Source organism: Sceloporus occidentalis, unplaced genomic scaffold (assembly GCF_023333645.1).
Source record: "Sceloporus occidentalis isolate IW3139 unplaced genomic scaffold, rSceOcc1.0.p SCAF_36, whole genome shotgun sequence".
Lineage (NCBI taxonomy): Eukaryota > Metazoa > Chordata > Lepidosauria > Squamata > Phrynosomatidae > Sceloporus > Sceloporus occidentalis.
In genome coordinates, this window is record NW_028317016.1 from 5,451,907 (window position 1) to 5,596,085 (window position 144,179).

Sequence of the window (144,179 nt, forward strand, 5' to 3'; positions counted from 1 at the left end):
TCTCCAGGCCTAAACCGTATTGAGCATCTGTGGGGTATCCTAAAACGGAAGGTGGGGGAGCACAAGGTCTGTAACATCCACCAGCTCCGTGATGTCATCATGGAGGAGTGGAGGAGGACTCCAGTTGCAACCTGTGAAGCTCTGGTGAACTCCATGCCCAAGAGGGTTAAGGCAGTGCTGGAAAGTAATGGTGGCCACACAAAAGATTGACACTTTGGGCCCAATCTGGACATTTCCACTTAGGGGTGTACTCACTTTTGTTGCCAAGGTTTAGACCTGACCACTACCAGCCCATTTCCCTTTTAAATGAGGGTGTTCCCCACGATGACAGCAGGAACGGCCACTGACGTCGACAGAAATGCCCACTGATGGCAGGAACACCCACTGACAGCAGTGGACAAGGGTATGCTCCAAGTAATGTTAATAGTTATATGCAATGATACTTGATCGCTGGGTATTACAGCTGATTTCTAGGCCTCCAGGGCAGTAATTTAATCTCCAGGTAGAATGTCATTAGGATCCCTTATCAGTTCACTACTTATTGACCCTTTACAACTATTGGCAACTGCCTCCACCTGCTGCTACAATTAGCTGAGTCTTCTCCAACCTAGGTCCAATATGGGGAAGGAATGAGAAACCTCTTTTTCACCATACCTGGGAATTCTTTAATGAAGGCTTACGTCAGAGGCCCACAAAAGCTGTCCCTTCTTATGTCCATGCTTTGTGTAGCTGGGATCACTGTGGGTTTCTGTGCAGATCAGAACAGGCTGATGGCTGTAGGTGCAACTAGACCAGGAAAGGAAGCAATAAAAGGAGGTTTGTCAAGAACCTCACTTTTAGTTTTTCATTGTTAATACATATATGTGGTTTACCACTTTTCGGATCCTAACCACTCTAATCCACTCTTATCCGCACAATATGTACTTTACTAAATGGAATGTCTATGCTCACTGATGTTTCATTCGTTGGAATAGAACGGCTTTTTAGTTCCTCACCCCATCCTCATACGGCAACTAATAAGTAGGATGTCTATGTGTAGATATGTATTTTAAAGATGTTTTCCATGCAAGTGATTTATAGTAGACATTTTATTAGGGTGAAACTTATTGTTACCATTTTAGCATTTTTTTATTTCTATTTCATTTCTTTAAAAAATACCGTTAATCTATCTATGAACTGGATCAGAATTGTAACCCAACAAAAGCTATAATTGAATTCCTGGAAATTATTTAGCTTCATTTTCCTACTCATATGATAATCTGATTGTGATTAGTCACATCTGTGTATATTTATTATTATTTATAAAAATGTCCACAATACATCATTATGGTTAGTTTTTCTGGTTACAATGAGATTTTCTTTTAAAAAGTTTTTTGTGATATTATCAGATTTGAAGCATTCACTTGTCAGCAGTAATTAAGGTTTCTGTCAGGTGACATAATTTTCCACTGGAAGGTTTAGCTTATAAAACTGCTAGATGAACCTGCAACAGGATAATAACAAACTCATCCCAAAATACAGAATAAACAATTATGAGTAATTCATTGACAGTCCTTTGTTCTGCACTCTGTCTGCTTTATCTAATTACTGCTAAACCTATAAATCTTTCAGTAAACCTTGCGACAGCCTTACAAGAAATTATCAAGGAACTGGATCTTCTGACACCTAATTATCAAAAGGTAAGAAATATCAGGCCAATTTGCCTTTTTATTTAATTTAGTTGCCTAGTAGATACAGTTAGAAATAGTTGGTTTGGTAGACATGTTCTGCCTTCAAACACGCTGTAAATCTATGTGCATGCACAGAATAAATGGGCTAATATATTGAAATTGGTGCAAAACGCTCCAATCTGCACCCAACAGGTAACAGACAAAGTATAAAAAAATGCTAAATTACACAAATAGTATGCAGAAAAGATGCTTTATGAATACAATGTAGTGGATAACATGCATGAGACATGGAGTGGATAACAGGGGAGTGGATAACATGCATGAGACATGTTAATTACCTTTGTCAAGGGTGATCGGCCATGGAGCATTTTCTGGTCCTCCCTATAACTTTGGTCTAACCTGCTTCATAACTACTTTAGCAGAATGTTTGCTAGTGAATTGTCTTTTGTCTACCCCAACCACAAACATCTGTTGAAATGCGTGGTGTAATACAGTTACAATATATGCTGGACCTTCCTTTCATTGATGTTTATTCTTGAATGTAATTAAGCGTTTTTATTTTTGTGGTTGTTCAGTTAAGGAAACTAAAATGTTTGATAATTATTAGCAACTTTAATTTAGTGCAATATGTAGCGTAAGAGCTGGCAATCTCTCACATGGTCTTTTTATCATGTTTATTTCTTGGTAAAGTAATTTTGGCTTGCTATGTTCTGCTCCAGGGTCTTTCATTTAAAATCACAGTCCTCACCAATTTCCCTGTAAGTCCTTTTTCACTTACCCCTCCATTATTTCTTAGTCTCACCTTGTGCCTTTTCTGACTTCCACTATTACTAATACTTGAAAAAATGGTTCGTGATTTCTTGATTTCCTCGTAATATGGCAGGCCCAGGGTTGGTAGCAGGAGATCAGAGCATGTTTGATTCACACTGTCAGCATGAAGCTAAATTAGAAATAAACATTACTTTATGATTAAACTCAACAGCATACCCCAGGCAAACTACATCTAGTAAATGCCATCTTTTCTAAAACAAAAATACTACCCAAGATTGTAATCCTAGTGGGATATGGTTCCGTATGAAGTGAAATAAAGAGTTTCATGTTATATTTTCTGTCATGACCAATAGTTAATAGGAATTATATGATGGGAGTCTACTTAGTTTATTGGACCCCTCTGCTTCAACAAAATATCAACCAGATTATTTATCTGGATAGTGAAACATAAAACTCATTCTAGAATGAAATCTAAATATATGAAATAACATTCGATAATCAATAAGTAGTAGAAAACCATTAATAAAACATCCAACTAAATTAACCAGGGCCATTGCTATTGGAACCCAACTGTTCTTCCTATGGAAACAAATACATGATAAAAAAATTAGTATATACAGATAATAAATATGTTATTACAATTACATAAAAATATATTTAATTAGTAGGTAGGTGGGCCACTTCCAGCAATTTCTTTTACTTTGTTAAACAACAAAATGGACGGTGAAGTACACACGATATTTGTAGTAAAATACTTATTGAAAATACTTTGACTATTTGTTTTAATGTATCTAAAATAGTTTAATTATTTCTCTTACAGAACTCATCATGTGCCTTATATGTACCAGTTTTCGACAAAAAACAGGCAAGTTTACTTGTAGATATAATATTATGAAGCAAATTAATAAACATTATTACTCATAGATTTGTTACTGCTCATTTTGGATGATTGTTATCTTGATGCTAACAGTAAGAATGACTGCAAATAGGCTGTAGCATAATAAGAAGTTATAGAGAAATTAAGATTTTACATTTTTACAGGGTTTTACTGCCTTTTTTTGGTTGGTTTGTTTTCTTTTACTGCTTTTGAGGTGTATATTTGATCCTCTACTATATCTCCCTGATCAATGCTGCTATGTACAGTAAAGAAGAGTATTCATTTTACCATAAACTTGAGTTGACTTGACAAGCTGAATTAATGATCTGAAATATATTTTGTATGTCTCTGTGTGTTTGTAATGGATCAGTTCAATAGGCTAATTGAGGTCCATCCCATGGTCTCTACAGAACAAAGTGCTAACTGAAAATGTTAATTCATCAAAATGAAAGCGTTATATCTTATCTGTCACAGATAAAAAAACCCACATTATATTAATACAACACAGCACAAAAATGGTTATATTTTATGTCGGTATTTCTTATGCTTGTAATTGTTTAGCAGATTTAATCATGTATTAAAATATTTTAAATACTGCTGAACTGTTTAGACTACAGGACCAAAGCATTTTTTTTAGTTATTTGTTTTAAAAAAACATATTTATTCACAGTTTTACTGGTATTTAACCAGGGGTGGTGCCAGGATTTCTGTCACCCTAGGCAAGACCTCATTCTATCACCTCATTTGGCCCCGCCCCTTGTATACCACCCATCATACACATGACCAACCCCCATCCCCCATGCATTGATGGCACCTACATTGCAGGCATACATCACAGGTCGCACATCACAAGTTCGCGCAGCTTCCCTGGAGAGCCAGGGGTGGTTTCAGGGCCTGACCTTGGGGTTGGGGGGGCACTCACACTGAACTCAGACACCCAGACACACACATCCAGGAACTCACTAACACACATGCACACAGGCATTCACACCAACACAACTAGACACTCAGCACTTACACACATCCAGGCACAGATGCTAAGACACATGCACACAAACTAATACACACACCAAGACACCCACACAAACATACCCAGATACTCAAACAGACACAGACATACTAACATATCCTAAAAAAGACACATCCTCACACACTAACAAACCCAGACACACATACTAACATAGCCAATATGTTTACACATGAACATACCCAGATACACACGTTTACTAACATACTCAGACACACATGCTAACACTAAAGACAAATGTTCACACACTAAATTACCCATACACGAAGTTACAGACACACTCTCACTAACATTCCTAAATTGTCATGTTTACATACTAACATACTCTCACTTAACATATCCAGATACACATGCTAACATATCCATGCACACACATTAACATGCCCAGACACATACCTAGCCAGACACTAGCATACCCAGACAGAAATATGTTCACATGTTAACATACTCACACACACATACTAACATACCCAGCCACCCAATTCAGGTGTTATTCTTTGAATCTCTGGAGAAATGTTCAGGGAGTATAACAGTAATAGACCATTTGGGCTCTGCACTCCCAAATATTCTAATATAATTTTCATTTTCTTCTAATTTTTTAGATTTAGAATCTAACCCTAAACCTAACTAATTCCCCACTAACCTCCACCACACTAACTACGTAATATACTAAGTAATTACAAACTTTTCGTGACGCGGGACCAATTTTTGCCTATGATGTGCCAGAAACATCATTGGTTCTTTAGAATAGTTTTCTCCATTACGTATCTCGTATGTCATTGTTCACGAAAGGGGTTGGGTTATAATTAACATTAAATATAAGCTCCTATTGATTAAGGCTTTTAACATGTCTTTTGTGTATTTCCTAAGCTGTATTTAATATTGCTTATATGTACATTGAGGAACTATAAGTATATTTGATTTTTTCTTATAGAACTCTTCAATAGCTGAAATCTCCTGCAAGGCTGTCGAATCCATGAAAAAAGTCAACGAGAGTGAAAAGCAATTTCTACAAAAGCTTAACACATCACTCGTTTACCAGATCCCCAAACAAGTAAGTATTGTACTTGGACTGTCAAAAGCAGACTAGAACATTCAGCTAATAGATCGATAGCTTAGTCTTTTGTAACAGATTTCTGCAGTAAAATAAAATGAAGTTTGATTAAATTGTCGGGATTGACAGAAACTTTGGCTGTATTAACAAACGTTTCTTGTATTTAACAGATGAAATGCAGCGTGGATAAGGACGAAGAAGAGGATCTCTGTTCTGCCCTCAGGGGCCTGCTTTCGTTTTTCAGAAATCAAATGAGAAAAATCAGAATTAAACATTAAAAAAATGATACCCAAAAAACTCTTCAGTCCATCAAATCTCCCCATAAATCACTGCTAGCAGTGACATATTTATATATATGGTGCTGAATTAGGCCTGACCAAGAGGAAATCCCTCCCCACTTAATTTTAACTTGAAAGCTCATCACATCAGTCATTTGGAGGGAGCATCCTTTTGCTGTATACTGGTTGCACTTTCCTTTCTTTCACACCATGGAAGTGTAAACTCCATGCACCCAAATCATTGAAATCTGTACTGGAGGAGATCAAATCTCTTCCCCGAACAAGCACCTTGTACACAGTCTGCTACCCATTAGATTGTGTCACCCCAGGTCTAGATTGTTAGATGGTCATAAGGCATTAAATTTCACTTGGCCCTTAGGTCTGTTTAAGCCTTGTCTCTATGCTATGCGTTCCATTTCAATTATCTGCCACTCCGTACCATGCGGACCATGTATCCAAATTAGAAGACACCAATTTTTATCTATCACTTATGGTACATCTTTAAGTTTGAATGTGTTATTAGTGGGTATGTTTTATATGAAATATCTCTGTATTTATATAATTACAGCAAAGCAGTAGATATTACAAAAGTACATTACATATTTTCACCAACAGTATCAAGATGCAGTAATATATTAATATTTAATTTTTTCAATGGCATTTCATATTAATAGATATATAGCAAGAAAAAAAGTAAATTGTCTAGAACTATTTTCATTTGGAGTAAACACTGTTTTATTTTTGTTAAAAGGTGCTTTCATTTTGTTTAATTTGTCTTTCAGGGGACATTTGGGCCTTTTCACCATGCCATTCAGAACTTCATCATTCCTACACATAGATATATTATATACATAAAATTCTTTCTTAAGGATAGTAAACCTACTCTGCTAAATTTACCACTTTTGTAATGAAATGCAGCATCAGAAACATCATTCTCGGTGTTGCTGAATGCCCGGACCCTTCTCAAAATTACTTATTTTATTGTGTAAATTGTTGTCTCATTTAAAGTTTTTGTCCAGAAAAACTACCACGTCAAGCTAAAGTTTATGTGTAGTTTTATGGCATTTAACCTTCAGAGTAAAAAATAAGTGACTGATATGCTAAAGTTTGTGTCGATAACATGTTAGAGAGCTTGATTAACGCTTTGTGTAAATGAAACAGCACTTATATATAAAAAAATTCCACATATATTTGGCATTTGCAGTTATAAATACATTTTTATGTATTTATGTATATACACAATGATTATTGTGATTTTTTTGGTATTTATATTTGAGCCACTGTACATTCATAAGACAAAATAATTTAAAAATGTCAAATAATTGTGTTTTGTGAATTAACAAGAATAAAAACATATTAGCATTGGGTATGTTTAGATCATTTGATTTTGAGTTCACTTCTGTAAACATCTACACACATTTAATATGACATATGTGTCCACAGCCAGTGGCAAAATATATACAAGCAAACTCTGCACTAAAAAATGTTAAACACATTTATTTAAACATACATGCCCAGCAAGATCCCAATGTTTGCAATCTAGGTCTTCATCATGGTGCCGGCACGAGAATGTCTAATCAGAACAGAAATACCTTGTGAAATGTTGAAAAGCCAGCGCATCTTCAGTATGAATGCTGCAAAATGAGTGATTGTGTGATCAGGTGTGTGCCATAAGATGGAGAAACAGATGGACATCTTATAGTATTCGAATAATAAATTATAATAATAAATATATCACCAAGGTGGTCTCTTTGCCAGGCAGACTAAAACTCCCGTTCCTTGCAAGCCAAGTGGCTCACAGGGGTTGTCTGAGTCTGAGACAATTGCTCTGAGCAACTTGGACTTGGCGGAATGGGAATCCCCCTGGCAAAGGGCATGGCAAGGTACACCTCAGAGCAACTTGGGCTGGGGAGACTAATGGCTTCAGCGTAAGGAGTCTAAGGTCCGTAAGAGCGACTATTGGTCTCCACCAGGGGGCTCATCTAGCATCAACCAATGAAGAGCGGCTGCCCTTTATTAGTTGATGCCAGAGGAAGCCCCTGCTGGCGACCAATAGAGTCGCTCTTATGGACCTTTAAAATCCTAGCCGCAAAGCTACTGCGTACTGTAACTACATTAGCCCCGTATTAACCACTACAAAAAAAACGGCAAAAAAAAAAAAAAAGCGTACACGAATATTCGCCCAAAAAGAACACGGGAACAGGCCGATATATATAGAATAGGATGTTTTTTTTCACAAAGATGAACACGAAGACTTGGCCAGTGCCCAAGTCTAGTTTTTACTGATTTTTTCATAACAACATTTTACATTTTCAGGCCACCTGGACTATGTTTTCAAGGATTCCATTTCTACATAATTTTCTAAGGATTCTTAAAAAAATATTACCCTGGATCAATTACCTTCCTAAAGGCTACCACTGTAATATACATGTACTTTCTGGAAGTATATTCTGCCACGTGAGTAAGTTTTTGAACTTTTAGTGATCTTTATTAAGATGCCATCTTCTCTGAGATCAGCAAAGAGTAGGAGGTTCAATACTTTTCCTTTATGTATCTTCCATTGTCATTTGTCGTAATAGGGAGTTTTTTAAACAAATTCTTCTTTGCCTAAAATACCATAATTAAACATTTTATATTTCTAGGAATTAATCTTTTAATCTCTCATAACTCTTCCTGTAGTAGTTTCAGGTTGCAATAATTTTCCGTTTTTGTAGATTTTAGTTGCATTCTTACATGAGTAACAGCAGCATAAAAAATCCCATAGAAATCAAAGGACTAGAATGGAACCACATGATAATCCAGCATATGTAAAGTAATGGTGAAACTGGCACATTTGTGTTGGAGATCAGTTCAAGGTTAATACAACAAGCCTGGTTGTGGTTGTACACAAGAATCACAGATTGGTTTAAAGTCAATACACAAATTCTGGATTAATGTACAAGAGTCAGGTCATTGATTAAGACCTGTGCTAGAATTCTAACAGGCAAGTTAAAAGTAAACCTGCATAACATTAAGGACTCATATTGAGACGAAAATACATTTATAAATTACGGCCGAACTTGCAGAGAGGCTGCAAGCATGGGCGTAGGAATCCCTAAAAATCTGGGGGGGGGGGACACTATCTACCCTCTCCCTACCCCCCTTCTCACTAGCTCCCCTCTCCCTATCACCCCTTTCTCACTAGCTACCCTCTCCCTACCGCCCCATTCACACTAGCTACACTCTCACCAGCTACCCTCTCCCTACCCCCCCTTCTCACTAGCTACCCTCTCCCTACCCCCCTTCTCACTAGCTACCCTCTCCCTACCCCCCTTCTCACTAGCTACCCTCTCCCTACCCCCCCTTCTCACTGTCTACCCCAGGGGTGTCCAAGTTTTTTCTGCAGCGGGCCGCACTCATTTTTCACTGTGAGAAAATATGGCCTTTAATAAAATATGCAGATTAAAATAAAGTAAATGACACAAAACCTTTACTTTTCCTCTCACTGATTTCTGGGCCAGAAAGTTTTGTGACTACAAATTCAGGACTCAGGATAATTAAAAATGAAATAGTTTATTATTTATTCTAGAGATGCACCAAAATGAAAATTCTGGACCAAAACATTCACGGTTCACTTAGCCAAAACCGAAAATGACCCCCCCACCTTTAAAAATAATAATAAAAACTCACATTTTTTATAAAAGTAGGTAACACACCACAATTGGACAAAAAAAAATTAGCAATATGACTTGGCATGATAGGAGTGTGATTGCTAACACTCCTATCATACCCAGGCAGCCAGTACATGCTGGTACAGGGTGGCTGTAAGTGATGTGCAGACTCCATATTGCTGGCAGAATCAATACACAAGGGGGGCAGCTAGCTAGGTTTCAGGATGTACTGGCTGACTTGGCATGATAGGAGTGTGATTGTTAACAGCAATCACAGTCCCATCATGCCTAGGTTCCAGCACTTACACACCCAACCAGTAAATGCTGGAACCTAGGCATGATGGGACTGTGATTGCTGTTAGCAATCACACTCCTATCATGCCAAGTCAGCCAGTACATGCTGGTACAGGGTGGCTGTAAGTGATGTGCAGACCCCATACTGCTGGCAGCATCAATACACAAGGGGGGCAGCTAGCTAGGTTTCCGCATGTACTGGCTGACTTGGCATGATAGGATTGTGATTGCTAACAGCACTTACACATCCATGCTATCACACACACTCATTCATTCATATACTCATTCATTCACAGATTAATTCCCTCAATCACGCATACTGATTCAAACACCCTCCCCACCCCCTTACCTGCACTGCAGCTCCTCGATGCCGCTCACAGAATTCAGCAGGGGCGTGGCCTCCCTCTGCGTTCTCTGGTACTGCACAGAGGAAGCAGGATGTGATGTGATGTCACGTGAACTCTGCTGGGTTCCGCATCCTCTGTGCAGTACAGAAGACCCTCCCACAGGTGTTGTAGCAGGGCTCGAGGTGCGGACTGCATAAGATCGGTTCCTCCGCTCCCGGGTCTGTGAGCTGCTGCTGGGGAGACTGACCAGCTGCGCCATCTCCCGGGTCCTCACTCAGCCGCTGGGGAAGAATGCCGCCTGCACCCCCTCCGTGGTGCTCCTTCTGCTGCTGGGGAGATGGGCCGGCTGCCGCATCTCCCGGGATATCTGCCAGCCGCTGGGGAGGAGGGACAATACCCTCAGCTCCAATCATTGGGATCAGCCGCTGGGGAGCGAGGACCGGTTCCTCCGCTCCCGGGTCTGTGAGCTGCCGCTGGGGAGACTGACCAGCTGCGCCATCTCCCGGGTTCTCACTCAGCCGCTGGGGAGGGATGCCACCTGCACCCCCTCCCTGGTGCTCCTTCTGCCGCTGGGAAGATGGGCCGGCTGCCGCATCTCCCTGGATATCTGTCAGCCGCTGGGGAGGAACGCCAGTTGCCCTTCCTCCCATGATTGGTGACGGCTGTTGGGGAAATCCAGATGATGGGGATGTAGGCGGGGCAGGGCAGAGGTCAGCAACTTTCTGCCCAGTTGCCAGCGCTTCCGCTGGTGTGGGGAACAGTGCTGGGCAGCGGACAGCGTCACTCTGCCCTGTCGCCAGCTCTTCCGATGGTGGGTCCCTGCTAGCAGGTGGGGACCCTTCGCTGTGGGACAGGTAGACACCAGCAGCATTCTGCCCTATTGCCGGTGCTTCAGCCTGAGCGAGGATTGCTGATGCAGGACAGATGTCAGCGATGCTCTCTACAGGTGCCAGCGCTTCTGCTGGTTGGTCCTCGTTAGCCGGCCGGGACACCGTGCTGGGGGATGAGCAGAGGCCAAAAGCACTCTGCCCTGTGGCCGGCTCTTCTGCCGGTCTGGCATTTTGCGGTGCTGGGCAGAGTGTTGCTCTGCCCTGGTGGGTCCCTGCTAGCAGGCGGGGACCCTTCACCGTGGGGCAGGCAGAGGCCAGCGGCACTCTGCCCCGCTGCCAGCATTTCAGCCGGAGTAGGAGGGGCGCATGGTGCTGGGCAGAGAACAGCGTCCCTCTGCCCTGTTGTCAGTGCTTCAGCTGGAACTGCACGATCTGTCGACTCCCGTGTCATGGAAAGGCCGCCTTCCAGCAGCCCTAAGTATTCCATCTCCAGGCACCATTCCCTGTAGACTAGCCCTTCTAAGTCAGCTGCCAGGGTCAGTTCTTGGGAAAGCAGCAGCATTTCCTCGCGGTCCTTGTACAGGTCCCAGAACCTATAGCTCTCCGAACTACCAAAGTCGTCTTCTGCTTCAAAAGCTTCCCAATCTAAGCCAGGGACATAGAGGTCCTCACCTTCCGGAGAATAGTGATTTCCGGACCCCCACTCCTGCTGGGCTGCAGCCCAATATAATGCTCGGTATAGGTCCCCGAGCTCGAGCTCCTTCGCCACCAACTTCTCCAGTGTGGCTACTTCCTCCTCGGTGGGCTGCCATCTCATCCGGCGACGCCGCAGCTTAAACAGCTCCCCGAAGCGTTGTTCTGGGGTAGGCAGGTTCTCGCTTCTGCAGTTGTACCAGTTTTCCATGGCATCTTCCCACAGCTCTAGCCGAATCAGGGCTCTCCATTCCAGCCGTACTTCCTCTGGAATCGGCCCTCCCTGTATCGTCAGGGCGACCTTAACTCGAGTCTCAAAGTCCCATAACGGAGCTTCCCACTTATACTCATGTCACGAACCGAGGACACAGGTTGATAAGGAGCCCAGGTGCAGGGGATACGAGGGGCTCTGTCTGTACCCCACGATGATTTATGGTCTGGGGTTGTTACAGACAGGCGCAGGAATAAACCACAGACAACAGATCTGGATCAAGAGTTGTATCGAATGAGGTGGTACAACAATATACATAAAGAGTCACGCGACTTGGCAGGAAGCCCACTTGCGGGGCACACGGCAGATAAGCCCACTTGCGGGGCACACGGCAGATAAGCCCACTTGCGGGGCACACGGCAGATAAGCCCACTTGCGGGGCACACGGCAGATAAGCCCACTTGCGGGGCACACGGCAGATAAGCCCACTTGCGGGGCACACGGCAGATAAGCCCACTTGCGGGGCACACGACTTGAAGCCCTCTTCCGGGGCACACGGCAGGTTGCCCACTTGCAGGGCACACGGCAGGTTGCCCACTTGCAGGGCACTCAACCAGGGTAGTCCGCTAGTGGGCAGTCATCCTGGGAGTCGCGATGCAGGGCACTCCTCTTGGGAGTCCACTTAGTGGGGCGCAGGCCGCAACTCAGGAACACGGCAGGTAATGGAACAAGGCAGGTACTGGAACAAGGCAGGTACTGGAACAAGGCACATGGCAGATAAGCCCACTTGCGGGGCACACGGCTTGTAGCCCTCTTCCAGGGCACACGGCAGGTTGCCCACTTGCAGGGCACACGGCAGGTTGCCCACTTGCAGGGCACTCAACCAGGGTAGTCCGCTAGTGGGCAGTCATCCTGGGAGTCGCGATGCAGGGCACTCCTATTGGGAGTCCACTTAGTGGGGCGCAGGCCGCAACTCAGGAACACGGCAGGTACTGGAACAAGGCAGGTACTGGAACAAGGCAGGTACTGGAACAAGGCAGGTACTGGAACAAGGCACATGGCAGATAAGCCCACTTGCGGGGCACACGGCTTGTAGCCCTCTTCCAGGGCACACGGCAGGTTGCCCACTTGCAGGGCACACGGCAGGTTGCCCACTTGCAGGGCACTCAACCAGGGTAGTCCGCTAGTGGGCAGTCATCCTGGGAGTCGCGATGCAGGGCACTCCTATTGGGAGTCCACTTAGTGGGGCGCAGGCCGCAACTCAGGAACACGGCAGGTACTGGAACAAGGCAGGTACTGGAACAAGGCAGGTACTGGAACAAGGCAGGTACTGGAACAAGGCAGGTACTGGAACAAGGCAGGTACTGGAACAAGGCAGGTACTGACACAAGGCAGGTACTGACAGGTTCTGAAACAAGGCAGGTACAGGAACAAGGCAGGTACAGGAACAAGGCAGGTACAGGAACAAGGCAGGTACAGGAACAAGGCAGGTACAGGAACAAGGCAGGTACAGGAACAAGGCAGGTACAGGAACAAGGCAGGTACAGGAACAAGGCAGGTACAGGAACAAGGCAGGTACAGGAACAAGGCAGGAACCAAACAGGTAGTCCTCCAACTTCAATGTCAAGGCCCAGACTGCAGGGCTGGGCAGGTTTATCAAGGCTGACTTGATCAGGTAAGCCACTGCAGCTGGACCTGATAATCAGTCTGAGATGTCCTGATTGGCTAGGGCGGCCACTAGTGGCAGGAAACGTGAAATGAAAATGGAAAGTTTGAACAAGTCCAGCTAGCGCATGGTGAAACGTGACAACTCATCAGCTCCTCGTGACGCATTCCTCTGTAGATCCAGGTCCACCTTGAACTGCCGATCCATTTCCATTACCGTCCTACAGACTGTTTCTGCAGATGGAGTGGCTCCGTAGAATGCCATCCTCCTCTGTAATCTGTTGCGGAACTTCTTCGTTGCCTGTTCCCGACACCGGCTCAGTTCTTCTGCCATAGCTGCCGCCGATGTGGCTGTACCTCCGTGGTCAGCAAGCCTGTTAGTCCCAGTAGTGGTTGGGCTGTCTCTGTACTGAGGAAGCTTCCCACCGCTGCCACCAATGTGACGGGACCGACCTGTACCCCGACTGGGTACGCCCGCCGAACGTTGCTTCCTTCACCCCATGGCCACCGCGGCACCAGAGACTAACCCCTTCACTGTCTGTGGCTAGCCGAAACTGAGCTACACAGGGTGGCTATCGTCCTGAAAAGGACAATACGCGATCATAGCAGAGAACACAGCTCTTCAGGAACCTCGGCCGTACTGTAGTATACCGAAGTATAGCAATACAGCACCCTACCGCCCTAATAAGGGCAGCACCGAGGCTTACCTCAATAACAAGACAGGACTCGTAGTGAGGTAAAACAGGAACTCTCTTTATTTGGGAACACAGGGGCATTTAAACAGTACAAGGGATTGAGTTACGTCCAATAGACACACAAGGGAATTGCGTCCAATAGACACAAGGGAATTGCGTCCAATAGACACAAGGGAATTACATCCTGCCCTCCTTTGCATATGACTGAGCATTAGCCCTCAGCCCAGTAGGGGGTCTCTACTGTAGTCTGTGTAAGGAGGGAGGGGAAGGACATGTGGCACCTGGACAGGGTAGCAAACAAGGGGAACAAAAGCACACACCATAATCACAACATATACTGGGAAATGCAGGTATCACAAACAATAATTATTACAGACGGTACCGATTAACCCGGGGCCGTCACAATGTGTAGTTAGTGTTGGTTCAAAAAGTTCTCATTTTTTTTCTACACACTTTTTATGCATCATTTTATTTACATTTTTTATTATTTCTTCTTAACCTTTTGCCTGTATCATTGATTTATTTAGATCCAAAAATAGGTATTTAGAAAAAAATACACAAAGTAACGTATGAGATGTTCAGACAAAAATGAACTTAATAGCTTGTCCCACAGGACAATGCCCACCTGGGAATGATAAGGTCCATGCTAAACTGCAAGTTGGCCACCTCTAATATAGAATAATGTAAACATTTTCAAAGAAATATATATTTGTTCTATGCTATTCTACATTTGGCCACATTAGGAAACATCGCATATTCAACCAGCAGTATTTTACAGTCAACAGGCAACAATATTTCTAACGTTACTACCTTTCATTCTGCCAAATCTCCATGGAGGTAGTAGAAGTATTATTAAACCCTCATCTACAGATACCACACAAGCCAGAAGGCTTGTTTTCCCCTCAGAAATCTCATGGTGCTGCCACAAACACAAGGTATTCTGGGTAGGCGCATGCAAATAAGGTTAACAATGATCACCTTTTGCCTCTATATCCACTTTATACATGGATCCCTTGAAAGTGCTTGATTATAAGACTGTCCACTGTCCATGAGTGGTGGTCTGGACCTTCTGGCTTGTCTGGTGTCTGTAGATGAGTGTTTAATAATACTTCTACTACCCCCTTAATTTTAAGTGGAAGGGTTTTCCATTACCTTTACCCACCATAATGTTTGTTATTGGTAAATCTCCATGGACAAATCACATTACTCCCATCTATAGAGGAAACCGATTTTTGCCACCTTGTTTGGTTTAAAATGGACTAGCAAAAAAATTGATTAAAAATAATGCTTTAATGCTATTTTACCTATGTATTTGATGGTGGTTCACGCAGTTGATTGTAGATGTCCAACTTATGTTTTTTATTTGTTTTGTTTTGTGTATGCTTTTTAGTTCATTAGCTGTGATATTAGGCTAAAATACTGACCCCCAAATTGAAAGTTGTCCTGTTGTAGCCATTATACCATGAGATTACAAAGCTGAAAGAATCAGATCATGCCAGAAAGTGGTTAAACTGTGAAGTAAAGTATACTATTAATGTCTTTATACATTAATTTACTAACCCCATGTCTATTTTATATTGAATTATTTTAAACTAGCTGTGTTTCCAGAACCACTTGATATGAACTAAAATTTGTATAACACAAAAACAACCTTTACATATATATTTGAATTGAAACCCTACATGTTATCATCATGTTACAACTGTTTTACAAATATATGTGGGTAGTAACATATATATATTATATTAATATATACATTTAAAAAGGTTCAGTCAGGAATTAGAATCTAATCCTAATGATGTGGATGAACAGCTGCAATAAAATTGAATATAAAACAATTGTATTTACATAACGTTCAGTTAGCTAGAGTATGTTAGAAAAAAAGATCAAGTAAAAAAAAAAACAATGGAAAAAAGCGCATTTTAAAAAAGTATTGGTAGTAGCAATTTTCATTAGTAAAGTTACCCTTTTATTACTGAAATTAATTGTCTTTCAGATCCCCAAGAATATTAAACACATATTATATATATATATATATATATATATATATATATATATAATATGTGTTTAATATTTTTGGGGATCTGAAAGACAATTAATTACAGTAATCAAAGGGTACTTTACTAATAATTATAAAAGTATAGATGTATGTATACATTTTATACATATATGCTATACAATTTTTTTCTTTACACTAAGATTGTGTTTATCTTTGGTAATCTAATCAGATATGGAAATCTAAACAATCAGCAGAAAGTAACGATGGTGTCATTTTGCATCATTTTTCCAATGAGCTGAGATTGTCACTATAAATGATGCCAAAATGATGCCAATATAACTATTCTATGCACATCCCTGCTGTATAGCATCTTTCACTACGGGAAGAACCATGTGCCGTTCACTTAAGATGCTCTGCATTGTACTTAGCCTGATCCAGCTCATTGGTGCATATCCCCTACAAGAAAACAGAAAAACACAAATCTTTGAAGTTATAACGACCTGCATGTCGGCAGTGGAGAAAATTCGGAAGGTAAGAATATTAAGTACTAAATTCTGGAATTTTTTTTTTTTTGCCCACTTTATCACCAGTTTTTATTCAGCATTTCTAAATTGTAGTATATGGGAAAGCTAGTATTTCATTTGTGGATTTTGTTTCTGGTAATATAATATACTAGTAACTACTGTTAATAATTAATGGTAGTTCTGAAACTAATAAGCAACATTTTATTGTATATGTAAATTTGTATTGGTGTATGTAAATTTGTATTACTGTATGTAAATGTGGCATCTATTAGAAGCATTATGGGAATTCCATATTAGTTATTCAAGGTATGCAAACTTTTTGTCACTTCAGGACGTATATACCGTATACAGAGCAAATGCTCTGAAAAATACCCCTCGTCTTCTAATCGGAGTCGTCTTATAATCAGACCTCAAATAGAGGTCTGACTATGAGACTAAGATCCAGATCCCCTGCACCGCTGCAGGGGACCTGGATCCTTCTGTCTCCCCCCCATTTAACACCGCACCCCACACACACTTACCGGTGCTTCCAATTTCCTGCTGTATTGCTGGGGCAGCGGGTTGACGTCTACGCGATCCGCGTAGACAACTTACGCTGCAGCCGGAAGGAGGTGTGGCTAGCAGCGGGGGTTGTCTGCGTCCATCGTCCAGACCTTCCCCGACTGTCAGAGATCAGAGTTCCCCGCACCGGTGCCGGTGCCGCACCTCCTTCCAGCTGCAGCGAATCGCGTAGACGTCAACCCGCTGCCCCGGCAATACAACAGGAAATTGGAAGCACCGGTAAGTGTGTGTGTGGGGGGGTTAAATGGGGGCATAGGGCATTTCTGGAGGCAGAGTGCTCTGTGAAATGCCTTTTAACCCCCTTAACGCCACTCTGCCTCCTGAAATGCCTTATACCTCCCTATATGCCACTCTGCCCCATAATATGCCTTTTAACCCCCTAAATGCCAGAGTGGCATATAGGGGTATAAGGCATTTCTGGAGGCAGAGTGGCACATAGGGAGTTAAAAGGCATATCATGGGCAACAGTGCCATATTGGAGTGGCAAGCCTGGGGGCTGATGTGCGTAACTGGGGGGCAGGTTGGAAAATACAAGGAAATAAAAACAAAAAATTTTTTTTCTCAATCATAGCTTTTATTAAAAAATGTAATAGTTTACATGAATTAACATTTACTGGTAAAACTTTTTTCCTATAGGGTCGTCTTATATTCAGGCTTTTTCTTTTTTTCCTAAATTAATATTCAGATTTTGGGGGGTCGTCTTATAATCAAATCTAATAATATGGTAATTTAATGATATCAACTGTAATTTCATATTAGAAACCCCAATATTTATATCACGAATGATGGAGGAAAATATTTAGCTTGTCTACTTTGTTAAACTAGTAAATTAATTGAAATAGTTTATATTTTTCAATTGACCTCAACTTTTATATGCTATGTATTTCATATTTTTATTTACCAGAGTTTACATATAAATCGGTGTTTCTTTATGTAAATTATAATATATTAATCAATGATTAAATGTCAGATTTCATTTTTCCTAGACGTGTCGGCAGCGTCTAATGCAAAACTTTATCACATACCAAACTATAACACATTCCATATTTGTGGTACTTATATTGCTGCAGAAAAATATTCCCCAAGCTCTTCTTCGAACATCTCCAAAGTACAAGGAATAATAAATATGCAAACGCCCCAGTCCTCTAGGACAAACTACATCTACTGGTGACCTTTGTCTTACTTCATCCTGTCTAATATAGACATATATGATGATGGGTTATAATATTGGAAAACTGTAATAATAAATGCTTCATATTTTGAAGGGGGTAATTTTACATAGTGTATAATAAGAGGTAGCATCGAAACAGCTGTCTCAGCTCCTACAACTTAACACTGAGCACATCATTAATACACCTGTGTTCAGGCAGTAGTGATCTACAAGGAATGTATCATATTTCCACTGAGCAAGAACAAGTTTGAATACAAAAGTAACTTGTAAACAAATTTTGTCTTACAGAGCTCATGTGCCAAATCATATGTACCAGTTGTCAGCAAATCAGAAAAGGTAAGTGTTTACATGTGGCAAGCGTTTATCATGTATTACTTATACAGATGTACAATGCTATACAATTAGTAAGCCATTCTTATGTTGCTGCTGCTGGTATATTTCCCTAATTGTATTTTTAGTCAAAGTGTGAGAACATGTTTACACACTTAAATAATTATTGACATAAGTGTTGTTGTCCCTATTCTTTCCTGGCTCTTAAAGTCAAGATGCAGGGGGAAAAAAGCACAAGCGATAGTTAGTTTGAATTAATTTAGTTATGCTAAAAGCTGTTATGTCGCAGTTGACCTTTTGTGTTTGTTTACAGATTTCTGAGTTCTCATGTAAATTGGCACACTCTTTGAAAACCCTTCAAAATACATCCCAAGATGAAAGTGAAAAAAAGGTATGATCCATTATGTATTTACTGCATGTACTAAACAAGGCAAAAAATAAAATGCTGTTTATCAAGAGAATAACTACGTCAACTGGACATGTAAAGTGAAAATAGTTCACTCTACTGCACAATAATATTCAGAGCATAAAATAGACATAACTTTTATATCCATGCATACTAGCATTAACACAGGTGCATACACATCATATACATAAATACATACTAAGACACTTACTGACCTTTTCATTCATATACAGGTACATTCCATATACAAACATACCTCACCAATGGTAATATGCACATTCTTTTGCCATTCATACACACTCTGACATTGAAATTCACATACACAGACTCAAGTATACTCACATAGCCACACTGACCCTGATACACAAATGTATGTGGCACCTTCTGGCCGAGGTGGCAGTTAAAGCCAAGTGGCCCCATCGGCACCTTCCTCCCCCCCACCTCAGTAACTCACATATGCACTGGCACACATATTAACACACACTCACGCTTACACTCATATACTCACTCTCACATTAAAACACACTCTAACACACAGTTACCTACTTATGCTAATACACACTCCCTCTCACACACAAACACTCGCTCATCTTGCCCAAGTGGAAAGCCAGCCGGTTGGTCTATTTTCACAGCAGACCAGAATATATTTGTAATATGACATAAAGCCATCAGAATTGGCTATATAGCATAGGCATCCCATATTATGAACACAGAAAGGATCCAGAATGCTGCATAAAATCCCTGTTAATATAGACACTCTCTATTTTACAGATTACTTTACAAAACGCCTCCTTAAAACCCCTGAAAGAAGAATGTACAATGTTTCTGGATGATCTGGACAAGCTTTACAATTCCCTAATTCACCTCTCTGGACCTGTAAGTGATTTTACCATCAAAAAGGAGACTAAACTATGTACCAGAGAATATGAAATCACAATTCCCGCAAAATATTGTCCAAAGGAGTTTGTGATACCTTTTTTGATGTGAGATGACAGTTTTTACTATTTGAACAGATAAAAAACCTCTTTCTTAGTAAATGTGTCTATCTGGGTTATAAAATGGACTATCTTATCTATTTCTAATATACACCTAATGAAGTTAAAATAGTTTTTATCAATAATCAATACTAGGGGGTTATTGTTGGAAAGGTCAACTAATAGATTTTTTTAATTATTACATATGGAGCATCAGAAACTCTGAAGCAGTCCATTCCAAGTCAAAGCAAAATATGTTTTTTTTGTCTCTGAACTCCTCAGCCTGTATATTGGTTTTATCCTGTCCATTATTTTACTAGTCTTGAAATGGTTTTCCATTTATTATCATTCAAATTATTTAGTATAGATTCATTAATTTGAGTCTGTCTTAGTTAAACCACAGTGCATTTTAAAGAATGCACATTTAAACATGCATTCGCTTTCTAGGGGTATTAGAAAATGAGAATGCGAAACATACTCCAACGTGCACTTAGAAGAGAAAAATGGAGATTAGATTTCCTTTCTAATTTGCATTTGCTTGGTATGCTAGTTTGCCTACACATATAAAAACCTGTGAATTAAATCTATTTTATTTTGCTTATTTGTAGGCCAAATGCGAAGTGGACTATGCAAATGAGGAATACCTGGGAATGACCTTAAACAGTTCTCTTGAATTTTTCCGAAAACAGTTATTTTAGTAGCATACATACCACTAAAATGCTCTGATTGTATCTTGACATCATTATCTGCTGCTTGTATCGTGTTACGAAGATAATTGCTAAATTATTTTTTTACTGAAATGCTTTTATTTTTATTTATTTTTATTATAGTTGTTTTACTACTAAAAAATAACATTTCTTATATATTTTATTTATATATTTTTGCCTAATATATTTATTTTAAACAACTGGTTTATTTATTAATGTGTAATAATTGAAACAATAAAATCATTACAACAAACCTTATTAATTAACTTTTAAAGTGGCATATTTTGGTGGTCACTGCCAAAGGCCTGACAAAGGGCAGCGCCCTCAACCACCCATTAAGACCTACCAAGCCACGGAGAGGCTGTACGTCTCCTTCCTGCAGAATACTGGTGTATGACATCATTATTTCATGCAAAAGTGATGCTATGGAGATCTGTATACTGTAGTCCTTTAAAGTAAATAATTGAGAGAGCACTGGCCTTCCCAATTGGCCCATTCAGAGTTGTGGCTGCTGTGTCCTGGATCTCTCACACTAGACTAGCTCAGAAAATTCCACAGTGTTGTAGTTTACTATTCTTGAAACAGAAGTATAACACAAAAAAAACATTTCTGCTTCAATGATTCTCAGGGGCATGTCTGACCCGAAACACCAAGCGAGACTAATATACTGTCAACAATAGGCTGCCCTGGGAGACTCCACTGCACAGTGCAGAGATGCAGCATATAACCATGAGAGGGAGCCAGTCATGGAGATTAAAGCCAGAGAAGCACATGTGTATGCTCCAAATGCAGTTGCAGAAACTGGCAAAAGATGAAAGTCGCGATTTGTCAGACCCTCCAATACATCACTGATGCTTTGATGCCTTATAAACATAGGAACGCTCACCTATATGCAGTTACCTCTGATAGACATGTCCCTCCCTTACACTTCACCAAGAACCTTTTTCCTTTGTATGACATGGGAGTTGGAATAAAGTTGGGACACCAACAGCAGGTGCAGCATTCACTAAAGGTTAAACCTGGTTACCTGTGCTGACCCTCATAGAATAATACAGAGAGTGTTAACAAAATGGACAAAGTTGAATGCACAGTCACATACAAGAACCCTTCTAAGAGTGGCAAAAAAGGTTCTATACCAGCTTTGCTGTAGGCATCCTTTGTGTGCAACTGTCTGAGCTAATGTGGCATTGAGACGACTAACCAATAGACACAAAGACAGGGCAACTGAAAACGAATGTCAAAAGCACTAAAATTTCATCAAGATTCGTCCATTTGTTTACCACGTTTAGCTGAGGTAAAGAGGGAAGGGACTGTGTGTAGTAGGGTATATATAAATAGAAGTAGACGAAAACTCAGCTGGTGGTTTCATTGATGTTATGGCTGTGGGTTTTTTCTTAACTTTTTCACTCTGGCCAATCAGCATTTACAAGGGAAAGGGACAAGCATTAGATATTTAAGTGTGCCGACGCCATTTTAACTTGACAGTAGAAGTTACTGACTAATGAGAGAACTGTGAAGTGTGAGACAGTCAGTGACAGTTAGTTACAGTATTGAGAAGCTGAGATTGATGGTCATTGTTCATCTACAAGTCAATTTCATAGTTTAGTGTAGGTGGATTGGAGTAGTTATAATGTACTGTATATAAGTTAATTATTCATATGCAAGTAGTGCAGCAGACTTATTTTTCATTTATTTTAGACCTGTTTTTTCAGAAAGCATTTATTAACTCAGGCAAAATCTCGAGTTTTTGGACGACACAAAACAATACCTCATTAAAAATATTGGTGAAAACAATTAGGCATTTGACTGTGTTTGCACGCAGTGTGTTTTAGTTGTTTAAATACTGTTCCTAAACAGAGTAGCCCATTTACGCTTCCAAGTAAACCTCTAGTTTGAAGACAGCACAAAAAATATTATTATACTCATTGATAAATATTGGTGACAAAAGCAGGCACTTGACTGTACCAATTTTAATGTTTTTTTTCCATTTTTACCAGTAAGTACAAAACATTTGGAAATGGAGGGATTCTAGTTTTTGTTGGTTTGCTGGCAGCAGGCGTGTACAAAAAAGTAGTCAGGTGACTCCTGTTATACCAGTCCCAAGTAGGTGAAAGCCTTCTTGTTCAGAGTGAGAAGTTGAACTATCATGAGCTGCATGCAGCCGCACAACCTCGCTTTGCTAGTGCTAAAGGAGCGGTTTTAGTTACAACCATGGACTCCTAGAGGGGTCATGTGCTGGTGACTTGGTGTGATCCAGGGTGAAGATAGCTTGTAAGCTATTGTAAGGTATATCACATAAAAAACAATCAGTGCCACCACAACCGCCTACAACCCACTACCACACTACCACAAGCACTGCCAGCACTCTCTAGAGCAAAGATGGGCAGGCACTGCCAGATGATAGTAGCAGATCTATTTTTGGTTCAGAGAAAGAAGAGGGAAGGTCTAGTCTTCCAGCAGAGGTGGATGTTCTTCTGCCTTCTGCCCAAGCGGAAAAATGGTCATTGAGAAGTCTTGGACGAGTCAAGCGACATATCTTCCAGTAACTTTTCTTTTAGTTGCGTTGCTCCTTCCACTCTACAGAAGCAGCAGCGTGGCAATGCCACAGGTTCCCCTACATGCACTGGCAGCACTACCACCATCACAACCATCATGAATACTTTCATGGACAAAAGCACACTAGTACCACTGCTACCTCACCTGGTGGGAAAACGTATCTAAACGGCCGTATTAAATTTTAAAAAAAAGTATTAAAGTAGCGCCGGCCGGCGGCATCAGCACCCAGCGGCCGTTTAGATTAGATTTCGGGCGGCCTGGGGGGCAATTGCCCCCCTGCCCCCCGGCCCAGCCCGCCCCTGCATATGTGCACAATCTGGGTATTGGACAAGTCCTGTGGATGCTAGTATAAAATCCTTTGGATTTAACGTCAGTGCTGAGAAAGTCTTTTGAGTGCAACCTTGGTGCTGGGAAAATCATTTGGATGTAACTTGGGTGCTAAGCAAGTCCTTTGGATGCAATGTGGGCGCTGGGCAAGTCCTGTAGATGCAATGTGGGTGCTGGGCAAGTCCTATTTGTGTAATCTAGGTGCTGGGCAAGGCCTATGGATGCAATGTGGGTCCCAGGGCTGTGTGACCTGTGATTTATGCCTGCTATGTGGGTCAATGAATACTAATGTGCATTTTTCACTTGATCGCACTTTGGTAGTTTTCTGTTTGTTTTTTTTCTAACTTTGTTCAAGCCATACAAATTGAATTTGTTGATCTGTGATGAATCAACGTTGATATTCTTAATCTGCATTTTGATGGGCCAACCTTTTATAGTTTGTTGTAGCTGGTCCTTTTATATATTGAAACTGGCCCTTCATAATATTTAATTATTGGACACATGTTGTCAGGCTCAGTATATATATATATTGATGGGAGTTATGCTGTGCCACTCTCAGTGTCACAATGGCAGTGACAAGCTATTTGGGGACAAAATGGCACTGATTAACTGTTTGGGGAAAAGCTGGCACTGTGGGAAGTAAGTGACATGTTACAGGATGAAGTTGGGGGCCCAAAGAGGTGGAGTGGTTGTTATAGAAAATGGGTGTGTTTAGAGGGGATATGTGTGTTAAGGGGAGGGGTGAGCAATATTGCCACACCCACAAAGGGCGGTAAAAAAGATTGTACTCGGGCTCCCTTTACCAGTTTTATGTCTTATTGTTGAAGAACAAACTATCCAAGGCAGCTGGACAAATCAACAACTTCATCTCCGGCACATGGACTTGATGGAGAGGATCCTAGTGTAGCAGCAGGATCTTCACTCCATGTCCATGAGCAGAACATTAGGGTGTCCAACCTATTGGACAGAGGGGACTGGGCAGAAGGTGGCGGTCCTGAAGCCATTCAGTGATGTGACTGAAAATTTAAGCCAGAGCACTAACACTTTGGGCCAGGTCATAACTTTAATTAACTACCTTAAACAAAAAAATGCAAGACTTTCTAGAAAAAAAAATTAGGTCTTTCTGGTCAGTGGCGACTCTAGAAACAATATATAGGGGGGCACACAAGATACCACAGTCAAACTGGGGGGGCATTAATAATTTCCACTATTAAATCATACCACTGAAAAAACATATATATATATATATACATATATATACATATATATTGCCAAAAGTAATGTGCTATGGAACGATGCTTTTGTTATTGGACAATCAGTGGCGGAACTACCGGGGTCGCAGGGGTCGCGACTGCGACCGGGCCCCGGCGGCAGGGGGGCCCAAGCCAAGGGGCCGCCCGAAATCTTTTTTCCGTTTTTTTTTTTTAAAATAAGGCAGGGGCGTCCAGCATGCGGCCCGCGGGCCAAATGCGGCCCGCAAGACCTCGAGGTGCGGCCCGCGTAAGATCGGCAGCCAGGCCTTACGCGAGCCGCACCTCAAGCCCTGCTACTTACTTGTGGGAGGGTCTTCTGGACTGCACAGAGGAAGCGGAGTTCACGTGACATCCTACTTCCTCTGTGCTTTAGCAGAGAAGGCAGAGGGAGGCCGCACCCCCTGCTGAAGTCTGTGAGCGGCATCGAGGAGCTGCAGTGCAGGTAAGGGGGTGGGGAGGGTGTTTGTGATTGAGAGAATGAATCTGTGAATGAATGATTATATGAATAAATGAGTGTGTGTGTGATAGCATGGATGTGTAAGTGCTGGAACCTAGGCATGATGGGACTGTGATTGCTGTTAGCAATCACACTCCTATCATGCCAAGTCAGCCAGTACGTGCTGAAACCTGGCCAGCTGCCCCCCTTGTGTAGTGATGCTGCCAGCAGTATGGGTCTGCACTTACAGCCACCCTGTACCAGCATGTACTGGCTGACTTGGCATGATAGGAGTGTGATTGCTAACAGCAATCACAGTCCCATCATGCCTAGGTTCCAGCATTTACTGGATGGATGTGTAAGTGCTGGAACCTAGGCATGATGGGACTGTGACTACTGTTAGCAATCACACTCCTATCATGCCAAGTCAGCCAGTACATGCTGAAACCTAGCTAGCTGCCCCCCTTGTGTAGTGATGCTGCCAGCAGTATGGGGTCTGCACATCACTTACAGCCACCCTGTACCAGCATGTACTGGCTGACTTGGCATGATAGGAGTGTGATTGCTAACAGCAATCACAGCGAGCACAGTCCCATCATGCCTAGGTACCAGCATTTACTGGTTGCCTGGGTATGATAGGAGTGTGATTGCTGTTAGCAATCACACTCCTATCATGCCAAGTCATATTGCTAATTTTGTCCAATTGTGTGTTACCTACTTTTATTAAACATGTGAGTTTTTATTATTATTTTTAAAGGTGGGGTTCATTTTCGGTTTTGGCTAAGTGAACCCTGAATGTTTTGGTCCAGAATTTTCATTTTAGTTCATCCCTAGAATAAATCTAGGGAATCCTGAATTTGTAGTCGCAAAACTTTCAAGGCCCAGAAATCAGTGAGAGGAAGAGTAAAGGTTTTGTGTCATTTTACTTTATTTTAATCTGCATATTTTATTAAAGGCCATATTTTTTGTCACAGTGAAAAATGAGTGCGGCCCGCGCACGTATACAATTCTGATGAAGTGGCCCACTGCAGAAAAAACTTGGACACCCCTGGATTATGCCCTTTGTACATGCGCCCCTTTTTATATGATTCAATATGTAAATTGAATTTGTTGAATTAGTTGAAAAAAAATTGTTGGGTAAAAATCATGTTTTTTTTGGCGGGGTGAGGGGGTGAGGGGGTGGGGGGCCCTTAACAGATTCTCGCACCCGGGCCCTGAGGCGTCTAGTTACGCCCCTGTGGACAATACAATACTTGATCATTCAACATGGGAAGCCTGAAGCCACAGTTTAGTACGACTAATCCTTGAAATCCTTTAAACAACACAATACCTTAACTTTTGCACTAAATGATTTCAGGGCCTAATATTAGACCCTGCTGCCGATATATATATATATAAATATTAGATCCTGCTGCTGATATATATATATTAGCCCCTGCTGCCCATATATATAAATATTAGCTCCAGTTGCCGATATATATTAATATTAGTCCCTGCTGCCGATAGCATGTATAGATCAACACATTAACACACAAACCCAGCTTTGCATGTATAGATCAATTGAAATTCACTTGTGATCTCAGCACTGAAGGTATATATCAAATAAACAAAATCAGACATACAAATCCTGTATTTGCAGGTATACAATAATAATATATGAAACGTAGCATTGCAGGTATAGATCAAATAAATACATGGAAACAGCATTGCAGGTATTAATCAACTGAACAAGACATACAAACCCTGTATTTGCAGGTATACATAAATAATGTATGGAAACATAGCATAGCAGATATGGATCTACAGAATAACACAGAAACCCAGCTTTGTAGGTGCAGATCAATTGGAATTCACATAAAAACATGGCATTAAAGGTATATTTAAAACCCCCACATAAGATTTGCCATCTTTGTCCCATATACACCCTGCCTGTGCCATCTTGGTCCCCAAGGCTCAAACATCCTGCTAGTCCCATCTTTGCCCTTCCACAATTATACATCTATGATACACACAAACACATTAACTCATGCTCTCCCTCATTCAGACAATTCATCCACACATTAACTCATGCTCTCCCTCATTCAGACAATTCATCCACATATTAACTCATGCTCTCCCTCATTCGGACAATTCATCCATTTTAAGAAACTACGCCCCTTGGAGCTTCAAATGAGGAGTTACATGTATTTCTAGGACAAAAGTTGAGTGCACAAATAATGATGGAATATGTCGCTTTGGCTAGAAAATATGTTTTTTCTAACCATAGCGACATGTTCATTTGTGTCTTGCGCACACCAGGTTTGTACTAGAAACACATACAGCCCCTCATTTGATGCGCCAAGGGGTCTAGTTCTTGCAAATGTGTACTTTTTGTGCCATAATTTAACTTCCTACATGAGCAGTAATGCCACGTCAAGGCTTCAACCCTAATTACTGATCATACACACGCCTTTCATATCTCCATTCACTCGCAGAAGCACACTCCATACTTTCCATACATTCACTCACAGAAGCACACACCATTCTTTCCCCTTACAATCCCAAAGAAATGATGGTGAAGGGAGAAAAAAAAATTACTTTTACAGCAAAAATAAGTTTTGCAGTAAAAATGCAAGGCGCTCCAGGCTAAATGGCTGATTTTAATAATATTTGCAGTTCATCAGGATTTCAAAAATTGCCTCCCTCTACCGTTGGCTAAATTTAACCCCATGATCAAAGGGATCATGGGATTAAAAATTAGTATTGACCATTTTTAAAAAGGGAATGTGATTTTTTATAGCTATATGATCACTGTGGTAACATTGGCTACCACAGTGATCATTTAGCTAGAATACTTAAACTTTTTTTTTTTTAAGTTAAACTACTTTATGTTTAAATAATTTCATTTGGGGGTCTCTAGGCAATTTTGATCTTTTTTTATCTGCCTTTAGAGACCCCCAAATCATTTTTTTTTTACATTTTTATTTTTTTTATTTAAGATTTTTTTATTCTTTTTTTTACAAGCTATATAGCATTGGAAAGGTGAGGTAATTACCTTTCCAATGGTATATGTTGGGGGTCTGTAGCTGCTTAGATGCCAGAGATACATGCCCCCATACCTTTTTAACTGACAATTGTCAGTTGTTAATAAAGTTGTGCGGTGACGTCATCGCGTCATTACGCGAGACGTCACCGGGCGGATTGGGTGGACCCAGCGATGCCCTTCAGTTTGAGGGGCGGATCGCCGAGGTAGGTGGTGATGGAGGTCCACAGACCTCCATCAAGGTAGGGTAGTGCTAGCGACGGCATGGTGCCGTCGTTAGCACCTGACTGGGACTGCTAGCTCCAAACAGATTTTTTTTAACTCTCCACTGCTAACCACTGCATAAATATTGGACGTGGAGATTGTGGAGGTGCCATCTGGGATCCAAATCCAAACCTCAATATGAGGAGAAAACCCAAGACTCCTTGGAAGAGTAGTGTAATGGGGATCAATCAAGTTATCCCCCTCACAGCTCTCTTAATCAGCTCACCGGTAAACAAGGTTATTACATTCAGTAACGCTGGGATGCCATCCAGAATAATATCAAGCCCAACCAGCAATTGTTTCACCTTTGGCTTGATGTGGGACTCATATCTGAGACAGTACAATAATAATTGTATGCCTGGGACTCAGATGAACTGCGACACATGACATTTTACACCAAATGACAAGCACGGTGGTGGAGAGTTGATGATTTGGGCTTGTTTTTGCAGCCACAGGACCTGGGAAGCTTGCAGTCATTGAGTCGACCATGAACTCCTCTAGAGTCAAATGAGAGGCCATCTGTCTGACAGCTAAAGCTTGGCAGAAATTGGGTCATACAACAGGACAATGATATCAAGCACAACAGCAAATATACAACAGAATGGCTAAAGAAGAAAAGAATCAGGGTGTTGCAACGATGTGAGAGACTGATAGTCATACAGAAAAGTTATTGCTGCTAAAGGTGGTTCTACAAGCTATTGAATAATAAGGTCTACTTTTTAACACATGGCTTCTCCAATTTGGCTTTATTTATGTAGAATAAATCATGACACTGTAATATCCCATGTGTTGCTGTTCATTTGAGCAGATGATTGTTATTATGTCTTCATACGTAAAACCATAGAAGTCCAATTTTTACAAGACTGTATATATATATATATGTAAGTAAACAAATATAATTATATACAGTATATAGAAATGGAAATAATACATAAGCAATTGCCCATAATTTGCCACAAATATTAGGTGCATTGGTCAATGTCTTGTCCCTGGCCGATGGGGTGGATGTTAATGCACCCTAGGCTCTTTATTAGTCTAATTATCCTAATACCCTCTAGTCATTGGTTGTTTTGGATGTTGGAATTCTTATACTTTTTGCTATTCCCCTTTTATCTGTACCACATACAAGCCTATGTATTATTCTTAATAAAGAGTCTCTGTTTTCCCCTTAAGTACCAGCTTCTTTTTTGGTGGGATACATACAAAGAGTGACAGATAGCAATGGACCTTCTTCAGGATCATTCAAAGAGGGATAGTTGGTGACATTAGCTAGGGTTTAACAATTGCAATTCTTGATGCCATCACACTCAGTAGCCTACCTAAAAGGGGGCGGGAAGGCAGTCTGCCTCGGGTGCCACTCATCAGGGGGGTGCCCAGTGGCTAGACAGCCGCCTAACACAGGCCCACAGCTTACTGCTGTGGAGCTCGCACACTGTGCGAGGAAACTCTTTTGCCGCCCCAGGTTCCTGCTTCCCCTGCATGGTAAAATACTTTTCTCACACAGTGCATGAGCATCACAGCAGTAAGCACAGGCAAGCTGTTTCAGGGGCAGAGGTGGCACAGACTGGCTGCTAACGGGGCAGAGGTGGCACAGGCAGGCCATTCAAGGGGCAGAGGTCAATGTCTGGCTCAGTGTATAGTGATGGGAGTTACGCTGTACCACCATCAATATCTGGCTCAGTATATAGTTATAGGAGTTATGCTGTATCATATCTGTTCAGTAAATGTTATTTATTTAAACTTATTTAAGATAAGTTTATAAGTTAATAATTTATTTTTTCAGATTTCTATTTTTTTTCCAGTTAGCATGTAAAATAAATATAGATCTGCCCCGGGTGCCAAATGCTCTAGATACCCTGGTCATACTGCTTAAAGAAGAACTGTTTTTCTCAGCAATAGATGTTTGTTTGTCCCGTGTTTCAACATATGTCCTTCAAGAAGCTTCCTTTCACCTCTTCCTCCCAGAAACAAATGCAAAGGTATGTTTATAACTTCATAAATTACCTATGGTTTGCAAGTTACCATAAAAAGTACCTTCTCTAGCATCTGACTGATAAATTACAAATGTTTGCATTATATGAATAAGCTGGGAATTTTTTTCTAAGAACTATTTTCAGATTATAGAATAGATACACAAATGCAATATCTATGGTCTTTAAAGATCTTGTTGTAATGATGTGTTTGTTCCACCACGTGGCAGCTTTTTGATCCAACTACAGCATCTTTTTCAAGCCATCCTGTAGTCAGATCGAAATGTTGCAACTTGGTGGAATAAACATGTCCATTCACTGAGTGCTGAGTTATATATTGTTTTATATTAACATTGTTGTTTTGGATCTGGTGGAGTCCTGCTCGGGCACCAAGAATTTGAATGCTGCCTAACACGAGGATTGTTTCATATGAACTAATCAGTCTTAAGCAAAAAGAGAAGACCAGATCACAATGCCATTTTTTGAAACAAGTAATTTTGGAATCCTTTTCTGTATGTTCTGTCTGAACCTCTGATTCCTTGATTCCAGTCTTGCTTTTTGCTTCAGTTCTGTTCCCTTTATAAGGTGTGCCCCACCCATGTGTTCTGTTTGTCTCAGTCTGCAGGTACGTCTCTCTGAAATGTGTATAGATTCAATGTTCAGTTTATTAGTACTTCCGTAGGCAGGCTTTAGCGTTACGACCCACCGTCATTGGAGTACTTTGGCGTAGTGTTGGGCTAAGCATACTATGGGCATAAGATGTGACGGAATCTCCAATAGTTATCATATAGTCCTAGGCTGGTTCCTGTATTTATGTGTGTCAGTCTGTGATGTAACCCCGGTAGAGGGGTATCCTGTGATGTAACCCCGGTAGAAGGGTGTCCTGTCTTGTAACCCCGGTAGAGGGGTGTCCTGTCTTGTAACCCCGGTAGAGGGGTGTCCTGTCTTGTAACCCCGGTAGAGGGGTGTCCTGTCTTGTAACCCCGGTAGAGGGGTGTCCTGTCTTGTAACCCTGGTTGAGGGGTGTCCTGTCTTGTAACCCTGGTTGAGGGGTGTCCTGTCTTGTAACCCCGGTTGAGGGGTGTCCTGTCCTGTTCATGTCTGATTTTTACTATTCCTTGTCTTGTTCCCTGTTGTGCCCTGTATCATGTATGTTTTGTCTGGTTTGGTCTCCCTGTCCCTTGCTTATGTTTCTGCTATATACTCTCCTTAGCTTCCCTATTTCCAGCCTGCAGCATCCTGCACATGATTCCAGTGCTATGTCTCATGCCTGCTCCAGGGGGCCTCCAAGTTCTGTTCTGTCATCATCCGCTACTATGTCAGGGCGCTGGTATGTGGCTGCACAAACCCACCGGGTGATTGACTCGGCCATTGCAGAATATTCCACTTCTTTGTCCTGGGTATGTAGTATGTTTTGGGTCATTGTGCATCTGTAAAGCGGAGCGTCGGCCAATCATCTTTGCGGAATTAGGCTGAATCTGAGCAGACAATATATCTCTATACACTTCAGAATCATGAGCCGTTCCAAGCCTTCTCTATACTTTTGTTTGGTCATGATTCTGGAACAGGTTGATCTAAGTTTTATCTGTCAAAAGAATGCTGTTCCAGAACTGGATATATATATGACTAATGAAAAAAAAAACTTGCAGTCAAACTGTGATTGGATGGGACAAGGTGCTGCAGCAACTAATAAAAGTTAATGACAACAAAGCTCCGGGGCCTGACGGTATTCACCCACGAGTACTTGAAATAAGTGAACCTCTGCTTCTAATCTTCTGGGATTTTTTTCTTTCAGGAATTGTACCAGAGGATTGGAGGAAGGCAGATGTAGTTCCTATATTCAAAAACCTGTGAGTTTAACTTCTGTGGTTGGGAAAGTATTTGAAGGCTTATTAAGGGATAATATTCAGGAATTCATTGGGAAGAATAGTATTAACTAAAATCAGCATGGTTTTATGAAACATAGGTCCTGTCAAACTAATTTAATTGCATTCTACCAAGAAGTAAGTAGAAGTGTAGATCAGGGTGTGGCAGTGGATGTAATCTACTTGGATTTTGCCAAGGCGTTTGACAAGGTTCCACACAATAGGTTAGTATTCAAACTGAAAGAAATTCTTGTTCTTGGGTAGAACATTGGCTTAGAGATAGAGAACAGAGAGTTGCTTATAAATGGTAAATTTTCAAGCTGGACAAAAGTTGTAAGTGGTGTCCCTCAGGGTTCTGTTCTGGGACCAATTTTATTCAACATATTTATAAATGACCTGGCAATAGGTGTTGAAAGTCAAGTTTCTGTGTTTGCAGATGACACTAAACTAGGTAAAGTTATACAGGGCGAGCAGGATATTACTGTGCTGCAGAGGGGACTGGGCACACAAATGGCAGATTAAATTTAATGTAGATAAATGTAAAGGAATGCACCGTGGGGTAGAGAATGCACAAGCAACCTACACCCTAAATGGTAGTGAATTAGGGATAACAACAAATGAGAAAGATTTGGGAATTGATATAGACAACAAACTAGGCAACAATGTGCAATGTCAGTCAGCAGTTGCTAAGGCCAGTAAGATATTGTCGTGTATAAAAACGGGCATTAATTCGCAGGATAAAAATATAATTTTGCCTCTGTATAAATCAATGGTAAGGCCACACCTTGAATATGCTGTACAATTTTGGACACCTATTCTAAAGAAGGATATCATAGAAAGGGTGCGGAGGCGGGCTACAAAATTAATAAAAGGAATGGAGCACTTTAGTTATGAAGAAAGGTTAACAAATTTAAATCTGTTTAGTTTAGAAAAACTGCGCCTCAGAGGGGATAACATTATATAAATACATTCGGGGCCAATACAAACCATTGTGTGGAAATCTGTTCATAAACAGGACTATAAAGTGAAAGAATGAAACTTAGGAGTAGGTGAGCTGTGAATAATAAATCACTAAATCAATATAAATCAATGTCTAAAACGTGTTGTTCACACAGTGGCGTCCCTACAGGGGGGCCCCTGTTGCCCCCCTGCCGAATTTGGAATAAAGTCGCAATGCAACTTTAAATCCTGTCTTTTTTTTTATTTTATATTTTTGCAATGCGGAGGAGAGAGATGTTGCGGCCCGCGTAAGATCGGCAGCCAGGGCAACCGATCTTACTGCGGGCCGCACCTCAAGCCCTGCTACTTACCTGTGGGAGGGTGTAGCGGAACCTAGCAGAGTTCACGTGACATCACATGACTCTGCTCCAGTCCTGCTTCCTCTGTGCAGTACCAGAGAACGCAGACCCTCTACTGAACTCTGTGAGCGGCATCGAGGAGCTGCAGTACAGGTAAGGGGGTGGGGAGAGTGTTTGAATGAGTATGCGTGATTGAGGGAATTAATCTGTGAATGAATGAGTATATGAATGAATGAGTGTGTGTGTGATAGCATGGATGTGTAAGTGCTGGAACCTAGGCATGATGGGACTGTGATTGCTGTTAGCAATCACACTCCTATCATGCCAAGTCAGCCAGTACATGCTGAAACCTAGCTAGCTGACCCCCTTGTGTATTGATGCTGTGATGCTGCCAGCAGTATGGGGTCTGCACATCACTTACAGCCACCCTGTACCAGCATGTACTGGCTCACTTGGCATGATAGGAGTGTGATTGCTAACAGCAATCACAGTCCCATCATGCCTAGGTTCCAGCATTTACTGGTTGGATGTGTAAGTGCTGGAACCTAGGCATGAGGGGACTTTGATTGCTGTTAGCAATCACACTCCTATCATGCCAAGTCAGCCAGTACATGCTGAAACCTAGCTAGCTGCCCCCCTTGTGTATTGATGCTGCCAGCAGTATGGGGTCTACACATCACAGCCACCCTGTACCAGCATGTACTGGCTCACCTGGCATGATAGGAGTGTGATTGCTAACAGCAATCACAGTCCCATCATGCCTAGGTACCAGCATTTACTGGTTGCCTGGGTATGATAGGAGTGTGATTGCTGTGTGGGCAGTGTGGACGCCAGGGCTGGCTTTCGGGTGTGCAACCTGTGATCTATGCCTGTAATTTAGGGGGTTTTAAATATACCTTTTAATGATGTGTTTTTATGTGAATTCCAATTGATCTATACCTGCATTTTTTTGCGTTATTCTGTAGATCCATATCTATATATTTCCATACATTATTTATGTATATCTGCAAATACAGTGTTTGTATGTCTTATTCAGTTGATTAATACCTGCAATGCTGTTTCCATGTATTTATTTGATCTATACCTGCAATGCTACGTTTCATATACTATTGTATAGCTGCAAATACAGGATTTGTATGTCTGATTCTGTTTATTTGATATATACCTTCAGTGCTGAGATCACAAGTGAATTTCAGTTGATCTATACATGCAAAGCTTGGTTTGTGTGTTAATGTGTTGATCTATACCTGCTATCGGCAACTGGGGCTAATATTAATATATATGGGCATCAGGGGCATAAATACACAAATGGCAAAAACACTAAGGGGGGTATAAACGACAATGCAGTGTGAAAAATCCATCCTGATGTAGACGTCTGTGACGTAGATTGTGTCCTGCTGTTTGTGTGTTTTTGGTTATAAGTGTAGCAGAGCCTGTCCTTGGGTGTGTGTATAGGTGTGGGTGTGGCAGAGCCTGTCCTGGTGTTTGTTTGGGTGTTGGTGTGGCAGAGCCTGTCCTGGTGTGTGTGTTCAGTTGTCAGTGTGGCAGAGCCTGTCCTAGGGTGTGTGTTTGGGTGTCAGAGCCTCTCCTGGTGTGTATGTGTGTGTGTTTGGATGTGGCAGACCCTGTTCTGATGTGTGGGGGTGTCTGTGTGGCAGAGCCTGTCCTGGTGTGTGTGTTTGGTTGTTGGTGTGGCAGAGCCTGTCCCGGTGTGTGTCTGGGTGTTGGTGTGACAGAGCCTGTGTTGGTGTGTGTTTGGTCATCTGTTTCCTGGCACTTAACTTAAAGTAGGAATTATTTAATTTATACTTATCCAGAGATAAAATGCCCTCCTGAAGTTGTAGTGACTTCAGGGGACAAAACGTTCAAGGCCCTGAAATCATTTAGTGGAAAAGTTATTTATTGTGTTATAATATTTATTTCAAGGATTAGTCCCACTCAATTGTGGCTTCAGGCTTCCCATGTTGAATGATCAAGTATTATTTTAGCCCAATAACAAAAGTATAATTCCATAGCACATTACTTTTGGAAATTATGAATGCCCCCCCAGTTTGACTGTGGTATCTTGTGTGCCCCCCTATATATTGTTTCTAGAGTCGCCACTGTGTTCACACCCTGTGATATCGAAAATAAATAAAAAATGGATACATATACTTATATCCGAATGTGGAAGGATCTTCTGTCCGAATATTTAGAACTCGTAACATGAAACATAAAAAGACAAATATATAGTGCAACCTCTAATTACAGAATGGTAAAAAAAATTAAAAAAAATGGTGCAGTATCAAACTCACACTTTGCAGCAGCACTAATAAAGTGCTATATGCGTGAAGCGTAAAGAATAAATAAGATCAATCAAGGTCCCTGCAGAAGATGCACCTGATGAAGCTATGATAGAAGGCGAAACACGTAGTGCTACTGTTTTTTGAACCTCCGGAGATCCTGTGAGACGTCACACGAGAACCCAGAAGCAACCAGCGTGCTATAGAAGATAGACGCCAACGGACTTTCTTAGGTTTTCTACCTTCCGTCTGGGACTTCTATGCTGGCTGTATACATTGGTCCTGTAAGCCTATTTATTGTATTTACCTGATGCCGAAATTAAACCTACATATATTCTGCGGGACCTTGATTGATCTTATTTACTCTTTACGATCCACACATATAGCACTTTATTAGTGCTGCTGCAAAGTATGAGTTTGATACTGCACCATTTTTCTATCTTACCCATTCTGTAATTAGAGGTTGCACTATGTATTATTTGTCTTTTTATGTTTCATGTTACGAGTTCTAAATATTCGGACAGAAGATCCTTCCACATTCGGATATAATTATATGTATCCATTTTTTATTTATTTTTGATATCACAGGGTGTGAACAACATGTTTTAGATATTGATTTAGTGATTTATTATTCACAGCTCACCTACTCTGTTTCATTCTTTCACTTTATTGTTTTTGGGTGTGTTCAAGGGAGACCACCTTGAGTATTTGGTTTGGAGCTTATCTTGTTGTGTTAGCACTGTATTTCACTTCTTGTTATTTTTATAAACAGGACTATGCATAGGACACATGGTCACGCGTTTAGACTGGAAGAAAGAAGATTTAGTCTGTACAGACATTCAAACAGCAACTGGATGAATACTTGGAAAAACATAATATTCAGGGATATAATCTTTACGGGGAATAATTTGGTGTGCCGGTGTGGCAGAGCCTGTCCTGGTATGTGTGTGTTTGGGTGACGGTGTGGCAGAGCCTGTCCTGGTGTGTGTGTTTGTGCGTGTCGGCGTTGCAGAGTCTGTCCTGGTGTGTGTGTTTGGTGTGTCGGAGCCTGTCCTGGTGTTTGGTGTGTCAGTGTTGCAGAGCCTGTCCTGGTATGTGTGTGTTTGGGTGTCCGTGTGGCAGAGCCTGTCCTGGTGTGTGTGTTTGGTGTGCCGGTGTGGCAGAGCCTGTCCTGGTATGTGTGTGCTTGGGTGCCGGTGTGGCAGAGCCTGTCCTGGTGTGTGTGTTTGGCTGTGGCTGTGGCTGTGGTAGAGCCTGTCCTTGTGTGTGTTTGGGTGTTGGTGTGGCAGAGCCTGTCCTGGTGTGTGTGTGTTTGGGTGTTGGTGTGGCAGAGCCTGTCCTGGTGTGTATTTGGCCATCTGTTTCCTGGCACTTTACTTTCTGTAGGAATAAACATAACGATTTAATTTAGTCTTTCATCTTTATCATTTAATTCCCTTGAAATTCATAAAATCCGTCTCTCTACTTTACAGTGAGGTGTTCAATCTTTTCAATCTTATCTATCACTTTTACCACCCCCGTAGTCATCTTCGGTTTGTCCTTGTTTGTTTTCTTTGTTGGGCCTTGACCGACCAGCAGTTCAAATCTTAACCAGATGGTACAGGGTTCCCCATAAACTACCTGGGAGTCAGACAGATGCTCGAGGTGCGGGGACAAGAAAGATGACTTTATACATATTTGGTGGGGATGCCGGAAAATCCAATCATTTTGGACAAATATCGTAGAAGTTATTAGAACAGTGGACAATCCCACAGTCCCTATGGACCCACTCACTATCCTGATACATAACACGACATTTCACTGCTTATAAGCCTTCACTACCTATTCACTTGCTGAATTCCACAACACTGGAAACAAACAGAGGTGACTTCATTTGGAGAGTGGCTGGCCACGGTGGAGTCAATCCGTTCGGCTGAGAATCTGATTGCGTCCTCTCAAGCTAATGGTGCATCTAACTGATGGGCTAAGCTTAGTATTAGAATTGCATTTGAAATATACAATTTTGGTAATTGGAATCACGCTACAAGGCTAGTTGAGTTATTCTGCTTTAACCCCCTTTTTTTAATCTTCTGATGCCTTTTTTTTTTGTCTGTTATGTTGATGATTATTGCAGGTTTCTTTATTTCTTATTTTTTCTTTTGGATATACATGGACGAACCTTAATTTGTCATCCTTTTCATGTATGTTCTCAAAATCCCATATTTTGCTGAAAACGTATTGGGAATGTAACCCTACCCCACTGAAATTGTTGGATGATTTCACTGTGTATAGGCAACAACGGCAAGGACACAACCTTTTATTGTAATGTTCATTCCAAAGAGTGTGTTTGTGCTTTCCGACAATTGTAAAAATGTTGCAATAAACAAATGGCCCTACAGACACTCAAGGTATTTTTATATATTTTTTCCAGATTGGCAACATAACAGAATGCATCTAAACTCACAATTCTTACCATATTCTCATTGTATTTTAGATCTTTGTAAGTTCTCATTTCTTTAATTTATATTAGCAATTAGGATGGGAAATTAAAGGGTCCCCGATAGGTCCCTAGATGTCCATCATAAGGAGTCCTATTGTAGATAATGGTCTTTCTACATTGTAACTACACAATATGAGTATCACAATGCTTTGATTCATTTTAATGTTGAACAGTTTGGGCCATTTTAAGATCAAAATAGCCTGCCAAGCTACAAGTATGTATTATCAAAGGAACAAATCAAATAGTTATTTTAGCATTCAGTCATAACAAGAAACAATGGGGGTTTCCATCTAATGTTAGTCAACCTGAGACAGATCTGTGGATTAGGTCTGACGTTTCACTTGAAATAGTTAGCAGTTTGACCTGATAATGCAGCTTTGGATATTTTGGAAACCAATTAATAAATCACAAAATTTGTTTTGCTTGCAGACTAATACATTGAATGTAAATTTAGCCATTGTATTAAGTTATGGAGAACTTTCATTAACATTCCAACCACTGGAGTCTATAAATGTTTTCATAAATGCTACTTTTTAGTAGTGTAGTTTGGGGTAGCCGTATTAGTCCAGTGTATAAGAATGCAAAAAACCAGAATGTTGCAGAATCTTGTAATACCTTTTTTATTGGACTAACAGTATTTAAAATAATAGACGAGCTTTCGGGAGTCCTCCCTTTATCAAGTCAAAAGCATTTCTGACCAAGCAAGTGAAAAACACAGTTTAAAACTGACCAGTACATGTTCTGATACAGGGTTAAAACAGGGGTTAAAACAACATGGTAGAGAATTTGCAGACAAAAAACTAAGAGGGTCGTAAATAGTAAATAGTGGCATATACTGCACAGATAAGGCTAGAGGGGGAGCAGGGGTGAGCATGTAGGAGAGAGAGAAGAAGAGAGAGAAAAAAAAAAAAAAAAGCACAGGTTATAGGAAGTTTTGATAGTGTGCTAAGAAGCTCAAATCCACATTAAGTCCTCTGTTTTTACAATCATAAAAATGTATCATTTTGGCTCCAGTTGGGCACCACTTCACCCAAACCGGTCACTCCATACATGACCTTAAAATCAAAACACTGAGAGGTCATTTCAAAAACACCCAAGAAAGAAAGACATTTGAAGCCAAAATGATACATTTTTATGATTGTAAAAACAGAGGACTTAATGTGGATTTGAGCTTCTTAGCACACTATCAAAACTTCCTATAACCTGTGCTTTTTTTTTTTTTTTTTTTTTTTTTCTCTCTTCTTCTCTCTCTCCTACATGCTCACCCCTGCTCCCCCTCTAGCCTTATCTGTGCAGTATATGCCACTATTTACTATTTACGACCCTCTTAGTTTTTTGTCTGCAAATTCTCTACCATGTTGTTTTAACCCCTGTTTTAACCCTGTATCAGAACATGTACTGGTCAGTTTTAAACTGTGTTTTTCACTTGCTTGGTCAGAAATGCTTTTGACTTGATAAAGGGAGGACTCCCGAAAGCTCGTCTATTATTTTAAATACTGTTAGTCCAATAAAAAAGGTATTACAAGATTCTGCAACATTCTGGTTTTTTGCACTTTTTAGTAGAAAACACTACATAAGTCTTTACAGATTAAAATTAAAATGTTATACATTTTCTAAATAAGTTTCTATTTGCAAGTGTGGTTCAGGCTTCTAGGTTTAATGATCTGCATGATTATTCCTCATTAAGTAACTGTGCTAGTTGTTAAATGTTGTTAATTGGATCAGGCAGCCTTAGCACAGGTGAAACGGAGCAAACAGACAGGACATGGAAAATAATACTCAAGCAGGGAGATATACCTTGAGTACATGCTCCTTACTCCAATCCCCTGGGCAGTAATCTTTATACTGGGCTGGACAAGTTATTCTTAGTGTAATAAAACCAATTTTACACAGAAAGCACACTAGAGCAGTGATGGCGAACGCGTGGCACGAGTGCCGCTGTTGGCACGCCGAGCCATCTCTGTGGGCACGCCGTGACTACAGTCATACACTGTAGTCACGGCGTCGGCTCCCGCGGACTACATCTCCCACAGTTCTCTGGGGAGAACCCTCCCCAGAGAACACTGAAGCCACGCCCAGGGGCGGGCTGGGCCGGGGGGGCAGGGGGCCATTGCCCCCCAGGCCGCCCGAAATCTAATCTAAACGGCCGCAGGGTGCTGATGCCGCCGGCAGGCGCTACTTTAATACTTTTAAAAAAAATTTAATATGGCAAGCCGGATCGGCTATTAAATGAAAAAAAAAAAAATAGTATTAAAGCAGCGCCGGCCGGCGGCATCAGCACCCAGCGTCCGTATGCGATGGCCGCCAAGTGATGGGAGCAGTGTGAGGGGTGAAAGCTCCGCCCCCTCGCACTCACCTTTCACCCCTCACGCTGCTCCCATCCAGGGCCGGCCTTTGGGGTGTGCGACCTGTGCGACCGCACAGGGCGCCACACTCCAGGGGGCGCCGCCGCGGGGTCCGATGCCGCCGTAGGACCGGGTGCCGCTCATCAGGGGGGCACCCGGCACCCCTCCAGAGACGGACAGTAATGTCCGCCGCTGGAGGAGCAGCTTTGCAAGGGAGCGGTATCGGAGCTCTTTAACAGACCTCCGGCTCCCTTGAGTGATTTTAGGCCGGTTCAAGGATCTCCCTTGAACCTGGCTTAAAATCACTCAAGGGAGCCGGAGGTCTGTTAAAGACCTCCGATACCGCTCCCTTGTGATCCGCGCGGCAACAGCTGCTGTGCGCCGGGGTTTGTTGTCAGATCCCGGCGCACAACACTGAAGCCGCGCCCACCGCTGTCCGTGCCCTCTGACCCGGAAGAAGACAGAAGAACTGAAGAAGAGGAGCGAAGAGAAGGAAAAGGAGCTGTAAGGAGAAAAGAGGAAAGGTAGGAAAGCATTCAGTGACAGTGGATTGGTATATGTGTGGATTGGTATGTGTGTGGATTGGTATATATGTGTGGATTGGTATATATGTGTGGATTGGTAAATGTGTGAGAGTGATGGGTGTTATGCTGTACCATTTCCAATGTCTTTTTCATAATCTAATTATGCTCTAAAAGTACATCATAACTCCCATCACTCTATACTGTTCCATACAGTGGCAGAGCTGGGAGGCAGAGGCCTTGCACCCCCACCGCAGGACTCCTGAAAGATAAGTGAACTTCAAAGAGGGAAAGGGTAGATAGATAGATGGGGGTAGATAGGGAGAAGGGAGTGAGAAGGGGTAGATAGGGCAGAAGGGAGTGAGATAGGGCAATCATACTCCTATCTTGCCAAGTCTGTGAGTACATCCTGGAATCTGGGTATGCCTGGGCATGATAGGAATGTGATTTCTGTTAATCATATATATGTTATTTAATTGTTTTGTCCTATTTTGGTGTGTTACTTTAAATAAGTGTTAGATTTTTTTATGGTTGGGGGGGTCATATTTGGTTTTGGCCAGGTAAATGCTGCACTTTCGGTTTCAGTCCAGAATTCGTTTCAGTGCATCCCTACTAGTAAGCCAGACAATGAAGTGGTAGGCCTACACCACATCAATGTTTGGCGTAGTATATAGTGATTGGGGTTTTGTTACAAGTTTTTATTCCTTTCTTTTTTTGGGATGGGGGGGCGCCAGAGGAGTAGTCCGCACAGGACGCCAGAACACCTAAGGCCGGCTCTGCTCCCATCACTATGCGGCCATCAGATTGTTGGAAATCAAATCTAAATGGCCGCTGGGTGCTGATGCTGCCGGTCGGCGCTACTTTAATACTTTATTTATTTATTTTTAATATGGCAAGCCGATCCAGCATATTAAATAAATAAAAAAAAAAGGATTAAAGTAGCTCCGGCCGGTGGCATCAGCACCCAGCAGCTGTTTAGATAAGTTTTCCAGCAGTCTGATGGCCGCATAGTGATGGGAGCAGCGTGAGGGGTGAAAGAGTGCGAGGGGGCGGAGCCACTTCATTTGACTTGCCCCCCAAGCCTTAGGCTGCCAGCCCTCCCCTGGCCACACCCCCTCGTTATTCAGGTTTAATTGCAGTGTTGGCACTTTGAAAAAAATAAGTCGTTTTGGTTTGCAGTTTGGGCACTTGGGCTCAAAAAGGTTTGCCATCACTGCACTAGAGACTTAACATGTTATTAAACGTTCATTGGTTTTTAAAAAAAAAAGTAAAAAAAAGGTCATCCTTACCACTCAAAATCTCACATTTATTTCACCCATTTTTGTTTTCTGTTTCCTGATCAAGTCTTCCCCGATGTCTGCTCCACCTCCTCATATGTCCTAATGCAGGAGCGTCCAACCTGCGGCCCTCCAGCTGCTGCAGGACTACATCTCCCATAATGCTCTTTCAGCTCTCTTCTTTGTGTTAAATGAGTGTGGAAGGTGTATTCAAGCACACTTATACATAATCGGTGGTTGATACTCTTATTGAGGTGTCTCTACCCAGCTAAGAATTGTATTACAGTGCTGTGAAACAACCCCACAAAAAAAAAATTAAGGAATTTTCTATAGGTAAACACAATCGACCTGGTGTTTGCGCAAAGAAACAGAAAATACTTTACTTAGGTTAAATCAAACAAATTTTATCAAAGTTGTCATCTGGTTCTTCTATACAAATGGCATGTACTAAAGGTAGTCAGCATCTTCATAAATTTGAATATACAAAGAGAAGAGTGTACAGTAGTAATAGTAATAATATATACAGTGTAATATTGTTATAATAGAAAATAGAGGTGGAGTAATAAATTAGGTAGACTCTTGCCTTTAAAAGGAGCCACCCACTACCCCTATGTGATGGTATTTTGGTGGGATCTGGTATGTGTCTGGTATGAGAGGGGGTGCTTTATGACTGTAGAATAGTTTAAGGAGCAAAGGTCTGAGTCTTTGCCAGTTCAGACTTCATACTCACAGATGCTGCACATGGTCTGAGTCAGCCAAGTCCCAAGATATGACATCTAAGACCTGCACTTAAACCCAATGCATGGCGAGAAAGTTCTGAAGAGCTTCCATTACACCGTGTCTACAATAATTGTCACGTAAGGTCTCAGGGCAGAGTATGTATAATAAATACAGAAATGCGCACCCACCCCTCTTTGATGACAAAAAAAAAAAAAAAAAAAAAATCACTCCTTACACACTCCATTTTCTAACCATTTACCAAGCTACTTTATAGATAAAATGAGCAAATAATCCTCATCATAAAGGGACTAATACAGGAGTGTCCAACCTGCGGCCCTCCAGCTGCTGCAGGACTACATCTCCCATACTCTTCAGCCAGCCCCTTAGCTGAAAGAGCTGTAGTCCTGCAGCAGCTGGAGGGCGGCAGGTTGGACACCCCTGGACTAATATTTAGAGTTTAGTTAATCAGAGATAAATATCTATCACACAATTCAATACATCCATATCGTTCCATAAGCAGAAATAATTTATCTCTGGTAACAATCAAGGCCACGTTGTTTCCATTCCACAAAGCAATCTAAAACATCCCCAAATAGTAATGAAAAAAAAAATATTACTTTTAAAAAGTTTATTTATAAAGTACAGCACGTTCATACAATAGACAGTGATGATGCAACCCAATACAGATGAAGTGGTCAAGACTGAAGTGTAATAAATATGCAAAACAATTGAAGAAATTACTCATTTTGAATATCCTCTCATGAACTCATTAATTGAATAATACATGGTTGTAACTACTATCGACAATTTTCATTCCGGCCAGTGCTCTACATTTTGTCTGCCGTGATAAAGGGTCAATTAACAAAAAGGCATTCAATCAGCTATAAGGGATAGTGTTCGTAGTCAGAGTTAGAGATTTAACCCCTTAAGGACAATGGGTGGTCCCTAAACCCATTGAAAACAATGCATTTTGAGCCCTTACATCAACGGGGTTTGTCATTAAGGGGTTAAAAAATGAACCAATCAGTGCGGGGCATGGCTTTACCAACAGACGCATTGATAGAAATTTAGCTTCAGGTAATACATCCAAATAAGTACTTAGGGATCTTACCAGCGGCTATATGGGACTATATGGGAAGTCTACAATATGTTTATAATCATACTTACCTGGTTGTTTGCATCAAACTAGCAGCCCACGATGCTTTTATTTATGTTTTCACATTTTTAAGCAAAGACATGCAACAGGTACCAGAAAAAAATTCAAAAAAATGTTGTAATCAACAAATGACATTAAAAAAAAAAAAATCTGTACATTGGGACAGTGCATACACAAAAGTATTGTGGGGGGAAAAAATATCAAAGTATTCACATTACAATATGAAAAGCCTACCATTTAATAATGAAATTGCTAGCTCCCTTAACCTAGTAACCATCCCAGTTCTTATATTTTACATTAAAACTCACATTCTTTGTTTTCTCACAACAAAAACTGGTATCAGACTCCTAACAAGAGTAAGGTCAAACTGAAATTACAAGGGACAAAGTGCTGCTCACGTGAAGACAATTTTAGTAAAATTGTTTCTTTTGCATCTCGTCAAATATCCTAACTAGGAAAACTTGACATGCTTTAAGATCAGAATATTGAAATTGCACTCAAACACGAGGTTTAAGATAGTAAGTTAAACCTATGGGCAGGTGATTTCCTGATCAGTGGGGCAAAATGTCACTGAAGAAGAGAATCAATCACAGCTTCTGGCTTGGCAGAGCGCTTCCTGTTGAGTGGGGAGAAAAAAAGAAGATATATTATACTAAATACTGAAACGCATCTGATAAAGGCAACGCTTTGTCAAAGTGTACTAGGTAAACATTTAAATTTCGTATGATTTCCATGAAGAACAATGTTTAAAGTAATATATATATATATATATATATATATATATATATATATATATAAATTTATACATACACACACACACACAGTTAAAACAGTATTTAAGGAAAAAAGTGGTCATGACAAATATTGACAAACTTTGATTAATAAAACTTTTTTTTTTTTATACATATTAGTGAAAATGGTGTATTTTTTTAAATACTGTTCGGATTTTCAGAAATGAAAGTGGATTGTGGACTAATATATACAATGTCCATAAAATACTAAATTTTAAGATCAATGTAAAAACCAAGAATAATTATGAATGAAGCACCTTCGTCCAGTTTTGCTTTTTGATTTGCTTTTTGATGTTCTTGGTCGCTCCAGTTTCATTAGGGACTGACGTAGACTCTCCTCTGTGTAAGCCAAATATACATGAGACAAGTCTACTTCAAAGGGCTAAGGGGAAAAATAAATGAAAATTAGATTGTGTACATTTTTAGAATACCAGCAGCACATTTATTCCATGTTTGGCGTATACCATCAACGTGTTGCTCTACCTATATTCCAATATCTGACAAACCAAGCATTTTATTTCCTCAATACAACTATTAATTGGTTTTGTTTCTAGCCTCATGTGAGGAATTAAAAATGATCCGATACTTAATTTATAAAGCAATGCAGGGGCACACAAATGTGCATGTAACACACATATAGTTACATAGGCTGAAAAAAAGATATGCGTCCATCAAGTTCAGCCTTTCCCATATCTGTTAATTGCTGTTGATCCAAAATAACATAGAAGCATATACAAAAATGATAACCGATATCATTAGCAAATATTTAATTGCGCTTGTTACATATGTCTCAGTCTTTGAAACATCACTATGCTTATGCCTTGTTCCTGGATGTGAATATATTTAGTGTTAATATTTTCAAGTATTCTTACATCCTTTTCTTTCTTGTCCGGGACAGGAGTTTGCTTCCGCATGTTGTTGCCAGTATATGCCACGCATTTCTTAGGAAGAAAGATAGAAAGATCACGTTGGATTGAACTATGGATTTCGCAACTCTCACAATAACCCAATAAAAGTTAGAATATGCACTTACCAACTGCCATTCGCCTATATCTTCATTCCAATGAACATAATTTTCTATCATTTCCTTAAAATTTATGGAGAGAGAAAAAGCATTTTGTAGGAAACTTGAAGAATGAAAGACAGCATGAGTACTAAGAGGTTTTTTTGTGTTTTTTTTTTTTGTTTTTTTTTTAAATACAGACTTTAAAAAAATATATATATTACTCCACTGAGATATTTAGGGTAAGAGCAGGTTGCTATACTCATAGTAGAACGCTTCTACTCCAAGTTTCAACAGGGATATTTACCTGATACTCTTGAGGAATAAAGCTATCAATTATAATAAACTGAAGTCGTAGCTCTCGGCTAAGTTGCCTTATGTTCTCCAATAAACCTTCAATTTCCCTTTGATGCTCCTGTTGAAGATCAGCCATCTAGTAGGCAAATAAACCATAAGCAATCAACTGTAAGTTTAAAAACGCATTAGAAGTTTCATTTAATATACATTAAAAAAAATATTTGGAATGTATGGGGACTTTAAAGTAAAGAACTAGGACTGGTCCACAATGTTAGGACCACATAAAGACTGCACCTTTCTCTATGGAATGTTAACCATATGTTTTTAAAGCGTTATTGTAACGCTTTCTATCTGATGGTTATTTAAATGGGAAGGTTCCTCATATTAGTATAAAGATTCTGATGTCCCTTTTTGCTTGAAATTTCATTTTACATCAGGGACATCAGTGTCTTCTAGAGAAAGCATCAGCTATGTAGGAGGATTTTATATACATTTCATTTCTGGCAGTCGATAGATCTATGTTGCCATAGGTATGATCACACATAATAACAAAAACATAAAAAATAACCAACCTCAGACTTTGCTGCCATTAGCATTGTCCATACTTTCTTGAGCTTTTTGGTTTTACCCTGGGCTTCCTCTTGCAAGCTTGTGTACTTCTCTTCAATATCCAAACGTTCTTGCTGTACGAGAATAAAAGAAACAAGAGTAGTAGAATGGCTAACTGGCAGATTACTAGAATTACAACATACAATCTTGTTTTAATGTAAGGGATATTAGTGAGACTTTAATTTCAAACTCAAGAATCAGAGCTCCAGTTACTCCATTTGTGTTTGCAAAGGTGAAAGGAAGCATACTGGTAGAGCCTCGTGCTGTCAAGAATGAATAGAGGTGTACTGGCTTTATGTACGGTCCCATTTTGGGATTAGAGATGAGTTTTAATAGATAAACAATTTGATATAGTGCTACTAGTGATACTTTAATTAGAAATACCACTAAGAGTTAGGACAACTGACTTTGAACACAGCACATGTTCACATGCTGTGGGTACTCGACCCCACGCTAATAGTTTAGTGTGAGGTATTAAGAATCTTTCATGGCCTTGCTATCTCACATTAGTACTCACTTGAGGTCCCACAAAAAGTGGGTAGGAGAACTAGAGGGGAAGATACACCTGTGTCTCCAATGACCCTTCAGTAGACCAAAATTGCACCTTGACAAACTGGACAATACCTCTTTTTCCTCTAGCTCTTTCCGAAGCTTCTCAGCTCTTTTTCTACGTTCTTCGAGCTCCAAATTAGATTCATCCAAAAGCTTCTCTTGTTCCTCGGCTTTTGCTAGCAGGTCTACCCCTCCAACAATAACCTTCTTCTCCAATGCAGACAGTTTCTCAAGAAGTGACTGATGTTCTTGCCTGCAGAAGGAGGATACAATTTCTTAATTCCAAGCACAATTCTAGTACATTTGTTAGAATCTGAAAAGAAGAGAGTCTGGATTCTTACAAATATCCAACAGAAATATGCTGGTGCACCCTGAATATCTAAAAAAAATAATATATAGACTTATTAAAGACAAGGTATGTTAATAATTATTTCTGGAGTCATCGTGGGTCATCATCTATAACCAAATCATATTAATTTGTGCCTTTACACAAAACACTAATGTTTTGTGAGCCAACCGACACTTTCCTCGTTGTGTGTGGTCTTGTTTGTTCTATCTTTGCAGACATAGGTTATGATCTGGCAGGTGGCACAGGACAATACGAATGTGTAATCACTACACCTTTACAAGTAAGCACCAAGTATTATGAAAGACTACAGAATATCAATTCCCATTACTTACTGTGCTTTAAGTAAATCTTTCTCCCTCCGTTCCAGCTCTGCTCTTGCTTTGTTCCTTTCTTCTTCTTCCATGTCAAGTTTTGCTTCAAGTGCCCTCCTTTCCTCGTCAATCCTTGCTTGCATCTCTACCATCTTATCAGCAGACACCTTCTTTTTGCCTGTGACAAAATTTCACATGCTTATGTAGTCCTCAGAATTCAGTAAAAGTAATAACTAGAAAACATTCGCTGGTAGCGCTTTTGAAAAGAGCCAGAGACAAGTTTTGTAAAATACCTACGTAAAAGAGCAGTTCATTACAACTTGTGCAAGCAGCAACTATACTGCTTAACAAGATTACGATCCATAAACCAACAAATTCACACAAAAAAAAACAAGTTAATGAAACAGGAGTTAGTCCTAATAATCCCAAGAAATCTTTTCATTGAGATTAAGAGTTCGGCTTGTTCATGCAGTCAAGATACATAGCTATCAGACAGAGCTGGGGGAAAAGAACACAATTAGTATTAGTAGTAAATCATTTTGCCACTCCTGCTAATGTAAACATTGTTCATCTCCTGAAAGTCATGATATTATCACACCAAAGATCACCTTCCAGCTTAATTACGCCGAGATCAAACCCATAACACCAACCTGCTTGTTCTTGCATTAAGTGGGTGATGCAATAAAATCACAGGTGGGCAGCATTGGCATGAAGAGAGGAGAAAGACAACGTTATATCACTCCGCAAAAAAAACCTATGATGTCGATAATGGTATAAGGAACAAGCGGCCAAGGCTTTAGGGTTAGTGTACAATAACACAACGATGAGGTGTTAAAGGACTACATGGAAGGCAGCGTTGGAGAAGTTATGTTTAGAATTGTCAAACAGCGGACATGCCACTACATTTGGATCATATATTTTGGTGAACCAAATAATGTATGTTTTACCTCTTCCCAATACGTGCCATGTGAAACCGTGAAAGAGCAACCAAACTAAGAAGTAGTTGACTACTAATAAGTAAGCAACAACTACTCATGATCAACTATTAACAATAACTTTACAAAATATTTTAATCGGGAATGATCTTATTCCTAATTTGACCAAATGACAAAGGAAATTGTTCAAAAAAAATGGCATGCAGTGGAGAAGGAGGTAAAAAGGAAGCAGGGATTGGAGTTTGGGTCATTGACGTCTATGGAAAGAAAATGTGTAAATGATAGCACGCTCCTATTACCCATATAATATTGTTTTAAAAAATTATCAAACTAATTTGGGGGTTTAAAGAATATCACTCAATTCTCACGATCTCTCTATAAAAGCAGTGGTATTTCATGAATAATTTGCACTCAAAACAAAGGTTATTCTATGGCACGCAAACCAGAAGTTTCATAAAAGGCCATCCTAATGCAACTAAAAGTACATCGTGAAAAGTCTCAATTTCACAATCTTATCTGAATTGTTATCCAAGTCCAATAAGCCCTAAAAGCTACTTATCTGCTTCTATGTAGTAATACTGCCTTTGTAGGACACCTAAGCAAGAACGTCCCACCAGAAGCACGATGGGTGGATGGACTTCGTAACAGGTGCCCAATCAAAGCAACAAGTTTTCCATTAAGTGCACCAATGAAAAGCAGGTTCACAGAAAGGTGAAATTTTTTTTTAAAATGTAAAATGTTGGGTTTAGGCCAATGTAAGTTTACCCAGTTTAGATATACATTGTATTGATATGACTACACCATGACAAAGTAGGTCCACTTCTGGCGCACCTTTTACTTCAGGTATGGAGCTGTATGAGGAAAAAAAAGGACATTTCCCCCGTCTCATGTTCTGCATTATTGCATAGTTTCACATTGACTTTGGAGAGTTCATTTTGTGGATTGTAGTAAAAAGAGGGAATCTGAGTACAACAATGACACCAATGCCGTGGTTTGCTGTGACAGATAATCAAACACAAATCTTCAGGTATGACAATGGTTAGTCACCCACATCAGGTGTTTATTATTTGGGGTAGTCCTGTCCAATACATTTCTGTCTACTTTGGGCCTTGCTAAAGGTTCCTAAGCCACATCATGCCACATACAGAAGACATTCCTGAACAATTGTTGATGCATGGCAACCTGGAGAAAGACTGGAACGATAGAGAATGCTTGTAACAGCATCTGGCCATCATACCAAAATCTATCAAAGCGCAAAGCATAAAACCATCCAAAATTACAAAAGACCACAGACCAACATCCATGGATCTGCAGGCCTTCGTCTGTGTCTCCACCAACACAAAGAATGGGCAAACATGATTTGTGGAAAAGTAGAAGCCACTACTCCCTACAAAAAACCCAGATGTCTAGATTGCCAAAAAACATTGGATGTTCATTCAGTCGTGGGACAACTTCCCATAAACAGAGTCAAAGGTGCAACTTTTTTGTCAAAACGGGACCCCAGATTCATGATCGGAAACCTTGGACCATGAATTCTCAGGGAGAATGTTGAGTTATCTGTCCATCGTATGATGCACAACTGGGTCCTGCAGCAAGACATTGATCAAAAAACCTGCAAGCGTAACTCAAAACGGCTGAAGAAATGGCTGAAGACTGGGCCAAAATCCCTCCACAGCATTGTGGAAGCCAGACCAATAACTACAGGAATTGGGGGCATCAGAAAATACATAAGCACCAGAATTATTATTGTATTCTTACTCAGATTCCCTTTTATCTCATAGGATTTGGTTTATGTTTTCAAAACTTTGAGCGTCAAACATATGCAACAATGCAGAAAATAAAACACGAGGGCAATACTTGTTCACAAAACCGTATAGTTCAACGAATATCATAGCACACAAGAAAAAGTAAACCCAAATAAAGAAACCGCATCAAGCATTTTTGGGAGGTGCTTTGAGTATCTTTGCATGAACCAAAAAGCATTTCAAATCTTTAAACGGCAAAGCATCCAAAATGCGCTGGAATGTGAAACTAAAGAATTTCTGCAAAAAAAACAAAAACCATGCATCGGAATGTTGGAACCGCTTCGATCGCAGGTAGCAGTGCAGCAACCGAACGGGGAGCACAGGACACGGGAAGCCGTAGGAAGCTGCCACTCACTAGGCAGGTGCTTATCCACCGGTCTCTCTATTACTGTGGAGTCAGAGCTGCTGCTGCTGCTACTGCCTGGAATAAGAGACAGCCCCGGAAAACAGCATGGAAAACACACATCGTGAAGAGACAGACATGGTGACAATACTGCTGGGACTGCCCTGAACAACCATACAGTATGTTCCCGAGTGACACACAGATAATACTCAGTAAATTCAATATATCAGATATATCTATTTGTAAGATACTACACGCTGTGCATTATTGTTGTGACTGTTAATGGGAAGAGATTAAGACGACCCCGTCACATCTTTCAATAGATCAAAATTATTTTATCGGAATTACGAATTGTTTGGACTTCCTGGTTGTCAATCAGTGTAACTGTTTGGGAGTTACTTTAAAGGAGACTATTTTACCCCCGGAAAGCTGAGGTACGTCACGAGAGAGAGAGAGAGAGAGAGAGAACAGATCTGATCACATTCATGACGCTCTCTCCTTTCTCTTAAACCCACCCTGTCTGAAAACAGTCACATAACAGAGAGCCAATACTTAATGGGGAAAAATAATCAGTAAATCCTGAGCACCAAAATACTTTTCCCCACATATACATGCAAGGTGGGTGCATTTTCTCATCTGTAAACACCATTATATATTTCTAATGTAAAATATAATATTTGAGAAGAGAGAGAGAAAATCAGTGGTTTAACTGGAGGAAAAAAAGTGTTTTACTACCTTTTTCCACCCAATTTGAGGATCGAGATTCAATGAAATGTATCCAGGACCAACACTGCATCGGTACTTGTCATTACCTATGCACATATTTTGTATGTGATAAATACACAAACTGTTTAAAGAGGGTAAAGCACTTGCTTGAGCTGAACATTATTTTATTTATAGTAGTAGTGAATCAAGGATACACAGGTCAGTTCACGCTGCTACCTGGGGACAGTGTTAAGCTTACCTCGCCTCTTCTTTTTCTTTTCTCCATCCTCACCAAATTCTCCATCTTCATCATCATCTTCATCTGAACCACTTTCATCAGAGCCAGAAATCTCTTCCCCTAGATACAGATCATTGCAGAGTCAGAACCATTACGTTTCCTACATTCCCACTGCTGAATTCTATCAGGCATGCTATCCACACTGCTTACCTTCCTCGAGCTTCTTCTTGAGTTCCTCGATTTCTTTTTGAAACTGACGTAACAGAGCATCCTTGGGATCCTCGTTGATTCTAGCTTTGTTCTTTATATTTTTTGCTCTGTTTGCGTATCTTAAAGTGCTGATTGTTTCATCGTAGTTATAATCCGCCGGGCCGATATTTGCACACTGGGGAAAAAAGGAAATGACTGGATCCAAGCTCGATGTGTTAATTGTGCAATACAAGCATAGCTAAATTCTGATATTTATCTATTAAAAGAAAATCAATGGATTTTCTATAAAATACCAAGAGAAAAAGCGTGTAGATTTAAATAAATGCAGGCTTGGCAGTTCCGCATTCCTTGACAGCAACGATTCAGATCACGATACCGTTTTGCTTTTGGCTAGGGCGACTATTTATCATTTACATGTTTTATCACCAAAGGCATATTGTTTAAGTCTGAGTTAGTCCCAAACATTTAACTGATCTATCTGAAGGTGTAAGAAAGACACTGAGCTCATCTAATAGGAATAAACTGTGCATCATTTACCACGGAAAAACAACAACTGTGGGAATCTAACAGCGATCAGTAGTACGACGCCTACCATCATAGTCTTGGAGTTTCCACCCAGTGAGTCCTGAAGCAGTCTAGTGAGCTTGGAGTTCCTGTATGGCACATGAGTGCTTTTCCCATCAACCAAAGCAGATATGACATTGCCCAGTGTGGAAAGAGAGAGGTTAATTTTTGTGGCTTCTTTTAGTCTTTGTCCAGTCGCTCCAGTCTTTCCTTGTCTTTCTGATCCCTGAAAAGCATGGAGAGTTGTCAATGCCAAGAGCCTTTCCAGAAGTGAGAGATAAATCAAAGTTTGATTAAACACTTTACTTAAACTTAAAGAAGGAAGTCTTACCGCAAGGTCTACAAGATGAAGTTTCCCCATGCGGACATGGATGTTTCCATCTGCACCTTTCTCGCTGCATTCAATAGTAATTGTAAAGATTGCGTGAGATCGTGAACTGTGTTCATTCATATTTGTAGCTCCAACAGAACCTAAAAAAAACAAAACAAAAAAACAAATACTAAGCAATTACAACCTCCACGCTTCTTTAATTAGAATTCTTAACGTAAACCTATTGCTCCTGTCATCTCTTTGGTGGTGCATTACAAGAAACAAAACACTGAATATATTGCATTTTATTTAAATTAGTTAGGACCTGTAGACTGTAAGCTCTTCAGGTCAACTAGGAACATGGCATCATTGTGGCAATACAGGGCCTGACTAAGCTAAAAGGTCACACACACGGTACATTATTCTAGAACTACTCCCCCCCAATACAAATATTATGTTCCACTGAGGTCAGGTATTATTTCCTTGACCAAATAAAACATTTTGCAGAGTACATGATTCCCATGTGAATATTTTACACCAGATCAGAACCATTTAGCGCAAGCACTTACGATTTTTGTGCCCTAAAGTCATGATCCTGTCCATATCATCTGCATTGTTCACCACATAGCCAGACAAGTCCTTGATGTAAACTCCCACATCAGGCCTCTCTTTCACCTGAAAGACAGTTTGTGATGATGAACGCCAAGACATGAGGTGAAACACTGTTGGTATAATTTATATCCCAACATTGAGGATAAAGATTTTTGTATTATTTGTAAGTAGATGTGTTCGTAGGAGATGCAATTTGTTATTAAACATTATACACATACAAGATGCAAAGAATTCAAAAGTATATATACTGGGCAAAATTATTCTTGTCATTGTAGGGCTGCTACGACTTCTCCTATGCTCTGCTTCCTGTTCCTCCATACCCTCAATGCCACCTCAAGCTCCCTCCCAAGTGACGATGTCCAACTCTTGCCCCTCTGCTTCCAGCTCTCCCTTACAGTGTCTGCTGCTCTGAAAGCTAAGGAGCAGTGAATTATGATTCTATACCCCAACACTCCCGCTCCAAGGGTCAAGCAAAGGAGGCCAGCTGTAAGACGGCAGTTGAGGGTGAAAGACGGTGCCCCCATTTGACGTCTCTTAATTCAATTCTTCAAAGATTGCTCATTCAGCCATAGTGTTTATATGCAGGGGTATTATCATTCAGGTAAAAAAGCCACCTGTGACTTTAATGGTTCCAATATTCGGGAAAGAATAGGTCCCCCTATTGGACAGACAAGGAACTTGCCTAATTAAGGGAATCCACAGAAACTTGTATTACTAATTGTAAATGGTGTATAATGATTTACCCTACTCACTCGTGTAAACATGTATGTAAGACTATTCATAAAAAAGGTAATTGTCCTTTCTGTTGGAAACCCAGACCTTCATCTTTCCAACATAATGATGCAACTTCCAACAATAGGGCCTTCAGTAGCAATTTACTTTATGGTTAGTATGGAGAAGACTTGATCTTACATGACAATGACATGTCCAATTATTACATCATTCTAATTACATTAAAACGATAACTATTTAGTGACCTTAGTTCACATTTAAATGGATTCACCTCCAGTCTTTGGTTTTGATCCTTCCCAAGCAAGTCTCGAACTTCTTCATTATATATTTCCAAATAAGATACTCGGACCAAAAATCTACAAAATAAAGAGAATATTCAATGAACACAATGTTCGACATTTATCAAAGCGGACCTTTCACTTTCCTAGCTTGTATATTTTGAAGGAATATTGCCTATATATTCAAACAAAATAATAATAATTTCCTTGTTTCGTTAAAATGAACATCTGCCCCTTTCAAAGAAACAAAGATTTGAATTCACCCTTTGGGCGACTTCAAGCAAACGGTCAAAGAAAAGAAAAATGTTCAAATGCAAAACCAAAGTGCAGTAAGGCTGGTGGTGTACGGTACGCAGAAAATGAAAGCATACAAAAACTGTTAGTTAGAAGCAAGGAATTTGACAGCACATAAGAAACTCTTCCTGATGTAGAGACTCCCACATTAATCAGTCCTTGGTCTTGTCAGATTCAGGATAGCGTTATGTTTTAGTGGGGGAAATAAAGGAAATAGATTCCTGTTTATGCTTCAAAGCATAACCTTTATTGATTAGTGTACTAAAATACTAGATTACCCAAACGAGTTTGCTTAATTATACTAATCAGTAAAGGTTATGTTTTAAAGCATAGACAGGATTCGATCTTGTTTTTTTTGCAGTCCAGCTAGTTAGTGCTTGATGTGGATTTCTCTTTAGTCGGCTTTTTTTCTCTTAGTAGCTTTATTTTGTAGCCTCTGCCACTTATGACGGAAGGCTGTTCATCTTGCTAAAATAAATCGTCCTCACATTACATCTAAGCCTCCAGTTTTAGCTTATGGTCTCTAACATTTCTTCCCTTCTGTACCTGTTAAATCCCTTTAAGTTTATTAATGTTTCTATCACATATGCCCTCTCTTTACTTAAACCCCATGGCGTGCCAGACAAGTCAATAATCGTTAAGGGGATGCAGTTCTGTGACGTGCCAGGCATGTGTAAGAAAGGAGATGCCCAAAAATACATTAAAATATTTACTAACTAAAAACAAAGAAAGTGCCTACATATTTTGATCAGTCGGGAGTCTCTAGCGATCATGCCAAATTAATACACAATTGTGCAACTCATACATGGTGATCCCTTGCTTACCTTGTATCGCCCTCGGCTTTAGCAATATGTCCAAATACGTGGGCGAAAGAGTTGGGTATGATGCCTCTCAGCTCCGGAACAGCTCGAACTCCCTCCATAGTAAAGGTCTTCCCTGTTCCAGTCTGTCCATATGCAAATATGGTCCCTGAACACAGAATTAAGCGTTAACTAAGCAGTATGTCTAGTAAAGGGAATACCTACAAGACCACTAATGGTGCTCCTGTCGTCTTCGTTATCCTCAGGAACATTTTTATTCAGAAAGAAAAAAAAAACATTAGATAAAACATTTTTAAAAAAATCATCCACACTATTCATTAACAACTGTCAAAACATATAAAAAAATGAAACCTGCAAAAAAGTTGAATACTATAATATACGATTTTTTTTTTTTTAAATAAACAATTTAACTATTGCTAGACATGTTGATTCATTAAAATGTTATTTCATATGTGATATCATCTAAAGGAACCTTGCCAGTACCATGACTCATACACATACATAAAATAACAGTGCCGGAGTAAGGTCAAATAGTTCCAAATTAAGTGTTTTTATTTGTGGATATCTGTTCCTCTGTGTGTTGAGTCCTACAGAATAAAAAAAAAAAACTGTCTCCGCAAGACCGCAGACTACTGAAATACTTGCTGCACGGCGTTGGTTGCTCGGCAAATAGTGAATTCCTAGAGATTGGCTTTTGTTTAATTCTGGGTTAGTGAATATACTATTTGGGGTCTATTCATTAAAGCAAGAGTCGGCAGCAGAGTTGAGGTTCCAGCTCCTTAAATCTCCAGGAAGAGGTTGGCTGACCCTGTAATGTCTAGTTTGATTAGTGAGATTTCTTCAAAGTTCCCTGACCCCTTCTTGCTAGAAAAACAGTAAAGCCAGGGAGTTGAAACCACAACTCTCCTTTAGTGAATACATCCTATTGTGTTTCATGTAAAATGCAATGTGCATATCTGCTGATCTATCTACTGACAACAACATCCATTAGCAGGGGGGGGGTTGTAATTGAATTTTGGGGAAAGCACTAATTACTAAACAAAAAATGGCAGTGTCCTAAACAATGAACAATTTTGGGAAATGCTGCCAAATTGCTGAACAACAATGGATAAAACCCAAGGCTTATAATAAATACTCTATTCAGCAATATGCAGACCACATAGACAAAGAACATCATTGTACGGATTGTCTCAGTTCCTAAAAGGCATGGGGGATGCTGATGGCAAAATGGACAGATTTTCAGTGTCCATCCCTGACTACAGTGTAAAGTTCCTGCTGTTAATACAGTTCAATTCATCCAGCATTGACACATGACTGTTAAGACATGGCAGGCAATAACATTGTTTTTAACTCTATCCAATGCCTTATAGTTCACCTAACTGTAACCAAAACAGTGCAAGCCATGATGTGCAGCACCTCCATGGCCTGGCATCCTATTTGAGCTTTATGTGCTATAATTTTCTTTAATAATAGGCATTTACTGAAAGTTCTAGTCAATCATCTGCATGGCTAAAGCATTTTGAATCCAAGCCACAATTTGTTTGGGGGCAGTAATGACACAGACTAGCTGTGGACGTTGGGGGCCCCCGGGGCAATTTTCGCTCCAGGGCCCCGTGGTTTCTTAGGACGACGCATGCATACCATTGTAACCTTCCAGTACTGAGTCAATGATAGGTCTGGCTGTTAAGTTGTAAACATCCAGCTGTTTGCTGTCTGGTCCAAACACCGTGTCAAATGTAAAAGTCTTCGGCGGTTCATTCATGGAGTCCACTTTATGAACAGCAATGGTCCCTCTCATTTCATCCACATTTACTGCCATCTTGCTGCCCATAACTTTTTCTCGCTCGTTCAGGGGACGGCATCGTACCACAACTTTTACGTTATCGCAGGATTCCGGCTTGTCTGCTTTGTTAATCTGCGGAATAGAAGTGAACAGTAATCACAACCACTATCATTCATTACCAACATAACATTGTTTCTACCTCGATCTGCTTTTCAGAAACGTAAGGAAGAAGATATGGCTTCACCTAAAACTATAGACAGTATAACACAGAGTACTTTTGGTCTAGCAGCACTGACCTGAAAGTCCAGGGTGCTTCCAGGTCAAATGCTGTGAGTTTAGTAAGTGGGCTGATGATGATCAGATTACTCCTGACCAACTGTTAGTTTAAAAAAATCCTGGCTCCTAACTTGTTTACCTGGCGCCTAGATTCACAACAAATTTGTCAAGCCCTGATTTAAAGTAACACATTCTGCAGTGTTTTTCATGACATAGTGATTCAAGTTGGAAAAAAAAGTCAAACAAGTTCAACCTTGGGGTTGACCCAGAAGACAAAAGCCGCATGAAGTAACATCCTAAACAGGGATGACTAGGTGGCCCTGACACTCTCAGGCCAGCAGTTGACAACTGGATACGTAGGGCCACACAATGCAGCACCTAATGTGCCACTGAAGCAGCAGATCTGGTAAGTATGGGTTGCTACTGGTTATTGGCCCACCAAGCCAACTTGTCAGATGGCCACCCCGGGCCTGCTTCTAAAGGGAGCTACTTCAATATGCATTCTTTGTTGGTGGGGCTATATGGGCCCTTGAATGTCTTCTCAGATTGTAGGCCCAATGGTATAATACAAAAATAGGTTTTTAGTAAATGTATGTTGCTTATTTTGATACGATAACACCAACCATAAGATCCTGGCCCAACCTAGACGGACTAAAGACTCACAGCAACTATTGCAAAATTCAATTGATGAGGATGATTAATAATGACCTAAAAGCAATGATCAAACTTTACGTATCGCTTCTGTTCTGGTTCCCAGAACACCTCTACCTCTCTTCAGATCTAAAGGGGTCTCGCAAAAAAGAAAGCCCATTCCATAACTTCAGCCTACCCTCTTACATTAAAAACATAAATAGTCCCAAAGGGTAGTAATTACTTAAGATCTGGGTCCAAGCGTATATTTTCCATGAACTTTATTTACTATCTGAAGAAGGTGCCCATTTGTTGAAAATACATTTTCTGGCTTATGGATTTTTTTTTAAAGCTTATAAGGGAGGTAAAATGTTAGAACAAATGTTAGTAAATGTTGTCCTGTACTAATCTATGTGTGTGCGCTATTGTTCCTGTTACAACTGATGTTCAAAAATAAAAAAAAATTTGAATTGTAAAAAAAAAAATGCTAGAACCAGAGGTCACAATCTGAAACTAGAGGGTCAGAGGTGTAGATGGAATGTAAGAAGGTTATACTTTACTTAGAGGTTGGTCGATATGTGAGGGAATTTAAACATACATGCGACAAGCCTAAAGCTACCCAGAATCCATGACACGACCAAGGACTGATTAAAGTCTGCTGTCAAATGCCATGTTTCTACGTCACGCAACACACTGTATGGAATTTAGAACACACAATGAGAATCAGAGTAATGTTCTCTTATTTAAGAGACCCTCGGGGGTCTCTTCTTAAGATGAAACGAACCTGAAGAAGAGACCTCAGCGGTCTTGAAAGCTGATGTAGCTTTACTTTTTTTTGTATGAAGGCCCAATAAACTGTAACAAGTTAAACGATATTTAGCAGATCAGAGCGGAGATCGGCAGAGATTCACAGCATGACATCTATAAATCCGGTCCACCCGTGATTGTGTCACTGCCTGTATCTCTCAGGGGACATCTGCACCATACATGACACAGACATGATACAGACACACAATGACAGGAGCCATCTGGGTTAACACTTTGAGTGACAATCCTCTAGGAATCAAATACATACAGCCCTGTGCACTGATGCAGAGGAAGCATGATTACATCTATGACTGGGTACTGAGTAGGGAGGCCGCTTAGATAACTAGATGCTCTGTCACTGAATGATATAAACCACGTTCCCCACCCTAGCAACAAGGCGAAGCTCACACCATTCTGCCCTTACCGGCATCTTCGTTGCTGTCTGGTGATTAAAGCCACGTAGTAAATAAGCACCAGAACGTCCCGGGGTCAGCTGCTAAACCGAGACACCCCTCACAGCCTAGATGAGGGTAGATGAGCCTCCCGAAACCTAGGACCAACAGCACGGTTACGGCGACTGCGCATGCGTAATATCCAGCATTACAGTCAATTAGTGAGTGAGAGGAGAATTGACCAATCGCTGAAAGAGTTGATGGTCGGCTGCGGCTGCAGCTCACCAATCCCAGTCTGATATCGAGCGGCTGCTATTCACTACCCAGTAAGAGGCAACTGATTCTCGCGTTAGCCAATAGGAAATCTGAATGTACTGTTTGTGCCCAGAGGAGATGAGTTGGTTAGACACCGGGAGTGCCGCGAACTGTTGGCATGGCAACCACTAGGACGCATTGAGCTTTAGCCTGAATGAGCTGTAAAACCGTAGACATTGCATGGCCTCCAAACACAAATATAGAGTCACCTTACTCATTTAACTGCAATACTGGGCGTGTGGTAGCAAATTCTTGGAGTTATTACAACTATTGCAAAAGCTGCTTTCTTACTTGCCAGGATCCAATCAAATATCTGCACATTGCAAAATATCCATTCATAGAAATACTTTACCTCAGGTAAACGACCGCACGGTATTTAGGGAAATGTTTCCTGAGGGTGCACCACATGCACTAGGTTAAGCTCCAGGAGCAAAAAAGACAAGTAAGTGTATGGGGCCTGATGGGATACACCCCAAGTTATTAAAAGAGCTTGGTGCTAGTACTAGCTTGTACTAGTAAAACCGTTAACCGATTTATTTAACGAATCATTCTTAACGGGAGTCGTCCCAGGGGATTGGAAATTCACAAAAAGGCAGTAGGGAGAAGTCAGGCAACTAACAGGCCGGTTAGTCTTACATCTGTAGTGGGGAAATGAATGGAAACTATGTTAAAGGACAGGATTGTTGAACATCTTAAGTCACATTGGTTCCAAGATCAAAAACAACATGGGTTTACCTCATTGATTGTTTTGATTGGGTGACTAAAGTAATTGTTCAAGGTGGTGCAGTAGACATTGCGTATCTGGATTTCAGTAAGGCCTTTGACACTGTGCCACATAGAAGACTTATCAATAAACTGCAATCTCTGAGTTTAGATCCCAATGTTGTTGAATGGATTAGGAAGTGGCTGAGTGACAGAAAACAGAGGGTTGTAGTTAATGGCGTATATTCAGAGGTCTTGTTACCAGTGGGATACCTCAGGGATCTGTGCTTGGACCCATTCTCTTTCAGAAGGTCTTGATGGAAAGGTATGTCTTTTTGCTGACAACACAAAAATTTGCAACAAGGTTGATGTTCCTGGAGGGAGAAGCCACATGGCAAATGATTTAGGTAAACTGGAAAAATGGTCAGAGCTGTGGTAACTGGCATTTAGTGTGGATAAATGCAAAGTAATGCATCTGGGGGATAAAAACCCAAAGGCAGAGTACAGAATATGTGCTATTTTCCTAACCGCCTTCCCTTACGGGGCGGAGCCAGGACCGCACACTGACGTTGGCGGGCGGTCCCGCTGATGGCAGCAGGAAACACCCCCATTTAAAAGAAAAATGGGCGGGGAGCGTATCAAGACCCCGCGATCCGGAGGAAGCAGTGCTTTACCCGGCAATCTCTGTGTCAAACCCGGACAGTTCCCAGGTATGTGTATGTGCGGACGGCAGCTGGATATGAGTGGCCGCACGTTACATATCCATGTCCGGGTGGCTGCATACTGCAGCTGGAGTGGCAGATCAGGTGAGTATAGCCCACTGTAGGCCAGTGGGCCACCTGACATTTGCTTGGTGTCAGAGGCGTATATAGGGTATGGCAGCCATGGCACGTGCCATGGGCGCCATCTCAAGGGGGGCGCCGGTGAGCGGCTTTTAAATGCCGCTCACCGGCATTTTTTATTTATTTTTTGATGCGGAGGAGCCCTCTACCCCCATCCCGGTGCCGGCATTTCATGCAGAGCGCCGCAATATGCCGGCATATTGCGGCGCTCTGCATGAAATGCCGGCACCAGCGAGCGGCTTTTAAACACTGATGCGGAGGAGATAGAGGGGCGCCGAGCGGTTGCTAGGCGCCCGTCTATCTCCTCCGCATCAGTGTTTAAAAGCCGCTCGCTGGTGCCCGCTGCTTCACTGCTGGGCGCCGAAATATGACGTCATATTACGGCGCTCAGCAGTGAAGCAGCGGGCACCAGCGAGCGGTGCAGGAAGACAGCAACATCGTGCTCCCGTCGCTGGACTTCAAGGTGAGAGAGAGGGGAGAGGGGTTACAAAGTGATAAGGAAGGAAGGGAGGGGGTTAAAAAGTGATGAGGGAGGCAGGGAGGGGGTTAAAAAGTGATAAGGGAGGGAGGGGGTTAAAAAGTGATAAGGGAGGGAGGGGGTTAAAAAGTGATAAGGGAGGGAGGGAGTTAAAAAGTGATAAGGAAGGGAGGGGGTTAAAAAGTGATAAGGAAGGGAGGGGGTTAAAAAGTGATAAGGAAGGGAGGGAGGCAGGGAGGGGGTTAAAAAGTGATAAGGAAGGGAGGGGGTTAAAAAGTGATAAGGAAGGGAGGGGGTTAAAAAGTGATAAGGGAGGGAGGGAGTTAAAAAGTGATAAGGAAGGGAGGGGGTTAAAAAGTGATAAGGAAGGGAGGGGGTTAAAAAGTGATAAGGAAGGGAGGGGGTTAAAAAGTGATAAGGGAGGGAGGGGGTTAAAAAGTGATAAGGGAGGGAGGGGGTTAAAAAGTGATAAGGGAGGGAGTTAAAAAGTGATAAGGAAGGGAGGGGGTGGGTTAAAAAGTGATGAGGGAGGGAGGGGGTTAAAAAGTGATAAGGGAGGGGGGTAGATATAAGTAAAGAGTGTGCATTAATGTGTGGATGCATTGAGTGAATGAGAGAGAGCATGAGTTAATGTGTGGATGAGTTGTCTGAATGAGGGCGAGCATGAGTTAATATGTGAATGTATTGTCTGAATGAGGGAGAGCATGAGTTAATGTGTGGATGCATTGAGTGAATGAGGGAGAGCATGAGTTAATGTGTGGATGAGTTGTGTGAATTAGTGAGTGACTGTAAAAGTGTTTGTGTATCATAGATGTATAATTGTGGAAGGGCAAAGATGGCACTAGCAGGAGGTTTGAGCCTTGGGGACCGAGATGGCACAGGCAGGGTGTATATGGGACAAAGATGGCACTGGCCGGACTGGTTGGGGACAAAGTTGACTTGTGGTGGGCTATTTGGGGACAAAGATGGCAAATCTTATGTGTGTTTTCTGGGTGCCGGCCAGGTTCTATGTCGGCAGTGTGGACGCCAGGGCTGGCTTTGGGGTGCAACCTGTGATCTATGCCTGTAATTTAGGGGGTTTTAAATATACCTTTAATGCTGTGTTTTTATGTGAATTCCAATTGATCTTTACCTGCAAAGCTGGGTTTTTGTGTTATTCTGTAGATCCATATCTGCTATGCTATGTTTCCATACATTATTTATGTGTACCTGCAAATACAGGGTTAATATGTCTTATTCAGTTGATCTATACCTGCGATGCTACGTTTCATATATTATTATTGAATACCTGCAAATACAGGACTTGTATGTCTGATTCTGTTTATTTGATATATACCTTCAGTGCTGAGATCACAAGTGAATTTCAATTGATCTGGGTTTGCGTGTTGATCTATACCCGCTATCGGCAGCAGGGACTAATATTTATATATATATATATATATATATATATATATATGGGCAGCAGGGGCTAGTAAATGGGTTTTTATTTGGACAGGGGCGCAATTTCAGTGCTTGCCATAGGCGCTATTTTCAGTAGATACGCCTCTGCTTGGTGTGCCAGATGGCCACTCCCGGCCTGCTGTCTACTGTATAGGTTTGTTAATGTTTTGGCTTCTTTCTCTCATTTGAGATTGTAAGATCATATGATCTATGTTGTGTAAGTTATTGGTGTTTTATCATATTACTTTTTTCGTGCAGCAGACTGGGTGAGTATGGAGCACTGTATGTATCTCTGTTAATATTGTCTCTGTCAATAACGTTCTATCATTGTAAGTCCCATAAACAATGTTGTTTAACCCCTTAATCACAATTGCCGGTTCTGGCACGTCATGCACTAACATCAGGTTAGTGACGTGCCAGGACCGTCATGACTCTAAACGTTCGCTTTCTGCACCCAAATGGTGTTTCTGTAATGACTCGAGGCATTCAGCAACGCCACGTTCGGCACTAGGGGCCATGTCTGGCCCATCCCTGGGGCGTCAACATCCGCCATACATTGTATGGTGGCGGACGCCCGTTTTAAAAGCGTTTAGGATCAACAATCACCTCCTAAACTTCAATGGTGTCGCTGGAATGCCTCGATCAGGAGGCATTCAGCAACACCAAATACTTACCCCAGAACGGGCTGTGACCGCTGCAAGTGATCTTCGCCATCCGCAAGATGGCGGCCTCCCTGTAAAAAAAGCAATCAAGTTGAAAATGTTTGCTAGATGGTCTCCAGACCCTCTAGAGAACTCTGGCTCCACTTGCAGGTTGAATACAGGTACTGCATTCAACCATGCAAGTCAATGGAGCCCAGCTTTCTAATCACAATGTGATTAGTAAAAAAAAAAAATAATAATAATAATTAGAAAAAAATTGTTAAAAAAAACAGTAAAAGGTAAAAATAATTTCCCACTGATGATTAGGGGAACCTTCAAGTTGAAAAAAAATGTAAGGTATCACTGTACTCAGGAGATGTTGCTGAACACATATTGGGGTGTCGTGTGACAGCGGCATATACCAGGAGCTGTAAATTCATACATAAAGTAGGTGTGTGGGGGGAAAATACACACAAAAAAATACTACTGCAAACTTTGAAAAAATGCTGGTGGTAAAATATGTGCATGCAAAGAGTTAAAATACCAGCATTTAAAATACCCTGCGGTGTCTAGTTTTCAAAAATATATGGTTTTATTGGGCACACTGAAATGGCCCGGCTCAAAGATGTACCAAATAGGGCATGGGCAGTGGATCCCCCAAATGCCAAAGTTCAACATTGAAAAATGTGCATGCCCCAAATGTGGCCCTTTTTCCCCCCAAACAGCCTGGCAAAATCATTCATGTGAGGTATCGCTGTACTCAGGAGATGTTGCTGAACACATATTGGGGTGTTTTATGATAGTGACATATACCAGAACCTGTTTATTCATACCGGAACTAAAATGTGTGTGGGAAAAAAATGACTACCACAAAGTTTGACAAAGACTGGTGGTAGAATTAGTCCATGGAATGAGTTAAAATACCAGCATTTGAAATACCCTGGGATGTCTAGTTTTCAAAAATATATGGCTTTATTGGGCACACTGAAATGGCTGGGCTCAAAGATGTACCAAATAGGGCATGGGCAATTGATCGCCAAATGCCAAAGTTCAACATTGAAAAATGCGCATGCCCCAAATGTGGCCCTTTTGTCCCCAAACAGCCAGGCAAAATCATTCATGTGAGGTATCGCTGTACTTAGGAGATGTTGCTAAACACATATAGGGGTGTTTTATGATAGTGACATATACCAGAACTTGTTAATTCATACCTGAAGTAAAATGTGTGTGAAAAAACAAATGCAAAAAAAATTACTACCACAAAGTTTGACAAAGACTGGTGGTAGATATGGTGCATGGAAAGAGTTAAAATACTAGCATTTGAAATACCCTGGGGTGTCTAGTTTTCAAAAATATATGATTTGATGGGGTAAATTGCATTGGCCGGCTTCAAAGATACCCGAAATGGCACATGGGGGGAAGAATTACCAGATTTGGAAAAAATGGCTTTGAAATAGCAAAACGCTACCTGTACTTATTGCCCCATAACGTGTAGAAAAAGCAAAAAACATAAAAACATTGGGTATTTCTAAACTCAGGACAAATAGTAGAATCTATTTAGCAGGTTTTATCATTACCTTTTATAGATGAGTAAAACATTTTTCAACTAAAAGTTAGAAAAAGTAATTTTTTTCTAAATTTGTCACCATATTTTATACTTTTTTTAATAGTAAATAATATGATACAATCACAACAATGTCATCTAAAGAATGACATTCTTGTCCTGAAAAAAAACAATATATAACCTGTGTGGGTTCAGTAAACGGGAAAGAAGAAAATTACAGCTAAACACGAGCAGCGCAGAAATGTTAAAACGGCCATTGTCACGAAGGGTACAAAAAGTACAATCAGCCTTTGTCACGAAGGGGTTAAATCATTGATGTTTCAATAACAATAATAATGTTATGAATAAAATAAAAGAAAATTAGCCATCATGAACGGTAATGCAGTAATATACCGTGTGCACAAGATGTCACTATTCATAATGAAAAAACTATATTGATATAACAGGACATAACAAGTAACATATAACAAATTGACAGAAACAACAGGTGAGGAGGGCCTTGCTCAAAGAAGCTTACAATCTAGAGTGTGGTTATGGGTTCCCCAGCAAGATCCTGTAACGTTACATCCCACTTAGTCTCCAGAGCTGACATTTTGACTTCCAAGTTAGGGATTGTGTTTTTTCTTTCTGCCAAGCAACCTCCCAGCAGTGCTAGAAAACAGCCTTCATGTTGTCCTCAGTGGGCAAAATGACCTCCTAGTCGCTCTCTGCACTCACTCACAGTTAGATCCCTAACCAGCTGTCACGATTATGAGTGAGTGTCATGATTATCCTTTATGATTATACTTTATGATACTTTATGCCAGGGCTTGACAAATTTGTTGTGAATCTCGGCGCCAGGTAAAAAAGTTAGGAGCCAGGATTTTTTTAAGCTAACAGTTGGTCAGGAGGGATCCGATCATCATCAGCCCACTTACTAAAATCACAGCGTTTGACCTGGAAGCACCCTGGACTTTCAGGTCAGTGCTGGGTTTTTTTTAACTCTTTCGATGCTGATGTTCCATTGGAGCACAGCATTGACTGATATTTAGTCCCCACAAGCTTGTGGGGACAAATGTTAACACCTGCAATGCCACGAATGTGTCATACACAATTGTGGCATTGAAGGGGTTAACGCTGCACTGTCGCTCTCATGGAGCGATCAGGCAGCAGGGGGGTGTTGGGGCTGCTCTCCACACTCATGTGGAGACCAAAGAATCCTCTCCCCTGTCCCTGAAGCTGCCTCTGGCAGCTGGGAAGCAATTGCTGGTCTATAGAGCAGCCATTGCAGGGGGAGTCTCTTTGATGACTGCTGTAGGCTTCCATGCCTACAGGAATCATCAAAGGGCTTGTGGGGGCTCGTTTTTGCTGTTGCTGGTCTGCCTGGGCTTTCAGGCAGACCACCAGCAGCAGAGTCCCGTACAAAACGGGAATTAACCCCTAAATGCCGCGATCGCGGCATTGAAGGGGTTAACGCTGCACTGTCGCTCTCATGAAGCGATCAGGCAGCAGGGGGGTGTTGGGTCAGGTCCCCACACTTGTGTGGGGACCCAATCAACACACAACCCCCTTCCCTGAAGCTGCCTGTGGCAGCTGAAAACACGATTGCTGGTTTAACAGCAACCGTGTTTTCAGCCTACAGGATCACTCCGTGGGAGGGATCTCAGGCTCGGGGGCGGGCTCTGTGTGGCTGTGCTGTCTGCCCAGACTCCTGGGCAGACAGCAGCAGCAGCGCCCCCGTGTGGTTACTCAGCCTCTTACATCCACAATTTTTTCTGGATGTAAGAGGCTGACAAAACCTAGGCGCCAGGACAAAATTCTCTGTCGCCATGGCGACCTGGCGCCTGGGATTTGTCGAGCCCTGCTTTATGCATATACACACTGACACAACTACTTATACAATACATGAAAAAAACCTCACAATGACTATCATGCAATTACACAAACTGATATATAAATGCAGATACTGCCATGAAACACACAGATTTCCCACTCCATTTACATACCCGTAGGGTCATTTCCATCTAAACCACTTCCACCGTGACATACCTCCGTGACATACCTATTTTATATGCAAGTTCCCACCTGTGCCTCACCTACAAAGCGTTTTTTTCTAGCATGTGTGGGGCTCCAGCTACACTTTATTCCTAGACAGGTATTCCCTCCTATTACTTGCAACTAGACTTTTTAAAGATTTTGGTGAGGTTCATTTTAAATCATGAGCGCTGTTGGTACCCTCATAAATGCATCCCATCAGTGCAAGTCCCTCACAGAAAGCAGCTTGTAACTTAGTGGCACATTGTTAAAATTACTTTGGCTGATTTAAAAGAAGCCAGGGATCTGCTCGATGTATACATGAAGGATGTAGTTGAGAGCAAAGCTTATTTAAACGCTGAGAATTGGAGTACGAATGTATGTCTAGGTGTGGGTAGGCAAGAATGTTTATTTTGCTATTACATGTGATTAAAATCTTATGTTTTTACAAATATTTTTTATAGCGCTTTTTATATTTGTAACTATCTTTTTAAATTGCAATTAAGAAATTAAATATATATTGTTAAAAAAAAGAATGGAGGGGAGAGATTTATGCACACATGACAAAAGCTTATGACAATAAGCAAAATAGCGCATCAACATATATTGTGACTTGTTTTCACAGATAGGCCCCCTAAATCTAGGGGCCTAGAGCCAGGGCCGCCATCAGGGGCATACAAACATGAAAGTTGTAAAGGGTTCCCAAGGCTTCCGAATCATTTATATAATATGTATTAAAATGTAATATGATGTATTTTATAAACACCTGTGTGCGTGATCTCACCTGCTCCATACTGTGTCCTTGGATGGCAGAAATAAAATTTCACCCTAGCCCTCACTGGTAGAGGCATCGCTATTCTCCCATGACGTCTTTGTCCCCAAACGGCTTGTTGTGCCCCCAAATGGCTTGGCTGTGCCATCTTTGTGCCCAGACAGCTTTTCTGTGCCATTTTTGTGCCCAAAAGCTTGTCTGCCTCCTAAACTGCTCCTTCTTTGCCACCATATGAAAAGAAGAAAAAATCCTGGTGGTGTAGAGGGAGGGTCATCTAGGGCTCAGACCATTTGACTGTAAGGGACCTCAAAACTTCAGATGACGGCCCAGCCACTAAATATTTGATGCACTCCTGAGTATTCAGTGCTAAAATGTACCCTCACTGTTATGATGTACTCTTTTTTTATTCTCCTCTTTTATCTTTTAGTTCCAAAAGGTGGAAGTAGAGTAAAAATTGATAATTTATATGCCACAATAAAACATGTCTGATAAGGAATATTTACTAATTTAAGAAGTTATATTTTTTTGATAATTGCTAAAAAAGGTGCTTTACTATTTTTTTTTACCATACATAACACTACTCACATACTTACAGTGGTGTTTTTAGATTTTGTTCTGCCTTAGGCCTGTCTAAACACCCTGCACCCCCTAATCTTAATCCCCCCCCCTTTCTGTCCAAGCCATATTTAAGACCCTCCCTTTCTTCTTGTAGGCCTATCCCCTCTTCGGGCTACACCTTTTCCTGTTTAAGCTCCACCTCTTCCTCGCCGTATATTAAGCGTGGATTGTGAGTACCTACTTGTATGTTTTGTGCACCATTTCAAATGTTTAATCTATTATTATTAAGAGATAAAATATTAATAATAATAAGAAAAATTCAATTTAAATATCAATCCAGCTTGTGCATATGTGAGAGTAAGAGCCATTTTTACCACCAGTTGTCACTTGTCAGTGCTATATTTGCCTGTGAGTGCCATATCTACAACATGGCTTAACAATGCTATCTTTGTGTCCAAACACCTTAACAGTGTCACCTTTGTCCCCAGCTTAACTGCCATATTTCTCCTCAAACAGTTTATAACTGCCAACTTTGTCTCCAAGCAGCTCCCCATTGCCCTCTTCGTGCCCAAACAGCTTCCCAGTGCAAACTCAATAATCCTTGTGGGCAGCGCCGCCCATGTAAATTATTGAGCTGTTGGTCTCAATTCAGGTGAATAGGGGCATCTGAACTGGTGGGTGGCGGCGGCGGCGGCGGCATTTTTTGCCCTCTGTAAAGTACTGCTGCAGGCCTAGTCATAGTCGGCCTAGATACAGCCCTGGATACTTATTCTAAACATTGAATTATTTTTAATCGATATCTAGCTGGCAGCCTATTGATTGTGATGCCCAAACTATTCCATCAAGGCTTTATTTTAAATGCACACAAATTATTATTTAGTATAAATGAAGGCGCTTACCAGTATACATAAAATAAAGAGATACCGGAATCAATATGTTTACCTCACTCACGCATGTAATTACAGTAGGAAGGAATCTTGTTTTTGAGGTGTGTTCTCCAGTGCTTTAGTCATAAGTCCATCCGGACTTGATTAGGAGGCGTGGACAAATTTAATAACAAATTAACATTTCTACCGTATTATTCACAGCCACACACTGACGTTTTTGTGTCCACATCATGCTAATGCTAGTATTGACATACCAGTTGAGCAGTTTTATATTACCCACAAACACAGTTAAAGTTTTTTGTTTGCATTTGTGTTTCGTGTTTATTCACAGGGATGTCAAGAGCTGCTTTAATATACATCAAGGTAAGTGTTATTGTTATTAGCGAAACCAAGTTAACTAATTATGTTCTAATGTAATGTACAAAGCCCTTAGACAGGCAATAGTTTTTGGACAGTGTGGTGTGGCCGCTGTAAGACATTGGTGGGACTTGGGTAGTGCCCCTTATACATGGCACCCTTCATGTCTGGTCCCATTGCTCTTTGCTCCATTTATCTTTTAGATAAATACTAAAACTGAGCACAGATTCATTACTTAAAAGTTTTTAAGGTGCTTGTCTTTTGCGGTACAAGAAGCTGGATGCTCTCTTAATAGTACTGTATACCAAAGTGCTATAATCTTTGAAGATATGGTGTATTTGACAACTGTATTGTTGCTTTATTTATTTATTTGCACACTTAGACACCCCACCAGCCATCCCAGAAGATCTGTGTCTCCATGAAGCAGATCATTCTGCCTAACTACTGTACAGTGTGAACATCACATACTGTAAGGCAGGAGGATCTCCAGTTTCCTTTGTGGACACCAGTGGCAGGGGTTACAGTGCAGTATGAACCAGACAGAACTAGGCTTGTGAAATTCCTTTTTTTCTTTTGTTTTAATAAATTGTGGTCACATAGACCACAAGAGCGTAAATAGAAACCACAGGCCCCCAGTGCGAAAATTGCCCTGCACTTCACCAAGCAACATGTGCCACATTTGCCCCAAACAGCATGTCTGTGCTATCTTTGCCACCGGTTTGATAATGCCCCAAACAGCTTGTCTGTGCCATTCGATCAGATGATTTCTACACTCTCCATGCCGGTAGCTGTGGGTATTACCCCCACCTAGTGGCTTTAATGGGGTGGACAAGTGGTCGCAAGAACTTTAGAATGGCTGGCCTGGTCACAGTTGCGACCCCTGACCATGATTGTTACGCCACTTAGTCAATATGTGGGCTTGTATTTCAGGCATCCTTCAGAACAAAAACTTGTGGTGTCTTCTTTGATGATGTGCTAAAAAATATAATAATGATAGTATGAAAAACTGATGGAAAAGGTCTAGAAAACCCCCAGAAGGTTATTATAAGGCCAGTCTTTGATTACCTAGGAGTGTGTTGTTCTGCCCACTCTGTCTTGTTCTACCTATTTCCCAGTTTTGCTATTCCCTATCATGCTTAGCCATACCCATTGGCAAAGCTAGCCGTGCTCTACCCCTTCGCGGAGTATGGTCAAAATCTCATTTTGCCTCTTGTAAAACCGTTAAAAAACTTCTGAACAGGCAAACACACAAATCTGGTAGTGGTGCAGCATATGGCACTACCAAATTCTACATCAAAGTGTTTAATCACTATTGTTATTATCTTTTGGTTTTGTAACTAATGGTATTTTTGCTTACTGATCTGTATGTCTGCAGGGTACATGCATTGCTGTCAACTTGCTAATTTAATCATGGCAGCCAAGTACAAATACATGGGGTTAATCCTTTACAGGTGGTATAGCGTAGGAATAATCTGCGCTTTACTACGCCGAACATTTAGGGCAGTGATAGCTAGCCTTTTGCATTGCAGCTTTTGTTCCCACTGATTTATGGATTCTATACAATGATTAGGGTGTAATTGAAAATCCATTGGCAGCTGGGTTTACACCCTTATATTACACCCAAGTATTATTGCACTCCCAGTATGTGAAATAGCCAAAGATAGATACTTTAAGGAGAGGTGGCTTAAGAGCCACACCTTTACTTTTTTTTTTTTTATATAATTTTTTATTTAACAGACGGCTTTGAACTATTTATTATAAATATTATTTAACTTTAACACTAGGGTATGCAGATTGAATTTCATCAAGAGATGGCCTGTTAGGAAGTATGCAGCATATGCCCATATCTCTCATTTCACCGAGGACTGTGTAAGAAGGTCTGAGGCCCTTCCTTTCCTGCCTTTTATATGCTGACGTGTCCTTGGTTATAGGTAAGATGACCAGATCATTTAGATAAAATCCTGTATACAGAATTGTTTGTGCAATTTTATCCTTGGCATGCAGTTTGATCCACGTGGATCGTGATATCACAATCGACATTCAGGACCGGAGGTTGGCAAGTATTAAATTTTTCTCGCATTCAATTACACTATTTTATCATTCATGGGTATATCTAATAAATAAATTGGCTACCAATACTCGTATGCTCTAGACAGCAGGGGTGTGATTATTAGATTGTAAACTCCTTTGAGCAGGGCCATCCTCACCTGTTTTTTCTGTAAGTTATATTGACTGTGCCATCTATATTGACTGTGTGCTATATAAAATAAATAATAATAATCAGAGCTAGTCATTTTATCCAGGCTTTGTATGTGATTGCGCTCACAGCTACTTATGCAAGTAGAAGGAGGACAGTGTATTTCATTAAATGTAGAAACCCATTATTGTGACTTTTAGGACAGCAGAACAGCGATACACTAGACGCAGCAAAAATTATCCATAGTGCAAAAGGGGCACTGCAAGAAACCCACAGAGCAGCCTGATCACCCAATGGGGCTATGGCTACCCCTCCTCGACCAGTGGCCCTAGGCCAACTTAATACGCTGAGGACCGTGATCATTCTGAAATACTAGCTGTAATGAGAAATTTGGGATTGTGACAAAAGCCAATTGCAGGAACACTTTCTGCGCATGCATGCGGGTGGAACTCTGAGGTTGGCCAAATGCATTTCCTGCAAGCCAAGTTGCTTGCGTCCAGGGGACGAAAGTAATTGCATGGGGGATCTTTGATGAAGCCCTCCATGTATTTGCCTCTGATGGCTGAAGTGTAACTTTTCCTCCCTGGAGAAGCGCACCTTCTCCACTGCACAGTCTGTGGGGTCCAAAATAATAGCTGGGAAGCCCACTGACTCCATGAAGCTGAGTCCGGTCTACCAACTGATGCATAAATCACCAGCAGCTACATAGTATTGCCCCATTCTAATCTGTCCTTAAAATCGTATGGAGTCTCCACCGAGAGGGGCAGGGATTGGTTTTAGGTTTTCCCGTACAATGAAGAAGAGGAGCGATAGGGAACATATATATATGTGTAATGTACAAATGTATTTGGTCTGATGAGCATCGATACAACCTTAAAACCCCTGCCATTAAAATAATGGATTTATTGCTATGAATGAATACGATCGCTATGTTAAGTCACAGCACAGCTGTGTAAACGCCGGGCATAGCAGACCTGCTGGAGGTCACGTTATCCATGACGCGACCCAATGGGCGTGGCCTAAGCTTTTCAAACACCCCTACGAGCAGGGATCTTCCTAAACTTGTAAACAAAAAGCGATCCTGGGATCTCCCATACAGTAACCGCAGCCGTATCCCTGAGCGAACCCCCCGATCGCTCACCTCCGCCGATGACCCCCTTCAGCTTGTGGCTGGATTGCGCCTGCACTCAGCCCCCTGATATGTCCCCGGATTGTGGGGCAACAGAAACGAACCCACCGAGAGCTTTTCACCCAGCTGACCCCCTCGGACCCGCACCGATAATGGAGTAGTTTGGGATCTCAGGTGGGGTATGTGCTGGTCTCCGTGATCTCGCTGCACCCAGCTGGCTGCCTTGGAGAGGTGAGACTTTGCGTGGAGACTGTAAGGGGGGCTCTCTGTGCATCTGTCCCGCCCTAACATCACTACAACTGGGGGGGGGGGTCCCCTAAAAGACCCTCTCCTAATCATCACCTCTTAAAATACAACTCGTCTCTTTATGATCTAGTTTCACCCAAACCAACTGAAAGGTCACAAGATAACAACTTTTTACTTATCTTTTATATATGTTTTAATAGTCCTAGAAGTACGGTAATAAACAATCTTATCAATGCTTACATCATGTATGAGTGCATACATACACATCTATAGTGTGTGAAAATATATATATATATAATGTGTGTATGTATTAGCGAGCGTGTGTGCATACAGACACCACCTTATTATGTATTGGGCAGTTTCCGCTGTATACTTCCCCTTATGGTTTCCCCCGCTTCTTGTTCTGCAGGAGGAGTACAGAGACTATTATTCTGCTCTTTGTATCTATTGGGAAAACCTTTCCATTAATGTATTAGGGACACTATGCTTATTTTGATCCCTGGTGTTAAATTGGCATCTCATGGATTTGTGCAACATTCATAGATCAAAATTTGCATACATATTGTGAAATTGTGTATTAGACATATGTAATCGTATGATTAGTTGCGTGATGCAGAGCGAGCACTGATTTAACATGGGTCAGTCACTTCTCCCCGAATATTAGATTTGTGATTACGTTTTGGATTTTGGCGAATTTTTTTTTTTTTATTTTTTTTTTTTTTTATAAAGGTGAATAAAGCCAGCCGCATATACATATTGGTAACCCGCTTCCTATGTGTACCGTAAGCGGCAGCTTAACTGCTCTTCGGCTGTATTAGAATAATTATTACTCCCCATGAAATTATTTCTTACCTTCGTTATGTTACTGGCCCTCGTTTGTGGTAGCTGGTTCAGGCAGGATTTCCAAGGATGAGAAGAGGAGGTTGGGAAATAAAATCCGTTTAGGATATTGGTATCCCAGTTTTGGCAATTCTTTTTGCCACGGTTCTCTGATTTCACAAAGTCAAATAACCCCGTACTTAAACATTAATACTTTCAAAACAAATACACAAGCTATCGGTAGTTTTATTACATTAATTTCGCTTTGCTTAAAGCTGTGATGGTGACACCAGCCTTTTTAAGTATGTCACGGCATCCTTAGTTGAAGTGTCATGGAAGCCTCCGTGTCCTGAGCTCCTAGAGGGGCCTGGGGGCCAGCCTCCACCCCACAGACTATGGACCCTGGCCTTGGAAGGGGTTCTGTCTTTGGGGAGGTGGGCACAGGGAACTACATCTTCCCACTGGTACAGAGTGCCACGTTTCCCGAATTACCAGAGACTCTAAAGGCTATGGAGCTCGGACACAGATTTGGGGTACCTGCGTTTTGGGAGGGGGTTTATGTGTGGCGTATTACTCTACATCAGATCAGGACTTACAGGACAGAGACGGCCATGGCCAGTATTTGTGCCAAGATGTGATATCCAGCCAGGATTGTTTATTATCTTCCCCACAGACTACAATAGTGACCCCCTATTGGGCTGAGGTGGGCCAAACGCAAATTACTGAGCCGTGTGCAAAGAGGACTTGATTGAGAACTATGTGTGTTTGGCTGTTACTATTGTAAATTACTGTTTAAATACCCGTGTTTTTCCTATTACACTCCGTTCATGATTTTACCCTCAAGCATCTAGTCTTGGCTGATGTTTCTTGAGAGGAAGACTGTAGCGTGGCGGATAACAAGCGTGAGTTTCAGTGGTCTGAATAGCGGAGGACTTTAACGGATCTAACCATTTGGGGTACTGAGATCTGTTACAAGCAGAATAACAAAATTATAGCGCCTGTTATTAGACCAATCATGTTGCCAAAGACATTGGGGTTTATTGTGTCATGGGGATTTTATAATTGATGTTATGACTTTCAAATTGTGCTGGGGGAATATTGTGTCTGTGTTTCCTGACCTTTGGGCAGATGTCACCTCATAGAAGGCCAATGACCATACCTGGGAACTCTCTGGGTTTGACGGGGAGATTGCCTGGTGAGCACTGCTTCTCCGGGTCAAGACTCGAATCCTCCGGTCGCTGGAGCGGGGTCTTGACATGCCCGCTCCCTGCCCTGTTTTCCTTTAAATGGGGGTGTTTCCCGCTGCCGTCAGCAGGACCGCCCACCGGGGTCACTGGGACCACGCACCAACATCAGCGTGCAGTCCTGGCCGCGCCCTGCAAGGGAAGGCTCTGGGTAGCCGGAGCCCAGAAGATCCCAGGTATGCCAATGACCTTGTTCTCTGCTTTGTGTGCCCTACTATGTTTATGTGGTACCTTCCTCTTGTCTATTTTTATTTTACTTTATATCTCTCTGGTTTATGCTATGGATTTTAGTTTTTGGCTCTTAAACCCCATTAAGGGCTAGTATGTTGAAACTTCATAGGTTGTTTACCCAGCCAGCCATGAAGATTTACTGTTAAAATATGCTTGCTGGGTTGGAACCTTACCTCCGTTGTTGTCAATCATGTGATTTTAGTTGAGCTATTTCTTTATGGCAATGCTAATGAAGTCTGTTCCTCCATAGACTTTCATTATGCAGAGTGGCTGGATAAGCTCTTCTGTTTACCACACGTAGTAAGTAACTAGGGTCTTGGTATTAGTCTAGTACAGCGATGGCAAACCTATAGAGCACACCAAGGCCTATGTTGTGGCACGCGGCCAGGTTGCCCCGGGTATATATATTTTTTTAAATACAGCCCAAAATAAGGGGAGCACAAGGTCTGTTCATATGAAAGTCATTTTCACGAAGCATAACAGCTATTGATGTCATATCCCGGCGCTCAGCACTGAAGCCGTGCCCACTGCAATGGATCGCTGAACCACAACTGACCGCACTCCCACCCACCACAGGAATGAAGAAAGGGGAGAGATAGTATGAGAGACGAAGATACAGGGGGAGATAATGAAATAGAAGAGAGATAGGAGCAGCAGCAGCACACGGGTTCCATCTGAGAAGCCACCTAACACCTTGAAACCATCCTGTTTAATCTAAATATATTTATGTACATTGAGATTAAACAGGATGGGATGCCACTACCCTTTCTTCCATAAAATCTGAAAAAAGGGTTAAACATTATGCAGATTATTCTACAATTTGCTACATTTATCCTCCATCAGTGTGTGTGTGTGTGTGTGTGTGTGTATGTGTATGTGTATATATGTATATATATATATATCACTCACACTTGTATGCACTATGAGTACGTATGTGTTTTTGTTTTCTGGAGGGTGAAAACAACACTGTACTATACCAGGGATAAGCACGAACATGCAGTGTCGGCACCTTTTAGGGTCTGCAACTTGATTTTGTGCAAAAAAAACTTGCCCATCTATGTGCTAGTAGATTGGGGTGAGATACCAGAGAACTAATATAGATGGCTAAAATGAATTTGCCTGAAAACATTATATCGTACAAAAATTAGACCTGTTTTATAATAATTTTTTAAAAAAAAAAAAACTTTTTACTGGTAATAAGAATGATGATGGGAGTTGCGTTTAATGCCGTTTGTAGTCTGATAGATCTCTATACCCCCATGGTATATAGCACATTCTTTGAGGACAAACTCTGTCAGTTTGTCACATGGTCTTTTAGTTGGTTTGGTGCTTGGTAGAGGTGACACCCAGCTACCCTGGTTAGATGCCACCTAGAATCTGATATCCCCTGCTGTGTTGCCACAGCGTGTGTAGATTTTATTAGAAAAATATCTATACTATTGTCGGTGTAGCCTTAAAGGAAAGCTGACTCCTTCAATGTAATTTAAATAATATAATGTATTAAAGCTACATGTTTCTTCCATTTGTGTGGCTGTTTGGGAGGTAGCTGGGTTTTACCGTAAGGAGGTTAAGGCCTGTGGTACAACTGGCATTCGTGTTCTTATGTTCCTAAATCATCTTCGTTCTCCTCACATCAACACAAGACTGATGCATTGAGCTTCAACCTAATGTATGGGTTATGTTATAGGGGTAGTATAATGATGCAGAACCTGAGAACAGGAAGCCAAGATGGCCGCTCCCGTGAGGGGTTTTGAAAAACTTTTATTTTATTATTTATTGTTCTACACTGAGATTTGTGGCAGTCTCTGCTGTTTATGGAGAAAAGTGCATTTTATTGGTTACTGTGGATTTGTGATACTTATAATACATTAAAACACCTTGGAATTAGGTTTTTGAGTACATTTTAGTCTTAATTATTGTAGCAATAAGTCCCTTTTTCCTCATGCTGTCCCCTATTTTGTTTTATGCTTCAACATGTTTTTCTTTTAACTCTTAGATATCTGTGCCCACCACAGAAACTGGATAAGTCATCCGTTGCCATGAAGTGCACTGGACTGTCTGCGAGCCAGCGCCTTGCGCTACTGCTGGAAAATGGCCTCCAGGCTGAAGCCAGCAAAGGGAAAGTACCCGTCTTCCAGGGCTCCAATCTTAAGGTGTGTGCGGGACGTATAGGGTTCTGATTTCTCAGAATGGACGTTAAGTTACTAAGTAAAGAAAAAAAAAAAATTGTCCTTACTAGAACGATCAATGTAGGCAAACAAAATGCCATTGTACAGCTCCACAGAATATGACGACACCATAAAAATATATATTTGTGTGTTTAATGTACGTTTGGCTGCATCCTTACTCGCTTACAGAAAATCTAGGTGTACGGCCACCTTGGTTTTCACAACGCGTGTTCGTATTTTTGTGCCAGGTAATATTGCTTTGGTATTTAGATGTATAGGAATGATCCAGTAGATTAAAAAAAAGACGTTTGTCTGCATGCATTCTTGTTTTTCCATGATTATAATCGCCTAATTGAAGCAAGCCTTTTCTGCTCTCTTAAGCATAAACTGAACAGCTGCTTGCTTTGAACTACTTCATGGTTTTTTATTTATTAAATCATTATGCTTTGCTTCCACTCGGTGCACTGATGTATTTTGGCAATAAGATTTGTTACATGCCATGTGCACGGTTATTAATACTCCTTTTCTTCTTTTACGTACCGTAGGGCACAGATATCTCTCCAGCCAACTATGAGCAGACAGTGTTGTGGATAGAGGAATTGAGGTCACTCTTTCACTTTTACCCCGAAACATTTGGCCTGGCCGTCAGTGTTCTCAATCGGATGCTAGCAACTGTAAAGGTAGACCTAATAATTGTGTTTTTATTTTATCCCGTGGAAACACTGTGACATGCGGGTGTGCTATGTACTTCTGTGCTTAGATTGTACAGCACTGTGGAATATGATGGTGCTATGTAAATCATTAAAAATTTATATTTCTAAAAATGTTTGGAAAAATGGATTTGTCTGAGGTCGTTCTCGTATTTTGCTTTTGTTTTTTACTTATTTTGTTTGTGTGTTTATATATAGCTGCAGGGTATTACAAAGCTGATATTTTGACAACTTTAAGTAGTTTTCTTGCATACTAACTGCCGTTCCTACGTATAACTACTACCAGTTAGTGAGCACTTACCCTTAACAATGTCTTAAACCTAGGACCTTTTGGCTTTTACCAGTGGCCCATGGCTGAAACTACCATTGACTATCTTTAATATTATTTCTGTTCATGTTTTTTTTTCTCCTTTTTAGGTACAAGCGAAGTACCTTCGTTGTATTGCGGTCACGTGCTTATATGTTGCAGCCAAAATCAATGAGGAAGATGAGGTAGGATAAATTCCATATTAATCCAGATCATCCATACCTGCTACAAAACTTGCATGACTTAGCGGTGTGGATGCTGCACACTTTTGCTTTTCGTTGGCCCATGTACTTCTTACTTTCGATGCAGTATTGACGGGATATCTTTCCGGTTCATTTCAATTGTGTCGTCTACTTACCATGCTCTGAGTGTATTGAGGTCTGCATGCAATAAGCTGCAAGAACATAACTTTTAATCATTTCACCTCCAATCAATGATGAATGTAGAGAGCAAAGTGAGAAGGATATAGATGTGTGTATGTTTACTAGGGCCGGTTCTTCCGGGTGGCTTTGATGTAATATGGGACACAACTAGTACTTTGCATCTGTTCCTTGAGGTTTGGCGACAAGTTTTGGTGTTTTTGTACTGTAATGAGAAATGTATAATTTTGTGCAGCCAGAGGTAACTTTGATTATAAGAACCCCCCCCGCCCCCGAATGCCTTGCACCAAAGTCTCCCTTAACCCCAGGGAATGTAAGATGGGGACATCTTTATTAACGTACTGGTGTTGTCTTCATCATCCTCTCAGCTGTGCTTTCAGGTACTGTTTGGGAGTAATACCTGTTTAAGTTCATCAGTTGCTCGGTAAAAAAAGGGGCCGGCCAGCATTGGAGCTGTCAATGCAACTAAACAGCTCCAGGCAGTAGGGTTTGCAAAACAACCAACAGGAAGACTGCTAAAATAGAACATTCAGAGTGATGGCAGGATATGTAATAACCTCAGTACAGGAAGTTCTAACCATAGGGCTTAGATGTCGTACTGTGACGGCACATTGGTCAGGGGCATCCATAAATACTTGCGCCCTCATTCTTTATTTGGATCCAGACAAACAAACACAACCCAGGAAGTTTGGCTCAGCTTTATTTATTTATTGGTTTGTTCGTTACAGGTAATACCATCGGTGAAGAATCTCGCTGTGCGGAGTGGGAGTATGTGTTCCTCTGCTGAAATATTGAGGATGGAAAGAATTATACTGGATAAACTGCAATGGGATCTGTACACAGCTACCCCAGTGGACTTCTTAAACACTGTAAGAATCTGCAGCTCGTGGAAGCAGCTTGTTCAACAAGATAAACACATAGGCACGCCTGCAAATCCTAAATAAAACCTACATTTTAAAAGCTACTTGCTAGTTACAGAATTACACAGAAAAAGCCAATATTTGACACTATTAAATTTTATATTTTTTGTGTTTTTGGTTTTTTTTTTTAATTTAAAAAATCTATACGTATCCTCTTATTTCCTACACAATGACATATTTTTATCATTTTGCAAAAATATTTCTGACTAATACTGTACATAGAAAGCTGTTTTCTTTTTATTACATTACACACCAGCCCCAAGAAATGCTTCCACGCTGGTGTCTGAGCTTTTTGTTTGTTTTCTGGCACTTAAAACATTATCTTCTGAGTTTGGAAAGGCCAACAAATCTATCATCTGCTCCTTACTGGAAGAGTTGGGCACATTCAAACAGGATAGGGACTATTGGCATGTTAAGGCAAAAATGTGTTATACAGGAGAGAAATGGACCTTATTTCTACCAAGAAAGCACTGGCTGAATATCTTAACCCTGTTTACTGCCAGACACCTTTGCACTACATCTATGGTAAATAGGCTTCTCTTTTTGTTTATTAAAGCACATCTGCTAATACATAATCTGGTTATATTTTCTCCTTTTTTATAAAGTGGGCCAGAGGTGGAAAACCTAAAACCATCGTAACTGATTAAACTATTTTTTGCCATGTCCAAGCTCATATATATTTATTTTTACGGCAGCCCACATATAACATATGTTATGTTGGAAATTCAATTAACGGTGGGCTTCTATTTATTCTGTGGCTGGCATGCAGTCAAATATTCACCTCCGAGTCCATTGCCAATTTTGGACACATAGCCATAGAACAGTTATCAGTTTCTTGAGTCAATTCCTTAAATTGTAATGTAAAAACCTAATTTGACATGTAACAGTAATTACTTTACCATCCCTTCCTTTGTGGTGGGCTATATGGTTAGAATATCCACTCTTGGTCGATGAATGACATTAAATAGTGTTTGGATGTTGCGCATAAAAAATACTTTCATTGCAACTTTCAAAGAGGTGATCTTTACCAGTTCTGATTGTTATATAACTATTATCATCTTTGGAGGATGTTATGTATTTCTAAGCAGTGGTAACCAAACAAGGCAAGGAAATACAATAAAGTGGGTATTTATGTCTGGAGAACATATTGCTGTTACATTCAATAGAAGCTTGAAGGTCTAATGATTGATGAAAGTATGGGTTCACGTTTAAAAAGAATCCACACTGTGTCCTTCCTGATGTAAACTGCATTTTGGTTGTCGTGTTTGGTCAACCTAAGCGAATGATGGTGACAATTGACCTAGACATGTAGACAATTCTTGTTTTGTTTTTCTTTCAGTTCCATGCTATGGTGATGTCCAGCTGGCCTCACCTCCTCCATGGAATTCCTCAAATGAATCCCTCTCGCCATGTAGCACTCTTGACGAGGCAGGTGCAGCATTGCATGGCATGCCACCAGCTGTTGCAGTTTAGAGGCTCCACATTGGCCTTGGTGATCATCACCTTGGAGTTGGAGAGGATGACTGCTGACTGGTTCCCTATTATTTCTGATCTGTTGAAGAAAGCAAAGGTAAGCATCAAAATTTCCCTTTTATTTTAATGTTCGTCCTGTTGGCTTTCTGGATCTAGATTTTAACTACAAATGCTTGGCACACTTAACGTGCTTTCAAACAGGTCTTGTCTTCTTAAAATATCGTTTGTCTTCCTACCGTTATGATATGGAACACGTTCTACTTATGTGTATGCATATAAAATACTGTAAAATTATATTCTCTGGCAGGTTGAAAGCACAGATTTCATCTGCTGTAAAGAAATGGTAGACCAGCACCTAGAAATGCATACTTCGTCCAACCCTGTATACATTTTCTATTCTGCCAGTAAAGACGTTGATGCTCACCACAGGCCTTCACTATCGTATTGGTCTCCAGTAGGGCACTCTTTCCAGCCTGTGACCAGGGTAAATATGAAATTTAACCAGCCCCTTCCAGCTGCACTAATCCAGACAGATCCAACTCGTGAAGATTTGATGGAGCCAGATGAGTTTTATGATGGATTCCAGTACCTGTATAACGAAGACTATATCCCGGATCGTGGCAGGATAAATGAAGTGGTAACTGGCAGTAAGTCACAGCTAGAGGAAGGACAGTGTCCATGCCCCATCTTGCAGTCTCCTCAGCTTGACTAAGAAATTACCTTTCCAGAATCATTGCCACAGAAAACCAGCCTGGGCTTGCCAAACCTATTCTTGTGCCATAGATAGTTACATGCCCTTTGTTTTATTTTCTGTAAGATAGTAGTATTTTGGTGCTGAATGCAAAATTACTTTTAGAAGTTCATATATACATTTTTTTTTTTAAATAGACTGAAGTCAACTTTAGAATCTTCTTAATAGATTTACTTATCCCTATAAAACACCCAGCCAATATATTGATAAAATTCTTGTGTTTTTGACAGAATGAAAATTAACCCTCAGGGATTGTGTATATACATATATTTTTATTTTGTATTAAATGTTACTTGGCTATCAGTGTATTCCACAATACTCTGGCACTGACCAGAGAAGTTAAGCAGGTTTACACTTTTTTTTTATTTTTATTTTTTTAATAAAAAAAAAAATAAAAAAATATATATATAAATTGATAAACACCAAAGATATTTAGGTTCCATTATTTTACTACTTGATGTGTTGAAAGGTCTTAGTTTTAATTAACGGTTTGTTTTACACTTTACATTTTTCTTTTTTTCTTTTTTTAACTGCCAAGTGTAGGCTCCTCTATTTGTTGAAACCTTGTTTTTTAGTAGTTTTTTCACTGTATACTGTATTGTAGCTAAGAACAACTGGAGTGCATGTTGCCTATGGTTGGTTGCTGGATGTAAGCAGGCCCATATTAATGCAAATCAGACTATGCAGAAATGTTGTCCCTGTACAGTATTAGAGGTGTGTGTGTGTGTGTGTGTGTGTGTGAGAGATATATATATATATATAATTGTGGGGTCTAAGGGAGGGTAACCGTCTTTTCTCTTACAGTGACATGTATAGAAGAGGTTATACTGTGGGGCTGCATTTAAAAACCAGTGCTGCCCTGCACAACGCACTTTTTACGTGTCCCTAAGATGCCATTGTTCACCCTTGTCTAAATAGTCTCTAAATGACATAATGGCTGTGACATGTTATGGTGCTGCCGTTTTTTTTAATTTGTAATTTTTTAATTTAAATTTTATTTTTTTTGTACTAAAGACTTGCCATGTTCAAATTGTTTTATCAAACATATCCTGTTACAAACTGTGAATATTGTAGATATTAATGCAGGTACTTTTGTTCTCTAAATAAATGTTAAGATGAATTGTGCAGTCTATTGTATCTTTCTTTACCCGTTGTGTTAACAACTTTCAATATTCTGTTTTCATGTGTCATGATCTAAAAGCACTTTATAAAAAAAAAAAAAAAAATCTGCCAATTTAACTTTTTGACAGTAGATTCGCTGTATATGTGGTAGGACCAGGATTGGTGTGAATACTTTTTAATACAATTTTGTTCAATTGTAGTAAAATGTTTAAAAACGTGTGACTAGATCAGGGGTGTCAAAGCTGCGGCCCTCCTGCTGCTTGCAGGACTACATCTCCCTTCAGCCAAGGGGCTGGCCGAGGAGTATGAGAGATGTAGTCCTGCAGCAGCTAGAGGGCCGCAGGTTGGACACCCCTGGACTAGATGAAAGACTTACACTACTTACTATGACAAAATTTAACTGGGAAATTGTTTATGAAATCCAAAAAGAGGCAAAATACTATAAATATAAAATACAATTTTTAGAATGGTCAGTGCTTTGATCAGACAATAGACCAATGTACAATGTTGTCAAATATATATATATAGAATTTTTTTCACACCGATATTTTAATGTGTCATCTTGTGAAACTTTCTACTTCCTTTAGGTACAGAGGTACTCTAAATAATGTTTTAAACATTTAAGTTGTGTTCAGTTAGATATCTCAACATGAGAGACTAGAAATGCATCAATAATCTATGATTAAGTGTCTGTGAATATGAAACGTGTATGGTGTGTTCTGGTTCGGGGTTTGAAGCAGAGATAGACACAGACAAGCTTCATTGCTGGAGTCAAGGGAAATACTATATTATATATAGTATTTGATTTAAAACTATACTTAAATTTCCCTGGATTAAAATTTGTAAGAGTGGTTAATTCTATACCCTTTAGACCCAAAACAGTAATAGTAATGGAAGACTGTCAAACTATACAAACAATTCTTGCAAATGTCTGCCCATGCACGCATACATACATACATATTCATACATGCCTTTACACACAAACATCTTTGCTTACACTTGCCCTAACACTGTCTCCTCTCTCATAATCTCTTCTTCCCCTTCCTCTCTCATCCTGTTTCTCTTCTATATCTTTACCCCCCCCCCCCCTTACTCCTACTGCCTTATTTCAGTGCTTCCCTGTGGTGCATGTGGCTTCAGTATTGAGCTTTGGGATATGACATCATATCTCAAAGCTCATCACCATGATGGAGCAGGGAAACGGGTTTGTAGGAACCCTTTATTTTGGCATAATAGGGGCATCGATCTCCTTCCACCGGCAGGCAGTCCATTCTGCCTGTTGATGGAGCTGGTAGGGTGACTGACACCACAAATTACGACGGTAGACACTTTGCCAGCCTCTGGTGAGAGGGCTCGCATTTTGCACAGTTTGGACCCCCGCCATTTACTCCAGTGAAAGTGTGAGTAACTTATCCTAAATACATTGGGGGGTTTTTGGGGGGGGGGTTAAAAAGACCTTAAAAATAATGCAGTTTTTATGTCCAATTTACATTAAAAAAAAATTAGTTTAGTTTAACTATATTGGCAATGTAAAGGAATCCTTTGCTGTGTTAAACCTTACTACTTCGTATACAACTGATTGCATTTTTGTCTCTAAATGCTGTGCAAGAAGAGTAGTGATTAGATTTCTAAATCTCCTGCCAGGAACAGGTGCCACAAGGGCTGTTTTCGCCAGTACATCTTACTTCCAGTAGTTATATGCACTTATACTTGAGCAGACATCAAGGATACTTACTTCACAGCCTGCTGACAACATGCAATATACATAAAGCACTTCACTTAATGTGTGCAATGTTACATATGAATGTTTCGATTAGTATACTGTAAGTCCAAGTATCACTTTTACGTTTCCAGCCTATGTTTCACCAACTTAAAATGTTGTCCCTATTTATATTAAGTGAGGTATAAGCAGGTTTAATAAGCCATCGCATGGTTTGTGTACATTCAGGAGAAAATCAAATCCTACCACCTTCTTAAGGAGATGGCTTGTTGGTCCCATGGACAAAAATAGTTGTATTAGCCCCCCCCCCGTCTGATTGTGATTGTGTGCATTGCATATTCCTGGTTGTAAAGCAAAACATACTGGGTAAAATGCAAAGTGAAGAAACAATTTTAATGTCTGGCATTTACTTATTAGAGAAACAGATGCAACACCCAGTCCTGTATGAAATAATAATCGCCTCCTTAGACTTAAAATCAGGTTATGGCCAGGTTTAGCAGCAATGCCTAAACTCAAACACTGTATTAATGCCATGGGGGTACAATCCTTTATGCAGAGCTGCTTTAAATGTTATGGGTCTTCAACATACTACTCATTCCAGGTCCTGACATCTTCTAAATAGGGGTTCAAGACTGACTAGGCCAATCCAAAACATTTGCCTTCCCGAGCATTGCGATTCAGACTTGCTTTAGAGGACTGCCTTGTTCTGCCTTCTTCTGCTTCCTCTGAGGGATGCCCTTTGTTGTGTGGCAGATGGTTTTATTTCTTGCGGTTTGATTTTGGCAGGGCAACCAAAGGGCATCTACTATACCAAACCGTCAGCTTTATAAATGATTATGTAACGGATTCCAGACTAATATGCATCTACAGCTGTTTTGCAGGGGTGCTCAGGAAGGTATTTTGAATGTTTGAAACCTTACATTACCTATAGCTTCAATCTGTTCGCCAGTTTTTATTGTGGCCCTTATTAGTCGTCACTGTTCAAGGTCTTCAAACACATGACCTTTATAATCCATTTCATTGGGTCAAGTTGGTGTGGAGGAGCAAAAACATTTTATACAATGTAAGATACACGTTTGATTACTTACCACATCAATATACATCAAACTTTGGTGTCATCTGTTACTTCAGCCCACCAAAATAAAAGGGAAAAATATGCACCAACGCAGAACACCAAAGAGGGGAAAAACCTTTTCATGCAACTGTAGATGAAAACTGACAACCTCTTTGTGTCACATAACATTAACCATTTAGACAGTTGTTAATCTAAGCTACTCCCCGTCAACATACGTTCAAGATATTTCTTCTATTTCAGGTACAGTCCTCAAAAGGCTGGCTACTTCAAATTGTTTTTACTAGAAAAGTACGTAAATACAAAAACAAAAAACATTCCCAGTAGGGGTAAAAAACAACAAAAACACAACCACAATGTCAAATAAAAGTGAAATTTAATGAAGGAACATAAGAAAAAAAAAATGTACAAATTGAACAGATGATGTGAAATATCTTAAAGTACAGAATCAAAATGGCTGATCAAATGAAGAAACTTGTACTTTCCAACACATCTAGATGTGTTTTTGTTTTAATACCCATGTTATTTTCCACCCTCAGGCTTTGACCAAACACAACAGTGTACGCTGGCTCAGTATAGGGAATGGGACACCAAGTTGTGAAAGGTGCCACTAAACTTAGCTTGCAGAAGACACTTATTATGGATAGCACTGCATTTTCTGGAGGAAAAATGAGGAGATGCCTTTAGCAGAAGACAATAAATATGAACTTGAGCTCTGGATCTCACAGATCTCTAAAATAATACACAGCTGATGCATTTCAGTGCCGGATTCACGTATTGGATTCATCTTTAAACAAGAATCACCAAGTTAAACATGAACGTACTTGTTCTCCTGCCTACTGTTATGTTGACACAGAGAGCACTGTCATTGGAAAATTTGTTGCGTTTAGAGGGGGACACCATTTTACCTAGGGGTGGTCCTAGTCAATCGCCAAGTACATAATTATATAATATCCTAGTCAGTGGCTTGTGGCTGAAAGCTGTTCATATGCTTACAAAAACTACACCTACAATCCTCTGTTCCTGCTCAAAGACTCCATGCAAGTGTGAGGGTGCACGCATAACACACACACACCACATTTACAGATTTGTGACTAGAAACCCTAAACTGTGTCAATCTCCCTGAGAAATAAAATTAAGGGCAGGGGAATCAAGGTTTCTGAAAGTTGCCACAAGACAGTCCAGGCTTTTTGAGACACTCGATCGAAAAGGTCCATTAGTTGTCAATACAAGTAATTATCCAATATGCCTCAATATAGCTGGGCTCTTGGTTCTCTCCAGTTACTCTTACTTGTACGGCTAAGTAAATTACAGCCTTTACATTAAAAGAAAGTCAGAAGACAATGAAGGCTGTGGAGGCCAGTACTTACCAAAGCAATAGAGCAAAAATCTTACGTAGGTATACTGGACTATGCTTAACACAACAGAATCGCTCGTGGGTTTGCCTGTTGCTGGCTCATGGATTTAATGCAAGCTTTAGATGGGGAGATTTAGCAAACATGTCTTGCTTTAACAGTACATACTAAAATGTGAAGATAAGACTCTTCTTGCAAAAAAGGTCTGTCTGCCTGAACTATGCATGCAATTCTGATTCCAATAAAATGCTCATCTATAAGCCCAGCAAGCTACAGCAGTTATCCGGAAGAGAGCTGCATTTTATACATGGGAGCATGCGCAGATACCTTGGGAATCCAGCATTAAAGCTGAAAACCAGCTATACAGAGGTTCTGCTTCTTGCTAATGATGTTAAGCCGCTCCTTCTAATGGGGACATAATACTGTACAACAACTGTGACCTCGAAGGTCCTAATTCTGCAACGGTTAGAGGATTCCTTGAGTTAACATGTAATGAGCACAGTCTATCATCGAGAAATCTGTAGAGCAAGTGTTCACCTTCAAATGTGAGCCTCTGGCCATCCAGTAATGGAGTTAGACATTAACACCCGATGTAGAAATGCCTTCTTTCCATGTAACGAAAATTAAGATATCAACAGGGGAACTGCAATGAATTCCCCACCAAAATTCAAAGACAGCATCAGGGCTGTCAGAAAAGGTAACTGATAACGCCAACGTTTCTGTTTCACTTCTTCATTACTATAAAAACATTACCGGTATTTTCAATGTTGAAGACGTAAATCTGGGCTTCTGGGTTTAGGCTCTCCATGTAACTTGATTTGCCTCATAACAAAAATTTTAATCGAGTACATTATCTATAACAAGGTCACATGCACAATGGTAAACGCCTAATATAAAAACACAAACATGGGATGTAAGTCACAAAAAATTCCTATAGTGCTAATGACAAAATTGACATAAAATGCCCTTCAAAATTTTAAATCTAGAAAAACTTAAGAAAAAATGGTTTTGGAACCTCATTAGAAAATACAAAACAGAATATAAAATAAAAGCAGTAAAAAGTTAACTTTGTCACCATAAGAATTATATGCCCTATAAGAAGAAGAAAAAAACATAACTTAATATTACATTGGAGTGTGAATTGTGCTCGAAAAGCGACAGGATGCATATTCATTTATTTCCATAGAGAGTACAGCGGCCTGCATTTTCTGAAGGTGCCCACTGACGAGGATAAGCAATAACCAATATATATATGGAGCTGCCCCTCTGGCAGTCTGTCCACCCAGGTTGCCTGTCTTGGTGGAGGAGGCAGCCAACTTGGGCCAAGGTCCTACCTGGGCCAAGGTCCTACCTGGGCCAAGGTCCTACCTGGGCCAAGGTCCTACCTGGGCCAAGGTCCTACCTGGGCCAAGGTCCTACCTGGGCCAAGGTCCTACCTGGGCCAAGGTCCTACCTGGGCCAAGGTCCTACCTGGGCCAAGGTCCTACCTGGGCCAAGGTCCGGCTCAGCTGCACTTCAACCAGTTTGCCCACATCTACAACATCACTCTCCATAAGATGCCCCACATGCAGTAACAAGACAAGGGGGTTCTGCCCTTTAGCATTCAACCATAAAACAGGATTATTTTGCAACGATATAACAATATCTAAGAATTCTTGCATCTTAATTTGGTTTATCTGGATATATATAAAAAAATAAAAAATAAAAAAAAGTACTGATAATAGATATATTCCTCTTAAGTCACACATGTATCTGAACCAAAATATATTTATATAAAAATATGGCAAATTATTAGAGTCTTCCATTGCATTAAAATTAAAGTATTTTTATTGGGAAAACAGTAAGTCAAAGTTTCAATCCTCGGTTGAGACTTTAGTGCAGAATATTTATATATACATATTTTTGGCCGTTTATTAAAAAAAAAAAAAAAAGACATAAGCCACAGAATATAGATGTGTGAATTCACAGGAAAGGGCAATAATATGATTTCAAGCTTACTCCTTATATGTGGATTTGTTAAATTAACATTTATGAATACTTTTTTTTAGCCTAACCTCTCAATAATCATGGTAAAAATATGTATAAAAAAAGCATATCATGATTAAATATTATTTTCCTTAATTAAAAATCAATTAGTAAAATATGTTGAGGCTGCTTTGGACAGGTTAAACATGTAACAACACTAAGAGTTTTAAATACACATTGGTATTGCATAGATATTAGGAAGCACCGTCTTTTTACAATTAGCTCCATTCATACAATATACCTGCAGATATTAAAAGAATTGGTTATGCTGTAAACTCTGTAGTATCCGTGTTCTCTTTATGGTTTGGTCCACTCACAATGTTAGGAGAAAAGGGTGGCATGGGGAGAATCCATGCAATTAAATGACATGAACGTGTAAGTCCAATCTTGACATGCAAGTCTGTACGTCTTAACTGGAAAAAAAAATGAAAATAAAAATAAATTCAAATTAAAAAAAAAAATAAAAATGTACAAATTAGATAATGTCAACTAATTAAAATAAAACATGAGACAAAATAAATTATATGGCAAATCTGAGTTCCAAAAGAACAAACTTATAAACAAAAGTTTTAATTGTACACGATGCACAGGAATTATACCCTCATCCAATTATGTTTAAGACACCTGTGGTCATGCAGACGTACATAGAACCCATCTCCTTTTCATTGTGGTTCATGTTACTGATTAGAACATTATTAGACAATATGTTACCCTCCGGCTGCTGTTGGCCTGCAGCTCCCATGATGGTCATCAGGTTGATGGAATATCATGGGAGTTTGACAACCACAACAGATACAAGGTAGCATTTTATCAGAACCAAGATTATAAAATCAATATAGACGTAAAATAATTAAAAGATAGCTATTAAAGAAACTCAACGCGGTCAAATTACCAAAACATAAGGTCAAACAATATTAGCTGCATTATACATTCCTTGAACAGCAGAACTATTAACACAAAAGCGAAAACAAGTGTTACTGTGTTCTTCAGGATCTCATGCTCATAAGCCTTACACCCCTCCAGTACTTGTAGGTGGGCTTCCATTAAAATGCTTATTACCTAACTTCACTAACTTCATTATGCATTATGAAGGGCCAGCCCCAGTCATCTTCTCATGTAAGAAGAGCTGGTGTAACCATGCATCATGCACATTAAAAGTCTGAAAGTGTTCTGGAAAGTCAATGTTCTCCTGACCAGCTATTCATTTTGCTTTTCCTAGTCTTTCAATGGACCTTATGGAAAAACGGACTGGTAGAAATGGTGAGCACAGAGGCAAACGTATGCATTTTCATGTGAAGAAACCTTAGTTCTTTGAAGTGAAAAGCTTCATACCACATCAATGTACCTAGAGGGGGAATGTACATTAACCCTACAGTGTCAGGAGGCTCCCAAACCTCACAAAGAAGGCCCATGGTTACCGAGTACTTGGAGACGTTTGCAACCTCAGAGTGAAAATGTAACATTATAAAAGGATCCCGAGTGAACAGGTTATTAAGTTACACAAAAAAGTGTGCCATGCATAAAAACGTATCTGCTAGCAGATTCAATATTGTTCTTTAACAGAATGCTGCTTTTGCCCCTCTGGCACTCAGTGGGTTATATACGGGGTTATATACAGGGTTAGGTATATTAGTGATATTAAGTTCCCACTTTTGACACCTGTAGAAGTGTAAAATGTGGATCCCAATGTTGTAGCATCTGAAATTTGTGACTGATACAGCCGATGCCTCGGTTCTGAATCTGCCAATAAACATCGTGGCTTAGAGGAAAATCCTAAGAAAAAACAGCGCGTTATAAAACTGAAAACACAACCGAAACCTCCATTTTCTTTTCATCACCCCCGAGACACTCCAACACACACAATGCTTTTACCGGGCACATCCACGATCCCTGAAGGAACGGTCGGGTCATGTAGGCTATTCCAGAAGCCATCAACATCCGCTGGACGTTTTAAGTGCAACCTGACAATATGGCTTTTAATCCCCATGAACCCGTCACCTCATCTATGTTTTGTTGAGGTTTGATTTAAAAAGGTAGCATTGCCTTACCTCAGTTGAGTGTCGCACGGATCAAGCCCATCATTACTAATAACTTCACTATTCTATTCTATTTTTTCCACAAAAACTAAATGTATCAGTTCCAAAGGTTGCTTTGCTTTCATTTGGACCAATGGAATTAGGGATATATTGGATAGGCTAAACTGGACAGACTTATGCCCTTTTAACTTTACTACCTAACTTTGGCGCTCTACCAACTGCCTCATGAAGGTGATGGAAACCAACACCACCTAAAGAAGGAACTGAACATTTTAGCATTAAACTACACCAGGTCCTCTCTTTAAATAAATCAATTCACAAAACCAGGGACTTCAGAATTTTAGAAGCATTTTAAAACTGGCATTGGTAACGCTACCCTGTATGCAGCAGTGCATTACCATCTAAAGGAGGGAGAAGAGGAGAAATGGGCAAAATGTATAGAGTGTATATTCCTTTTCCATAAAAATCCTGTATCTGAGGGTGCAATAAAATCTACACCCACCAGTGAAGGCAACCATTAGCACGGACATGCTACAATTGCAACCAGATTAACTCTAGCAAGCCCACTAAGATACGACACCTTTTGGGTAAACGCAGACAGTCCGCCAACAGTTATTAACGGGAACACAATCACTTTACAATCACCAATAATACCATCTCCATTCCAGATTGTTTGACGTAGACATAGAAAAGGCACAAAATCAATGGTATATACACGCGTAGACTTACTTTTTCCTGTCTTTGTCTTTCTTTAGAGGTTGCTGGGAAGTTGCTTGGAATGCTTGAGACTGAAGGGACTCCACCGCAGCTCTCCGCTTATTGAAGGAGTTCATCTCTTCCTCTAGCTCCTTCCTTTTGTCTTCCACCTTCCTAGTCTCTTCTTGATGCATCCTTTTCAGATGGGTAAACTTCTCCTGCAGCTGGAAAACAAAAAAGACAAGTTCCTGTCTGTCAGAACCATGACAAAAACAGGTTCCCATCTTGCATGCGACTCATAGATTCGAGGATGGCATTTTTTATTTTTTAGGAGGCTTTAACCATCTTAGAAAAGGACCCCCAGCTCCTTAAAAAAAATGTATTCCAATTTAAAGCATGAAAAAATATAAAAAAATGTGAGGACAAGTTAGATTTAGGTAAATCGTTCTTTTTACCCATTTTCAGTGAGGCAGATGTTATTCAACATGTATGGAAGCAGCCATAATGGATGACATCACAGATCTTGTGAGACTTGGACGGCGGAAGTAATTTTAGGCAATTCAAAGCAAATTGGGCTGGGATCGAAATGCAATATAAGTACTGAATACTCCCGGAGTAAGCTCATACTACAGAGCGAGTTTTGACTTTTTATTATTGCTTTTTATCTTATTGTAACCTGGGATCTATTTAACCCTTAACCTGCTGGAGAGACCTGGGATCTTTTATTTCCAGCTTGAAATGTGAGTGTATTGGAGTGTTCCAGCTCAGGATATGATCATACTACTATATATCTATATATAACTGGGTAAAGTTGTATATTAATATTGTTTGATGTTTGATTCTATGGTAAAATATACATATGATGAGGGAAGCACATTGATATTGGCGCTGTTATTATACATTAGAGGCGCTGGTATATTTCACATTACATATAAACCTACCTCATTTGTGTTACTGTTTCTATATCGTAAATTAACACATTTTAATTTGCTGCCTCAGCCCTAGATATTTGTGATAATAGCTTTACAGAGGAACTTCACAGCCGTAAACAATATGAACTACAAGTGCTAAAACACTACTTCGTCTACTGCTTTCACATGGAAAATGGCGGGAAATGCTTCTTTTAGCAGCTGGTGGATGTCTTGTGTTTTTTGGGGTGTACCACAAAGACCCCAAGGGGAGTTCTGATCATCCTGTTCTGCTCTGATGAGAACAGCTAGTTATATTTCCAAAAAATATGAACTCAAAGAAAAATACCCAGATTTTAAATATATATATATATACATACATACATATACACACATATATATATATATATATATATATATATATATATATATATATATATATATATATATATACACACATATATATATACACACACACACACACACATATTACATACTACCCTTGGTCATGAAAGGGTTCAAAGGACATGTCTACTGTACATTCCATCTCAACCCAAAATTAAAGCAGCATGTGGAACAGGGTGCAGGACTGTTCAGTGAATCCCAATTTATACATAACAGATTAGTTGTGTGGTACTTACCTCTCGCTCCTTTTCTTTCAATTCGGCTTCCGTCTCCTTAACTTTGCTCACAAACATTTGTCGCATTTCTTCCTCTTTCCTCTGCAGGTCACCTAGGAACTCTTTCCTTTTTGCTTCATAAGTTTCCTGAAGGCTGCAATAATAACGTGTTTTGTTATAAGAGCAAAATTTGTGAATTAACAGGATTAAGTGACTTAAGCTGAAATACAAAAAGGTACACGCTGAGTTCACTAATTTATCAGAACCTTTCAGGAAGGTGCACAATTGCCTTCCAGATAGATTACATATACAAATTAAGACATATATGAAAGTGAAGCCATTTAGCCATTTTTCATAGCATTCGCCTATTCAACAATAGTTTGTTGCCTATATCAGGGCTTGACAAATTTGTTGTGAATCTAGGCGCCAGGTAAAAAAGTTAGGAGCCAGGATTTTTTTAAACTAACAGTTGGTTAGGAGTGATCTGATCATCATCAGCCCACTTACTAAACTCACAGCGTTTGACCTGGAAGCACCCTGGACTTTCAGGTCAGTGCTGGGTTTTTTTTATTATTATTATTAGGTTTTGTTTTTTTTTAACTCTTTCGATGCTGATGTTCCATTGGAGCACAGCATTGACTGATATTTAGTCCCCACAAGCTTGTTGGGAAAAATGTTAACCCCTGCAATGCCACGAATGTGTCATACACAAGTGTGGCATTGAAGGGGTTAACGCTGCACTGTCGCTCTCATGGAGCGATCAGGCAGCAGGGGGGTGTTGCGGCTGGTGTCCACACTCATGTGGAGACCAAAGAACCTTCTCCCCTGTCCCTGAAGCTGCCTCTGGCAGCTGGGACTCAATCGCTGGTCTATAGACCAGCCATTGCAGGGAGGGGAGTCTTTGATGACTGCTGTAGGCTTCCATGCCTACAGGAATCATCAAAGGGCTTGTGGGGGCTCGTTTTTGCTGTTGCTGGTCTGCCTGGGCTTCCAGGCAGACCACCAGCAGCAGAGCCCCGTACAAAACGGGAATTAACCCCTAAATGCCGCATTGAAGGGGTTAACGCTGCACTGTCGCTCTCATGGAGCGATCAGGCAGCAGGGGGGTGTTGGGTCAGGTCCCCACACTTGTGTGGGGAACCAATCAACACACAACCCCCTTCCCTGAAGCTGCCTGTGGCAGCTGATAACACGATTGCTGGTTTTGTAGCAACCGCGGTTTCAGCCTACAGGATCACTCCGTGGGAGTGATCTCAGGCTCGGGGGGGGGGGGGGGGGGGGGCTCTGAGTGGCTGTGCTGTCTGCCCAGACTCCTGGGCAGACAGCAGCAGCAGCGCCCCCGTGTGGTGACTCAGCCTCTTACATCCACATTTTTTTATGGATGTAAGAGGCTGAGAAAACCTAGGCGCCAGGACAAAATTCTCTGTCGCCATGGCGACCTGGCGCCTGGGATTTGTTGAGCCCTGGCCTATATAAAACACGTACATCCAACTTCTATTACCATAATGTTACGGGTTACGCGTCAATAGTCAGAGATGTAATAGCTGGCAACCCAAACACTTTTTCAATGCATTTCTTGATTTATTTTTAGGCCCTTTGTTTGCTTTGCTTATTGGGTGAGAAAAAAATAGACCAAATGCCGTGGGTCCTGAGAATTACCTGAAGGGCTGGCTATCCGGATCGGTGTCTTTGAATCCCATCTCTTCTAGCTTACACCGTCTGTACAGCTCATAATGGCGCGTGTGGGTCTGTTCTCTTAGGTCCTCCATGTTGACCCGGATCAGCATTTCTCGCAGCTTAACAAAGTCACAGTGGCTCTCATTTTCAACTGTGAACCAACGGGTAAAACAAGGCAAAGAGAGACACCTTACTGTATTTGAAATACAACTATATATTCTTAATTATAAACCTATCCAAAACAAAAAAAAGCAACTACCATCATTCTAATTATGCTTTTAATAAAAAAAAAAAAATGTATATGAAGCAGAGGACCAGACTGATGCTATAAGTAAACAGGGGTACAGTACAGATTAGAATGGGTCACTGTTATTTTTGTAGAATTTATGAAATGATGGTTTATACAAATATTTGCTTGTGAATTCTTTTACATGCGTTACTCTGTGCCTTATAGTCCGTGTGACTGTTATCTGTATGTGGGGGCTTTCTATTAAATTATTAGTTTCAAGCAGTGAGAAATAATAGATTTTGGGCAAACTTCCAACTTGTCTGCCATCACTTTGTAATTGTATCACTTCTAGGCTAGTGCTTAAATCCTCAAGAATATTTATATATTGCAATAGTTCCTATGCTAAACACAGTTTACCAGTAGTGTGCATTTCTTATGTGTTTTATTTGGTTTGGCTGGGTTATAACTATTGAACTTAATAAAAGTAATAAAATAAAGTTTTATATAATAAAGTAACAGGACCTCAACATCTGCTAAGCGAGCGAACAAATTAACTATTCAAAATATACGTGACGACATCAAAAACTAATCTTAAGGACGGCCACATACCTTGCACAACTCCCCAAGGATATTGTCTGGCTCTTACGAGTTTATTCCCCACTTTGACCTCTTCTGTACTCCCAACCACAGCAAAGGGAAGATGAGCCTGTAAGAAATAGACTGTTACTGACTACGTAAAAGCAAAAAGTATTAAAAAATAAGAGCCATGAGCTATGTTCATACAAAGTAATTTTGAGAATTTTTAAAAAAAATGTAGACCAATTACAGTGAACATCAGTTCCCGGTGAATGTTTTATATAGCGCGTCAATATCCCAATCAGCTACCTACAGTTAAATTGGTTTACATTTCTATTTTCATTCTGTGATGAGCCCCTGGAGAAAGATGGAGAAGCCATCTACTATATGAAAACAAACTCTATTCTATTAATCCAAAACAAATTAACTTCTATTTTTGGATATATGTTACTTTTGCATCTGTATGTTGCCTATTGAATAAAACAGCAAGCTTCTATGGGGAAATTTTTTTTTAACAGGGTTAAAATATACACATACACACACACACACACACACACACACACACACTTACTTTAGTCAATGAAATTTACTGGGAATGTAGTAATCGCAGCTTTTATACAGTTTTTCAGAGAAATACAGTACACGGACAATAGATGGCGCCATCGTACTCCAGCAGATTTAATATCTGCACCATTACCATAGCCACACCGTCCAACTCTCCAATTAAGGCAACAGTTGGGGAAAGGTAGGTGTTGCAGCCCCAACAGTAGCCACTTAACAATACTCAAGTAGGCGCACAGTCCCTTCCTACCCTAGATGGAGATCATACCAAGGATCTTCCAATAGCTGGACTCTAGAGCTACCCCTCCACCTCCTTATGGGAGACATGCAGGCAAGATAAGGGATGGAGCTAGCTGCACATGATGGTTGAGCTAAGACCAAATATTACTGAATTGGTGGACAGTGGACTGGAAATTAAAAGCAGTCATGATAAGCCTGTGGAAAGGACCTACCTTCAAGATTTCTTCTAGAAAAAGCTGGTCTAGAGGGTTTAAGAAGGCTTCCAGCCCCTCTCACAAACACAGGCAATACATTTATCGTGTACTAACGTGTGTAACGTTAACACAAACTTTACACAATGCATGCTGGATGCATGTAAATCTCATTGGCACACGCCAGCACGCCACGTTCATGGCCACTGATCAGCGATGATCGCGAACTTACATTCATTACAGAGTTGATTTCTGCCACGGCATCGTCATCGGTCGGGAACTGGTAGATCTGAACACCGTTACTGACCAGCTCGCTCATAATCTTGATTTTGAACTTGTGCAGCTCGCTCTTGGAGACGGTGTCAGCCTTGGCTATAATCGGAATGATATTAACCTTAAAAAATAAAGAATTAGACACGAGTCTGGTTATCACAAAAATATGACACGAAAACACAGAGTTACACGGAGAATTAAAATCCATGTACATGCATTTGGAAATAGAGAATTACACTGTATGTGAAGTCTATTGGGGTTTACAAGCTGGAAGGCCATCAGTTTAAATCAGAATCTAAAGGAGGCTTACCGGGCGGGGAGAAAGGTAGCAAAACCCCTTGAATATATGTATTCGCTATGTGGCACTATATACCGGTAAATAAAAGATATTAATAATAATAAAACAGTATAAAAGTTTCAAATGCTTATTTGTATTTTTTCCCATTAATTGCTATGGTGCCATGGCTACTTTTTTTTTTAAAAAAGCACTTTACACATGCAAAGCCTATAGAATATATAATGGCAATTAAGACCCATTTTACACAAATAATTGCGTCCCTTTAAATATGAAACCACTAAGTATCCGATGTTTTACGAAGGGAGCCAGCGACAGAATCAAACAATTACACACTCTAGCTGTTTGTAAACCGAGACACAACAATCTTACGTCCCGGGTCCAATCAAAATAAAAGGATCGGTGCGCAAACTGTGGCTTAGTCACATAGGCAGATGCCTTGTATTTAACTAGGAAGATGAGCCCCGCAAGTGGGTTAAACAAGGACAGGGAGCGATACAGCTCATTAGCAAGCGAATGCCAGGGGAAGACGTTTCGGATAGAAGAAGAGCGCCAACAGACTGTAAATTAGCCTCACACAAAACGCACGTTAACCGCTTGGCACTGGCCGGCACGCCAGCTCAGAGAGGTGAAGGCTTCGCAGGGTTACTTCAGTGCAACGAGCACTTAGTCCCAGACTAACATACAGGGAGCGACAGCCACATTCTAATGCCATGGAATTAAATGGGCTGTCGCAAGAAACAAAAGGCAAATGCTAACTTCTGCCTACTCCAGCAAAGTATTACGCTCCCTCCTACTCCAGGAGCCCATGCTAAAGGGCTTTCACATTTTTTGTGCTTTAGCACAACGGGATCAAAGAGCGATTTAAACACTAGTCTGAAGCAGTGGTCGGCCCAGGCCCATAAAACTATAGGTGTTTGAAAGCCAATCTGATCTTAAAAAGGCAGACTGGTACTCATTTAAGAAGAATTTTCTAAAATAAAATAATCGAAGTGAAGATACGCCTTTTAAATCTATCAGAGGCTTTACTTTGTTATTTATATGCAAGTATATTCCAGCATTGCAGGTACCGAGTGTGTATCTGGGGAACTGTAGAGGATGAACTGGCTAATTCAATGCATTAGACTGTGGTGAATCTCTTGGGGGGGGGCTCTCTCTAGTTGTCCAGGTGGGAGCAGACACCTTCTTTCTCACCAGGTCCCACAAGACCTTACAGGAATCTTCTTCTGTGCATTTGTTTTAAATCGAGTTCATTAACGAGAACATTCCATGGATTTAGTTAGAGAAGCAGGAGAAGCTGCTGATCCAGACCGATCAGCTTTATCATGTGAGCCTGTGAAGTCAGTACCTAAAACATGGGACACGATCACATTGTGGTTCTCTTTACTTCTCCCAGACTTGTACAAATACAAAGAGTGTAAGGCCTGGTAGAGAGTAGATACCTTGCTATCCAGCTTCTTCATGGTGACCAGGTCCAGGGATTTCAGAGAGTGGCCCGTGGGGGTAATGAAGTACAGGCACACGTGTATCCTGGAGTCATGATAGTTGAAAAGGGATCGTCTGATTTTCAGCTCTTCTTGGAGATAATTTTCAAACTGAGTATCAATGTAATCAACGACTGACCTGTAACTGCACAAAGACACCATGTAAAGCTGTGTTTACCATATCGCTAGAATTACTTTTACAACTTTGTTTATTCAATCACTAATGCATTCTCTGTTAGGAGGAATGGCTCAAGGAGATGAAAAGCAGAAAATGACATTCATTGCAGAACAGAAAGCCACTTATCTGACATTGGTGGCCTGATATGAGAGACATATAGCCAGTATAGGTAATTAAAAAATAGTCATTTCTTATACCGAAGTGCATTTCTCTATTGAAGGAATCTAAACAGAACAATGCATTGGACAGCAAGTTTTAACCTTTTTTTTTTTTTTTTTTTTTGGAGTGAACAGTTTTACCTAGAATGTACCAGCTACTTGTGAATATAGAAAGTTGTTTAGCCAGTATATATATAGCAAATAAGTGCAGATAAGCATAAAAAAGCAGCGTTACATAGACTTCTATGCTAGTCGGGAACCTACAAATTGCACAGCTACGGGGCACTAAAAAGGATTAGAATCACCTATCAACATTTGCCTGACTAAACAGGACTATTTATACGATGCTTGATCTCTCCTATCTTTCCAACAACCCTTCCGGCACTTTTGCTACGAACGTCATACAACAGAACAAGGGAGCTATGACAGCTAGCGTTTTCTGTTCATTTTTATTCTCAGGTAAACATACGTAACATGCGCTGAACTTTGGGGACTTTTAATGACTGAAGGACCTAGGTGGTCCACAGATAACTAATAAGAGCATCATGGGATCCAGAGAGGATCCTGTTTTTATCCCTCAATTTAAAGTCTAGAGGAGTCTTCCAAGCAGATGCAGCAGGATGGGCACTTTGGAAACGTTCGGAGTTAAGAGAGTGGGTTAGGCTTGCCGGGGGCTACACAAAGCTACTTTTTATTGCAAGCGAGAGATATCGAGTAGGAGGCTCCCACCAGAGGCGTTTGTAACGGGCACGGCACGCGTCACATTGTTCCGCCAAAAACCGGGCAGAGACAATAAAGAAAAAATATCAGTAGCGGCCATTATGGCCAGCAGATAAAGGAAAATAATCATGAAAGGACACTACGGAGGCTGGGCTTGGAGGCCCACGCGGTATTTGTACAAGTAAGCTTGATTCCTGAAAACAAAGAGTTAAAATGTTGGACACGCCAGAAATAAAAATAAAAAAAAAAGAAAGAAAAAGAAAGTCTGGTATTTCAAACATGTGTGTGTGATAGTTTATGGGAAAAGCCAAGTTCTCCATGTTTGCTCTGAAGAGTTTACAGTATATCCCCCGGCAACTACATATTTCACTTGACAGAAGAACTACGTTCACGCAGGAATGACAAGTTATTAATAGGAGAATTAAAACCCACAGACACCTCGTAGCACTGCCAAGACTTACTGGAAAGCACATGATATGTGTATTTGCGGGTGATTTATTTTTCTCTCGTAAAGACGGGCTGTTACCTTCCAGACACATCACAATATTTCTGGTAAAGTCTCCTCGCAACGCAGAACAGGGTAATCACTTTAATTACCTTAATGATAGGTTGTGTCTGAAAATAATTTAGGGTTGTCTATGCTTCTCTCACCTAGTTTGGTTATAGTGTCTGTGTTAACTGCAGCTGTCCAACCATCACCCAACCTGTGATTCAATGCTGACTAATGGGAGGTAGAGTTCAAAAACATCAACAAGTGAAAAAAAATCTGGTTGAGGTTGTCCAACTCGTTTGTTTTAACAAAACGGGCAGCTTACGAGTAAAAGGTAGTCAAGAGATAAAAGAGACTTTATTTTATGGGAGATTTTAGGTCTACCTGCTTGAGAAAACCTGTAGTGTTTAAAGCACGCTCCTCAGAAACCTACCAATTACTTTACATCAGCAGAGCTGCTGGTGTAATGTAATGCCTTCTATGCTGGCCCTTTTCGGCCCTATTGCTATGCCAATACAGTGGTTTATTCGCAAAAGGCCGACAGCCTTTCTCATGGGGGAGAACAGCTACTTGAGAATCTGATGGATGAGTGAGAAAACAGGTGGCCCTCCAGTTATAATAATGGAGACTTGAGACGTGACAATTTACAAGAAGCTCCCCATTCACAGAGCAATCATGAGTTTCCAACATAAGCTCAACTCAAGGTTTAGTGAATCTGACCGAACATTACTCCTAAAGGGACACTCTAGTCATTATATGTATATGAAAGCTTTAAGCTTATGTCTCGTTTGCAAAAGGCATGTGAGGATTGTGACGAATGCCCCATATGCTTCGGACCGCAGGCATCTTCATTCGCATGATATACTGGCCATCAGGCTGCTGCAGACGATGTCCTGCGCAGAAAGCAACATGTTTGCTTTTCTTTGACTAATTGGCAGCCAATCGATGGCAAGAACCATCCAATCAGGGAAGAGGATCAAGTAAACGTTTTCTTTACTTCAATATGCATTCAATATACCCTAGTGGAATTGAACTGAGTAAACTGCCACAGTTTGGTCAATACATCAGCCGATATGTTATTGAGATTAACATGTAAAAGGTTATGATATCTTTTTAGGGCATGTAAATTGGGAACCAATTGTAACTCATTTTCCTTAAAGTTCCACAAATGCCTCATTAAAATGTTAATCTCACGCAATTCGCGATAGATCAGCAAACGCTGGTTTCTAAAAACGCGTGCGCTGACAGTCAGATGATCTTCAATATTAGATTTCCATATAATCGGTAAAGGTCAAACCTCTTTCATTTATATCCCACTCATGATCCCGTTGACTATTATAAGTCCAAACGCATGTATATAATTTATCACATCTGAGCCAATGTAAAGCAAGTAGTCTACTGAGATTGAGATTTGCGTGAAATACTAGCATATTAGAGGCTTTTTCGGACTTGCTAGAGAACACTGTGTTCTTGCAAGTTTGCAAGAAAATACACAGCACTAAGGAATTGAAATATTCAAAATATCTACTAAAAACATCATAAAATTTCAAGCCTATCTGTATGTATGAAGTGTAGTAGGTAACACATAATACACCCCCTATAAAAATCACCTAGCCAAATAGCTAATAATTGAGAGGCGTTTACAGAAATTGGAGTTCGACACTTAGGTAAACAACTTGGCAAACAAGCTAGCTCGCCAAAATGCTTGTGTGGAGCGCTGCTCTGCTTATAACGGAACCATTGCGGCTACTTACATACTTATTAAAATAATATTGTAAAATAAAGTTCCTACATGCGTGTTCATTCTTTGGTTTTGTTGCAAAAATCACACTAGTTAAATCTATTTTTGGAACAAACTTTACACATTGATATACTTTGACTGGAAACACGGCGGGTTAAACACTAACATCCAGGGCCACGAAATACCGGTATTTATTTTAAATATTTTTTTCTTAAAACTAAGTGACTGATCCCCTGCAGGCAAACATGTACATTTTGTTTCTAAAATGGGTATACATTTTTAAACACCGTTCTGGCCATTATTTACAAAAGAGAAAATTCTGGTGTAAAGAGCTCAACGCGGAATAATCAGCAGGAACATTTCGCTCGTTTTCATTGGCAATTGTACCAAACTTAGAACTGCTGTATAAACATGGCCGCTCGTCAAAACCTGTCAGAAGGAACATTCAAATGGAATCAAAGAAAACAAATCCTGATGCTTGCCTGTCATCTTTGTTGATTTGGTCTCCAAATCCTACAGTATCGACTATGGTTAGCTTTAGGTGCACGTTGCTTTCTTGAAGTTCGTATGTACGCGGTCTCAGACGAACGCCATTTTCATAGTGGCTAGCTTCTTCGGTCTCAAATGTGGTGTTAAAGAGCGTGTTCATAAGCGTGGACTTCCCAATACCCGTTTCCCCTACAATGGAAACCAAGTTTTGAGTCATGGAATAGAAACAGACAAATACGCTTACATTTCTAAAACCGTCTTGTATTACTATTACTGTACTAGAACATATCCTAACGCCCTTCATGGTCATCAAGCATTGATCTGGACACAAGACTTAGTTAATAACCGTCTTCGTTCTTTCCAAAGTGTAATTTGTATAGTTCCATCTCATAATAACCACAGCAGGTGTTCTCCTGGGCCAGTTCCACAGCCTGCACTTAATGAACTTCTAGCGTTTGAGATGAAAATACATTAGTACATCCATACTAATTCGTAGAAAGCATGAAAGGTCCATGATCAGACTATGGGCTTCTAGGCAGACAGCGAGTATATTTTAGCTCCAAATATGCCACTGAAAACTTTTCAGGTGACAGTGCTTTAAATAACATGAAATACTAATGGTTTCAGGTGAGCTGGGGAAACCATGCGTCATTTGAACTGCCCTGTTGCGGCAAACTCACTAAATTATATGCGTCAGCTGCCTGCTGCGGCAAAGCATGAGCATGAATTACAGCCATAATATAGCTACATTTTTAGGTTACATAGGGTTTGCCATAAAACTGCATTAGATCAATATGCAAGTTAGTGATTTTAGTCAAACCATGTTTCTTGGTGTAACTTGCATGTGAGGATATAGAGCTCCAGTGGGATAGATGAAGGGCAATTTGAATAAGGATTAGTTTACTGGGGAGTCAGCACATAAAAGGGTGAGCGGGGATCAGTGGTATAGTACCAAGAAGGCATCTCATTTGATACTAAACATGTATGACATCACTACTTTAAGGGGAAGCTTTAGCCATCATACACACTTTAATGCATTAGACAGCTGTGCGGTCCCTTTAAATTTTCATATAGCCCTCTTCCCAATGCACTCTGCAGAATCCGCCATATGCATTTGCTTCTTTCCCCATCTCCCAGCTATTCTCCGCACAGGAGATCCATTCAAACCCCTGTTTGTGAGTTACCGGGGGGGGTCACCAATGGGGCCACTTGCCTTTACTGCCTGGACAGTGCTTATGTACAAGAGCAAATATGGTGGTATAACAATGGTTGTTGTAGTGAGAGAGCACATTTCACTTATCACTTACAGCACCCCTGAGCTTGCAGAACACTGGAGTTTACTTTCATACAGATGATCTGATGTATTGCAAACAGAAAAGGTTTTAAAAAACTTCCTGAAGTCATGTCCTGAAATCAGTCCCCGTTTAAAGTAAAGAATCATTACCATTTCAATGCCAGAAAGCAGCGGGAAACATTTGCAAACAAACCACAGTCTTACAATTAAAACTAGACACGTTAAAAATGACCAGCGAGACGCGTATACTTTGAATATGTAAAACACCGAGATCACCGGAGGCGCAGATCAGCCGTAACCATTATCACAAAATGCTGGGAGAGGGAAAAAAAAACCCCCAAAACTTACCCACGCACAGGATGTTAAAGCAGAAGCCCTGGGTGACAGATTTACTAACAAGCTGATCAGGAAGGCTGTCGAACCCCACATGTCCGCCCAGCGCGAGGCTGCGTTTCTCTTCATTCTGTCGAAGGACATGGAAGAAAAGCAATGGAGGGAGGGGGAGGAAAAAAAAAAAAAAAAAAACAGCAATTAGGAACGAAGAAAATAAAAAGGAAAAACACAAGAGCAGCAGCGCACAAGCACAGTTACCATATTCCTGAGACACCCGAGCACGTACTGCCTGCTATATCCTCACAGACCCGCGGCACAAGTACTCGCCGTGTTGATATGCTGCATTCCAGACATACTGGTAATTACAGAAGAGACATCAGTAGGAAAAATCTCATCTCACGGAGAATCTTAAAGGGACAGCATGCGCCGCTCACAAGACCGCCACTTATGTATTAGACATTTTCCAACTCCTAGAATTCATTCCACAAAACAAAAATGTTTAAATGGTGCTCAAAGAATAGACTCGATAATACGCTACATACTATAAAATACTTAAAGCTGCTACGCGTGCTTCTCGTCTAGGACAATACGCGATATGTTTTTGCAAAATTAATCTTCGACGCAAACAGTATCAGGGGACGGGAATCACACATCCGAAAAACTCAAGAGATGAGACTCCGGAATCATCTTCTACGTTAACATTCACCTAACAAGTCCTTTAAAATGTGAAAAGCAATGAATAAGCTGCAGGTTCCTGTGAAGGACAGGCCCCCGTAAACTATAACAAACATGGTTTAATATGTAGGATTTAATGTTTATATACTGACAAACGTGGCCACAACAGAACAGCGGTGGTTTTTGGAATTACAATGTGTTTGTATTTGAATAAGCCATGTGTTTTTAATATGTCGGGGGGGGGGGTTACAAATAAAAGGTACACATCCAACTACTTCCGGCGTGTGCGCTTCTGAAACATTTCCCCCTTCTGGCTGGGTTCGCGACTGAACTCTGCGGTGCTTCTTTTACGCCGCCGGCACAGAAGCCAGTGCCAAAATCATTCATAACAGCAGACTACGGGCTAGTTTGAAGTAGTTTGATGGCCCCTTTCAAACTTCATGTGGCTTTCTGTAAGTATTTAGATTACTCAATATGCTTGTTCTTTAAGAACAAAGACAAAGTAGATTTAGACTTGGAAATCTACTTTCTACCATTGGAATGATTTGGTCTCCACCTCCACTACCCTTGGAGGGTTATACATTTATAAATATAAAGGCATGAAAGGTGAAGGGGTGTTTGGAACCCAGCGTCGGCCCCCTTTTAGTAGACTCTTTAGGATCATAGTGCTCCACTCCAAATATCGGTAAGAGGTACAGAGTACTTCCACGATCCTAGTTAAAAAAAAAAAAAAAAAAAATCACTTAAAAAAAGCTGCAAACAGTTTGCCAAAAGACATGAAGATTCATCACCTGGAAATGTTCCATTTTAGATCGACACGGCCGTCAACATAGAGAGATTAAACAGACGTTTCCATTGAAATCAGCAATCTCATCTATTACATCGGCATTATCCTGGATGAGGATTTGGGAATTGTCTAAAAATTCAGCTTATCGCTATGGGGTATTTTCTTTCTTATACAAATTGCTTGGAAAAAAAAAAAACTGTTAACTGTTAATGCTATAAGAAAATGCAACAGAGTAATCGTGTGTGTGATGCAATCCGAATGATTGTGTGCTTGAAATAGAAGCATGGGAATGTTCATACTGGTTCATTAGTGCATTGAGCCATGGCTTCATGCCTTAGGGATTCGCATGAACGGATATTCAGTTTTCTGTGACTTTTCTCCCTAAATCCGCAGTCCATTAGCTACAACGCCTACTATGAACATTATAGGGACCTCCTGCCCAGTATTGACCCAATGACAATTCACCGCACCGGAAAAAAAATAAAAATAAAATAATTATTATATATATGTATATATATAGTAAGCAGTGTCAGCAAAAGAACAAAAATGTAACCCCTTCATGACTTATTACATACCAGGATATCCAGATCTGAAGTATCTGCGATGCACCTGATAAGTCAATGCGATCGCAGGGGCACCATTGTTATTGACCTCTCCATGATCCGAGCAGTGAGTCTACCGCTAACCCCTCACGTTTCATATATATGTGGGTACACTCAGAGAAAGTGTGACATTATGAATTTCACAAATAAAACCACACTAGGTCAAGCCAATTTGAAGATTCCACAGATTTCCCCATCACACTTAAACAGTATACAAGGCGACTATAATCAAACCATCATACAACAAAGAAAGAAACAAAATAGGAGCTAAGGAGATCAATGTTACTGAACCAATAAAATAAAACACAATAAGAATCATCTGTAGAACTTGGCCACGTTTTCCATGTGAAAAATAGAATGGCACACTTCAATGACGCAAAGGGATGTCTAGAAACCAGACATGCATCGCTGCCCTAAGGCAGCGAAATCTTCAGGCGCACACAAACATTAGAAGTGTTTGCGCAAGCTGCGATAATCTTCCAGGGAACAGACCCGGCTTCCATGAACCTGCGTGCAGACATTCAGCGAAGCTCATCTAAAACGTGGAAGTAAAGAATTTGCCTACATGTTCCAGGGAGCACGGGAAGCAGTGCTATTGGCAAGATCCGAGTAAGCAATATGCGGGGCGGGGGGGTGATGGTTGCCAATCCCATTTGCTCCAACTCAGGGCACCATTCATAATCAATCAAGGTCATCAGCGCCAAAACTAACCACATCTGCAATGCCAACATACATGAGCTGCGATAGTTATTTATTAAAAGAAAATTAAAAAAGACATTCCTGGAGACCATTCAAGTCAATTACAAAATGTAAACGCTTAGGAAAGGGGGGGGGATTGGATTTGAATACGTTTAAGAAATTAAGAATTAATTTTTTTGTAATTTTAAAATAGGAAAGAAAAAAAATTAGAAAAAAAAAAGACAAAAAAAAAAAAAAAAGACTTCATTAAATCAATAGAACACGAAAGAACATCCTGTGTTATGTATAAAAACAATAGAAGACACCACCTGACTTTTTGAGGTATGTTTATAGATTTCACAATCAGTAGGCTCATATTTTATTATGTATTTGGGGCAGTTATGGGTTCTAAGTCACATCTCGCTTCTAATTTCTCTTCTTAGCTTAAAGGAACATTCATTACTATTTTCTTTTTTACGTGACTTTTTTAAAAAGGTCACTCCCAGCCATCATCCATGATGATCCAGTCCCTCCACCCCAAGTGATCCTCGGCACACAAGCCTGCATGACTGGTTTCCACTGAACCGAGCCTCTGGGCTGGAATGCATGGAGAGACTGCCAGCACCAGTGCGCATGCACAGACGACTGACCACAGTCACGCAGGATTGGCAGCTTCTGTGGAAGGAGATTAAGGGGGGGAAAAAAGGGAGTGATTGCCCTTTAAGAAAATAAAAAAACGCCTCTTGCATGCAGAAACCGTAGACATCTTATATGTTATAATGCAACATCTTATATGGCATTTATATTAGATCTACAACATGCAATAAAATGAGCAATGTTTTCTTGGATCAAAAAGTAAAAAAAGAATGTGAAAACCCAGAATGTGTGCAACATATACACGTTCTTTCTGCTCCCAAACTTAACATTTTAATAGGTTTAAAATATATATATATATATATATCATATAACTTCTCTGATCTAAAACCAAAGAAATGAAGCTGTTGTGCTGTACCTATGTGATAAAGAATACCTAGCTCATTTGCGACATAATCCAGCCAGTCTCAGAGTATTGCACTGTTAACCATTTAAGGACGTTGGCTATTTTGCACTTAAGCCATTTGAGCGCTTTTGCCATTTCTTGGTCCAACCGCAAACCTCAGCCTTCTGTGCCCACACAAATTATACATTGTGCTGCTTCTTCATGACAAGTAAGGCTTTCTATTAATACATGCAACACAAAATACTTTGTAAGAATAAGATCGGTTAAAGAAAGAAAAAAAGAAAAAAAAAAAAAAAAAAAAAAAAGATTCTAATGCCAATGTGTTGTGGGTGTTCCCCTGGTGATGTCACGATGACCTCACTAGTGACTCTAAATATTCCTGTATTGTAGAAGAAGAAAGTTTGTTTCCCCCTCTTTCCACTTCGATCGACCTGCCGGTTTATCATACAGAGATCATGAAGCAGATCTCCGCAGCTCCACAGTAGCTGGAAGGGCTGAATTGTACCTGTATTAGCATGTTGGCTCTAACTAATTAGATGCGTTTAGTAGGTTAACTCGTTGAAATATTCTTACATATTCTAGAAAAGGAACAGCAGCATTTGTGTATGATTAACATGTCGGGGGTCACTGGATTCACTAATAAACTCAGCCACAAGGGGGAAAGTCATTGTCCTCCCTTACTTTATTATTGTTGTATATTGTAAACTTTAAAAAACATATTTAGAAAGTCATTGTTCTTTTATCTAAGCCATAAATATAACTATTATTGCATAGTTAATGACAAGCAGACTCTAACATGAGTGCACAGGAACCACTAAAACTTGGGAGTCTGTCTTCCATATGTCATTCCCACTGTGTTCTAACACCAGGTATCTTAAAATAAAAACAATGGAAAAGCTAGAACACTTTAATAAATTTACCAAGCAAAGGCAAGCTTCAGCAGTGGTCAGTGGTTTTATGGCCTGCAGTTCATAACAGCTGCCATTAGAGGGCGAACTCTCAGGAAACACATCTTTTATGTACACAGCGCCGACGATTTACGCAATGCTTCTGACAGTACTAACATTCAAAGGATATGACAAAACTAGAACTGACCGACTAACATAAACCGATACTTCTCTTCTGGACCACAGGAAATACAGATTCTCCTCCCCCGCATTTGTTTCTTACTAAAAGGTGCAGCACAAATGAGGCTGAAAGAAAGGTTTTAGGCATTTTACACAAGCGTTTTGTGTGCCGGGAGAAGCGGCAGGCAATCTGAATAAGGGCATCTCCATAGAACAGGCATTGGGAACGCATGGTATGGAACAAACCTTGAACCTTTATAGCTAAACCATAGCTTCCACTCATCCGACTCCATACTAAACAGAGTTGGAGTTTACATTCTATTTCTCCAAAGCTGAGAATGACAAGAGCTACTTCTGCTCACAGGATTACGCTAACAGCCAGACTATACTCGTACAATCACAACCATGAAACCAGCTACTAGCTTCTTTAACCAAAAGAAGCCAACAATAGCAGGGCATTAAGGGATACATACATTTTTCCTCCCAGTTGAGCGTAACTATTGGACTGCTGGTTAACATAACAAATTCCACCGACTAGGAACACAGTTTCCACAGCATGATCTGGTGTGTGATGTCACGCTGCATGCTGGCTCAAAGCTGGGCTATTCTTATTCTGACAAAAGACCAAACTGCTGACAACCTGGGATCATAAGAACAATAGGTCTACTTTGTTAGTTGACAAAGTATCTGCTCTAAACAACAGTGTTCACCTTCTAGAAAAGAGCTAAATAAATCTTGTGACGTCACAGCCTTCTCGCCAAAGACAGGGAATATCCTCGAGAAGTATCCATTGTGTTCCCCAGCGATACCTATTCTGTTTATTTTCAGGAAATGTCAATAATAATAGCCATATGTTGTAACGTTTGGAGGTTATCGCGAGATTCAAAATGTCCACAAGCACTCCATAAAGTCCCTGTTACATCACGTTGGGGAGATGTGATCTTTTTTTTGTATCCAATCCTAGTTGCAAAACATCCAAGAATAGACAAATAAGAATAAACAAAACCAATGTTAACCCTTTATACATATCCGTTAAAATGAACAGTGGTTAAATACTGCTGCCCTATTACTACGTTTATTGGCTAACTGAAGTATAATAGATTGCAAGCTTTTGAGTCTGGGTATTATATATCCTTGAAGAAGAGTGAGATAGTCTTCAAGACTTAGATAGTCTTGAAAGAATGCAATCTACTATAGTTAGCTAATAAAGGGTATTTTTATCAAGTATGCTCCTTTTTCTTTTGACAGCTAACATGGTACAGCTTCTTATCACCTTCCTGAGTGAGCATCATAGGACTAGTAGTCGCAGGAGGGACGCAGCCGCCCAGCCCTGCTCTATAACCAGTTCCCAGGGCGTTCACAGAAATTTTTTTTTTTTACTACACAGAGGGTTTGAGTGAAAAAATAATCATGTCTGGCATGTTAGTCTGTGTAGCAGGGAAATGTGCTATTGGTTAGAGTTGCCAGGAGGTCCAATCCCATACCTTTTAGCCAGTGTATAGTTGAGGATGAGCTTCACAGAGATGTTTTAAGTGATTTTGGGGTACAATATACTAAAGGGAGAGTAGACATGAGAGTTTACAGGTGAACTGTGGTTTTAACTCCTTGGCTCCACTACACTTTTCAGAAGGAAAACCCCAGTGATCTTCTGCTGCATCGCCCATCGAATTATGCATTATACACGCCCAACTCGGCCCTTCTAGATGGAGTGTTTGTCCTTCAAAATAAAGTGAAGTGGCATAATGTTTATGCTTCTTCACCGATTTGTGACCTCTCGTTTCTATCAGACAAGTAAACAGAAGCACTTAGTACTAGCTCCTTTGTTTCTGTTCCTGGCATTGACTGTACATGACCAGTATAACATAATTACATGTCGGCTGTACAGGCAACCAATCACTACAGAACACAGACCACCAAAAACGCCATGTAGAGTTACTACACCAGCAAAACAGACATTTCTCTTTAATTTAGAGGGAGGGATGTAAAATATTTTATTTAAAAAGAAAATAAACACTTAATACCGCTTCGGAAACAGCGTTAAGGGCTGTGGTATTATGGGAGGTTATGGGAATAAACTTAAGGAATGAGAGTGCTGTTATCCCAGCTGGGAAGCTTCTAGTCCTGACCCAGGTCAACAATGGGACGGGAAGACGGAGGCCAAAATTCACTGAGATAAAAAAACATACAGAGATTTAGAGTTAAAATTAACAGCATAGCATGGGCATGATGCCAAAATGACAGAGAAATAACCAGCCATATTTCTGTAGAGCTCATTAAAATGTTGCCCCTATGCAAAAGTTAGAGGTGAACATGAAAGGGTAAATTTTTGAGAAAAACCTAATAAAGCTTCTGTTAAAAAAAAATAAAAAATACCCATTACGGCATAGGGTTAACATGGTACAATTACTTAAAATGAGCCCCATTTTAATAAGAAAAATGGATGCAGTGTCTTGGTCCAAAAGAAGTCTTTAGATGAAGATGACAATTTGTTAGGCAAAAAAGATGTTGAGACACATTTGGGTCTTCAGGAATCCCTTTTTTGTCTTTGGTTAAATGTGACACCCTCTATTCAGCCAACAAACAGTTACATATGCTGAAAAAAGACATGCGTCCATCAGCCTCTCACATCTGTTAACTGCAGTCGATCCAAAAGAAGGCAAAAAACCCAGTTGGTGGCTCTTTCCAATTTTGCAACAATTTACGGGAAAAAAATCCTTCTTGACCCCAGATCTCTCCTTGGATCAAGAATCTGTTTCCCCATAATTAAAAAATGATATCCCTAAATATTATGTTTTTGCTAGTAATCATCCAGTTGTTGTTCAAATGTCTCTACAGACGCTGATAAAACTACCTCTGCGGGCAGAGAATTCCACATCCTTATCGACCTAACTGTAAAAAACCCTTTCCTCTGCCTTAGACTAAATCTCCTTTCTTCCAGTCTAAATGCGTGACCACGTGTCGGATGCATAGTCCTGTTTATGGTTTGTATTGGCCCCGAATATATTTATATATTATTTTCATTATATATATATATATATATATATATATATATATATATATATATAAAAAATACACACACATACACTATATATATTGTTGTGCAGAGGGCATTAGGTATGTGTACTGGGGCCATAAATCAGACAAAACAGCGACCAAAAGATCAGGGGACGCGGTCAAAACACAAGGATTAAATACTGATCCAGAGGCCCAATAATGTTTTATTTCTGGAGCCTCTGGGGCGAGTTCCCTGTAATGAATATTAAAGTACTATTTTTAATCCATAAGAATCTCCCATGACAAAAAAAACCCTTTGCTGAGACTTCTATTCCTTTTCTGAAGAACTCTTTCCTTTTAAGGAAATGTAGGAAAAACATACCTTTTAATACATCACAAAAAAGGGCTGCATTTCTTCACTCACTGAATACTTTTTTCCCCCACAGATATGTTTTTATCATATTACATTTTCCAGTAAGATCCAACAAAAAGATGTCAAAACCCCACGGCACAGCTATGAGATCAAAGTAGACGGCGAGAGACGAAATCCATCACACATTTCAGAATCTCAAGAATTCGCACAGGAAATGGGTCCTTGTTATTGCGAGTGCAGCCCTCCAATAGCCATAAGCCCCCTAGTCACATTCTAGAACGATATTAAAGAAATAATCAAAACGTCAGTCAAGGAGATATGCAATTTGAGCCTCAGGCCTCCAAAAGAGAACAAATAAAGTAAAGCAGACAGCTCCTGGATCTCCCATTCATCTCCGCTCGGACAGGCTGCGTATTTCTCGGATGCTCAAAATACCTGCCAGGAAGTTAAATTACCATTTAGCCAAATCATTTCAAAATACCCATTCTATGAGAAGCTCTGGCACCTCACATCCCAGTATACGCTGTGTTTATCTGAATATATTCTATGCATAATCAAAAATTCTAGATTTTTATGTCATTCTGTTTCCCAGTTCTGATTTAACCTATTTATAGGACTCCGTGGTGGTGATGCGGAAAAATACCAGTGCCATTTGTGAGTGTGAAGACAAGCCTCAGAAAGATATCTAGAGAGGGGGAGGGAGTCTGAGAACCTTACACACTACAGTAACATGAAATGATTCAAGAGAACATTTTAAAAAAACCGGGCCAGTTAAGTCTTTTTTTTTTTTAGCTCATTGTATGGCAATTGGGTGATCCAGAACACTCTGGAGGGCTTCCCTTTATTTAATATTTTTGTTGATTAGATCATCAATGGGTATTTAAGAGGGTACAGAATAATGCAGGGCTTGACAAATTTGTTGTGAATCTAGGCGCCAGCTAAAAAAGTTAGGAGCCAGGATTTTTTTTTAAACTAACAGTTGGTCAGGAGTGATCGGATCATCATCAGCCCACTTACTAAACTCACAGCATTTGACCTGGAAGCACCTTGGACTTTCAGGTCAGTGCTGGGGTTTTTTTTTGGGGGGGGGGTGTTATATATATATATTTTTTAACACTTTCAATACTGATGTTCCATTGGAGCACAGCATTGACTGATATTTAGTCCCCACAAGCTTGTGGGGACAAATGTTAACCCCTGCAATGCCACGAATGGAGCGATCGGGCAGCAGGGGGGTGTTGGGGCTGGTCTCCACATTGCAGGGGGAGTCTCTCTGATGACTGCTGTAGGCTTCCGTGCCTACAGGAGTCATCAATGGGCTTGTGGGGGCTCGTTTTTGCTGTTGCTGGTCAGCAGAGCCCCTTACAAAACGGGAATTAACCCCTAAATGCCGCGATCGCGGCATTGAAGGGGTTAACGCTGCCCTGTCACTCTCATGGAGCGATCAGGCAGCAGGGGGATGTTGTGTCAGGTCCCCACACTTGTGTGGGGACCCAATCAACACTGAACGCCCTTTCCTGAAGCTGCCTGTGGCAGCTGAAAACGCTATTGCAGGTTTTCCTGCAATCGCGGTTTCAGCCTACAGGATCACTCCGTGGGAGTGATCTCAGGCTCGGGGACGGGCTCTGAGTGGCTGTGCTGTCTGCCCAGACTCCTGGGCAGACAGCAGCAGCAGCGCCTCCACGTGGTGACGCGGGGGCATTTTTTTGTGGATGTAAGAGGCTGACAAACTCCTAGGCGCCATGGCGACCTGGCGCCTGGGATTTGTCAAGCCCTGGAATAATGATCATATGTTCTGGGGATACCACCTATGGGCTAAAAAGGTCAACGTGAGAGCGGGACAGCGTTGTAGCCTCTACACCCTTCATGAAACAGATGTCGTTCCTGGATAAGAAGCAGCTTTCACGTTCAACCTAAGCACATTAGTCAGGTTGATGGAGCCTGGCAAGAAAACACAAGGGTATCAGAGCAAGATACTCTACATACAGAGGGAGAATCTCTTATTACCACTCTAGCAGGAGAGAACATTGAATCATATACAAGTTCTGCGTTATGTAGATAGTAGGGAAATTATTGAAATATATTTAGAAAAACACAACTTTAGACATTGTGAAATATTATGTTTTCATGAGGTCCACAAAAAGCATTATTTGTAAAACCTTTATTCAAACTCCTGCTACAGTAAAGCATGAGAAACAGAATTACACATAGATTGCGTCATTCTAGAATAAAAATATTTTGATGAAGGAATGCGGGATAGATTACAAAGTCTGTGCTGGCTAACAGGGTCTCGGGGTTTAAACTTTCCCGGACTGGGTTGGCAAACACTCATGTCTATTATTATTATTATCTTTTATTTATATAGCGCCAACAATTTATGCAGCGCTTAATACAATACATATATTAAAGGGGTATGACGACTAGAATTGACAGACTAAGACAAAGCGATACATTAGGTGGAGAGAGCCCTGCTCGCAAGCTTAGTATTTAGCATCATTTCTATCCATACACCTAGCTAGGATTGTCAGCGTAGTAAATATCACGATGCCTTTCAGGCCAAACAAGTTTCTCATTTACAGAATGTTGTAAGTCTTGTTACGAGATCTCGTACATACATAGATATAGGTGAAGGGAAATCATCAACACATCACGAGGTGGAAGAGATGATTGTGTTAGGAGGCAACAAAAGGCTACCAGACATGTTACTGGCAACTTTGTTACTACAATTAGGTATTTTTTAAACTTGATCGCCAAGTCAATGTAAATTGAGTATTACCTGTACCAAGATAAATAGTCAGACTTCATCTGTGAAATGAAGCAGTAGATTGACATCTTAGAAGAGCAAATTCAAAGTCAAACATAGAAACTCAGAATGGAAGTTACTACAGATGGTACATATATATAGGGTTTGCATATTTACAAAACAAGAAAGCTCAGTCCACAGCAAGATAGTTAGTAGAACCAGTGGGGTATCTTGGCATAGGCAGGCAGGGGGTACACAGCCTGTAGCAGGGATAATCCATGCTGCTGGATCATCACAGGGGAGCAAATTAAATGCTGGAGAGAGCCCATGGTTTGGTCCAAGGGTGGCCTGGAGCACTGGCCTACATAAATACACCATTGCCTAACAGCATAGCATGGCCATCCTGAAGGTACATGAAAACAAGAGGCGTATTCACTAAAACCAAGTGTTTGCAGGTATGACCTCATTACGGCTAGGAATGATAAATGGAGTACCCCGGTGAGCCTCTTTTGAAAGGAAGGCTAAGTTGTCCCTGTGTCACGTGTTGTTAATTCATACTTCTAGTGGAAGAAACACACCAGTGTTGGCCCCTCATTCAACATAGTAGAAGGTAATGCATATAAAGCTGACCTTGCTCCAACATACCACACACACAACGAGAAGGACCTTCTCTTCACCAAATGCGTCTACATAGGTAGGTAGTACTTGGACTCCTTCCAAACCAATGGATAAACATGGTGTGTATAGAGAGGCCAACCATAGATATATATCCCAAGCTGCTGTAAAAGGGACTCAAGCTTTTGAGTTGTGTCTTTAGGACATGGTTCCCCTAGGAGGTTAAAACAAAAAGTATTTAACCATCAATCATTCTTTAAGAATGCTCAAAAATGAATAATATTTGTGGAACAAGACATTACATGCCCGAGTCCCTAATGGTGTGCGTGTTAATTCCATTCTGGAAACTGTGATTTTAACACATCTTCCTCTTTGCAATGATTGCCTGATTTAACAAAAAGGACAACAGGTTCCTCTCCCTGGTTTCTTATCCTCAAAATTAAATCTCCAGCAAACTATGTCCACCCACTCCTATCCCTTCCAATGTCAGAGGGGTGTGCAACAGGTTTCAAGAGACATAAAAAGGTCAATCAAGGTATGACATTTGATGCCAACATTGACAGCAAACGGTTACTAAGTTCATAGTTATTATGGTCTTTAACTAACACTGTCTATTTTTGCAAGAGCAACTCCCACACTCTTAAGATGATCCCAGTATCAGCGTTAACATTTACACATTTACATAATGACATGTTAATAGGTTTGAGCAAGTTAAAAACGAACCACTCCTTTCCATCCAAATAAAATGGTTCCCAATGAATTTAAACCAATTATTCATTCTGTCAGACTAAATGCTTTAATATACGAGCAAAAGAAGGCAGCCCACAGTATCTACACAAAATACAACATATATATATATACATATACATATATATATACATACATACATATATATATATATATATATATATCATATACACACACATACAACGTAAAGGTACTGTGGCTACTCCAAGTATTGCAGCTTGTTAGGTCTAAAAAAATTGTTTACTAATCCAGCAGTATTCAGTCATTTTAAGGGGACTCCCACATTAGAACTATATCCACTTGGAATTTCCGAAGGTTATCTGCCTAATGATCTCTTCTTTGCTACCTGGTAAGCTTTATATTTTTCCAGGACAAAAATCTGAAGAGATGGTTTAATGTTCCCAACAGCCTCCGTGCTTTGAGTTCTAAGTAAAAATGATTTCCCATTAAGAAGCTGAAGCAGCAGAGCTGCAGCCGACTGGCGGCTTGAAACTTCCAATGGCCGAAAAATACCCCTACGGTATTCAGTGTGAGCACTTTCCCTGCATGCTTACTTCTGTTCAGTCAGTGAATAACGTTAAGCAATGTATGCCTAATTACTAGTTTCAGTGTTTTCTGAAACACCAAATAAAAAAAACAGGGTTTTAACCACCCAAGCCAACTGATGGGTTACAGGAGGAGTAAAAAAACATAAAAAAAATAATAAAATAAAACCAACCAGCCGTCTCTTCACCGCTAGACCTTAATTCCTCAAGGAATCCAAACATTACAAGATCATAAAATATGCTAAAAATGTCGTGCGTTATTGTATGGGGGAACGATGGCCAAGTCTTGCATCTTCTCATTCCATACAGTTCACGCTTCTGTTGGACACTTGAGTAATCACACCTTCCAGATCTTGATCAAGAGCATACCCCGATAGTATCTCAGTGCAATCCCTATTTATTCTACACTTCCGCGGCTCTCCTCCAGTCCTACATTCCTTGGAGCCGTGTCAACGCTTTAAAAGCAGGGAAGGAGGTCTGGTAATGCCGAATAAATAAGCATAGTTATTGTCTGGTATTCTCATGCGCACACCGGTACTAGAACAGAGGTGGCATTATCCAGTTGGACCAAGCAGCCAGGGTTCCCAAGAAACGCAAATGGTAATGAAGGCAAAAAAGTTGCCAAAGAGAGCTTGGACGTCGATACGCAGAGAGCTCGTGTCATGCCACGGATTCGGCCAGCTGCGAAACTTTCATCTGCATCCAAACGTAGCTTTTCAAGGGAGCCAGTGTGGGATAAGATGGGTGCGGGAACCCAAGATATGCCCCGTCATCATTGCAAAGGACAAGATCGATCCAATAAGTCAGAACGCCAACTGCAGTATGTCAGCGAACAAAAAGCGTGAAAGCCATGGAACGCAGAATAAAGAACTGCTCGGGTATACACAGAGACTATATAATAATTATATACACAAATAGAGCCATCTTTTAAACGCTCCGCCACCAGCAAACACACAACACGCAAGTTATTTTCATGTCGGACATGGTTACAGTTTGCCTCACTCCTGTTAGCAGATTTCAATGGATGCTTGTTGGGGTGAAACACCCTTCTGCTCATCGTTTCAGTAAGTACAACATATAAGATCTCAAGGAACTGAAAGCTCCTGATTCCTGAGGATTCCAAAGTCTGGCCATTCAATTTGGAGCAAAAAGAGTAGGCCAGCGATGGCAAGCGAATGATAGCAGAAGCTACTCACACGGCCCGGTTACTACAGATCCCTTCGTGCGATCAGGGAAAAGGGAAAAATACACTAGAAAAGAATGTTAAGGAACGTCCCAGCACTGAAAGCAAACGCCTTCCTCCGCTAAAGTATTTAATGTACTCGATAGAAGGAAGTCAGAGGCTCTTACAAATTTATATACGATATATAAAAAAACACCTTTTCCCAACAAGAAAATAAAACACCTTCCCTGTATAATACAAATGAACACTTTAAATGGCCAGCAGTTATGTGTCCAAAACACTTACTATACCACTTTATAGGAGAGTAGATTAGTATAATTAGATTTTATTTATATAAATAGGAAATAATTATGTCCTTTTTGAGATATATATTATTTATATGGAGCCAACAGTGTGCAGTGGCGATTATTCACTGATGAATAATTAGGTTTTTACATAAATTAATCATAAACATTGCATAGAGGTACATCCGGAACTACTGCAAGAATCCAAAATTCTGCGTGTTAAAATGTGTGAAGATTACTTATACACTGTGAATAAAATGTGCGTGTGTGATTATATATATATATATATATATATATATATATATATAATATATATTCTCCCCCCCATAGAATTCCACAGATCTGCGCTTTACACCATCATGGAGAAACAGGTAAAACCAATATGAAGCATAAACCTGTAAGTACAAATTAGACATTTAGTGAAAAAAGGGCAAATCACATGTTTTGATTAAAACAACATATTATGGGCTAAAGACTAAAAAAATCTGTAACTAAACTGTGACTTGGGATGACATCTAATGTCCCTGATTTAACCATGGGTGACGAAGTGGCAGCCCTTAACCTGTTTCAGTGAATAAACCCCTCTTTTTGATCTACATGGTTGTATTCTTCTAGTACAGATTAGCAGAACAAGGCCAGGTTCAAGGGAGTAGTCACCATTTTCCTTGTGGCTTTCAGAAAGGAAGCATTTGTGGTGATGTCTGTTAAGGAACAGTATTTCTGCATTCATTTATATAGTAAATATAGTAATAAAAAAAAGTTACTTAGGCGAGTGTTTTGCAGCCCCTTTCCGATGAACCAGCATGTCAGCCAGTCTACCAGGTTAGCCAGCCCCGAAGCCGTGATAGACCCCCCCCCCGTGTTCAAACTTGAGAAGAATACACTGAAAGAGCATGAAGAAAAGCCCCCAATGTCTGTGGACATACATGCGCATGACTATGTTCAAGGGCAACCACCAAGAAAACTAAAGAGCAAAGATAGGGATCATAGAAGCAAACAGAGCCAGTCTATATAACTTGCAGCTCTAAAAGCATAAGCTTCTACATCCAGGTGTTAGCAGTAATAATAAAAAAAAAACCTGTAAATCAATAGGGATGTCAGAAAACCGTTTTACATATTGACCCCTTAAAGCTCGCACACCCTTCTAATAATAGCTTTTATAAAAACTGACTAAATTGCTATAAATCTAAGTCAGGTTCTAACAGGTCATGTTTTATTAATGACATTCTGCATATGAAATAACGTGCTGGGTACGAATACTCACTCACTGATCTCTGTCTGAAACCAATGCATTATAAGACTCGTACAGTATATGTCAAGAAAGGTCACTTACAGGGACCTTAAGCATGGTCCTCTAAGGCAATAAGGCTAAGGAACACCGCTTTGCGGCAAACTGTGTGTTTTTATTTACAAGAAAATCATAAACAAAAAAGCCTAGCTCCCATCGGAGCCATCTCTGGCTAGACTTTGCTGCCCAAGCCAAAAAACTCAATAATGCAAACCACCCTACCAGACCCAGAAGCCAGTCTCTGGAAAACTTCCCCCAGTCAAAATACACGTGTAATGTCCCACTTGGCTCGGGGATCTTCTTTAAGGCCTCTCTCCTTACCCTGGGGGCGCAGGGGAACTTCGACGGTAATCCGTAGTACATGACATCCCAAGTACTTCCTCCACATTAAATGTAAAACGCATAGCAATCACCAGCATACCTGATGCAAAGCCAGGAGGTTAAGCACCATGCTGAAAGGCACGGCAATGTATCACGTAGCATGCGACGCCAGACAATCAAATTATATATAGAAGTGCAAAGTGGATCTTAGTGGGAACTTATACTGTAGAGCTGTCAGGTCGGTGTCAGTTACCCGGCAGCCAATGTGAGTGTCGGCACATACGCTCTCCGACATGCATGCTGATATGCACCTGTGACATATTCAACTCTTTAAGCACAGAACAAAACGTGTGTGGAGGAAAATCACCTTCATAAAACGCTCACCCTACAACAAATAGGGTGAATAAACAGAAAATATCAAGGCATTTGACAGCCAAGAGGTCCATTGTCACCAAATGCAAGGTGATGATTCAGCAGAATCATTATGCCCGCCCTCTTTGCATAAATTGCCCCAGGGGATGCGTTTTGCCGCACATATATCTATACCCGTTATGTACAAACGGCCGGTCTGCTCCAGCGCTAGCTTTGAGAACTCTTCGGACCCCCTGTGCATACGCGTGGAAAGTACTCCCATTGAATTCAATAGGAGCACTTTCCTGCATCCGATTGGCCGTTTGAAGCAGCCAATTAGTTTCAAGAATCCTCAGACTAAGGAGGAGGAGGGCAGCTGCAGGACTGCAGTTTTTAACTCAGACAATTGGCTTTTTGATGTTTAACTCACAAATGCTTATAAAGTACATTCCTACACATTTATTTGGGGGGGGGCACATTTATTTAGCCCAGTTTTCGGCTCAAATAGCTTACAGAACCGGAAATAGCCGTCATTTAGCTCTTGCTATAACAAACATGGTGTGTTTATAGTCGTTTTTAGAAGACAGCAGTGGGAGGGTTAACGATATTCACTAAACTATGCCCAGATCAGATGGCAAACAAAGATAACCCTCAATCGGAAAGCTTCAAATGTTACAGCTTTTGTTATCGAAAGTCCAGAACACAGGGCTCTGCATTGTGCAAGAGAAACATTTGCTGAGCCAAGCAAAGCCACCCAAGTCAGTAGCTGCCGTCAAACAGCTGGCAGGCACAGGTGGCATCCCCAGGGCCAAAAGTCCTACAAGCCAAAAGGAAGCCGAACCAGAAGAGGAGACCCCTTTTTACATCATATGTTAAGCAGTATCCAAAAATATAACAATTATATTAAAATAATAGCAATAACTTTTCGCAACAATTCGCCAGAACACAAACAAAAATTACAAAAGCACTGGAAGCAATTTATACGCGCGTTTTGTCTTTATTCTACGTAATTCGGAAATTCTTTTATATCAGAATTAAAAAAAAAAAAAAAAAAAGATTCAACGAAATAGAGCAAATTTGGTAAAGATAAAGCATACGTACCAATTGCCTTAAAAAAAAAAAAATTATATATATATATATATTTACACACACACAATGAATGGATTATTTACGCTAGTGGATTAAAGGGCTATTAATAATATAATAAATGAACCGCATACTCTGGAAAAATGGTGCAGCAGGTTCCCACCGAATTATCGCCAGATAATAAACACCCGGCCCATTTATTCCAGATGTAGGGACTCGGACCCTAAATCAGTCCCCGGTCTTGTTTTAGATTTGGGATAGCTTTATACCCAATCCCATGCATGATTCGATTCCCCTGGCTGTATTATCCTCTACCACTTCTACTGGGAGTATGTCCCACATATCTACTACCTCCGTTAAGTAAAAACTTCCTTACATCTAAAATAGAATAGCCTTCATCACACTGCTGGATGGCACAGGCTGAGTGGAACCAGGCAATCAGCTGGGAAACTTTCCCATGGCCACTAGCTGCTTTCACTGAGCCACGGAGCTGCCAATCCCACGGTGTGACTGACACATCATCTGTGCATTAGCCGCATGGAAAGCCCCGTCAGAGCGGCAGGGCTGACATCATAGCCATGAATTGGGGAGGGGGGGTACTCACAGTAGCCCTCTCTACATCAGTGGCGGCCATAGTGGCGTTCTAAATGGCTCCAGTCACCAGCCGTCTCCTGAGCTGTTTTCTTCTGAATTGATGTAATCCCTGCTCGCAGCTCTCAATGGGATCCAATATGGCCACTGCACTTCCTGGAAACTCCCATATGCATTAGAGAGCGTACCTTCCACCGCCCACACTGGTCTGTGCCTCTCCGGCGTGCACTTCCCTGCGCTCGTGAAAGGGGACATTTGGTTTTCCCTACAATGTCATTTATTTATGTATTTATACATGACCGGGTGTTACAAAAAGCAACAGCGGCGACGTTCTGTTTCTTTTGGTCAAACCGCTCCCGCCCACTGTCCGCAAAGCACTCTGGGGGTTGTAGTTCCTGCGAGAAGGGTCGTGCGTTTGGATGAAGGAAGGTGGCAGCAGCGGTACGAGATGTGCCAGGCTCTGCCAGGCTGCAGCCGGGGTGTTACAGTCTCTTGGATTAGGGCTCCAAATGAAAGAGTCAACCTACAGCTACACGCAGAGCTTGAAATGGCTTCTCTTATGCCACACAGAAAGGTTATGTGCAGAGGGACCGCTTGAGGGATGTGTTTTCAGTTTCACCCTTCAATGCAGGAGGATGCAGCCTTGGTGACAAAGATGAGGGGGGAAAAAATAGATTTTCTGATTTCACGTTCGGACAATAGTCTTTTAGATTTGTTATAACCACAATATACACACAGGGTCACCGAACCCCTTCTTTACTAAGGATATATAGGTCCCAGAGCCGGCCCTTACGGGGGTTCCGTTAGCCCATAGGGCCCATACCTAGGAACTCTCCAGGTGAAGTGCGTTTCTCTGGGTCTCCTGTCACTGCAGGGAAACCCTGGGTCGCAACCTCTTACCTCCATGGCTTAAGGTGGGGCTCTGGGTAGCCAGAGCCAGCTATGATGGGACCCAGGTAGCCCTTTCCATAATGGGCGCTTATTGGCCGCCCCAAGACATGTTCTTTCATGTACCAATATGTGTTCCGTGTGTTATACGACTATACATGCTCAAAGCACTCTTCTCAGCGCTTCCCTCCCGGGATCGTGTCCCGTGATTGGTTAGGCTCTCGCGTGGGCGTGAGGTGAACTGCTGAAGAGCACGATGACGTCAGGGGCCAGCGCTCTGTACAGGACAAACATACCACAAACCAATCACAGGAGTAGGCTAGTGACTTAGAACCCAGTGACAAACTTTAAAATATATATTATATACTGTGTGTATGTATGTATGTATATATATATATATATAATGTCAAAAAATAGAGTATTGCAGAGTATGCGGTGATACCTTTTTTATTGGACTAACATAATATAAAAAGACAAGCTTTCGAGAGTTATCCTCCCTTCATCAGGTCTGAAGCAATACCTGATGAAGGGAGGATATCTCTCGAAAGCTTGTCTTTTATATTATGTTAGTCCAATAAAAAAGGTATCACCGCATACTCTGCAATACTCTATTTTTTGACATCGTGTCTACTGGACTAATACGGCTTCACCCTTTTACATATATATATATATATACATATATACACACACACACACACATATATACCGTTATATATATTTATATACTTAAACAATATTATTTATTGTTTTATATAGCGCCATCAAATTCCGTAGCGCTGTACAACGGGTAGACAAGACATAACAAGTAGTATGTAACATAACAAATTGACTTACAGAGACAACAGGTGAGGAGGGCCCTGCTCAACGGAGCTTACAATCTAAAGGATCTGTGTGTTTGGCATTTATTGGCCACATGATTTTGTTTGAACAATTTTAAGACAGCTGCTAATCATTGTCTGATCGATTTCCCTCTCCCTAGTGATCAGATGTTTCATGTTTAACGTAAACACAAGACTTCCATACCTACAAGGTTTCAGTACCACATGTAATTACGCGAGACTTCCGACGTATGGGCTCAGCATCCGTTCCCATAAAATGACACCACTACAACAGGAACCATGAGGCGTCTATGTATAAGTGTATGTGAGCATGCATGTATAAGTGGTGTGAGATTTTGTGTATTAATATATATATATATATATAAGTGGTGTCAGAGGAGGTGTGTGTGTTAGGATGAATACATGTATATGTAATTGTGTGTATGTGTAACAGCATGTGTCCAGCCAAGCTGCCCCACTTCAAGATGCCCTGATATCAAGTCCCGCAAGGTGGCTCTTTTGGACAGTCCTGTCTCTTCCTGCAGCTCCCTACCTCCAGCCATACATCCCAACAAAGGTGTCCCTGTTGGAACATCTGAAATGATGGGTGTTGCACCAAAAGTGATGTCTTAAACTGTACGTGAACACTACCACAGTTTGCAACTGGTCCAGGAACATACATACACACACAATCTGCAACCAAATATTTTGTTTCTGTCCAATCATAATTCTGAATGCTTGCATCTCAGGCTAGAAACAAACCCTTTGTGCATTTAGGACAGCAGGTCCCTGGCATTGCCTTTGGTATTTCTGCTGTCTAATCAGAATATCGCAACCAAAATTAATAATTTGAGTAGCTGGTTTTCCAATATGTAATTAAGTATATGTCACTACAGTTTACACACACTGCGTGTCTGGCTACACACACAATATATATATATATATATATATATATATATATATATACCAGGGGTGTCCAAGTTTTTTCTGCAGTGGGCCACTTCATCAGAATTGTATACGTGCGCGGGCCGCACTCATTTTTCACTGTGACAAAAAATATGGCCTTTAATAAAATATGCAGATTAAAATAAAGTAAAATGACACAAAACCTTTACTCTTCCTCTCACTGATTTCTGGGCCTTGAAAGTTTTGCGACTACAAATTCAGGATTCCCTAGATTTATTCTAGGGATGAACTAAAATGAAAATTCTGGACCAAAACATTCAGGGTTCACTTAGCCAAAACCGAAAATGACCCCCACCTTTAAAAATAATAATAAAAACTCACATGTTTAATAAAAGTAGGTAACACGCAATTGGACAAAATTAGCAATATGACTTGGCATGATAGGAGTGTGATTGCTGTTAGCCTAGGCAACCAGTAAATGCTGGTACCTAGGCATGATGGGACTGTGCTCGCTGTGATTGCTGTTAGCAATCACACTCCTATCATGCCAAGTCAGCCAGTACATGCTGGTACAGGGTGGCTGTAAGTGCAGACCCCATACTGCTGGCATTATCACTACACAAGGGGGGCAGCTAGCTAGGTTTCAGCATGTACTGGCTGACTTGGCATGATAGGAGTGTGATTGCTAACAGTAGTCACAGTCCCATCATGCCTAGGTTCCAGCACTTACACATCCATGCTAACACACACACACACACACACATTTATTCATATAATCATTAATTCACAGATTCATTCCCTCAATCACACACACTCATTCAAACACCCTCCGCGGCGCGGCGCGGCCTCCCTCTGCCTTCTCTGCTAAAGCACAGAGGAAGTAGGAAGTCACGTGAACTCCGCTTCCTCTGTGCTGTCCAGAAGACCCTCCCACAAGTAAGTAGCAGGGCTTGAGGTGCGGCTCGTGTAAGATCGGTTGCCCTGGCTGCCGATCTTACGCGGGCCGCACCTCGAGGTCTCGCGGGCCGCATTTGGCCCGCGGGCCGCATGTTGGACGCCCCTGATATATACACATACATACATACATACATTACCTTACATACCTTAACCCCTTAATGACAAAGCCTGTACATGTACAAGCTCAAAATGCATTGTTTTCAATGGGTTTAGGGGCCGCCCAATGCCCATTAATTAATGTTAGTGCTCTGTTTACATTAACTGGTATCGATACTTTGTCTATAAAATAAAGAAAACGCTTACACATTGTCTGTGAAAGGTACAGTGTTCAGCTGGGGAAGGCATCACATCGCAATGCCTGAACATCTAGGCGTTTATTTGCATGAATCAACAAACCGCACCAGCAAACTGGCATATTAGAATACCCCCGGTGTCCTGGATTCAATAATAGGAAGCTGTGAAGGCAATGTTTGGCTAAACATTATAGTACGGCAATTGTTTGTTTCTAAACAAACTTTAAGCAAAGCATATATTTAGAAAACATCAAGTATGAGATATTAAAAATAAAAATGTGTGGCAAGGTGCCAGGACCGGACAGCTACCCGGCTGAATCCATGTCCACCCATGTTGGAGGCACTCTTTTGGTCCTGTTTAATGACTTCCTACATGGGGATACGTTGTCCACCTTCACAGGGGCGCATACTATCCTTATACCCAAACCTAACAAAGACCTCACTCACATGGACTCTATCATTCAATACTGCTCCATTGGGCTCCCTCAAAGGCTTCGTGCAATGCACGCCCTGCCTGGTAAGCTTGGATCTGTTGATTCAATATGTGGCCCTCCACTGATGTGTGCCATCATACAAAAAAGAAAATAGTAGATTGCACCCCCCACCCCACAGCATTGAAACCTAATTTTGTATGCAGTTCAAGGGCCGAATTAAAGTTTTTTTGGTTTGGTTTTTTTTAAAAGCATCTAATGTTCACAGAAGACCAGACCAAATGTTCGTTGTTTTGTGTTTAATACTGTATTAGCTTATGTGGTATTAAGTACCAGTGATTTGTCTATGCATTCAAGGTTATTTTTTTGCGCTGTTCTGGTTCTGATACAACCGGGTAGCAAATTGTCTGAAAATTATTATCCTAACTCGAAATTAAATTACCCTCAATAGTCCTGTATTAGAAGTGTTTCATCATAAGATATTTAATGAACGCTTTAGGATGTAGAATTAATTAATGCATTTATTAAGCCTGCTCCAAGAATATACTTTTTCTTGCATTTACTTCCAAACCTCTTTTCCAGTAGCCAGAGCCATAATTTGTTGGGTTTTTTTTGCATCTGTACATACCGTATTGGCTCGGATATAGGCCGCCCTCGTATATAGGCCGCACCCTAAAAGTTTGGTGCTTTTTTAAAGAAGTTTTTTTCTTTAAAAAAGCACCAAAAAAACATGCTGCCACTCTGTCTCCCCCCCGAGATATGCTGCCACTCTGTCCTCCCTCCCCGAGAAATGCTGCCACTGTCCTCCTCCCTCCCCGAGATATGCTGCCACTGTCCTCCTCACTTACCGGCACCGGAAGTTGTATACGCGTATTGCGTAGATGTCCCCCGCTGGCCCCGCAAGACACCCGGGAGTCTGCTCCGGTAAGTCGGGGGGGGGGGGGGCCGAGATAAAACGCATCGTGTTGGTTTTATATACCGTATTGGCTCGAATATAGGTCGCACTTTTTTCCCCCACTTTAAGTTTTTAAAGTGGGGGTGCGGCCTATATTCGGGGTGTAGCGCCCGACGCCCAGGACATGCAGTCCCGGGCGCCGGGCAGGCAGCAGGGTTTGGATACAGATCCCCCGCAGCGGTGCAGGGGACCTGCATCCTAATCCCCGATACGCTCAGACATCCTCCCGTGCCGGCACCCCCCCCCCCCCCGTGGGAAGTGCTGGCAGGGGAGGCTGTCTGAGCCTATCGGGGATTAGGATGCAGGTCCCCTGCACCGCTGCGGGGGATCTGTATCCAAACCCCGCTGCCTGCGTGTCCTGGGCGTCGGGCGCTACACCCCGAATATAGGCTGCACCCCCACTTTAAAAACTTAAAGTGGGGGAAAAAAGTGTGGCCTATATTCGAGCCAATACGGTATATAAAACCAACAATTCTAACTTGTCGCTCTTCATACTCTCTTCTCTTTTGTCATCTCAAACTTTCTGCCTTACCTTCATGTTCTTGTTAATTACTTATTCCGTCCTCTAATGTTGCCTTTTATCACGTACTCAATTCCCTGCGGTTTCCTCATCTCATCACCCTCTTCCCAACTTTATCATGACAAGACCTTCATTTCTGGGCATTGTTCTGGCCCTCTATAATGCATAGTTATATCACTGAGATATCTTTAGTCACCTCACTGACTAAACTATGCATTATACGGGGCCAGTTGAGCACTAGCTGCAGGGGAAATTTTACATTGGCCCTTTTAAAATGCGTAGTAAAAGTGGATAGCTGAAACTGGAACGCTCCTGAAAACTCCCAATTTAGTGAACGCACACCGTTGGTTCATCAGAACACCACCAGTCCAAGCACACACAGTGTGTTGTTGAACGGTAATATACAACACAACTTTAATCTTTCCTGATAAATTCCACTTACCATTTGTGTAGCCCTCCTCTGAACTCTCCCCAATGTGTCAATATCCTTCTAGAGATGGGGTCTCCAGACCTGTACACAATACTCTAGGTGAGTGGCAGAACCACCTCGCTCTTCCAGCTACTAATGCCTCTCGCTATACAACCCAGCACCCTGCTTGCCTGTCCCGATGGTTTATTGCATTGTCTGCTTACTTTTAAGCCATCAGAAATAATTACTCTTTAAGTAAGCAGTGTCCCCAATATTATATACTGCTTTGGGATGTTTGCATTCCATTTTACATTTAGCAACATTAAACTGCAGCTGCCACACTCTCTATCGTTCTTCTAATTTACTTAGCTCATTTGCCATTGGACTTGTTCCACCCAAAGGTCCACCCTGTTGCAGACCTTTGTATTTGCAAAAAAGACATACCTTACCAGAAAGATCTTCTGTAACATCGCTAATAAAAATATTAAATCAATAATGCACATTTGAGCAATTGCTAAAACATTTTGGGATTCCATTTTTTTAATTTAAAGTTGAGCGTTTGAGTTCAGTATATGCATGCATATAAATGCAGAACACTAGCACTTTAATAAAAGCACGTAATGCATTGAGAATCCTTTAAAACTGCTGAACTGGCGGAGTCTGCTTACACTAGGTACCTCCACTGTTTACACTGTACATGACAGCAACATTTCACAAAATGACAGCTCATGCGTGATTCAAGCGGATAAAAGGGGGAGGCAGAGAGAACACAGAATGAGTGTTTATAGGTGTCGTTGTGTAATGTAAGCTCTGTCATTATCAACAACATGACATGCCTTGAGTGAGCGCAGAAAAGGCAGGGTAATTACACAATGAATTTCTTGAAAGCAATGCTTTCTTTATAACCATGGACTAAAACCACTATTATATATACAAGGAGTATAATTTAATCCAGAAAGAGGTACATTGTTGCTTAATCTCTTAAATTTACACTGAATGCCATTAGTTTACTCTATTCATACGTCCATTGTACAACCGTCTTTCTGACCGCAAGTTCTTGATTAGTATGAGTTTACTGGATTTTAGAGGAGAACGGTTTGGGCAGCTTGAGCCAAGCCTTGCAAAAAAAAAAAAAAAAAGGAAAGGTCTTATGGGGTGAGAATGCATGAAGTACCAAAGTGGAGTCACATTCCTCCATTCATGACAAGCTGGGCTGAGATTGAGTCAACACTTGCTGGCCTAGCTGTAGGAGTTAGTCAAGTCATAGGTGTGTGACAACAACCAAACTGGGCAGGGGCTGGTCTTGAATGTTTAAACCCTTCAGTCCCCTATGGACGTACCGGTACGTCCAAAAAACGCATCCCAAGAATCCCCTATGGACGTACCGGTACGTCCAGCCCTTCTTGCAGCGGCAGGGATGTGTCCCTGTTGCTGCATTACACTGCGTATAGGTGGCATTATGTCTGAGAGACGCACACACAGACACCCAGGGACCGAAGGGGTGGAGCCTAAAGTAGGTGGAGTCACACTATGCTGTATAACTCCACCTACTTTTATGTCCCTGGGCACCTGGCACTAAAGCAGGCAAGTATGCTATCGTGGGAGTTGCAGTCAGGAAAAAGGGCACTTGGTAGTTTTCTGGCAGTTATGTCATGCCCCCAAACTGTCCCGATTTGAGCGGGACAGTCCCGATTTTTGGACTCTGTAGCTTTTTTGCCTAGTGTTTTTTCTGCCTCTATGTCTAGCTAACGTACTCTAAACAGCCTACTATTTCTCCCTCTCCTGCTGCTGCTCTAGTGGGTCCCATCTTACCCCCCCTCCAGACACCAATGCCAGGAGCTGCACTCTTACATTGTCTGTGAATACCGTAGTATATTTGCATATAGGGCTTGAACGGTGTCAACCCTCCCATGGTGCATCTTTTCAAAACAAAATAAGTCAAGCGCCTGAGAAGAAATTTCCATGTCATCATGTGAAACTAGTCTTTACAGTCACTACCATCACTAGAATCCATTTCTAATCTATTCTTAAATATAACCTACGATCATTCAGAGAGGTTTCTGGATAGATTTTTTTTTCATGAAGATATGATTGACAGAAATATATGTTTGAAAAACCCCTTGAAAGCCTTTCATATATTTATCCCCTTCTCAGATCTTAATATGGGTTGTAGCAAACAACAACAGTTACTTTAGTAGTTACAAAGAGCTAAACCTTTCGAACCGCCTAAAGAAGCCGTTCCACCAACCCTAAAATGCTTTCATATCTAAATGTAGCATCATTGCTAGTGATTGATACCAAAACCCTTCATACAAATAATGAATATAATAAACATTTGTCTCATTCAACGCTCGTCAGGTGACACAAAAACAGGCACTTATATGTTGTTGCCATAAAGCTTAAAACGTCCGGTGCTTTAAGTTGATTAACCCCTTGATGACAATTGCCGGTCCGGGCACGTCACGGAAAAACAAGTCGTTTACGACAAATGACGTGCCAGGACCGTCATTTGTTAAAACGGGTGAAAAAAAAATAAAAATCAATCCGTGATCGATTTTTTCACCCAAACGGCGTTGCTGTAATGCATCGACCTCGAGGCATTCAGCAACGCCTCGATCGGCACCAGGGGCCATGTCTGGCCCCTCCCCGGGGCGTCAACATCTGCCATACGTTTTAAAAGCGTTTAGGAGGTGATCAACGATCACCTCCTAAACTTAAATGGTGATCAGGAGGCATCCAGCGACACCAAACACTTACCCCACGATGGACTTCACCATCAGCAAGATGGCGGCGGCCCGGGAAAAAAAACAATAAAGATGAAAAAGTTCGCTAGATGGTCTCCAGACCCTCTAGAGAACTCTGGCTCCACTTGCAGGTTGAATACAGGTACTGCATTCAACCATGCAAGTCAATGGAGCCCAGCTTTCTAATCACAGTGTGATTACTAAAAATAAATTAAAAAATAAAAGAAAAATTAATAATTACAAAAAAATAGTAAAAAAAACCAGTAAAATGTAAAAATAATTTCCCACTGATGTCACTATCAGGGGAACCTTCAAGTTGAAAAAAAAAATACAAATAATATTTGACATTTTTTTTTAAAAAGGCAAAAAAAATAAAATATATATATAAAAAATATATTTTTGTGAGCAAGTCCTAAAATTAGCACATTAGCTTAAAACAATTCTCGCATGAGAAGAGTTAAAATACTGGCATATTAAATGCCCATGGGGTGTCTACTTTAAAAAAAATGTATGATTTGATGGGGTAAATTGAATTGGCCGGATTCAACAATGTCCCAATTAACATGGTGGGAATTAGAAAAATGCACACGTACCAAATGTGGCCTTTTAGTTCCCCCCAAAAATGACAAACCCATGCATGTGGGATATCACTGTACTCAGGAGATGTTGCTGAACACATATTGGGGTGTCGTGTGACAGCGGCATATACCAGGAGCTGTAAATTCATACATAACATAGGTGTGTGGGGGAAAAATACACACAAAATATTACTACTGCAAACTTTCAAACTATTGCAAAAAAATTCTGGTGGTAAAATGTGTGCATGCAAAGAGTTAAAATACCAGCATTTAAAATACCCTGCGGTGTCTAGTTTTCAGAAATATATGGTTTTGTTGGGCACACTGAAATGGCCCGGCTCAAAGATGTACCAAATAAGGCATGGGCAGTGGATCCCCAAATGCCAAAGTTCAACATTGAAAAATGCGCATGCCCCAAATGTGGCCCTTTTGCCCCCAAACAGCCAGGCAACATCATTCATGTGAGGTATCGCTGTACTCAGGAGATGTTGCCGAACACATATTGGGGTGTTTTGTGACAGTGACATATACGAGAACCCTTTAATTAATACCTGAAGTAAAATGTGTGTGACAAAACAAATGCAAAAAAATGACTACCACAAAGTTTGACAAAGACTGGTGGTAGATATGGTGCATGGAAAGAGTTAAAATACTAGCATTTAAAATACCCTGGGGTGTCTAGTTTTCAAAAATATATGGCTTTATTGGGCATACTGAAATGGCCCGGCTCAAAGATGTACCAAATAGGGCATGGGGAGTTGATCGCCAAACGCCAAAGTTCAACATTGAAAATGCGCATGCCCCAAATGTGGCCCTTTTGCCCCCAAACAGCCAGGCAAAATCATTAATGTGAGGTATCGCTGTACTCAGGAGATGTTGCTAAACACATATTAGGGTGTTTTATGATAGTGACATATACCAGAACCTGTTTATTCATACCTGAAGTAAAATGTGTGTGAAAAAACAAATGCAAAAAAAATTACTACCATAAAGTTTGACAAAGGCTGATGGTAGAATTAGTGCTTGTAAAGGGTTACAATACTAGCATTTGGAATACCCTGGGCGGTCTTGTTTTCAAAAATATATGACTTGATGAGGTAAATTGCATTGGCCGGCTTCAAAGATACCCGAAATGGCACATTGGGGGAAGAATTACCAGATTTGGAAAAAATGGCTTTGAAATAGCAAAACGCTACCTGTACTTATTGCCCCATAATGTGTAGAAAAAAGCAAAAAAACATTGGGTATTTCTAAACTCAGGACAAATAGTAGAATCTATTTAGCAGGTTTTTTCATTACCTTTTATAGATGAGTAAAAGATTTTTCAATTAAAAGTTAGAAACAGTCGTTTTTTTCAAAAATTTTCACCATATTTTATACTTTTTTTAATAGTAAATAATATGATACAATCAAAAAAATGTCATCTAAAGAAAGCCCTTCTTGTCCTGAAAAAAACAATATCTAATGTGTGTGGGTTCAGTAAACGGGAAAGAAGAAAATTACAGCTAAACACGAGCAGCGCAGAAATGTTAAAACGGCCATTGTCACGAAGGGTACAAAAAGTAAAATCAGCCTGTCACGAAGGGGTTAAACCTTCAGAGGAAAGAACAAAATCAGACATCTGCTGAGGTTTATTATTGTTTTGTCTAAGTGGGGCAGCACCTTTAACCCCTTCGCGACCTTTGCCGGTTCAGGACCGTCATAACAAGAAGGTCACTAAATGACCTTTGACGGTCCTGAACCGTCAAAAAATTAAATAAGCTTAGAAAGTGATCAAGGATCACTTTCTTCGCTTAAACGGCCTTGCTGCAATGCCTCGATGTCGAGGCATTCAGCAAGGCCGAGATCGGCATCGGGGGCCATGTCTGGCCCCTCCCCGGGGCGTCAACAGCCGCCATACATTGTATGGCGGCGGACGCCCGTTTTAAAAGCGTTTAGGAGGCGATCAACGATCGCCTCCTAAACTTAAATGGTGTCGCTGGAATGCCTCGATCAGGAGGCATCCAGCGACACCAAACACTTACCTCTGTTTGGGCTGTGACCGCTCCGGAGAGCGGTCACAGCCGCCGCTGCCGGTGATCTTCGCCATCAAGCAAGATGGCGGCGGCCCGGGAAATAAAACAATAAAGACGAAAAAGTTCGCTAGAGGGTCTCCAGACCCTCTAGAGAACTGGCTCCACTTGCTGGTTGAATACAGGTACTGCATTCAACCATGCAAGTCAATGGAGCCCAGCTTTCTAATCACTATGTGATTAGTAAAATATTTTAAAAAAATAAAAATAAATAAAAAATGGAAAAAAAAATTAAAAAAAAAGTGCTAACATTTAAAAATAATTATGCAGTGATGTCACTAGATGAACCATCCAGTACCAGCAAAATGTGTAAAAAAAAATATAAAAAAAGTATTAAAAAAATAAAATAAAATTAAAAAATAAAGTTTATTATTTTGAGCAAGTGCTAAAAATTCTCAAAAATCTCAACAAAGAGTTAAAATAAAAGCACTTCAAATACCCAAGGGGTGTCTAATATATAAAAAAAATGGCTGATGGGGTAAATTGGAGTGGCCTAGCTCAAATATAGGGCATAGGTACAGACTGACCAAAATGGAGAAAATAAGCGCACTTCCCAAATGTGGCATTTTAAATCTGAAACAACCTGACAAACCCATGCATGTCGGGTATCACTGCACTCAGGAGATGTTCCTGAACACACATTGGCGTGTTGTTTGACAGTGGCATATACCAGGACCTGTATATCTATAACTAAAGTACAATTTGTGTGAAAAAAAAAATAAAAAATACTATTACAAAGTTTGACAAAGTGTAGTTCTATAATTGGTGCATGGAAAGGGTTAAAATAACAGCATTTGGAATACCCTGGGGTGTCTAGTTTTCAAAAATATATGGTTTGAATGGGTTAAATTGAGTTAACCGGTTTCAAAGATATTCCAAAGAGGAGAGGGAGGCACAATGACCAAATGACCACCTGAATTACGCATGCCCCAAAAGTAGCCTTTTACCAGCCAAACAATCTGACAAACCCATGCATGTGGGGTATCGCTGTACTCAGGAGATGTTGCTGAACACATATTGGGGTGTTGTTTGACAGTGACATATACCAGCACCTGTATATCTATAACTAAAGTACAATTTGTGTGGAAAAAAAAATAAAAAAAATTACTATTACAAAGTTTGACAAAGTGTAGTTGTATAATTGGTGCATGGAAAGGGTTAAAATAACAGCATTTGGAATACCCTGGGGTGTCTAGTTTTCAAAAATATATGGTTTGAATGGGTTAAATTGAGTTAACCGGCTTCAAAGATGTTCCAAAGAGGAGATGGAGGCAGACTGACCAGATTTGTTAAAAAAGATTTGGAAATCATAAAACGCTGCTTGTACTTATTGCCCTATAACTTACAAAAAACAGCAAAAAAACATAAAAACATTGGGTATTTCTAAACTCAGGACAAGTAGTAGAATCTATTTAGCTAGTTTTTTTACTTGCTTTTTTAGGTGAGTAAAAGATTTTTCAAATAAAAGTCATAAAATGTGTTTTTTTTTCAATTTTTCACCATGTTTTTTTTATTTTTTTTATAGTAAATAAGATGATACGATCAAAATAATGGTATCTGAAGAAAGCCCATCTTGTCCTGAAAAAAACAATATATAACTTATGTGGGTACACTAAATGGGTGAGGAGAAAATTACAGCTGAACACAAGCACCACAAAAGTGTCAAAACAGCCTCGGTCCCACAGGGTACAAAACGAAAAATGAGCCCGGTCCTTAAGGGGTTAAAATAAAAGTGGAGGGCTTGCTATTTTTTGTCAGCAATAAAGAAATGTACTTTATTACATGCCTTCAAAAATGGCGTAGTTTTAAAATACATATGATGTATCTATTAATACGAGACATTAAATGTGGTAAGCTATGCAATATTAGTCCTTTTAAACAGGTTTTATGATAGCAACATGCCCCCGCTTTAACCACACGCCAGCATTCCTAAAACCAGGTCAAACCTGAAATACAACTATTAAACACAAACACACACACATTTTAGAAAGGAATCTCACGCGTTTTACTAAGCTTAGAGAAATCTACGAAAATACCGATGCTCACATCGAGCGCCATTACTCATATAAATACATAGGAACCTAGAAAGTGAGGGCAGATAAGAACCATTCGGCCCATCTAGTCTGCCCAACCTCTGAAGTTTCCTTAGTCCCTGGTATTATCTTATATCCAGCTTAGCCTCATGCCTGTCCCATGCTTGCTTAAACGCCTTCATTGTATTAATCTCTTCCACTTATGCTGGAAGGCTATTCCATGCATCCACTACCCTTTCGGTAAAGTAATATTTTTTAATATTACTTTTAAACGTTTGCCCCCTAGCTTAAGACTAGGTCCTCTTGTTGTGGTAGTATTTAAATAATCTCTTCTTTCATCATGACTGGTCAGGAGAAAGCCAGCAATTCTGGCTTCTGCTGACAGGAGAGAGACAACCTGCTGGAACAAAGTCAGGGCATACCGTTACATCTTAAGGGGCGTCATGGCACAGCTTTTAATGACGTACCAGCATACCTGGGAACTTCTGGGCTCCAGCTACCCGGAGCCTTCCCTTGCGGGACGCGGCCAGGACTGCACACCGACGTCGACGGGCGGTCCTGCTGACGTCGGGGGACTTCCTGACGGCAGCAGGAAACACCCCCAGTTAAAGGAAAAATAGGCGGGGAGCAGGGCGTGTCAAGACCCCCGCGACCCAGAGGATTCGGGTCTTGACCGGCGCTTCACCTGGCAATCTCTGGGCAAACCCGAAGAGTTCCCAGGTATGCTAATGGGACACCCAAACCCTAACTGGCACCAAATCAAGAACCCAGCTTGGATGTTACCCTGGGTGCACAGATTATCTCTTGCAAGTTTGGATTCTTTAGTATGAAGAGCTCAGTTTTCCTACATTAAGCACTTTGCTTCCATCCCTCTTTTTTTGTCCTGTTAGCCTTACTGTCTACTGGCTTCCCTTTTGACCCCAGCTTTTTAGAGCTCACTAGAGTCGCTGTTCCGCAACCTCCTCCTTCTTGGTTGTCTAGTAAGCAGCACATTCCCGACTTTGCTAGATGTGCCACGGTCCGTTGTAGCTGCTTATATCGTGAAGTGGAAGCATTTAGGAGTAAACAGCTCCGCCACAAAGCGGTAGACCATGCACGCCTAGTGCCTACTGTAAAGCTTGGTGAAGGACGACTAATGGTCTGGGGCTATTTTTAAGGTTTAGCTCCCGTGAAGAGTAATGTTAAAGCTACAGCATACAAATACATTTTAGACAACATATGCTTCCAATTATGTGGCACCAGCTTGGAAAAGGCACCTTCCTGTTCCGGCATGACTGTGCCCCTGTGCGCAAAGCAAGGTCCAAAAAAACATGGCTTGATGGTTTGTTGTGGAGGAATTCAAGAGGCTTTAACCCCACTGAACACCTTTAGAATAAACTGGAACGCAGATTGTGAGCCAAATTCTTACAAATACACTAAAAAATTGTGTGGGGGTTATTATAGCAGCAAAGGGGGGGGGGGACTCCTATAGTTTGGGAATGGGATGCCGAACAAGTTCACACAGGTGTGATAGTCAGGTGTCCACATACTTTTGGTCATATATGCGGCCATTGGTTAAGGCATGCATATTTCCCTAGAGCACTTTCCGATATTAGGCACTTCCATTAGATTTCTATTTATTATGTGCTATATCTGTTGTGAAATCTTGCAGGTACTGCAATTTACATGACATGTTCAAACATCTCAGTAGATAATTCCTAATTCAAATAACTGGTAATATTAAAGATTGATATTCTCTGCTAGTATGGATCTCATAAACCCATTAGTTAAATGTGGCCAAAACTAGTCATTATACACTAAAGCACAGGGTTGCAAATTAACCTTTAAAAAAAATTGGTTTCATTTAAATCCTTATTGATCATAACATTCTAGAAGTCTTTATTAAGATATAGTGTAAATACATCTCATCATATATACATCCTTGTTCTACACCATGGATCAACATAAACAGTATGTGTTGGGGAAAAAGGTTTGCCAGTGATCTTTAACAGTTCAAGGATTATGGCGCTAATGATCATATATAGGCTATATTTGTTTACATGTCTATCTACTCAATGAGTCTAGGTGTGCTTTTCCACTGGATGTAGAATATGCCCTCCAGACCTGTTTTTTTAAAGCCATTTTATCAAACCTATTTATTGTTTTAATGCAAATAAATATCTACAAAATACATTTCAGTGCGCATTTTTATAAGATTTGTTAAAATTTCCTCTACTAGAGTTAACTATTAATCCATAATAAATGAAACAGTGCCGTTTCTATAGTGATATACATCTCAATTTACATCTCAAAATATAACCATAATTGGTTTGTGTGTAATTGCATATAGCACACATTTACATCAGTAACCATGTCTTCTTAAGTCTATTTGCTGTCTATACTTAGTATAGTGTGTGCGTGTCTGGGTATGCGTGTCTCTCCGTATGGGTATGTGTGCAGGTACATTTGGGTTTGTGTGTGCGTCTGGGTATGTGTGTGTGGGGGTACATGTGGGTTTGTTTCTGTGTGTGTGTGTCTGTCTCTCTGTAAGGGTATGTGTGTGGTTACATGTGAGTTTGTGTGTGTCTCCGCATGTTAGCATGTGTTACATATGTGTGTGCATCTGTCTGGGTTTATGTGTCTGCATGGTATGTTTATTGGGGTCTGTCTGAGTTTGTGTGTCTGGGTTTGGGTTTGGGCATAGTTTTTGTTGGGGGGCATTCCATCCATGGGCCCAAGCAGCACAACGTCTTGGGCCAACCCTAAATTTGGGATAGAGATTAGCACATTGGGTAGAGCCAATCATTTTGGAGGAGCTGGCCATGACCCTCATTATGTTTAAGATGGCCCTGGGATCATAAAATGTATTTTAATTTACGTACCTGGGCTTTTTCACTTAATCTTTTAAAGGGACTGTTTACGGCCCCTGACAGCCTCACAAAAAGGCATATTAAAGCAATCTGTGAAGCTTGAAGTAGCCAAATGGGAACATTATCAGCATATGTGCATGGGGTGGGGGGGGCTGACTTGTCAGACTAATTCATATAACTATATTATGTGCTCTGCTCAGGTAAAGTTTGCCACCTTTCACACATAGCAACTGCCTTTAACCTGATAAAATAGGGTTAAAAACCTTATTTTAACAGCCAGAACTATTTGACATGAATGTCTGTTTTACTTTAGAGGTTTGTTAACCACATCTGGCAAACAAAATGCCTTTGATGCCAAAAACAAGATTTTTCAATAAAGGCAGCAATGCAATAGTTAAATGCACCTCCAGGAAACTTCAATGTTCTTTTCCACACCTGAAAGAAAATAAATGACCAGAATGATTGTATTTAAATAAACTGGTAGCCAAAAACATCACTTGTATAGAAAAAAAACAAACAGAAAAATAAATAACAGAACACTGACACCAAGCATTATATGGCTAGCAATTGGGGGGGGGGGGGGGAGGTTTAGAGGGCATTCATTACAATAACCTCGTGAAGGCATTGCTTACCTGGTGAAGGCATTGCTTACCTGGTGAAGGCATTGCTTACCTGGTGAAGGCATTGCTTACCTGGTGTGTATTGCTTTGTGTTTGGGGTATAGAGTTTCTCCAATGCAGGTACAGATCCAGCTATTATCAAATGACTCGCGTAGCAGCCGGCTGATCCTCCCCCTCCCAGTATTGACTGATCACTGCTGGGCGTAGCAGAGCTGATCAGAAGTTTCACCCCGGAAGCAACAGGTAAATTCCACTAAAGGTGAAGGGAGAAGTCATGTAGGACTTAGGACTCAGGAGCTACACGCTTTGCTGCTTTCCACTTCTCTTCGCATAGGATCCCTAAATTGAAGAAGCAGGAGCCATCTCCTCCCCACCACTTCTGGAGGTGAAAGATGGCTGTGTCACAAGAGATTGTATTGGACTATCTACTGGAGAATGGTGGGAGCGTCAAGAATTCTGAGCTGCTCAGGAGATTTAAATCCGTGGTGGACAGCCATGATCCCCAGGAAAAAGCCAACAACAGAGAACTCTTCAAAAGGTTTGTGAATAACATTGCAGTAGTGAAGGATGTTGAAGGAACCAAATTTGTGGTGTTGAGGAAGAAATATTCTCATTTGCTGGCAGAGAGAGAGCAAGTGGCCCCCAGTAGGAGAGAGACTGAGGGAGGCAGCACTCCACCTTTACCTGCAAGCCAGGATGACTCACACCAACATGAGACCAAGGAGGCTTCCCAGCAGACTATAGCTGGAGGCAATGATGATTTGCAAGTTGAAGTCAAATTGCCAGATAATGTAATGGAGGAGAAAGACAGTGGTATTGGGCAGAACTCAGATTTGGCCTCTGCATCTGACAGTTCACCTGAGGAGAAGGGACCTGTATCTTCTGATGAGATAGAGGACAGTGAGAGCAAAAGGGTGTCAGTGTTTGATATTGTGTCGAGGATAGACAACACAGGACCAGCACCTGTTCCTAAACCCTGGGCTACTGGAGAAAAGAACAAAGGGGCAGCAAATGAATTGGCTCAGAAACCATTTATGCTGCCCTTGAGGTATGCACAGCAATCTGTCCAGAGTTTAGATGACCAGGAAGATATGGACCTAAATCAACCAAGTGTTGCCAACACACCTATACACGAATTCACACACCCTGCTCAACCTAGGTCTCCTCATATAAGCAGAAGACAGCTGGATGATACAGGCGCAAAATCCCCTCTTACTAAGAGGTCATCAAAATTTTTAAAGGTTAACGATGAGAACAAGTATACTGATGTTCCTCTGGAGGCATCTAGCCACGACTGGTTGGTCAATTCCACTAATGGTCGATGGAGTCACATACTCCTTGGTCTCCTTTTGAATGATGGTGAACTGGCTGAAAAAAGAGACTTCATATCTGGCTTTACAGCTCTGCACTGGGCAGCCAAGAGTGGAAACACTGAAATGGTCAAGATATTATTTGACATGTCTGCAAATGGTGGCACACGTCTCGACGTGAATGTGAAGTCCTATGGAGGTTATACACCACTTCATATAGCCGCTATACACAATCATAAGGACGTTATGATAATGCTTGTACGAGATTACAGCGCTAAAGTGAATATCAGAGACAACAGTGGAAGGAAACCATACCAGTACTTAAAGAAAGGGGCATCGCTGAAAATCAGGTGTCTTTTAAATGATCCACATGCCACCACCACAGAACATGTTTTTCCAGTCAAAAGAAACTCAAAGGTTGCTTCCTCCTTATTGGGGACAACCAGTGCTCTGCTTGGTGTCTTATCTGATGACATAGCTTTTCACGACTTGGCAAAAGGCCTCAAAAAGCCTAGTACCTTCAATAAATTTTTCAATGCACCCACAGCTCAGAAAAAGAAAGTCAAGGCTAGAGACAGCTACCCATCCGTTAACTCCCTTTATGAAGAAGAAGAACAACCACCACCAGAAGAGCCGGTGGGAAAACGCAGACCGGTTTCTGATTTCTTTAGCCATTATTAACGACATAGCCACTGAAATTACAAATCTCTCCTCTTTTATGGACTTTTTTCGTGCAGTTCACATTTTCCAAATATTGAAAGGGAAACTGGAATATTCTTGTTCATGCTGGAAGAAACAATTTGGTGTCGGGTCATGGAAATATTCATACTCTGGATTTGTAGTGAGTTTCAATTTAGTATAATTTTTTTAGTTTGTTATCCCACAGCTGAGATTTTCTGGTTTGCACTGATGTTGTCCCTGAACTACAGGCAAAATTTAAATGACAAAATTACTTATGTTATAAATAAGCGTGTCGGTGACATTATGTATCCCATAATGACACAGCAGGCTCTTTTAATTGGTAAACTCTCAAAAGTGTTAAGGTCCTTCTGTAATTTCTTTCCTCTGTCAACTTCTTGGTTTCAAGAAGCCATGATTTCATCTTTTATTAAAGGGTTCTAACACCATCCTCTGAGGCTATTAAAATCATTAATATACATTTGTTTAAAGGAACCTCACATGGAGGCTAGTAAATATAGATTATTTTTCTTTGAGGTTGTCCATTAAAAAAAAAAAAATGCTAGTTAAATAGCAAACTAATGAGACGGCTTATATAATGTAGCATTCCTATTCCTGGCCTTTTCTTTTGTATCTAATGTTCTGCAGTGCAACTTGGCTTCTCTCCCTCTGCCTTGATGGTCGGTTAAAATGTTCTGCAAACTGGAATGCCGTTGGCACGGATGGGAGGTGGCAGAGTTCAATCTTGGATAGTGCAGCAAGGGGAGAATGCATTGGGAGTGCCCCCAATATGATAATTACTAATTAAAATGCCATTCCTTATCTATGAGGCTGAAGAAGTTGAAGGACATGGATCAGCCTTTTTCGACTGAAAAAGTTATGGTAATTAGTATTTCAAAGGCTATCTAATATATGAACTTTTGGTGTTGGGAAGTGTATACTACATGGTGCCATGCAAAAGACATGGTCCCTGCAGTGCAGTTATTACGTCGTTGAAATGCCTGGCTTAATAAACTGTATTGGGGAAAAAAATGTTTATTAAAAGCATAGTAGGAAATGAATAATACTTTAATTGCTTCCTGTTTCTGATGAGTAATAATACAGCCCCAGGATTGCTTACACAGAATGTTATGGAAAAAGTTATGTTTTCTATCTATACTATATATATAGTACCAGATTTTCTTATTTAAAGAATTGTATCGGTCGGCTATTTCTACATGTAGTGAAAGCTCAATAAACGCTGCCCTCTCCTACTCACTGAATCAAGATCCCTAACCCTAATAACGCCTAAAAGTATTCTTGGTTCCGTATTCAACGCAAAGGTACATTTTGGGTTCTGTCATAAGATTGCCAGTTTTTTGAGTTTAGTATTTCAAGGATTTAAATTAGTCTATTTGTTACTTCCATTT

At 40.8% G+C, this 144,179-nt stretch overlaps 3 protein-coding genes across 3 annotated transcripts; 1 reads left to right on the forward strand and 2 right to left on the reverse strand.

The window, feature by feature from the left end:
- Window positions 1–45,072: 45,072 nt before the first annotated feature.
- Window positions 45,073–60,190, reverse strand: LOC149297875 (kinesin-like protein KIF3A). Its single transcript, XM_089488075.1, has 19 exons — window positions 60,185–60,190; window positions 57,906–58,179; window positions 56,268–56,412; window positions 55,143–55,227; window positions 54,097–54,202; window positions 53,549–53,688; window positions 53,246–53,443; window positions 52,654–52,828; window positions 52,465–52,563; window positions 51,513–51,578; window positions 49,068–49,076; window positions 48,439–48,595; window positions 47,830–48,010; window positions 47,169–47,279; window positions 46,607–46,732; window positions 46,330–46,383; window positions 46,169–46,237; window positions 45,554–45,678; window positions 45,073–45,121 (listed from the first exon to the last, which is right to left on the reverse strand). The coding sequence occupies exons 1-19, from the start codon at window positions 60,188–60,190 to the stop codon at window positions 45,073–45,075; spliced, it is 2,175 nt and encodes a 724-aa protein (XP_089344201.1).
- A 22,271-nt stretch (window positions 60,191–82,461) lies between these two features.
- Window positions 82,462–105,903, reverse strand: LOC149297876 (septin-8-like). Its single transcript, XM_089488115.1, has 10 exons — window positions 105,795–105,903; window positions 104,146–104,341; window positions 100,335–100,521; window positions 98,557–98,718; window positions 97,366–97,462; window positions 96,510–96,678; window positions 94,872–95,004; window positions 93,356–93,546; window positions 86,822–86,824; window positions 82,462–82,624 (listed from the first exon to the last, which is right to left on the reverse strand). Exons 2-10 carry the CDS (start codon window positions 104,310–104,312, stop codon window positions 82,462–82,464), a joined length of 1,272 nt encoding a protein of 423 aa, XP_089344241.1. The 5' UTR covers window positions 104,313–104,341; window positions 105,795–105,903.
- Window positions 105,904–139,736: 33,833 nt separating this feature from the next.
- LOC149297877 (ankyrin repeat domain-containing protein SOWAHA-like) lies at window positions 139,737–142,773 on the forward strand. The gene is made up of 3 exons (XM_089488076.1): window positions 139,737–139,740; window positions 141,042–141,102; window positions 141,942–142,773. Exons 1-3 carry the CDS (start codon window positions 139,737–139,739, stop codon window positions 142,771–142,773), a joined length of 897 nt encoding a protein of 298 aa, XP_089344202.1.
- The last annotated feature ends 1,406 nt before the right edge of the window (window positions 142,774–144,179 follow it).

Bases quoted from the DNA above. Each gene is read 5' to 3' on its own strand.
- LOC149297877 (XM_089488076.1), top strand. The intron at 141,103-141,941 runs TTCTCTTCGCAT...TGCTCAACCTAG, and splicing joins CACGCTTTGCTGCTTTCCAC to GTCTCCTCATATAAGCAGAA.
- LOC149297876 (XM_089488115.1), bottom strand. From the start codon at position 104,312: ATGAACACGCTCTTTAACACCACATTTGAGACCGAAGAAGCTAGCCAC. The intron at 98,719-100,334 runs GTATCTACTCTC...TTATTTTTTAAG, and splicing joins TGAAGAAGCTGGATAGCAAG to GTTAATATCATTCCGATTAT. The intron at 95,005-96,509 runs GTAATTCTCAGG...TTATTATTGCAG, and splicing joins CCGGATAGCCAGCCCTTCAG to CCTTCAGGAAACTTATGAAG.
- LOC149297875 (XM_089488075.1), bottom strand. The intron at 48,011-48,438 runs GTAAGTAATGGG...CTCCTTCTGCAG, and splicing joins AAAGATTTACTTAAAGCACA to GCAAGAACATCAGTCACTTC. The intron at 45,679-46,168 runs GTAAGAATACTT...TTTTCCCCTTAG, and splicing joins CGGACAAGAAAGAAAAGGAT to CCCTTTGAAGTAGACTTGTC.